Source organism: Bos indicus, chromosome 3 (assembly GCF_029378745.1).
Source record: "Bos indicus isolate NIAB-ARS_2022 breed Sahiwal x Tharparkar chromosome 3, NIAB-ARS_B.indTharparkar_mat_pri_1.0, whole genome shotgun sequence".
Taxonomy (NCBI): domain Eukaryota; kingdom Metazoa; phylum Chordata; class Mammalia; order Artiodactyla; family Bovidae; genus Bos; species Bos indicus.
Window position 1 is genome coordinate 14,648,422 of NC_091762.1, and position 132,022 is coordinate 14,780,443.

General features: G+C 47.9%; 9 protein-coding genes across 22 annotated transcripts; 4 read left to right on the plus strand and 5 right to left on the minus strand.

Moving 5' to 3' along the window:
* Positions 1–5,169: 5,169 nt before the first annotated feature.
* TSACC (TSSK6 activating cochaperone) lies at positions 5,170–11,948 on the minus strand. 2 transcript variants are annotated; one of them, XM_019953222.2, is made up of 4 exons: positions 11,822–11,948; positions 10,930–10,989; positions 6,772–6,894; positions 5,170–5,400 (listed from the first exon to the last, which is right to left on the minus strand). In XM_019953222.2, exons 2-4 carry the CDS (start codon positions 10,964–10,966, stop codon positions 5,183–5,185), a joined length of 378 nt encoding a protein of 125 aa, XP_019808781.2. In that variant the 5' UTR covers positions 10,967–10,989; positions 11,822–11,948; the 3' UTR covers positions 5,170–5,182. The 2 variants fall into 2 exon arrangements, with proteins under 2 accessions (XP_019808781.2, XP_019808775.2); XM_019953216.2 differs by lacking the exon at positions 11,822–11,948 and adding an exon at positions 11,541–11,803.
* A 165-nt stretch (positions 11,949–12,113) lies between these two features.
* CCT3 (chaperonin containing TCP1 subunit 3) lies at positions 12,114–26,767 on the plus strand. Its single transcript, XM_019953201.2, has 14 exons — positions 12,114–12,272; positions 14,270–14,331; positions 15,016–15,066; positions 15,156–15,218; positions 16,261–16,357; positions 19,365–19,482; positions 20,940–21,126; positions 21,756–21,905; positions 22,810–22,942; positions 23,123–23,204; positions 24,276–24,456; positions 25,183–25,428; positions 25,684–25,815; positions 26,434–26,767. Exons 1-14 carry the CDS (start codon positions 12,242–12,244, stop codon positions 26,536–26,538), a joined length of 1,638 nt encoding a protein of 545 aa, XP_019808760.2. The 5' UTR covers positions 12,114–12,241; the 3' UTR covers positions 26,539–26,767.
* A 5,190-nt stretch (positions 26,768–31,957) lies between these two features.
* Positions 31,958–36,591, plus strand: GLMP (glycosylated lysosomal membrane protein). Of its 2 annotated transcripts, XM_019953230.2 has the most exons (6): positions 31,959–32,115; positions 32,568–32,825; positions 33,031–33,231; positions 33,356–33,574; positions 33,978–34,234; positions 34,349–36,591. In XM_019953230.2, exons 1-6 carry the CDS (start codon positions 32,002–32,004, stop codon positions 34,512–34,514), a joined length of 1,215 nt encoding a protein of 404 aa, XP_019808789.2. In that variant the 5' UTR covers positions 31,959–32,001; the 3' UTR covers positions 34,515–36,591. The 2 variants fall into 2 exon arrangements, with proteins under 2 accessions (XP_019808792.2, XP_019808789.2); XM_019953233.2 differs by lacking the exon at positions 32,568–32,825 and having other exon boundaries at positions 31,958–32,115.
* Positions 35,124–41,199, minus strand: TMEM79 (transmembrane protein 79). Its single transcript, XM_019953240.2, has 4 exons — positions 41,077–41,199; positions 39,479–40,281; positions 39,009–39,222; positions 35,124–36,106 (listed from the first exon to the last, which is right to left on the minus strand). Exons 2-4 carry the CDS (start codon positions 40,236–40,238, stop codon positions 35,893–35,895), a joined length of 1,188 nt encoding a protein of 395 aa, XP_019808799.2. The 5' UTR covers positions 40,239–40,281; positions 41,077–41,199; the 3' UTR covers positions 35,124–35,892.
* Positions 41,200–42,852: 1,653 nt separating this feature from the next.
* On the plus strand, positions 42,853–70,564 carry SMG5 (SMG5 nonsense mediated mRNA decay factor). Its single transcript, XM_019953248.2, has 22 exons — positions 42,853–43,092; positions 46,648–46,746; positions 47,265–47,388; positions 47,991–48,147; positions 50,021–50,110; positions 51,280–51,369; positions 52,063–52,141; positions 55,926–56,051; positions 56,150–56,218; positions 56,679–56,887; positions 57,532–57,669; positions 57,807–58,406; positions 59,898–60,073; positions 61,228–61,303; positions 61,743–61,918; positions 62,950–63,108; positions 65,926–65,985; positions 66,311–66,470; positions 66,868–66,958; positions 67,780–67,854; positions 68,822–68,960; positions 69,140–70,564. The coding sequence occupies exons 1-22, from the start codon at positions 43,019–43,021 to the stop codon at positions 69,221–69,223; spliced, it is 3,051 nt and encodes a 1,016-aa protein (XP_019808807.1). The 5' UTR covers positions 42,853–43,018; the 3' UTR covers positions 69,224–70,564.
* Positions 70,565–70,739: 175 nt separating this feature from the next.
* On the plus strand, positions 70,740–76,679 carry PAQR6 (progestin and adipoQ receptor family member 6). Of its 5 annotated transcripts, none has more exons than XM_070784994.1 (8): positions 71,775–71,913; positions 73,337–73,460; positions 73,858–73,985; positions 74,118–74,323; positions 74,438–74,564; positions 74,944–75,040; positions 75,241–75,391; positions 75,708–76,679. In XM_070784994.1, the coding sequence occupies exons 2-8, from the start codon at positions 73,362–73,364 to the stop codon at positions 75,980–75,982; spliced, it is 1,083 nt and encodes a 360-aa protein (XP_070641095.1). In that variant the 5' UTR covers positions 71,775–71,913; positions 73,337–73,361; the 3' UTR covers positions 75,983–76,679. The 5 variants fall into 5 exon arrangements, with proteins under 5 accessions (XP_070641092.1, XP_070641095.1, XP_070641107.1 ...); XM_070785006.1 differs by having other exon boundaries at positions 73,337–73,412; XM_070784999.1 differs by lacking the exon at positions 71,775–71,913 and adding an exon at positions 72,644–72,729.
* Positions 76,680–76,793: 114 nt separating this feature from the next.
* BGLAP (bone gamma-carboxyglutamate protein) lies at positions 76,794–79,242 on the minus strand. Its single transcript, XM_019953302.2, has 4 exons — positions 77,748–79,242; positions 77,456–77,494; positions 77,187–77,256; positions 76,794–77,032 (listed from the first exon to the last, which is right to left on the minus strand). The coding sequence occupies exons 1-4, from the start codon at positions 77,809–77,811 to the stop codon at positions 76,903–76,905; spliced, it is 303 nt and encodes a 100-aa protein (XP_019808861.1). The 5' UTR covers positions 77,812–79,242; the 3' UTR covers positions 76,794–76,902.
* A 174-nt stretch (positions 79,243–79,416) lies between these two features.
* PMF1 (polyamine modulated factor 1) lies at positions 79,417–101,334 on the minus strand. Of its 2 annotated transcripts, none has more exons than XM_070785020.1 (5): positions 101,043–101,334; positions 84,468–84,573; positions 83,283–83,383; positions 81,625–81,759; positions 79,417–79,923 (listed from the first exon to the last, which is right to left on the minus strand). In XM_070785020.1, the coding sequence occupies exons 1-5, from the start codon at positions 101,201–101,203 to the stop codon at positions 79,884–79,886; spliced, it is 543 nt and encodes a 180-aa protein (XP_070641121.1). In that variant the 5' UTR covers positions 101,204–101,334; the 3' UTR covers positions 79,417–79,883. The 2 variants fall into 2 exon arrangements, with proteins under 2 accessions (XP_070641121.1, XP_019808852.2); XM_019953293.2 differs by having other exon boundaries at positions 81,625–81,820; positions 101,043–101,260.
* A 79-nt stretch (positions 101,335–101,413) lies between these two features.
* SLC25A44 (solute carrier family 25 member 44) lies at positions 101,414–118,285 on the minus strand. 7 transcript variants are annotated; one of them, XR_011565406.1, is made up of 7 exons: positions 118,122–118,284; positions 117,830–117,954; positions 117,082–117,261; positions 112,522–113,166; positions 107,530–107,657; positions 104,951–105,110; positions 103,951–104,085 (listed from the first exon to the last, which is right to left on the minus strand). XR_011565406.1 is itself a non-coding variant. In XM_070784964.1 (6 exons), exons 2-6 carry the CDS (start codon positions 117,948–117,950, stop codon positions 104,081–104,083), a joined length of 1,074 nt encoding a protein of 357 aa, XP_070641065.1. In that variant the 5' UTR covers positions 117,951–117,954; positions 118,122–118,284; the 3' UTR covers positions 101,414–104,080. The 7 variants fall into 7 exon arrangements, 6 of the variants coding, with proteins under 6 accessions (XP_070641065.1, XP_070641050.1, XP_070641058.1 ...); XM_070784964.1 differs by lacking the exon at positions 104,951–105,110 and having other exon boundaries at positions 101,414–104,085; positions 107,530–107,652; XM_070784949.1 differs by lacking the exon at positions 104,951–105,110 and having other exon boundaries at positions 101,414–104,085; positions 118,122–118,281.
* Positions 118,286–132,022: the final 13,737 nt, after the last annotated feature.

Here is a 132,022-nt window from a genome sequence, read left to right on the forward strand (position 1 = left end):
ATGCAGAACTTAGTTTCCTGAACAGGGATTGAACCCGTGGTTCCCTGCACTGGAAGCTCAGAGTCTTAACCACTGGACCATCAGGGAAGTCCCTACAGTTTTATCTTTTTAAATTAAAATTTACATCCAATGAAATGCACAAATCTTAAGTGTATCATTTGATAAATTTTGACAAATGCATACACCTGTGTAACCCAACCCTATATCAAAATATAGAGTCATCAAACAGAAAGTTCTCTTTACCCCTTCCCAGTCAATTCTTATTCCCACTCCATCCCCAGAGGCAATTGTTGTTCTTAGGTTTTCTTCCATCATATATTAATATTGCATGTTTTAGAGACTCAAATAAATAAAATGATACAATGTATGCTCTTTTCTGCAAGATGTCTTTCCCTCAGTATAATGTAATGTTTTTGAGATTCGTTCACCTTGTTACATGTATCAGTAGTTTGTTCCTTTTTATTGCTAAGTAGCAATGGCACCCCACTCCAGTATTCTTGCCTGGAAAATCCCATAGATGGAGGAGCCTGGTAGGCGGCAGTCCATGGAGTCGAGATGAGTCGTACATGACTGAGTGACTTCACTTTCACTTTTCACTTGCATGCATTGGAGAAGGAAATGGCAACCCACTCCGGTGTTCTTGCCTGGAGAATCCCAGGGACAGGGAAGCCTGGTGGGCTGCCATCTACGGGGTCACACAGAGTCAGACACGACTGAAGCGACAGCAGCAGCAGCAGCACTCTATTGCTTGAATATAACAGTTTATCCTGACTTGTCATTATGAAATGTCACTCTTTATCTCTGGCAGTATAAATTTGTCTTGAAGTCCACACCATCTGATACTAATACAGCCCCTCTAGCTTTCCTCTGCTGTTAGCACTGTAGTTTTTTTTCCTACCCATTTACTTTCACCAAAATATATTTTTACAAGTAAAGTCTGCCTTATTCAGATTGACTCCTGAGTTCTTCCAACACAATTCTTAAACAGTTTCTTCCTACCTGATACGATAAGATATTCCAGGTCTATCTTGTATTTTTCCTGCCAGAGAACTGGAAATAGTCATTTCTTTAAGGAATTCTGCTGCCTTTAGTTGAAAAAAGTGGCACTTAAAGGCTATATTCTGGGTGCTAGGGGTATTCATTGCTTCAGAGTTGATCAGTTCTGGGGCCTTTTCAGTGAATATGACTTTCTGAGAAAGGTGTAAGCTCAGTGTAGACTCACTTTATTGCATGTGGATGTCCAGTTAACAGTTTAGAAAACACTATCCTTTCTCCATTGGATTGCCTTTACTCCTTTGTCAAGGATCAATTGACTATGTGGGTCCATTTTTGTGTTTTCTCTTCTGTTCCACTGATTTGTCTTTCATCAATACCATACTTGATTAGTGTAGCTTTATATGAAGTCTTGAAGACTTAGTAAGTCTTCCTCATTCTCTCCCCTCCTCCTCCTCCTCCTCCTTCAATAGTGTACTGGCTATGCTTAGTCTTTTGCCTCTTCATATAAACTTTAGAGTCAGTTTGTCAGTATTAACAAAGTAATCTGCTGGGATTTTGATTGGGATTGCATTGAATCTATAGATCAAGATGGGAAGAACTGACATCTTAACAAGACTGAGTCTTCTTGAGACTTCTCTGGCAGTCCAGTGGTTAAGAATCTGCACTTCCAATGCAGGGGATGGGGGTTCCATCCCTGGTCAGGGAACTAAGATCCCACATGCCAAAAAAAAAAAAAACAACAACTCCCAAAACCCAAGATTGAGTCTTCCTATCCACGAACATGGAATACCTTTTCATTAAGCATGATTATAAATTTTTATTGAATATATTTGACAAATAACATTGTGTACGTTTGAGGTGTGTGCGGTATGTTTTGTTACTTTTGATATCTTATGTTACTTTTGATATCTTTATATTTTATACTATGATTGCTATTGTAGTTATACTTACCATATTACATAATTATGGTACAATACTGTTGTCTGTGTTCATTATAGGGTACATCAAGATCAGTAAGGCTTCAGTTTAGTTCAGTTCAGTTGCTCAGTCGTGCGTGACTCTTTGTGACCCCATGAATCGCAGCATGCCAGGCCTCCCTGTCCATCACCAACTCCCGGAGTTCACTCAGACTCACGTCCATCGAGTCAGTGATGCCATCCAGCCATCTCATCCTCTGTCGTCCCCTTCTCCTCCTGCCCCCAATCCCTCCCAGCATCAGAGTCTTTTCCAATGAGTCATCTCTTCGCATGAGATGGCCAAAGTACTGGAGTTTCAGCTTTAGCATCATTCCTTCCAAAGAAATCCCAGGGCTGATCTCCTTCAGAATGGACTGGTTGGATCTCCTTGCAGTCCAAGGGACTCTCAAGAGTCTTCTCCAACACCAGTTTAAAAGCATCAATTCTTCGGTGCTCAGCTTTCTTCACAGTCCAACTCTCACATCCATACATGACCACAGGAAAAACCATAGCCTTGACTAGACGGACCTTTGTTGGCAAAGTAATGTCTCTGCTTTTGAATATGCTATCTAGGTTGGTCATAACTTTTCTTCCAAGGAGTAAGCGTCTTTTAATTTCATGGCTGCAGTCACCATCTGCAGTGATTTTGGAGCCCCCCCAAAAAAGTCTGACACTGTTTCCACCGTTTCCTCATCTATTTCCCATGAAGTGATGGGACCAGATGCCATGATATTCGTTTTCTGAATGCTGAGCTTTAAGCCAACTTTTTCACTCTCTCTTTCACTTTCATGAAGAGGCTTTTTACTTCCTCTTCACTTTCTGCCATAAGGGTGGTGTCATCTGCATATCTGAGGTTATTGATATTTCTCCCGGCAGTCTTGATTCCAGCTTGTGTTTCTTCCAGTCCATTTACTACTTATTGAAAGTTTGTACCCTTAAACAACATCACTTTTTTATTCCTCCACCCCCATCCCCTGATAACTACCATTTTACTTTGTGTTTTTTTAGATCCCATAAATAAATGATATCATACAGTACCTGTCTTTCTCTGACTTCTCTCACTTAGCATAATGTGCTTGAGGTCTATTTATGTTGTCACAAATGGCAAGATATCCTCCTTTCTTATGGCTGAATAATATTCCATTCCATACCACATTCATTTTCTGAAGGGCATTTAGGTTGCTTCCAAATCTTAGTTATTGGGAACACTGCAATAAACATGGGAGTGCACTGCTCTCTTCAAAATACTGTTTTCACTTCCTTTGGGTATATACCCAGTAGTGGAACTGCTGGGTCACATGGCGTATCTATTTTTAATTTTTTCAGGAATCTCTCTATTGCTTTCCATAGTCACTGGACCAATTTACATTTCCACCAACAGTGTTTAAAGGTTCCTTTTTCACCCACATCCTCACCAACAACTGTTATCTTTTGTCTTCTTGATGCCATTCTAATGGGAGCATAACTCTTAAAATTTTTAGTGTGAATGGAGAGATCACTGGCTAAGGGAAGAGGGGACCCCATTCAGATCTTACTCAAAAATTGCATTTTAATGAAGATGATGAGATGATGAAATAGACATACTTCCAGACATAACATATCCTTCCTCTTTCCAAGCAGTTGGGTCAAAACTTATGCACAAATGTCAGAGCCTCTTTCTAAAATTACTTTATTTCTCTTTTCTCCACAAATAATAGCTTAATCAAAAATTTTCAATCCCCAACCCCAATTCCTCAAGCTTCACTTCAGCCTTATTCCTGCTGTCTTCCTTTTTTCAACTTTATTTTTAATTGGAGGATAACTACAGTATTGTGATGGTTGATGACATACATCTCTGCTCAGTCTTCCTTATTCATACACAATAAAGAACTCTCTCTGGAAGCAGATTCAAGATGGCACTCACCTTCTCCTGTCAGACCAAGTCATGCACTCATCTCCTCCTGCGAGACCATCAAAATCACAACTAGCTGTTGAACAACCACCGAGAGGAGGACACTGGAACCCAACAATGGCAAAGGACTAGGAGTCCCCAGAGAATTTTACTTTGAAGGCCAGCAGGATTTGACTGCAGGACTTTCACAACTGTTAATTGGTTATACCCCAATACAAAATATTAATAAAAAGTTTTTTTTAAAAAAGAAGTCTCTGAAAAACCATTCAAAGAGTTGAAGCCAATGTGAAATTCTCTTCTCAACCACTGCTTTCTCACTTTCTCATCTCTGAATTCAGGCTTAACTCTCCTTTTATCTTCTCCACATTCCATAGGAAAATAAGCTTCTGGAAAAAGGACCTAGTCTCAGTCTCAAGAATAACTTGCCAACACAAATGTATAAGAAAGCAGTGATCTAATGTGGTCCAAATGACTAAGCCAACCTCTGGTGTCCGCTTCTCAAACACTGAAAACATGTGGCTGGATTTGAACCCCCATGAAAGCTGAACTGATTTCCCAACTTAGAAATTTCAGGATGCTGTTGCTTGGTTCTTCAAGCTCGAGACTAGTCCCTTTCTACAATATAGCTAAGATTTACCCATTGCCTGTCTTTCTATCTAAACCCTTTATCCAGACCCTGGTAGTTTCACAGGGGCCTCTCCACTCGCATCCTCCTTCCGCCCAAAATGTTTGCCCATTTTGTATCCTTTGCTACCTGAAAGCCTTCAATGGCTTTCCGGTGCTTCAAATAAAACCAGAGCTTCTAACAGTTGTTAGCAGAACAATCCTCCAGGGAAAGCTGCTCCAATTCTGCTTCACATCACATTCTACATTCTGGGGGTAAAATAATCCTCTTTTCCTAATTTTTGATGACTTATTCCCCTACCTCTCGGTTTTTGCCCAAGCTTTCCAACTGACATAGAACTACCTTACTTCATCTGCCCAGGCCATCCAATGTAGCTCCTTCATCAAGTGGCACCACTTCCTCTGGCAAGATTCCACAACTGATCCAGTATCCTACTAACCTTTATCTCTGAACTTCCATTCCCTCTTAGAGTACTGCTAAATTTTACAATGAACTGTCTTTTCTGCTTTGCTAGATAGTAAACTCCCTCCCCACAATTTCTCTCTCTTGTAATATGCATTCCCAAGTGCCTTGTACAGCGCTTTGCACTCAGTGAGCACTTAATACAATCTTGTAAACCAACCAACCACATATAGAATATATAAGCCCAGATTCCATCAACGGTTTACTGAGAAGAGAGCAGGGAAAACATACACAATAACTTTGTTCCACAATTCATTTACTGAATTGGGGCAGGTGACTTAACAATAGATTGCGAGATAAGGCTGGGAGAGAAGAGTTCTTGTTTTCTTTCCCAGGAGCCAGTTGTGTCATGGATGCTTGTAAATTTTCCAAAATAGCCATCTGTTGTTGGGCGAGCTGGGTCTGAAGCTGGAGATTGGCATACATACATTCTAGGAGTCCTAGGCATTCCTTGGGCTTGTGGTTAATACCTGAAGGAAGAGCAATGGAGGTGCAAAGGGGACAAAAGAGATTTTATAATTGCACTGAGATGGGAAAGGTTCTACTAAGAAGACCCCTCTAAGCTTTCTGGGCACAACTCAACCCAGATGTAACTATGCTCAACTGTCACCTTCTCTATGAAGCCTACCTGGCCAGCCTATTTGAAACCAATACACTGGAATTTATTATTCACTCCCTTGCTTCATTTTTCCCCTTAGTACTTATGATTATTTGGTTAATTGTTGGCTAATTCCCCCTTCTAGAATGTAAACTCCAGGAAGGCATGGATTTTTGTCTGATTTGTTCACTTGTGTGTCCCCAGCATCTAGAAGGATACCTGTCATGTAAGTGTTCAACAGATATTTGATGAGTGAATGAAATGGTTTGAGATTGAGGCCTAACCTCCCTTTCAAGAGCTCAGGAGATGCCTCAGCCTTCTTCTCTCTGACCTGACACAGTAAGGTCATTAGCAGTGACTCGAAGTTCTTCCTGCTTTCTAACTTCAACGAGTCTTGCTGCACCCATTTTTAATGTTTTTACTACATTATACACATCCAGCTCTGCCAGTTAACCCCGGCAGTTATTTATACCTTGTATATTCATTGGTCTTGACTTCTTTATTAAACCCTGAGGTCCTCAAACTCAGGAGTTATGACTCTCTAGGAGATCAGTCCTGGGTGTTCATTGGAAGGACTGATGCTGAAGCTGAAACTCCAATACTTTGGCCACCTCATGCAAAGAGTTGACTCATTGGAAAAGACCCTGATGCTGAGACGGATTGGGGGCAGGAGGAGGAGGGGACGACAGAGGATGAGATGGCTGGATGGCATCACCGACTCGATGGACATGAGTTTGAGTGAACTCTGGGAGTTGGTGATGGACAGGGAGGCCTGACGTGCTGCGATTCATGGGGTCACAAAGAGTCGGACACGACTGAGCAACTGAACTGAACTGAACTGAGTGCTCTGTTTGGCTTCCCACGGGTATGCTAAACTTGCAGATTTTTCTGTGGGAGGATGAATAACTGAAATGCAAAGAAACTGAGCTAATAGTTACTATTTCTTTCCCTAGTCACTTTTTAACTAACATTACTAAACAAGCAATGAAAGTCTTATTTCAGTCCTTCCAGTCTAATAAAGGCATTAATAAGCAAAACAAACAAACAAATGAACTGGTAAAATCAGGAAGAAAATGAAATCAACAGAACTGAATAATCAACAAACTACCAGCGAAAAATCTAAAGGTGCCTGGACCCAGAAGTCAGCACCAAAATCAATAAAAGAAAGCTCCAGTCACCTTGTCCAGAAAACCCTCCCTGCTGCTGAGTCTATTTGGGAAATCCACCCTGCCTCCTTCCTTACCTGACGGCAACTTTGTTGGCAGGATTTTCAGTAAAGTGACTGGTGGGGAACTTGCTTGAAGATTAATAAAGCTGGGGGAGGGTTTGGCTCGACAAAGAGGCACAGTATTACCCTCCTCTTTGGCTGGAACAAAATCAGAGGCAACTAAGTCAGAGTTCATTCTGACTAGGGACAGCCTAATTAGAATCCTGCATCTGGTCTATGAATTCAAAGTGCTGAGGCCCTGGCCTGAATGTCTCCAAAGAAAGTTATATAAGACAAAAAAAGAAACCACAGTGAGACTAAGGGAAACCAAGCAGAGATGGGATAAGCTAAAATCTAATTTGCTTACATTTTACAAGTTCTTATTGATCTGTGCTACATGCTGACTACTGCACTGAATGCTAGAGCATAAACATGACCCAAGACATAGTTTCATAGGTGTTTAATCAGATACTGGTGAAATGGTGATATAGCAACACAGAACATAAACAGTGAGTCTGATAGTCTTGCATGAAAATAAGTCCTTTTATCTTTTAGTTATACTGAAATGTGATCAAATGTAAAAATGAATGTTTTTGAAAGGGCAGGGGAGAGGTATCAACATGAGCACAATAGACAAAGACAACTCCAGGCAGGTGGAGGATATTTCCTAGACCTTGAAAACAGGAAGCTTCGGATAAGTGGAAAAGATAATTCAAGTGGGAGGGGAAAAGATGGTATGAGCAAAGACAAGGATGCAAGAATGTGGCTAGAATGATAAGGAGCCCTAGGAAAGTGGCCAGAATTAGGGTGGGGAGAGTGGGAAAAGCAGGATGGGTCATGGAAGACCCTTTCCAATATAAATCTGAGACTCTCTCAGAAAATCACTGAGCCTTTTTAGGGTTAGAAAATATGATACAATTTTTAATCAATACATTAGGATTAAAATGGGTTGAACATGGAAGTTCTTAATGGGGAAAAATAGATTACCTTTGGCAAAAATAGTTAAGTTAGAAGGAAGTTTTGATTTGTAGGAAGAAAATGACGAGTGTTATAAGAGACATATGTTATTTCTGTCTACTGAGCCACCCTTCCTCTGAGAAGCTACTCGTTCTCCAGATTCTAGGTCATACATACATCAGGCCCCTCTCCCTATTCCAACAGGAATGGACATGTGACCTAATATAGGCCAATCATGGTAGCCTATCCCACTTGGCAACTGGGACTGATCCAAGGGGTAAGCACATGAGGCAAACTGGGCTTGTCATGCCTTGGGACTGATAGGTAGATTCTGTGTCCAGGCTTGCTTTCCTCAATTTGCTCTGCTGGGAAGATGTAAAGCTGGGGTCAATGAAAGCTAGTGAATTTGGCTAGCATGCTTTAAGAAGCAGGTATAAGCAAGAGATTAGAGAGAAGAGACAGTATAAGAGAAAGAGAGATAGATGGGCAGATAGCTACAGGCACTGAATCCTCAGTTCCAGTCCCTGTGGTCCTCATCACTCTTATTCATTCTTATTCTCCAGCTATCTCATCAACCCTCCCAACTGCACAAGCATCTGAATTTCCTTTTTCACTCAAGGAAATCTGAGTTTCAGTAATATCGTATTAACATAAATCACATTTTGGACATATTGGATCTGAGATGAGACAAGGCAGCCCAAACGCCTAAAAAACAGCCAAAGAGATGGTACTGAACTCAGGTGAAAGGTCAAACTTCCAGGCCAGACACAAAGAGGTGATGAAGGAGCTGCAAGAATAAATTAGCTCTCCAAGGTCAAAATCTGGGAGAGAAACCTGGACCTTTGGGGAACTCCTTCCCAAAGTTTGCAAGATGAAAAGGAAGTGGCAAAGTAGACTGAGGAGGGCTTCTCTGGTGGTCCAGTGGTTAAGAATCCACCTGCCGAAGAAAGGGACCTGGATTGGATTCCTGGTCCGTGAGTAAGCCCGAGTGCCACAACTACTGAGCCCACGCTCTGGAGCCCAGGAGCTGCAACTACTGAAGCCTGGGCACCCTAGAGTCTGTGCTCTGCAACAGGGGAAGCCACTGCAACGAGAAGCCACTGCAACTAGGGAGTAGCCCCCACTCACCACAGTTAAAGAAAGCCCATGTGCAGCAAGGAAGACCCAGCATGGCCAACAGTAAGTAAATAAATAAAAATCAAAAATAAAAAATCCAAAGAAGAGCAATGGATGGAAAGGCAGACTATCTGGCTCCACGAAAGAATTAAAGGGATCAAGACAGTGGAAATCCACAATTCACTGTCATAATAAGATCAAAGAAGATAGAAAACTCAAATTTACTCATTCATACATAGAAGACATAGCTTAGTGCTTCTATGTATCAACCACTGAAGATGCTACAGTGCATTAAACAGACATGGCTGCTATTTTCAGGAAATGACAGTATTACACTGTAGACAGTGCATTTTCTACTGAACTGTAAGGTTTGAAGAGTACATTACACACAATCCATATTAAAAGAACTATACTGATGACTACACAATGTATAATAGAGGATGAGACTGGGGAGCAGCAAAAGGAAGAACAGACAAAATAAATATAAAAAGTGATTTACATACATTATACATTTCTCATACTGACCCTATGAAGTAGGTAGCCTGTGGAAAATTCTTCAAGAGATGGGAATACCAGACCACCTGATCTGCCTCTTGAGAAATTTGTGTGCAGGTCAGGAAGCAACAGTTAGAACTGGACATGGAACAACAGACTGGTTCCAAATAGGAAAAGGAGTTCGTCAAGGCTGTATATTGTCACCCTGTTTATTTAACTTATATGCAGAGTACATCATGAGAAACGCTGGACTGGAAGAAACACAAGCTGGAATCAAGATTGCCGGGAGAAATATCAATAACCTCAGATATGCAGATGACACCACCCTTATGGCAGAAAGTGAAGAGGAACTCAAAAGCCTCTTGATGAAGGTGAAAGTGGAGAGTGAAAAAGTTGGCTTAAAGCTCAACATTCAGAAAACGAAGATCATGGCATCTGGTCCTACCACTTCATGGGAAATAGATGGGGAAACAGTGGAAACAGTGTCAGACTTTATTTTTCTGGGCTCCAAAATCACTGCAGATGGTGACTGCAGCCATGAAATTAAAAGACACTTACTCCTTGGAAGGAAAGTTATGACCAACCTAGATAGCATATTCAAAAGCAGAGACATTACTTTGCCAACAAAGGTCCGTCTAGTCAAGGCTATGGTTTTTCCTGTGGTCATGTATGGATGTGAGAGTTGGACTGTGAAGAAGGCTGAGGGCCGAAGAATTGATGCTTTTGAACTGTGGTGTTGGAGAAGACTCTTGAGAGTCCCTTGGACTGCAAGGAGATCCAACCAGTCCATTCTGAAGATCAGCCCTGGGATTTCTTTGGAAGGAATGATGCTAAAGCTGAAACTCCAGTACTTTGGCCATCTCATGCGAAGAGATGACTCATTGGAAAAGACTCTGATGCTGGGAGGGATTGGGGGCAGGAGGAGAAGGGGACGACAGAGGATGAGATGGCTGGATGGCATCACTGACTCGATGGACGTGAGTCTGAGTGAACTCCGGGAGTTGGTGATGGACAGGGAGGCCTGGCATGCTGCGATTCATGGGGTCGCAAAGTCGGACACGAGGGAGCGACTGATCTGATCTGATCTGAAGTTAGGAAATTTGCTTAAGATTTTTCACTGAGGCAGTGCTCGAATTAAATCCAGGCCTATAGACGCCAAAGTCATGTTCTTTACCACTGCACAATATAATCTGTGAAAAGAGCTAGTTCACTTATGTTCACGTTAAGACAGTACAGACCTCTCAGATAATCTATCCCACCTACAATTAAGTGAATAGGCTCTGGAGTCAAATGGTTTCAGGCACTTCCCTGGCCACTAGTGGGACTGTCCCACTCAGTTTGATTATCTGTTCACTCGAGTCAATAGTATGTCTTCTGTCCTAAATATTAAGAGGAGATGCAAAGGAATAATAATACACTTCAACTTATAATTACTGAGTATCTACTATTTAATAGATCCAGTTCTAGGCACTAGAAATACATTTAGTGGGAAATGCATAACAAATACAAATACTTTCCGACTAAGTAACAGGAAAAAACCATACATACAACTAGTTTCATTTCCCCAAAAGCTGGGCAATTAAGGTCTGGTTTTAAGGGAGAGGAAGCAGGGCATCTGACACACACCTCTTCTGTTAGTAGGATGACTAGGAAGCTGCTCCATCTGAACACCCACAGGTGTGGTGCCTGGGGAAAAAAATCATAGTATCTCATGACTGACAACCAATCTTACTGTTTTATTATTAACAATTTAAGTTCTCCCCAGCAGACCTCAGGCTGTTCCAATTTGGAGAGGGAAAAGTGTGAAAGGATGTACTGTCTTAGTTTATGGCGAAATAGAAGTAACTGTTCTTGAATTGTTTTTGGTCTCAGGGCCCTTCCTTTAGTTTGGAAAACAGCTATTTCCTTTTTTTCTGGACAAAACAGTACTTTAACCACGCCTAAACCTTACAAGTCTCCTATGAACAGGCAAATATTCCGTGTTCTCTCGTTTTAATTTCTGTAATATCAGTCCTTTTCTCATTCTGTAGGGTTATTTTAAAACTCGTGCTCTCCAGCAACTCTAATGAACCTGCAGTTGAGGCGATGAGGAGGGCAAGGGAGGGAATGGGCGTGGAGAAAGAAAATCTTGAGAGCACTACAGGGAACACTTGAAAAAGTCTTTTGGATAGGACAACTCGGGGAAAAACTTAAGCCACCTCCTGGTACCGCTGACAGCCTCAGAATAAAGCATTTACCTAAGAAAGGGAAAGTCCACGCACAGCAACGAGTCAGAGACAATAAACCACAATTCCCAGCGTGCCAGGAAGGATAGTCACCGCTCAGCCCAGCCGGATTGGACTACAACTCCCATTTCCCAGCATCAAACCGGCCAGGTCTTCTCTCAACAGCCGGCTTAAGTCCCGCCCCTCTATCGCTCGCCGTTGCTAAGGCTGGAACGAAAGCGTGGAAACTGCCACGCCTTTCTTGACCTTCGCGGCCCGAGAGAAGCCTAGACGCCAGAGTTTAATGACCTCACCTGCAGTGTTAATCGAAAGCCTCAACCCCAGCACCCACCCTTGTTGTTGATACACATGCGCAGTGGCGTGCCGGCCAACTGCCGGAGCCTCGGCGCTTGCGCTGAGGTTCGCGCCGCACGCGGCCGGGAGCGGCCACCCTATTGCGCAAGCGCCTGTGCCCTCGCATTTCTATCATCGTGCTTTCTCTATCTAACTTGCCCTGCGTTCTTACGCAGGGGGTGGGGCTAAGAATGTCAATTGGTGTGTTTTCGTGCCGGTCAGTGACATGCATGCAGTGATTGGTGGTGACTCAGAGAGTAGCGGGTTTAGGTGTGAGCCCCGAGGAGGCAGCGTTTTCTGGGCTTCTCTCTGGTTCTCTCTCTCCAGAAGGTTCTGCCGGTTCCCCCAGCTCTGGGTACCCGGCTCTGCATCGCGCCGCCATGATGGGTCATCGTCCGGTGCTCGTGCTTAGTGAGTTGTGGGGAAGGTTGGGAAGGGACTCCCTTCGCCGCCCTCCCCTTTCGCACTTAACAGCCTTGCCCCAGCCCAATCGCGCCCTGGTTCGGCCGCGGAGCCTTCCAGTCGTTCATTTTGGAAGCCCCTTCTCCCGTTTCCCTCTTTCCTTAACCCATTCCCCTGTCTTCGCAAACGCCAATTGACCTTACCCTCGCGGAACGCGAGGCTCTGTCTTTCCGGGCAGTGACCTCGGAAAGATGCTTCCCACTCGGCGTTCCGTTCTTCACTCCCAACCCTTGCCCCTGCACGCTTCCTTGAGCGATTTTCAGTGTGTAGCTGAATGAATAAATATTTTTTAATTTGGCCTAGCTTTATAATCTTGGTCCATCCTTTAATAGTGGTGTGGTTTCGGCCAAATAAAGATCGAAATAGTTCCATCTTAAATTATTAGGGTTAACAGTATTTCCTCGTAGAATTGTGAGGCTTAAATGAGATAAGTAGATACAATTGTTTAAAAGAGGGTCTGGCAAACAGCGAGTTTCCTTGGCCACTTTTTTTTATGATAACTGTTGTCTTGAATTTTCATTTGTTAACCCCTGTTCCTGATGTAACCCTGCTTCTCTCACTGATCATATTATATTAGATGTAATTATCCCTGCAAATGTCTCATCCGTTGTAATCTTTCCCACTTACGAACTGAGTTTTCCCAAATTTCTTAATTAGTTCTTTTTACCTTCGGGAACATCCCAGATTTCTTGTTTACTTATGAGTCCCATTTCACTTGTCTTCCCCTGGTATGTTTCTATCCTGTGTAACTTCTGTACCTCATCCTGCATGATCACTTGACATGCTTGACTAGCCATTTTGCCTTTCTCACCATCTTCTGTGTAAAGAATGTTGTTCCGAGATTTTATCTATTTTCTCTACACCTGGAAAATAACTATTTTAAGACAAGCATTCGCTTAACTCAGAAATAAAAAATATTTTTTCCTGATGAATCCATCAGAAAGATCCATGCAGGATTTTAGTTAACAATGCCTGAAATAGGGATCTAAATCCAGAGAGTTGTGTTTAGATTTGATGGGACGGGATCGAAAATTTTACAACAAATTGTAAGGAAAATATAATTTGGAGAGAGGAGTGAGAAAAACAATACATTGGTTCAGTTATGGCCATTGGCTTGTCTCTCATTGAAAGGGCCCTAGGGTGAGTTAGTGGTGCATTGTGCAACCTTTCTGAGGTCCGTGTTAATCCTTGGCAGTAGCAGCTGTAACTGATTGTGCTCCCTATTAAAGTATATAGTACACTGTTACTGATGGTAAGTGGGTAACTGAGGCATTCTGAGTATATCCAAGCATGAAGTGACCATATCTTGCAAACCCCAATACTTGTGAGTGTGTGTGCTCATTCCACAGCACACTGGGGGTCACTGTCAATAATTTATGCTGGGACTGGGTATGGTTCACCATATCCTAGTGTGAGAATGTAAATCCCCAGACTCTTTCCCTTGTTATATAAAGGAGAGATTCATGCTTTTTTAGGGACACCAGCCCTTTGAGAATCCGATACAGTTCAGATTATGAATCCTTGCTGTAAGTACATGAATGTTTGGTTAAAGGGAAAGTGATGACCAAGATTCTGAAGTGAAGCTTTGTGGATTGTTCTTATTATACCAGGAATTGAAGTAAATAAGTAAGTAGCCATAAGTACATGTGTTTATTTTTTAACAGTTTGTTGAGGTATAATTGATATTTAAAGAGTACAAGTCGATAAGCTTTAATCAGTGTATACATTCATGAAACCTGGGTGTGTGTTTATTTTCAAAGATTAGGGAGTAGCTTATATACAGTGGAGCAATACTGGTGTGTCGCCTTTTTTTTTTTTTGAAGGATAATTGCTTTACAGAATTTCGTTGTTTTCTGTTGAAACTCAACATGAATCAACCGTAGGTATACGTATATCCCCTCCCTTTTGAATCTCCCTCCCATGCCTTTTGTTTTTATCTGTTTTAGGCCAGAACACAAAGCGTGAATCTGGAAGAAAAGTTCAATCTGGAAACATCAATGCTGCCAAGGTAGCATATTTTTTTAAGTTGTTTATAATAGTTTGCCTGTATTTGTATTTCTGTATTTGTGATTTGGTGGAAGAAAATTTGATTTCCTTTCCTTCAGGACATTTCCCTTTTGGTGGTAAGGAGAAAGAAGCCTTCCCTCTCTGAGATGTATCTAGTGGTCTTCTCATATTGTGCATATTATATTGCATGTTTGTGTTTGCCTCCCATACTAGACTGAATTACTTGGGTAAAAGAACTATATTAATTCCCTTTTGTATTCCTAGTACTTACTGTAGATCCTGGATATGTATATTCAGTAAACATCTGTTGAATGAAAGAATAAAATAGCCCTGGATATAATTTAGCATGGGGTGGAAGCCACTATCATGGAAGGAAGTACAAATATGTGGACTTTCAGTTATCTGTGGACTGCTGGGAAACTGAAGCTGTGAGAGCTATGTCCCTTTTTTTTCCTTGTGAAAAGTTATTTCTTTGCATATCCAGAAAACATTCCCAAAGGGGGAAAGACAAAGAACAGAATCTAGCCATATGACACTCTATACTGAAAGTCAGTTGCAAACCCTACTTTAGAAGTGTCCTTGTTCAAACACTGGCTCTGTGAGTTGCCCATGCCCCTTCCCCTAAAACACACAATCACCATCCTCTGGTTTGTGCTTAACGTGTTTTGTATTTTCTTTCCAATAGACTATCGCAGATATCATCCGAACATGTTTGGGACCGAAGTCTATGATGAAGGTAGGCTTATTTCATACTGAAACTTCAGCTACACGTTTTCCCTTTGTGTTTTCTGGGACACTTAAATATAATCTTTGCTTTGGTCCTAGATGCTTTTGGACCCCATGGGAGGCATCGTGATGACCAATGATGGCAATGCCATTCTTCGAGAGGTAGGACTTTTCATTTTGTTTTCTAACGTTTTACAAAAGACACATAAAGAGATAATGTAAATAATGGTTAGTTTCTTTGGGCTACTTAGAAGTTACCACAGACTGTGTGACTTGAAACAACAGAAATTTATTCTCATGAACTGGAGGCTGGGGGTCCAGACTCAGTGTGTCAGAAGTGACACACTCCCTCTGAAGGCTCTACGGAAGTACCCTTCCTCTTCTAGCCTCAGAATCTTGACCACATTCTTTGGCTTATAACCTGTCTTTCTGTCATATGGCATTCTCTTGTGTGTCTCCACCATCCCAGTGGTTGGATTTAGAGCCTACCCTGATTTGTCCTATAACCTCGTCTTAACTTGATTTCATCTTCAAAGACCGTATTTCCAAATATGGTTGAATTAACAGTTTCCAGGGAGTGAGGCATCAGCATGTTCTTTCAAAGGCCACAATTCAACCACCACAACGGTGCTCCCAATAAATTAGCTAAAAGATACTGTTCTGTTCTCGAGAAACTTTAATAGTTAAGTTGTCTAATGCATTCCTCCTCCTTCCCTCTGCCCCACTGCAAAAACTACTTGAAAAAGTGGTTTACTTAGATATCTTGGAGGCCAGTTTTAATCTTTAAATCTGTGATCAAACAATAAAAGGGAGTAAGTGGAAGCAAGAATCTTTAAGAGTTAGGACCAAGCAGAATGGGTTAAGAGGTCTTTGAGTAGTGTTGATTCAATGAATTCTACATTTTTCTTTTTCTAATTATTTGTGGCTGGGCTGGGTCTTCATTGCTACACCTGGGCTTTCTCTAGTTGCGGTGAGCAGGAGCTACTCTTCATTGCAGCGTGAGGGCTTCTCATTGCCGTGGCTTCTCTTGTTCCCAACTACAAGCTCTAGGGAAGGCGGGCTCAGTGGTTGTGGCACACGGGCTTAGTTGCCCTGCAGCGTGTGGGATCTTCACGGACCAGGGATCAAACCCATGTCCCCTGCATGGGCGGGCAGATTCTTTAACCACTGGACCACCAGGGTAGCCCTGTACTTTTCTTTTCAGATTCAAGTGCAGCATCCAGCAGCCAAGTCGATGATTGAAATTAGCCGGACACAGGATGAAGAGGTTGGAGATGGGACCACATCAGTAATTATTCTTGGTAAGAAGAGAATGGAAGGTTGATAAGGAAAATTAGATTGAAACATTAGATTTTTGCCAGAGATAATGTCAGTCTTTTTTATATTTTTGCCACACTGCTCAGTATGTGGGCTCTTAGTTCCCTGACCAGGGATCAAACCAGCACTCCCTGCAGTGGAAGTGCAGTCTTAACCAATGTACTACCAGGGAAGTCCCCTGAGTCATATTTTAAGAACATTTTTACTAATCCATTAATTATAACTATTTAAAGAACTTGTTGCTAATTTTCTATGTATTCTCTCCCAACTGAGCATAAAATGTTCATCATGGTAAAGAGTAAGTTTTTCAAATGTGTTAGAGTAAATTACAGTCTATTCTCATTACAGTAAATTATTTTCTATAAAGTCACCGCAAACACTGAATTAGTACTAAACCATCGCTCCCGGAGAAGGCAATGGCACCCCACTCCAGTACTCTTGCCTGGAAAATCCCATGGACGGAGGAGCCTGGTAGGCTGCAGTCCATGGGGTCGCTAGGAGTCGGATACGACTGAGCGACTTCACTTTCATGCATTGGAGAAGGAAATGGCAATCCACTCAAGTGTTCTTGCCTGGAGAATCTCAGGGACGGGGGAGCCTGGTGGGCTGCCGTCTATGGGTCGCATAGAGTCGGACACGACTGAAGCAACTTAGCCGTAAACCATCACTCCAGGAGGTAATATGGGGTTAGATGCCTTTGAGCCTCTGGTCACATACTTTATCAAGCATAAATATGTGTTTTATGTTTTGTTTTAAAGTGAAGTTGCTCAGTCGTGTCCAACTGTTCATGACTCCGTAGACTGTAGCCCACCAGGCTTCTCCGTCCATGGGGTTTTCCAGGCAAGAATACTGGAGTGGGTTGCCATTTCCTTCTCCAGGGGCTCTTCCCCACCCAGGGATTGAACCCAGGTCTCCCGCATTGCAGGGAGATGCTTTACCCGCTGAGCCATTAGGAAAGCTCTGGATGTTGTTTTTAAGTAAACATGGTTTGTTTTAAAGATACTGTATTTAATGTACATTGTTGACTCATTAACATTGAACTCATGCCCAATATCACTGTAACTCACACCTGAACTAAGCTTATCTAGTAAGTTCATTGTCTTTACAAGGCACATCAGAGCCTTCTTGCACGTGGGAAAACTAGATAGTACTTAAGGGCTTTCAACAGTGAAATCACCAAGAAAATGCACAAATTTGAGGAAAACTTGCCACTAAATATACCACATAAAGGACACTTTTTTACAAGATGAGAGCTGAAACAAGGCAGAGCATTCAGTCTTGCCTGGGAATTGTATGCATTGGGTGCTTTAAATTTTTCATCTCTGCGTGTCTGTGAATGACCATTTAAGTGCAGTAAATACTGATTTTGAGATTACAGATTTTAGTGAGTAGTAAAATAGAGAAATATAGAATCTTAAGACTGAGTTTTAGCTATACATGTTTTAATGGCCTAATCTTTCTGCATTCTGTGGGATCATAAAACATCCATTTGAAAACTTAGCGTGTTGCCTTAGTTTCATAAATTTTAAGTTGATTGTGAAATTTTTATAATAGCATTCATTTTGAAAATATCTGTAGCAACATGAGAATTTTCTGATGGTAATCTTACTGGCTCAGTAATAGAGAATCCTTGGCCACCTCATGCGAAGAGTTGACTCATTGGAAAAGACTCTAATGCTGGGAGGGATTGGGGGCAAGAGGAGAAGGGGATGACAGAGGATGAGATGGCTGGATAGCATCACTGACTTGATGGATGTGAGTCTCAGTAAACTCCGGGAGTTGGTGATGGACAGGGAGGCCTGGCGTGCTACGATTCATGGGGTCGCAAAGACTCGGACACGACTGAGCGACTGATCTGATCTGATCTGAATAGAGAATCCACCTGCCAGCGCAGGAGGCTGGGATCCCTGGGTTAGGAAGATCCCCTGGAGAAGGATGTGGCAACCCACTCTAGTATTCTTGCGTGGGAAATCCCATTGACAGTGAAACCTGATGGACCATAGTCCATGGTGTTGAAAAAGTTGAATACCAACAACAGCAATCTTAGTTGAATCTTCTGAAGATACTAAATAGGTTAACTACCCATAGGTCTAGGTATTTTAGACATAGCTATTTAAAAAACACCAAAATATTGCCATTTCTGAAGATAACTTCTATGATACTATTCTGGCTGCTGTTTAACAGGGCATAGTCTTTTCTAAGTTATTAGAGCATCTTTTAAAATATTTGATTATCTTTTAATATACTTAATAGTCACTTATGAATTCTAAAGTATCAAAATCAAACATTTGAGCTCATGTCAGAGAGTAGATAGGTGAACTTTGACACATTTGTGTACATTTTAAGAATTACTGTCAAAAAAAAAAGAATTAGTGTCAGTGGACCTGATAATATAAGCATTTTGTAAAAGGTCCTTTTTTGACCAAAATTAATGGTGTTTTAGAAGCAAACTTTTGTATGTCAGTGTGTATTTGTATTTCTCTGTGTTTGTGTGTGTTTTAATTAGAATTAAAAAGTAAGGACAGTTTTTAAAAGAAAGAGGCATTTTACCAATAATTCCTCTTCCAAAGGGTAAGATTTTAATGGGTATTCTCTGGGTGTAGAGTTTTGGTGGGGGGGTTCAGTACCTGCAGTTTGACTACATCTTAGGTATTGAAATAATAATAAGCAAATAGATTTTCCTTTATGTATTTTTCTTTCTTTTTAGAGTCTTTGGAAAAATATTTACTGTTTAAGAAACTGATAACATAAGTAGTTAGATCACAGAATTAAGTAAACCCTAGGATCAATCTTTAGTCATTTAAAATGTATCTGATTAGTACTTTATTTCAGAGTTGGCTTGTACAGAGTACAAAATTTGAAATAGTGTTGGCATACCTTTGGGGCAGACCTGCTTTAGAAAAAAAGAGCAGGTATTTTAGAAGCTTTAATGAAGTTGTTTTGAAATCCAGATACTTTTTAAGATGTTATGGTATATATATCTTTTTTCAGCTGGGGAGATGCTGTCTGTGGCTGAGCACTTCCTAGAGCAGCAGATGCACCCAACAGTGGTGATCAGTGCTTACCGCAAGGCATTGGACGATATGATCAGCACCCTTAAGAAAATAAGGTATTGGAGGTGGGGACCAGAAGCGGGTGGTGTCGACCAAGGAAGGCCTGAAGACCGATCTGTTCTTAGGTGGTAAAGGAAGGCCGGGCACATCACCAGTAGTTCGTATTATTTTACAAGGAGAAAGGGGAGCAAAATGAAGGGAACGATAAGGGGAATAAAAGTTTTTAGAAAACGGCCAAGGATCCAGAACAGACAAATAAAAGGAGCTAGGTTCAGTTCTTCAAAACATGCTTTGGTTACATGCAGCCTGCTAGTTTCCATGTTATGCCTTGGGGAATGTATAGTAAGTGAACTAGAGTTTCACTCCAAAGTTATAGATTGTAGTAGGAGAAACAAGGAGTTAGATAACTGTGATTATTGAGGACTTAATATTAAAATATCCTACCATCATGTATGATTATAACTAATCCAGTCAGTACTCTCTGTAATACACAGCATTGTATAGGATAATAGTCAGTTATATTCATTAAAACGAAAAGGATGGTACTGAAAATGCTGTTTGAATCCAGTCTAGTTATCACAGAACTTGCCGTTGGTCTGTGTTTGCTGAGTGCTATAAGGTATAATAAAAAGAATATAAAAATGTGTGACTTCTACTTAAGGGAATGTCAGTTAAATGAGAAGATGATACAAAATGCAGAACTTTTTTATTAAAACAGTTGTTTAAAAAATAAAACCTATAATCTACTCATATTCTTGGGTTGTTGGATGCACAAGTACCCCGCAGTGTGGAAGCTTTGTATTGTACCGCCTGCTATTAAGAAACAAAGTGCTTGATAACTAGCACTCCTAGAGAATGAGGTGTTTGATTGCAGGTAATTTTATGAAGTAAGCTTTGTAAGAACGTAGAGATACAAAGAATTTATTGAATATTGGGAGCTGAGTCATTAACATTCTTCTTTTTATCAAGCAATAACTTTTGAAGCTATTGCTTTTTTCTCTCAAATACATGATTCAACAACTATTTAATGATTGCTTATTGTGTGTCTTACACTGTTAATAACAGGGATTTCAGCAGTATGTGAAAATTCAGACAAGATAGTATCCAAGGTCTTCTACAACTTTCAGGATTTTTTAGTTAAGGGATGAAGTTTCAAAGATGAAATGTGTCTTGACTCAAGTTGTTAAAGTTATATAGAGTGTATATGGTTGGAGTAGACAGGAAAGAGAATATTGTACTGTAAACTCTTAAGTAAATGTGGAGGGTTGTCAGAGGAGGGAGCAGATTATTCAGGGATTTGAGACACCTTCCAGGGATGGGTTAATTGTAAGCTTTCTGAAAAGCAGAAGATGGACAAGGTTACTTCTTGATAACACTTTAGTTTCCTATGAAGAAACAAATTTCCCCTTCTTCTGCCTGTTGGCCCACTGTTATAGCCATCAAGATGTAGATGAGGGATTTCTTAAATATCCAAGATCCACCTGACCATATTACCCGTTTTTCTTTTCTCCAGTATCCCTGTCGACACCAATAACCGAGATACGATGCTGAACATCATCAACAGCTCCATTACTACCAAAGTAATCAGTCGGTGGTCTTCTTTGGCTTGCAACATTGCCCTGGATGCTGTCAAAACTGTACAGTTTGAGGAGAACGGCCGGAAAGAGATTGACATCAAGAAATATGCAAGGGTAGAAAAGGTAAACTCTTCAAGTGTGTACTTTGCTTGCGGAGGAAGTAAGTTTAAATCAGAGGAAGATACCTTTGTTATTAGAACCAGGAAGAAGAGTATTTACTACCTGGAAAACAAAAATCTTGAAAAGGAAGGTACTAAAGAGGTATCTGAAATAATTCTGTTAGCTTCACTGCTCTCTCTACCCACGGTTTACAGGGGCAAGGGAAAGCCTTTTTTTTTTTTGTCTGTATTTGTGTGCATATCAGACACTAGGTCAGGAAATAAGGGCTCTACACCATAGCACTAATAAAGCTTTCTCCATCTAAGATTTAAAAGAAGCATTAATAACTTGTGACCAGTAGAGGGAGCCCTATACCTAAAATTCGTGGAACTCTCAGGAGGTAGAGATATATGCCCCTTTAAATCTTTGTGAATCACTGAACTTCTGTTTCAGCCAACCTTCAAATTGTGTGTCATGGTCTAAGATTGATGTGCTTCCTAGAGAGAAAGAAAGGTGATTGAAGCTGTAGTTGTTTTTGAGGTTTGTGGAAAATTTAGAAATCTGAAATGGTGGTTATTTGGGAAAGATGAATGTCTGAAAAGGAAGTTGAGAAGTGTCTCCTGGTTGTGGATTAAAGTAATTCTTTTGCTCAGATACCTGGGGGCATCATTGAAGACTCGTGTGTTTTACGTGGAGTCATGATTAACAAGGATGTGACCCATCCACGAATGCGACGCTACATCAAGAACCCTCGCATTGTGTTGCTGGATTCTTCTCTGGAGTACAAGAAAGGAGAGAGCCAGGTAAGGGCGTCGGCCCTGTCCAGTCAAGTTGATGTAAGACTCTGTTTCTATACCAAGGAGGTAAGAAGTGCTTGGTACATGCCTACTGTGTGACCTTTACAACAACCCTTAAGAGCAAATGATACTGACTTTCATTTTACAGATGAGGGATCTGTAGCTCAGAAAAGTTAGGTTAATTGCTTCAGGAACATACCTTGTATTGGCCAAATCAGAATTTGAACCCAGCTCTGTTTGGCTTCAGAGTATCATGCAACCTTTTCTAATGCATTAGTAGAACATGGAGTAGGAGTTAATTGAGCTTTGAAGTGCTAAAAAATTTCCAAAGGACAGGAAACTCAAGGCTCCATCACACTTGAATAAAAGTAATTGAAGCTTATCAAACGGTGATTGGGAACAAGAATCATTATAAGTTGGGAGAATTAAGACCCTGAGTTACCCTGCATGCTGACAAGTCAGAGGAAACATTGAACTAAGTGGCTATAGACCTTAGCCAAACTCTCCACTAATTGCATGTGACTTTCCTTCCAGTAAATAACTAAATGGGGTTAAGCTAGATGTAGATGATTTTTGGAGCTAAACTGGTGTACAAAGGTGTTGGATCATGGTTTATTCCAGCTCTTGCTTTCTGGGATACATGAGAGGGCTAAACAGAGGGGTCGGGTGGGATTGTGTGTGTTCGTGTGTGTGTGTGTTCGTGTGTGTGTGTGTGTGACTTGCTCGGTCTTGTCCAACTCTTTGCAATCCCGTGGACTGTAGCCCGTTAGGCTCTTCTGTTCGTGGGATTCTCCAGGCAAGACTGGAGTATGTTGCCATTTCCTTCTATACCAGAGGGAGTGTAGTAGTAGCTAAAGAGCTTCACCAGTTCAGAATTTTTAATTCATGGTGACTTTTCTTCACCACATAGACTGACATTGAAATCACACGAGAGGAAGACTTCACTCGAATCCTCCAAATGGAAGAAGAGTACATTCAGCAGCTCTGTGAGGACATTATCCAGCTGAAGCCAGATGTGGTCATCACAGAGAAGGGCATCTCCGGTAGGACTCCATTCATTTTTCCAGACTGCTGTTGTGGTAGAAGAGGATGGGTAATTTTTTTCATCCCATGTTGTCATATACTGAACATAATTGATGGGTGATGGTTAGGGTACATGGAAGATCAAAGCAGTTCAGAACCCGGAATTTCTGGCTTCCAACTTGACATCTCTATTTCCACAGATTTAGCTCAGCACTACCTCATGCGAGCAAATATCACAGCCATCCGCAGAGTCCGGAAGACAGATAATAATCGCATTGCTAGGTGAGTAGGTCAGGTAGAAATAAAATTGTGCTCCTTCCCATGTGTTTTTATTTTGTAGCTTCATAATGTAGTCATCATTATCTGATAAAGCTTAACAGGATACAATCAGCCAAATCATTTACAGGTGGAAATAACCTGGGATTAGCCATCTGCCCTCTTCAGAGGTCCCCCAGAGTAACAATTATCTGCTGCATGAGATTCTGTTGCTCCTAACCAGAAGTGAACAGCTTATGCTTAGACATCTGTGATCACCACCTTGGTATAGGGGTCCATTTCAGAGTCGTCTGTTTTAACTAGCTCAGAATATGATAGAACCAATAATTAACTTGATTGGATCCTCAGTTACTGTAATGCAACCTTAGATTGCATTCACTACTTCAGCATGGATATCTAGGCTTAGGTCCATCTTTTTTTTCTTTTTTTTTTTAATGTTAAGTCTATCCTAACATCACATAATATGCCATAGATCCAAATGTGATTTTATACTTAAAATGCGATTTTATTCTTAAAACGCTTGCTCTGAAATGGCGCGGGGCATGCATGTGTATGTATAGTTGACTCTGCATGCCCATGAGGCGGGGGGGAAGAATGATATAAAAAATTAGCCCTACATTCATTAAAATGGGGTCAGACATATATTTACCTTCCTTCTTGCTTGACCTTTGCTTTGTTTTTAGTGTAGTCCTGTTATTGGCCTTGAGATCTAACTAGGCAATATAGGACAAGTTCAACATAGAAATGACCACTATGTAACGTGCATAAGAACTCATTTGTCCAAATTTTAGGGTCTACTGAATATACTTTGAATTAAACAGTATCTCATTATAGTAATTATCTTAGGTATGTACACTTATAAAACTATATTAGTTTAAGGAAACTTTACCTCTGTATTTGGAAATCTGTTTCACCAGGCAGCCAAGACCTCTCAAGTTCGGTAGAAATGTTACTAGCAATCCACTTTTGCCCTTCCTTTATCCCCCACCACAGACTCTAGGGACCAGGAAGGTGAGTCAAAGTATCTGACATCATCTGGTCTTCTCCCTGTCCCCCTCCTCCCCATCTAATCATTAGAGCCTGTGGGGCCCGGATAGTCAGCAGGCCAGAGGAACTGAGAGAAGAAGATGTTGGAACAGGGGCAGGCCTGTTGGAAATCAAGAAAATTGGAGATGAGTACTTTACATTCATCACTGAATGCAAAGACCCCAAGGCCTGCACAATTCTTCTCCGAGGGGCCAGCAAAGAGATTCTCTCGGTGAGTCAGCCTTAGAAGTGTGACTGAATTGAAGTAGGTCATTCCATTTCTTGAGAGTTTCCCAAAGGGCCTAAAATTTTCCTGTTTGCCATTTATAGTTATTCAGTTGTCATCTGAAGCTGCAAATGTTTTTATTTTAAATTGTGGTTAAAATTTTTTTAAATGTAACATTTATTGTCTTAACCATTTTTAAGTGTATTAGTTCAGCAGTGTTAAGTATATTCATATTCTTATGCAACAGATCTTTAGAACTTTTATTTTGAAAAAGTGAGGTGCTATACCCATTAAACTCGTTTCCCCATCCCCTAGCAACCATTGTTTTCTTATTTAAGTTGAAATGAATAAATATTACCTTTTTTTTTTTAATGAGGTTAAATAACTTACGGAATGCACATAGCTAATAAGTACAGAGTTTCCACTATGCTGTGCAGCCTCCTAGAGTATACAAGTAGACAGGGCAGAGTAGGGTATAGGTCTTTCAAGCACAGGGGACAAAAGCCTAATATCCCAGAGTGACACCTCCTCCCCGTGGCCTTCTAGGAATTGTAGTTAATGTGTTTTTCCACAGTTATAGCATCTACCCTTCCCAAAAGGTTTGAAGGACCTTTCTTAGTCTGCCCTCTTTGGTGGTTTACCAAACTTGGCAATCAGGAAGTCCTTTGATGCTTCCGGTTTGTTCCTGAGTCATCGAACTTTGGCTTTATACTGTCTGTTTGCTTTCCCAAGGAAGTAGAACGCAACCTCCAGGATGCCATGCAAGTGTGCCGCAATGTTCTTCTGGACCCGCAGCTGGTGCCAGGGGGTGGGGCTTCTGAGATGGCTGTGGCTCATGCCTTGACAGAAAAATCCAAAGCCATGACTGGTGTGGAACAGTGGCCATATCGGGCTGTTGCTCAAGCCCTGGAGGTCATCCCTCGCACCCTTATCCAGAACTGTGGAGCCAGCACCATCCGTCTGCTTACCTCCCTTCGGGTGAGTTCCTTTCCACGCTGTTCTCTTAGGTAGGAAAAGCTGTGTTGGGACTAAGGGTGGTTCATGTCTGTCCCCCCAGGTTCTCCTGGTAGCTTCTTCCCTTAAAAACTCTATCTTAATTTTTACCTTATTTGCTGTCATTGGCATTTTCTCTTATTCCTACCTTATCAATCAGTGTATTTGGTTCTTGTCTAATGGTCTCTGTCAGTTCCTAATATTTTCCCCTTTAACTGTTTATGCTTGTTCCAACTACAGGCCAAGCATACCCAGGAGAATTGTGAGACTTGGGGTGTAAATGGTGAGACAGGCACTTTGGTGGACATGAAAGAACTGGGCATCTGGGAACCATTGGCTGTAAAGCTGCAAACGTATAAGACAGCAGTAGAGGTGAGGCAGTCAAAATCATATGCTGTGCTGTTTGAGTATTCTTCAAAAGATCTCCCCGGGAATTCCATCCCCCTGCTTATTTTTAGCTCACTTGAAAAGCAAGGTAGTGGGAACTTTCCTGGTGGTCCAGTGGTTAAGACTTTACTCTCCACTTCAGGGTGCAGGTTTAGTGTCTAGTTTGGGAGCGAAGATCCCACATGCCTTGGGGCCAGAAAACCGAAATACAGAACAGAAATAATATTGTAACATTCAGTAAAGACTTTTTAAAAAATGATCCACATGAAAAAAAAGTCTTAAAAATAAAGAGCAAGGTAAGGAATTTCCTGGCAGACCAGTGGTTAGAACTCTGCTCTTTGACTGCCCAGAGCCCAAGTCCAGCCACTGCTCAGGGAACTAAGATCCAACAAGCTGTGTGGCACAGCCAAAAGGGAAAAAAAAGTTAACTAGCACAAGTAGCATCTCTTGCTTAGGGAGAACTCCATTTACATTCAAGACTATTGAAGGGTAGATTTCAGATAAAATGATAATTATGTAGGAGGAGCTGGGTGATAATGTCTAAAAGAAAACAAGTGTCCTTCCTGTCTGCTGACCTCTTTGGGGCTGTGGTTTTTCTTCTAGACGGCAGTTCTGCTGCTGCGGATTGATGACATCGTCTCAGGCCACAAAAAGAAGGGTGACGACCAGAGCCGGCAGGGCGGAGCTCCTGATGCTGGCCAGGAGTGAGCAGTGGACAAGGCAACCTCAACGCACAGAGCCAACAGAGTCTCCCCCTTCCCTGGGCCAGACTGCCAGGGACACTGTGGATATCTTTGTTTGGAAGGGATCAGGTTGAGGGGCAGCCCCAGTCTCTTTCTGTCCCAGCTCAGTTTGCAAAAGGCACTGACATGTAATTCTTCTCTATTGTAAGCTTTCCATTTAGTTTGCTTCCGATGATTAAATCTAAGTCATTTGAGATGGTTGTTATGTGTTTTTCAACCTTGGGTCATATCTCTGCCTCCTGGCAAGGAGGGAAAAGGCAAAAAACCTTACTGGGGAGAAAGAAGGATGGGGATTGAGGTCATTAGGTAACTTTGTCTTCTTGAGAGGGTATTCTTCACTCTTCTCAGTAGATGCTAGTTGGGATTGCTCTTGAAATTCAAAGCTTGATACTGTAAAGCTTAAAGAAGCACAACTTTGCATTCACCACCCAAAGAACAGGAAGAACCTGTCCCAACTATGATATTCCTTGTGTGTGGTTGTATGTAGAGCGACACCCAATATGTGCCAGGGCTCTGGCGTTCATCCTCAAGAACATAGAGCATGTGTTTTTTGTACTGTATCCTGTAGCTTTGCAGAATCTTTCCTGTCATACCTAGAATTCTTTCTTAGCTGTCTCCCAGGGTTCTTCCTGATTCCAGTCTATTCTGGCTTGCTGGCTTATTTTCCTGGTGTGTTTGTGTCACAGGAGGATCTCTACTTTCCCTGCTAACATTAACAAAAGATGTCCCATTTTGTGCTTCATTTTTATCGAGACAAAAAAAACGTCTTGTGACCCTAGACTCTGGAGGCTAGGTGGGGCTAGCCTTTGATTTCTTCAGAGACCTTCCTCTGCGCCGTTCCCTGTTCCCTTTGTCCTCATGACTCATGCAACCAGATTGTATCTCCTCCGTGACCACAAGAGTTAGTATTACTAAGTTTAATATCAGGTGGCATGATAATGGCTAGCACATAGTGCTTATTGTATAATGGCTGTGTTTTGGTCACTTTGCATATATTGGCCAGTCCTTAAAAGGACCCTGAAAGATGGGTAATAACCCTGTTTTATTAGGAATCCAAACCATAAAGTAGTTTGTCCAAGGGTCACAAAAATGATAAGTAGCAGGCCTAGAATTCCTGTGTAGATGGTCTGGCTCTAAAGTTGCATTTACAACTAGCAATGATGACTGAACAGAGGTGTGCCTGAAAAGGGTCTTTGGAGATCTGCTCTCATCACACCTGGTATTTAACTTGCTGTTTAACCCGGTCTAAAGTTTTCAGCTTTTCCTTTTCTATGAGAGGCTCTGAAACAAGCCTACCTACCTTTTGCTGAAATCCCTGCCTCTACATGAAGTATTAATTCCCTCAAGAGTTTTCAGACAAAGATAATGAGTTAATTCTCAAAGATCTTGAAGAGATGGTGGGAGGAATTGCCTCCCATTTGTTCTTTACAGTTTTCTAGGTCCATTCTGGTTTTACCTCTAGTGGTTAAATACATGGATAATTGTACATAGTAGTCTAACCTATGGAAATTCCTCCTGGAATGTTAGATCAATCTCTATCCTTCATCAGAGCTTTCAGAGCCACTTTGTGATTTTCCAAGCCTTTAAGTCATTACCCAAACAGTTGTTGCCTGCATAGGCTCTAAAGTGATTCCATGAACACAGTTTTTGCTGCCACCTTGACTCTGTCATGATTCTCTGGCAAATTCCTGGATTCAACTAAATTCTATTCTGCACCTGCCCCCTCATAAAGCAGTGTTTTGGGGGTGGGGAGAGCCTTGAATCCTGTTAAACACTATGTACTCAGCCAAGACACTTGCGTGTATCCTCACATGCCAAGCCTAGAGGTGACCCTTGAGAGGTGCAACTATTTTTTTCTCAAGGAAAGGTTTTTAAATCTTACTGAAGTATAGGTGATGTACAGTGTTAATTTCTATTGTACAGCAGAGTGACTTATATTGACATATATTCTTTTTCATGTTCTTTTCTGTTCTGGTTTATCACAGGATAGAGAATGTAGCTCCCTGTGCTGTACAGCAGGACTTTGTCCATGCATTCTACGTGTAATAGTGTGCATATTACTAGTCCCAAACAGCCGATCCTGCTGTCCATCCCTAACAACCCTAAGTCTGTTCTGTATGTCTGTGAGTCTGTTTCTGTTTCACGAGTATGTTCATTTGTGTCATTTTGGGATTTTTTCTTTTTCTTTTTTGGATGTGCAACACAGCATGCAGGTCCTAGCCTCTCTGGCCAGGGATCATGTCCACACCCTCTGCAGTGGAAGCACAGATTCTTAACCACTGGACCACACCAGGGAAGTCCCTTTGTAGACATTTTTGGTGTGACATGGCCATGGTGACTGGTGTGTGTGTGTATATATATAAGCTCATAGTCTATAATTTTTATTGGAGTATAGTTGATTTAATCTAGTTTTGATTTGCATTTCTTTAACAGTGTGATGAGCATCTTTTCATCTGCCTATTGGCCATTTGTATGTTTTCTTTGGAGACACGTCTGTTTAGGTATTCTGCCCATGTTTCAGTTGGGTTGTGTTTTTCTTGCAGTGGAATTGTATTACCTGTTTGTATATTTCGGAAATTAATCCCTTGTCAGTCACATCATTTGCAAATATCTTCCAGTACATAGGTTGTCTTTTAGTTTTGTTTCTGGTTTTCTTTGCTGTATAGAAGCTTGTAAGTTTGATTAGGTCCCATTTGTTTATTTTTGCTTTTATTTCTGTTGTCTTGGGAGACTACCCTAAGAAACCATCCGTATGATTTGTGTCAGAATGTTTTGCATGTGTTCTCTTTTAGGAGATTTATGATGTCTTAAAATTGTCACCTCCCTAGTGACTCAGATGGTAAAGAGTCTGCCTGCAATGCAGGAGACCTGGGTTCAATCGCTGGGTTGGGGAGATCCCCTGGAGAAGGAAATGGCAACCCACTGCAGTATTTTTGCCTGGAAAATTCCATGGACGGAGAAGCCCTAGTACAGTCCTTGGGGTCACAGAAAGTCAGACAGGACTAAGTGATTTTCACATACATATGTTTGTAAGCCATTTGAGTTCTTTTTGTGGCTCAGCTGGTAAAGAATCTGCCTGCCATGCGGGAGACCTGGGTTCAGTCCCTGGGTTGGAAGATCCCCTAGAGAAGGGAAAGGCTACTCCAGTATTCTGGCCTGGAGAATTCCGTGGATTGTATTGTCCATGGGCTCTCAAAGAGTCAGACACGACTGAGTGACTTTCACTTTGTGTATGGTGTGAGGTGTGTTCTTCCTTCTTTGATTTACGTGAGACTGTCCAGCTTTTCCAACACAGCTTGCTGAAGATACTTTCCTTCATTCTATATTCTTGTTTCTTTGTCAAAGATGAGTTGTCCATAGGTGTTATGTGTTTACTTCTGGACTCTGTTTTGTTCCATTGATTCATATGTCTGTCTTTGTGCCGGCATCAAGCTGTTTTGATTACTGTAGCTTCGTAGTGTTGTCTGATGTCTGGGAGGGTTATGCCTCCTGCTTTGTTCTTTTCCCTAAGGATTGCTTTGGCAGGTCTGGGTCTTTTATGGTTCCATATAAATTTTAGAGTTTGTTCTAGTTCCTGTGAGAAATGTCATGGGTAATTTGATAAGGATCACATTAAATCTAAATAGATTGCTTTGGGTAGCATGGTCAGAAAAAAAATGAAAATTTTCAGGAAACTTGAGTTTATCCTAGACTAGCCATCAGAGGGGAAAAAATGAAATTGGATCCTTTCTTTGTTTCTTACAGCAAAATTAGTTTCTGGCAACTGAAAGATTTAAATATAAGAGCACTAGAAAAAAAACATGAGATTTAAAAATACGTTCATCAGGATTTCCCTGATGGTCCAGTGGTTAATAATTTGCCTGCCAGTGCAGGAGACATGAGTTCCCTGGTCTGGGAACATTCCACATGTCTTGGGGCAACCAAGCCTGAGCACCACAACTCTTGAAGCCCACACACAGCAACAAAGGCCCAGCACAGCCACAAGTACATTTTAAACTATATGCTTACATATCAGGGGAATTCCCTGGCACTCCTTGGGACTCCATGCTTTCACTGCCAAAGGTACAGGTTCCATCATGGGTCAGGGAACTTAAGATCTTGTGCTGTGTGGCAATAAATGAATGAGTGATAGGGACTCAGAAAAATAGGCAAAAGGTATAAATAGCTCCAGGGAAGCAAAAATAAATGACTAATAAAACGTGGAGAAGTGTTTGATTTTATTCATCGGGAAATACAAATTGTTTGGTAAGCACTCGTCAGAGTGTGGGGGAAATGGGCCCTCAAACATGGTGTTATCAATTGAACTTCATAGAAGGCAACTTGAGGCAATTCTGCTGAGTATTAATCTTAAAGATTTGGTTACAAATATATGAAATGCTGATCATACAGGGATATTCTTTTCAGTGTTTTTTGCCTGTAGCAAAATGTTGGATACTATCAAGGTTCTAAGTATATCCGTGGAATATCCCCCCTGCAATGAAAGACTGGAGAGATACAGAATAGTCCTCAATATATGTGAAAAAAATTTCTAGACAGTGGATTCCATGGTATCCTATTACACACATATATGTATATAGTATTATTAAGTATGTATGTATATATGCAGTCCAGTGGTTAAGACTGCTTCCACTGCAGGGCATGGATTCAATCCCTAGTTGGGGAACTGAGATCCCACATGCCATGTGGTGTGGCCAAAAAAAGAATACATAAACATGAGCACGCATAGAATATTTTAGGAAGGACACATAAGAAACTGGTAATAATGGTTGTCTCAAGGAAGGACCCAGGTTGCTGATATCTTCTGGTACTTTATAAATACTGTACCATATGCATTTTTTTTAGCTAAAATGACTAGGATTAAGGAACAAAAACCAGAAGTGCATTCATTCAGCCAGGCATGCACTGAGTTATATATTCAGTTCTATGACAATTATGTATCACTTTCATGTCTTGTTTTCTGAGGTTTCTTTTCTCCACAGTAAAATTGTGAGCTCTCTTCCAAGACAAGAACCTGCATAGCCAGGGGCTCAATAATTACTAATAATTGACAGAAAGAACCCTCTGAGGTGTGCTATTCCCTCACCGAATTCTTTCAAATTCTCTGCGCCTTCCCTGCCACAGTCGTTCTGTAGATTCCATTTGGATGTTTGAATCCAGATATCATGCCCCCTTGTAGGTAACTTTAGTGGAACCAGTTGGGTAGGAGAGGTTAGGAGTGTGTCTGCAAATCGAGTCTGAGATAGCTCGCTTGCTAGCTCAGTTGGGGATGACAAACTCCTAACCTTTCTGATTCCATTCTTAATTCAAATACGGAAGGGAGGCGGACTCTTTAAGAACTGTTGTGACGGCCCCGCCCTTTTAAGAGATCAGCTGAATCTGTGAGTCACATGACTCCAGCGTCTCTTCCGCCCTCTGAAGTTGGGACCACATGAGCGGCTATGAAAAGCCTAGCCGGGGTTGGGGGTTCTGTGCCCTCAGCCCCGTGCTCCTGAGTCTACTGATGGCAGCTCCACTTGGCCTGCTAGGGGAGGAGACCCGCCAGGTGAGGGGCTACAGCAATAGGTGTTTCAGCATATGCTGCCTTGAAGGGTGGTTGGAATCTAGGACAACGGAAGGGTGGGGATGAAAGGTGCTTGCATTGACGAGTCGGGGCAGCCGTGGGTCACGGTACAGGATTATGGAGTAGGACGGATGTGGTAGAATCTGGACCCTGACTTAGCCCTGAGTCAGCCAGGTCCAAGCAAGTATTGGATTTTTTCCTTCCTCTCAGCTGTGTGCCCTGATCTCTCCACCAGGGTTAGGGCAGTTTGGGCTCTCCCTGCCTCTCCTCCAACCCATGTCTGCCCTTGACAGTGAGGTTCTCTTAGCTCCCACAAACATTCCTCTTGCACTCTTTCCCCATCATTTTGCAAGCCCCCTCTCATCCCCAGACATCTTTGTCCTGTGTCTCTCCCTGACCCTGTTCCCCTGACCAGCTTCTACTCCTTGTTCCAGGTGTCTCTGAAGGTCATCTCTAACAGGCTGGACTTTTCCCAGAACCTGCTTCACATTCGGGCAGTGGGCACCAATTCCACGCTGCACTATGTGTGGAGCAGCCTGGGTCCCCCAGCAGTGCTGTTGGTGGCCACCAACACCCCCAACAGCACCCTGAGTGTCAACTGGAGCCTCCTGCTCTCCTCTGATCCTGACGGGGGCCTGATGGTGCTCCCTGAGGAGAGCATCCAATTTTCTTCTGCCCTTGTCTTTACCAGGGTGAGGAGGTTGGGGGAGATCCGAGGGGAAGAGTGCAGAGGAGAGGGTTCATTCTAGAGGGAGAAATTGAAGACTGGGAGTAGGTGAAGTAGAGTCGTGTGTGAGAGCCTGGGGTGGGGCCAGTGAGTGCGGGGTCGTGATTCAGGAGAAAGGTGGACTCGGGCAAACCTTGTCCCTCCCCACCCCTTCCCCTCTCCCCCCACAGCTGTTTGAGTTTGACAGCACCAACATGTCTGATGCGGCCTCAAGGCCTCTGGGAAAATCATATCCCCCGTACACCTTGGCCAATTTCTCCTGGAACAACATCACTGACTCACTGGATCCTGCCACCCTCAGCGCCACATTTCGAGGCCATCCCATTCGCGACCCCACTGGGGCTTTTACCAATGGCAGCCTGGCCTTCAGGGTAAGGATATAGGGAATTTGAACTCGAAAGGCTGGTTTATGAGGGTGGGAGTTAATGATAGGGGTCACCTTCAAACATATGCATACACCTGCTTCCCACCTCTCCCATGCCTCTTCCATCTTAGGTCCAGGCCTTCTCCACATCTGGCCGACCAGCCCAACCCCCTCGCCTCCTGCACTCGGCGGACACCTGCCAGCTAGAGGTGGCCCTGGTTGGGGCCTGTCCCCGGGGAAACCGCTCCCTGTTTGGGCTGGAGGTAGCCACCTTGGGCCAGGGTCCTGGCTGCCCCTCAATGCAGGAGCAGCACTCCATCGATGACGAGTATGCCCCTGCTGTGTTCCAGGTGAGGCTTCCAGCAGAAAAGCAGACAGGTGGGCGTGTGAAGGGGGACTCTATCAGGACCTCAGAATCATTCAACAATTTACTATTTAGCAATACTTCATTCAGTTCCTTTAAGTGCTGAATGCTATGCTAATGCATTTAGCCCAGAGGAAAGGCGGTACAGTGTGACTCTTGCTCTGACTGGTGGGATGTGCAAGGGCCTGGGGTCCCAGAGTGGGGAGCTGGTGCAGGCTTGCTGAGTGTTGAGACTGGGAAAGGACTCCGTGCCACCCAGCTGCGAGTTCTAGAACCAGGCCTAGGATTCAGGACCGCTCATGACAGAGGGAGGCTGTGAAAGGGCAGGGGAACAGAAGGGCCAAGCATCTTTTGTCTTCCTCAACCTGTGTGTTTGCGTTTCTCCTCAGCTGGACCAGCTGCTATGGGGCTCCCTCCCATCAGGCTTCATGCAGTGGCGACCAGTGGCTTTCTCCCAGAAGCGGGGCAGCCGGGACTCAGCCATGCCCTGCCAATCTTCCCCGCTTCAGCCCACCTTGGCATACCTTCTCCCCCAGTCACCCATTGTCCGAGCCTTCTTTAAGACCCAGGACCACTCCTGTGCCTTCAATCTGACATTTGGGGCTTCCACAGGCCCTGGCTACTGGGACCAACACTACCTCAGCTGGTGAGAGTCAAGGCCTGGGCCGTGGGTTTGGGAGGTTGCAGTGGAGGAAGGCTAGGCCTCTCGGCCTTCCCTCCTAAGCCTGACTCCCTCTCTTTCTCACTCTGCTTGCTCTAGGTCCGTGCTCCTGGGTGTGGGCACCCCTCCAGTGGATGCCTTGTCCCCACTAGTCCTAGGCATCATGGCAGTGGCCCTAGGTGCTCCAGCACTCATGCTGCTGGCAGGAGGCCTGTTTCTGCTGCTGGGCCGCAAGCGGGACTCTGAATACCAGTCCATAAATTGAGGCCTGCTCTCTACAGGAAAGGACATTACTGGACCTGCCTTGCTGGTCTGCAGGTTTGAGGGTCAGTATTCCCAGCCAGCTCCTCCTCTTCCGTATCTTCCTTTTTGGTAGAACCTCAGATCAGCCTCAACTTCCTGGGGGACCCAGGTGGGGCTTCCTTCCAACTCTGAGGAGGGACCAGACACAGAATGATTGCTAGAGGGAGGGTCCCCTCCGTGTGGCCTCCCCGTTGCTCCACCATCCCATTTCCCTTGAATGGGACTCACAGGCCTAAATGAGAGAGGCCTTCTGACTGTTTGGTGCCCTGGAAGGCATGAAATAGACTAGTTTTTTTCCCACAGGGCTTGTCTCTCAATGTGATGCGTTGTTGGGCAGGTTTGGACCTGGTTCCAGGGAATGAGAGGGCTGGAGGAGGGGCGTAGAAGGCAAGTTCTTTTTGAAGCCTCATTTCCTCATCAGGCCTAGTTCTCTCCCTTGCCATGGGACCAGGCTCCTGCCAGCCACTCTTCAATATGTAGAGCTGGGAGATTTCTGGTGCAGTTTGAATCAAACAAGGAAGGGACACTTGAGGTTGAGGGGCAAACCCGACAGAAGAGCCAAGAAAGTCTGTGGTATTAATCGTTTATTATTATATACACATTCAGACGGGGTTAACATCAACCACCATGCCTTCCAACCACTCCCAGCCACCACACGTGTGGGCATGCACGCACATACACACACACACACACACCTCTTAGGAAGCAGGTTTCCCTGTCTGCTCCTCTTCCCACAGGAGAGAGATGACTGGGCACTTTGGAGGTGCAAAGTTACAGGGACCTAAAGGGTTGGAAGAGAGGAGTCAGCCACTCTGGGCTGGAGCAGCTGCAACTGACTTGGCTGAGGCTAAAGGGCCTATGAAGGCCAGTCATGGACGGTCCTGAACCCAGGTCCCCAGAAGGGTTTTCACCAAACAGGAAAGTCCTATTGGATCTGATGCCCAGCCTTCACCTAAGGCATAGGCAATGTTTCCAGTCTCTTGGAAGCCCTCTGCTTAGACACCCAGCACAGAAACGGTCAGAGTTTTGGCTATGCCCTGCCGGCTGCCTCAGGCAGGAGGCTGCAGAGTGGGGAGCAGAGTCCAGTCTCTGGGCCCTGGTGGCAGCAGTCAGAGGCTGCTAAGAAAGGAACCACGCCTCTGCCCCTGCTCCCGTGTCCTCAGCATGGGACAGGAACATGGCTGTCCACCTCTTTCCCTGAAAGACTGTTTAAGTCCCTCCCACATACTTGTCCCAGGCTCCTAAGATGAAGGGGAGCACCCCACACTCTGATTGGATGGCACCCCTGTCGGGGCAGTAGGTAGGTTCATCCCACCCAGGGACAAAGCGGGTGGGGCAGCTCAGCCCCGGGAGCGGGGCCTGTAGTCTGAGGCAGAGCGGGCGTGGTCAGGGTAGTCCAGGCGGCTCTCGGAGGCAGTGAGCATGCGTTCGGGCTCCACCACGAACATGTAGTAGAAGTTCCACAGCAGCATGGACAGCAGAGGCAGGAACGTCAGGCCGTAGCCAAAGCCTCGGAAGGAGCGGCCCACAGCGAAGGTCAGCCAGTATATGAGCCTGGGAGGCGAGAAAAGGTCAGGCTTTCCTTGAGGGAAGTGCATCAGCGAACAGGTTGATGATACGGAGAGTGGAAAGAGAGGGAGGCAGATGGGGGTTGGTTGGCACAACTGATACCTCTAAAAACAACCAGTGTTCATGCACTGACATATGTGCCAGGCATGGTACTAATGACTTTAGGGGCACTATTTAATTTAGACCTCACATCTCTATGAAGTGTGTATATTATTCACCTCCCTCTTTGTATACTTCTCAAATTTGAATTAAAAAGTTTTGAGTAGGCAATATACATTTACACGGTTCAAAATTCAAAGGCACCAGTGAATATAGTAAAACGTTTTCCTTTACTGATTCCCAGATACTCTGTTCTCTTCCTTCACCTCCTCACCTCTATTCTACTCCCACCCCAGACATCATCTGTTATTATGGTTTCTTGTACTTCGTGAAGTTTTCTGTGTATATAAGCAAGAAAATTTATGTTTTCCTCCCCTGCCTCTTTTTTTTTTTTTTTTTTTTTTTTGAGGTTTGGGAGCATACTATTCCACTGGGGTCACAGAGTCGGACATGACTGAGTGACTGAACTGAACTGAACTGAGCATACTATAGAGACTATTCTGCACATTGACTTTTTCCCCCCATTTAATGCATCTTGGAGATTATGTCATTGTGTGTGTGTGTGATCCATTGCTCAGTTGTGTCCGACTCCTTGAGACTCCATGGGCTGTAGCCCACCAGGCTCCTCCTCTGTACATGGAACTTTCCAGGTAAGAATATTGGAGTGGGTTGCCATTTCCTACTCCAGGGGATCTTTCCAACCCAGGGACTGAACCCACATCTCCTGCATTGGCAGGTGGATTCTTTACCACTGACCCACCTGAGAAGCAATTGTGTCGTATCAGTATATAAAGAGCTTCATTATTTCGCAGCTACAGTACATTCCATTGTGTTTATTTCCCCTTTTATAGATGGAGAAACTAAGATTCCAAAAGGTTAAGACGGGTCCAATGTCACATATTGGGGAAACAGTAAAACCATGATTTGAACCCATGCCTGTTCATCAGCCTCTCTCCTGCCATTTTAGAGGGGCTGAGGGAAAGAAGAGACTAAGGAAGCCAGCTTCAAGAGAGCTTGAAGCCCAGAGGGATGAATCAGGCACAACTAAATTTCCCCTTTTGGAAGATCCATTCAAAAATACACACCCCTCAGTGGGAGGAGGGCAGCGGTTTCCTCTTAACTTACGAAGGACCATCTATTACAAAATTGAGATGCCCCTATATTTTTACCTGTAATAGAGGGAAGAGTACATGCTGCCAGTAACTTGCCCATAAAGAAGGACCCTGGATGAGAGAGGGAAGGGACTGGGGTTCTAGTCCTGCCTCTGCTGCTGACAGACCTATGCAACTCTTCTCCCCCAATCTGTAGTTACTTCCTCTCATAGTCATTTTCTCTCTGTAAAATGGGTAAGATGGACCAGACAACCGCTGGTCCTTTAGCTCCCTGATGATTCTTGCTGCTTAAACCAAATTAAACCAACTTCTTATCTGAGATCAGTGTTCCCTGAGAAGGAGATGGGAGGTTGAGTTACATGAGCAGGAACATATTTATCTTGGAAAACATCTTCTGGAAGAGCACGCACGGCTGCATGACGGTCAGGAGACTGGCAGGACAGATGACCATTAGACTACACTTAGAAGGGACAGGAAGACAGATGTTAGCTTAATAGGAAGAATGCTTTAGCAGTTAAAGCCACCTGGAATCCTGTATGGAAAATAACAGGACTTCCCTAGTGGTCTGGTGGTTTAAGGACCCACCTGCCAATGCAGGGGACACAGGTTCGATCCCTGCTCCAGGATGCTGAAGCATGGTCCTACATGCTGTGGGACCCCTAAGCCCCTGTGCCACAACTACTGAGCCCCGGCCCTGGAGCCTGCGAGCCCCAGTCGCTGAGCCCGAATGCTGCAACCACTGAAGCTCGCGTGCTTTGAGCCTGTGCTCCGAAACAAGCCCACACGCTGCAGCTAGAGAAAGCCCTTGCTCAGAAACAAAGACCCAGCACAGCCATAAGTAAATAAATATGATAAAATATTTTTAAAAAGAAAATAACAAAAGGAAATGTATTAGGGGGAAGAAATGGAAAGATCTGCCTTTCTGAAAGACTTCAGAAATTCAAGGGTACCTTTCTGGGTTAACATAGTTTACATGAAAATACCCCTAAGGATCTTCAAATTCTAAATGAAAGAGTAATGAGGCTGCTATGAGACCTATGTGCCCTCAGGTTGGATGAACAGGACAATCCCATGACCAGCCCCCACCCCCTCCCATTTGACAAGCAGAATTTCCTGCCTAGATGGAAAGAGACAGGCTAGAGAAGGGACCAGGACCATTTAGCAAAGTAAGCACTGGGAGAGTAGACTGTTGGGAGTCAGAATTGAGAGCTATTGTCAAAGATCTGAATTGACTAGAAAATTCCAGAGGTTAGAATCAGGGCAGAAGTTTTCAGAACAATATAAAAGAGAACTTTATAAAAACTAGGACTTTTGATAAATAAGACTGCCTTACAAAGAACAAAGCATTTGGTCACAGGGGATGTTCAACCAATGTTCAGCCAATGGCCACCCGACCAGAGTGTCATAGAGGAGTGGTTGCAATGGGTGGGAAGTTGGTCTAGGTGACACCCGAAAGCCCTTCCCTTCCCGTTCTAGGTTGATATATGTGTCTTACGAAAGACATAGGAGCTGCCAGGTGAGGTAAAGTGCAAGGCAAAAAGTGGACTCAACTTTCCAGGGTGCACATTTGGGCTGATTCAGAATCCAGAATCTCCCCGGCTCTCCAGACATTCGGATGCCCAGGTCCCTTAAGCACCACTACTTCCCCTTGTGCCCCACCCCCAGCCCCAGCTCACCGGGAGATGGCAAAGAGACCAGTGAGTAGAGGGAGCAGTTTGAGGGCATCTTGAGGCAGGTAGGTGGAAAGCACGGCCAGGTTGAAGAAGTAGAGGATGAAGAGCTGGACCGACTGGGCCACATATCGCCGGTGGATCTCCACCTCCCGCCGTGGCTCCCCAAAGGGCCGAAGGGCAGAAAAGCACAGCAGGCTCAGCCCGTACACCAGGATCCCTGGGTGGGGTTGGAGAACACACAGGATCAGGTGAGGAAGCAGGCGGCAGAGTTTGTAGCATGGGCATGGGCTCTGCACCCTGGGTGGGGCTGAGGTGGTCCTGAGTGGAGGTGGGCACACAGGGTGACAGGGTGTGGGAGGCTCTGAGGGTCCAGGTCTAGTGATGGAAACTTTCCTGCTCTCCAAGTCAGGCAGGCCCTACCCTCCAGCCCAACTCCCAGATGCCCCCTCCCTACCCACAGGGCCCAGGCTCACCCAGTACAATGGGGAAGGTGGCAAAGACCCCACAGCGCAAGGTGTAGATGAGGCGGGAACTCATGGTTGGCAGGCGTGGGGCATCGAAGGGCAGGAAGGCGTACGCCCCGTAGAGCAGGCAGGGGAAGAGGATGAGGGCGGCTCCCACTGAGGCCACGGCCCTCAGCGCCTCTCGGCCTCCACAGCCCCCACAGCCCCCACAGGAGTGGCCAGGCGGCTTCACCACTGCTTCGGCCCACTTGCACTCCGGGGGCTCAGGGTGGGTGGCCCGGGGAGGCAGGAAGGTCCGGCGGTGCTCGCCCTCACTGGCCTCACAGCACACAACGAGGTCCTCCTGGGGCCGCCGCTCAATGCACTGTAGGTCGATGGGCACGAAGGCCCGGGCTGCCTTCTCGGGCAGCAAGCTGGCTTCATCTTCAGGCAACTCCTCTAGTTTGGTGGGTGGCTCTGACTCGGGGGGCTCAGGCTCAATGTTCCTCCAGCCCGGGGGATCTGGGAACGGGGCACTGGGCTGGGGGCCAGTTCCCCAAGGCAAAGTGGCAGCCTCACTTACTGTGCTGTCTAGACCATCCTCGGTCCCCTCTCTGGCTGTGGGAGACTCAGCTGAAGACCCCACTCTAGAGGACTCAGCTCCAAGGGACTCAACCTCATCTTCCCCTTCCAGCTTCCGGCCATTGGGGACCAAGGCCTGGGGTGGGCTCTTCTCCAGGGTCTCAGGCCCCTTCACTTCCAGCAGGGCCAGGGTCTCGGGTTCTGTCATCCTGGGACCTGACTTCTGAAGTCTATCACAAAGTCATGTCACCCTGGAGGGAGCAGAATGAAGTTCTGTCAGAAGCTGCCATCCTCTGGCCCTTAGGAGGGGTTGATAGAACTGCAACTCTCCAGGGCAGCTGGCCTCACAGGCTTTAGCCCCTTCTGGGATCTTAGAGAGAACCTGATCTGGAGGAAGGTGTTCAAACAGTGGGAGGCAGGAGAGAAGTGAGCAGCTGAAATGGAGGCACCCTTTCGACATCAAATGCTATTCAGCAGGAGAGGGTGAGTCAGGGGGCACAGGCCCCGGCAGCTATGGCCTCAGCCAGCCTCTACCCACGCCTTCTACCCACTCCACCAAAACCCCTGGGGTCATGGCCACCCTAACACAGGAATAGGAGGAAAGGGAGATATTTAGAATTTTGCCAAGGGCTTTCTTCCCATGAAGGAGCTTGTGAACAGAGAAGCTGCCCCTTCTCCTCCACACCTCCCCTTCCCATGCAGATCCCCAGCTGGAACTTTCCTGGCAGCTGACACCCATGATTTACCAAGAGATCTGTCCCAAGGAGCTGGCAGTGGCAGTGCACCCTGGTCTTTTGTCTCCAATCTGGATACTTGGTCTGTTTCCAAACTTCTCAGTAACCCACCCCCTACGTCTCTGGAGGGCCCGGGTGGATCCATTCTGACCTCTAAGTCTAATGAAGGTTGTTTCCCATGCCTCCTCTCTGATCTTTGTCCCCTCCCTGCTGTCCTCCATCTCACTGCTTCTGGATGGGGCTGATTTCCCTCTCTTTACCTCCCCAAGGACCTCCTACCCCCTACTGTGTGGACCCATGACACCCTCTTACTTTCCATCTGGAGAGAGGTAGAGGGTCCCCAGCGTCCAGGAAGGAGCTGCCCAGCTCTTCTGCTGGCTCTGCAAGTATTCCTTTCGGTCTCCCTCCCTTTACCTGTGTCTCCAAACCTGTCTGACCAGAGCAGGTGGGGCCCAGTTTAAAGGGGAAGGCCCCGCCCTGCTGAATCTGCCGACAAAAAAGGCATTAAAGGAGGATGTCATGCTTTCTGAGCCTAGAGGTGTGTGTTCTGGGAACATGGGATGTGTAGGAACTCCCAGCACAGGAAAGCAAAGGGGGCAGAGTGGGTTTCTGCATCAAAGGACTCTTGAAATAGATTGGGATACCCCAAAAGAAGTAGAATTACTACCCTTATTCATTCAGTATTTACTGGGCACCTATTATTAGTTAGGCACTATTCTAGGGACAGACACAGGAAAGAACAAGATGACAGGCAAAGTCTCTGTGCTTAAAACCTGGCTCTATTGGGGTAACAGATAATCAAGAAGCCCAGCAACTAAACCAACATGACAATATCAATAGGGAGACACCTCTTTGCCAAAGTGATCGTTGAGCTGTGACCTGATGGGAAATCTGGAGAATAAGTGTTCCAGACAGAGGAACAGCAAGTGAAGGGCCAATGAGTGGGAAAGACAGGTTGTTTCAGGACAGAAAGGTCAGCTGATGTCCAAAAAGGGAATTTATGTTCCCACTACAGCGTGTACATGGGTCCACTGAACACTTTGCTTTTTAGGTTAGGTTTAAGGTTAAGAACAGAGAAGGCAATGGCAACCCACTCCAGTACTCTTGCCTGGAAAATCCCGTGGACGGAGGAGCCTGGTAGGCTACAGTCCATGGGGTCTTGAAGAGTCAGATAGGACTGAGCGACTTCACTTTCACTTTTCACTTTAATGCATTCGAGAAGGAAATGGCAACCCACTCCAGTGTTCTTGCCTGGAGAATCCCAGGGACTGCGGAGCCTGGTGGGCTGCCATCTATGGGGTCGCACAGAGTTGGACACGACTGAAGCGACTTAGCAGCAGCAGCAGCAAGATTAAGAAAGCAATAGGAATCCAAGGTGATCTTTCCCATGGAAAGACCAGGCGGGCAGAAATATAAGGCACATGCAAACATAAGCAACAATGTTGCTTCTCATTCCTGTGGATCTTTTCCCCTAAAGTCATTTGAGCTTTATGGGGGGAGGGGCAGTGTCTGAGTTGCTCATGCCTGCGTCTCCAGAACCCAGAACTGTGGCTGGAAGACGGCAGGGGTTCAATAAATGTTTGCTGGGCTGGTTGGAGATTAACAGCAAATGGAAATCTTTGAGTTGGGGTAGGGGAACTGAAGGGCCCAGGTACAGAAGTTCTGTATTGGATGGCCTTTCTCTTATGTCATGCTTGACTGTCCAAGAAATTTTTCACATACACGTTTTTTGTTTAATAGGGAAAAAGGGAGAATTTGAATCAATCTATCCAGTAATCTGAAAGAGGCTCGGCTCAAACGGATGGGCCAAATGACCACTGTCGGTCAAAGCAAAGTCATGCTCCTAGCTGTGAGCCCATCTGCCCAGATCCAGCTTAGCCTCAGCACCCTCACCGCAGAGGCCACTGCTTGTTGTCTGGTTGTCGGGAGGCTGTGTCAATAAAGTTTTTCGCAAGGGCTCACCGAAGCCGAAAAGAGGCGAAGCTGCCCAGAGTTAGTTCTGGCAACTTCCTGGGAGGGAAAAAGAGTTTCGCGAGATTTGGTAGCAGCAGGCCACTGGCCCGCCACCTGCAGCCGCTATCGCGAGATTTGGCAGGCGGAGGAGGAGCTGTCGCGGTCAGCCGCCTCACAGCGATGGCGGCCGAGCAGGGCCGGCGGCGGCGGCGGCTGCGGCTACGGCCGGAGACAGCAGTGGTGGCAGTAGCGGTGGGTGGCGGGGGCCTGTGACCGGGAGCCACCCTTGGGCCCGGGCATCATGAGCCAAGGCCCCCCCACAGGGGAGAGCAGCGAGCCAGAAGCAAAGGTCCTCCACACTAAGCGGCTTTACCGGTGAGAGGGGCCACGGCGTGAGTGCAGCCGCCAAGGGAAGTGGGGGACAGCGAGAGGCGGGGCCTCCCGGACAGGCGGGCTCCGGTGCCGGGCTGGGGTATGGGTGAGGGAAGAGGGTGCAATTTTGGAGGGAGCAAAGGGGGCGGGGCCGCGTAACCCGGGATTGAGCTGAAAGAAGGAATTGGGTGGGTGGGAGGTTGGGAGGGAAGCACGTGGAGGGAATCTCTTCCGCAGTGAGCTTGGGACGGGCACCGAGCTTTGCGGATTTGGGGTAAGAAGGTGGAAATTGGGACTGCGGGGGCTGAGAAGGTGAAGGTGGGGTCACAGATGGGAGAAAAACCCGGAAGGGAATAGTGCGTAGAACCCTGTAAGGATTTACAGGGAAGAGCCCTGGACTGAAATCAAGAGAGGTCTTTGCTTTGCCGTTCACTGTGTGACCTTGGGCCTTAGTCTTCTCATCCTTAAAAGGAGAGATCTGGATTTGATAGGCTTTTAGGTCTCTTAGGGCTCCAAGTTTTGGGAATCTGAATGAAAATAAAGAGGCTGTAAGATTATTTGTGTTAGACTGGAAGGGAGGTGAAGGACTTTGAGTCCAGAGTTTTCGTAGGTCATCGGAGCCCGTTTCCGGGCACCTGGGGACTCCTGAGCCCTGCTTTCCTTCCAGCCTCATGACTGCGGTCTCTTGCCAGGCAACTCCATTCCTGGTTTCTCATTTCCACAGTGCCACTCACGCTCCTTAACATCTTCATTCAGCCTTTCAGCCCTCTGTTGGAAACAGGCCGGGGTGAACATTTCCCGCCCCGAGTGGAGGATATTTTTGTGTGGGGCAGCTAGAACACGGGTTCTGGATGTGGATCAAAAATAGAATGACACATAGAGACCAAACTGAGTTTTCCACTTTCTACTAGGAAGTTAGGAGTTTGGGGTTTTAATTTGGCTAAGGCTCTGGAACCAGAGGTGTTTGCATGAGAAGACTACCGTCAGAGCCATGAGCCCCATCTTGGCAGTGAAAGAGTCAAGAGCATGTTGTCTTTTCCTCCCTTGTGTAGGCATCCTGCCTGGTCTGGCTTCCTAAGCCAGAAGGCAGAGGGGAGTATCGGCTGCTCCAAAAATAGAAACGTGATCCAAGCCCTCAGCCTCTGGGCTCCCACTGTGGGCTGCCCCAAGCGGTCTCCGGGCGGGTGAAGAGACTGGAGTGGCACATGTGCCTCCTCATGCTGCCGAGTGTCAGTGCTGCCTGTCAGACGGAGCGTGGGCAGTGTCTGTGAGATTCCTCTCTTGTCTCCAGCTTTTGGAAATGGCTTTGGTCATCCTTCTTATCATTCTCAAATCTTGTTTTTTCTCAAGCCACTGCCCTCACAGAACTGACTGATTTAAGCTGATATGTTTGCATGTGTGGCTTACATGTATGCACAGGGGTCTCTCTGCTGGTAATTGTGCGTTGTTGGCTTTGGGTAGGGTGGAAATGTGAGGCAGCACATCTTTTTCTGTCGTTTATTATAGCAGTGGTGATTGGTGGGAAGAAATGGGGGAAGAAAGTTTGGTTTCTCGGCCCAAGGTACATATGTTGTTGGGCTATGAAACTGGCATTGGAGCTTCTGTAAATTTGGGAAATTCCCACAGTCTGTTTACAGAAATGAAATTCTGAAATGTTTGAAGCTCCTCAGAAAAGGCAGCTGGAAAAGGAATGCTGAAAGGGATGCAAGCACCAATTATTAATAATTAGGCAAATTTTAACTACTTTAAAAATGTTTGTAACATGTTTTTCTTCTTTAACTCTGTGCTTGACCTAAGATTACAGTAGTGAATGAGACACAAGACTGGTTTTTGCAGTTTTTGTTCTAAATGAGATTACAATTTAATGGAGGAGCTTATGGTCTGATGGGAAATGTAAAAGAAAGTGTGGAGTCCTCTAAGGTGTAAGAGCTTGCAATTAGAACTCCCTGGAGTAGTGGTTTTGAATTGAGAATCTTAAGGAAGGCTGTGGGGCCTATCCATGAAAACAGCGCCCCCCTCCCCCCCGCACCCCCGCCCCAGATCTGTGCATGGCCCTTTCCTGGGGACGAAACTGGCATATCACTGATGGCCGCTTGGTGCTGCCTTTGGCATTGAGAGCCTGGCTGGCTAAAAGAGCTTGGCTTCCATCTCTAGGCAGCCCAGGAGGTGTTTGGAGAAATGCTGGGCTCTTAAGATTGTCTTTGAGAAGGCCTTGATTACCATCCTACCCACTCAGCTGGGTGTTGGTGATCACTTCCCAAGTACAGGACAGCTTTTAGGGGTGCTGACTGAGCCACCACAAGATGCTAGCCTGCTGTGGCCCACTTTTCCTGGCCCAGGAGCACGTTTCAGTATTCTGAATCCATTTTGGACTATTTTAGGAATTGTAACTCACTATTTTTCGGTTGTTTTGTGTCCAAGAGCAGTGCCTGATTCATCTGTTCTCACAGCTGCTGTCTGTCATCCTCTGGGTTTTTCCCTTCCAGAGATGATACTTACTTAGGTACCTCTTGGCCATCCATTGCAGAGTTGCCCTGAATTTTTCTCTTAAGGCCTGGAGTATCCTCAGGATGAAAACCAACACTTACTAAACACTTACTGTGTACAAGGCATTGTTATGAATGCTTTATGTATTAATTAATTTAATTTGCATAAAATAAGTGATGTTACTAATCCCATTTTATAGATGAGAGAACTGAGATAAAGAAGTTAAATATTTGACCCAGGACTGTATAACTGGTAGGAAGTAGAGCTAGGATTTGAACCCAGGCTGTCTGATTCTAGAGACTGTACTCTATATTAAAACAACTGTTTGCTTCAGCAGAATCCAGGAGACTTTAGGAACTTCAGGGACACTCTCATTCCCCTTTCTTTTACCCCATTATTGCAGAACGGAATTTTATGTTAGGAATGCTTTTCCTTTATATCTGATAATAAGCCAGCCTTTTAATAATAATAATTCATTTCACCAATATATATCAAATGCTCACTATATACCAATGCTGTATTTAAATTATTTCATTTACTCTTCACAACAGCCCTTTGTGGTAACTACTCTTATCTCCATTTTTATAAATTGGTAACTAAGCCTTAAAGAGGTTAGGTAATTTCACCCAAAACTATAGAGTTAGTAAGACACAGCCAGATTCAAACCCTAGATTTTCTGCCTGGCATCAGAGCCTATGCCCTTTCCATTGAGAGAGCCTGCCTTCCCATATCACAGAGTTTCTCTACCTTGACAGTGTTGGCAGCATGATAGTTACGATGGTGGACTGTCCCATGTATTGTGGGGTGTCTAGCAGCGCACACTAAATGCCAATAGCAGCGCCTCTCCTTCCCCTCCCCAGGGTTGTGACAATCAAAAATGTCTTCAGCATTGCCAGACATCTTCTGAGGGGGCGGGTGTATCAAGATGGAGGCTCTGTTCATCTTGTTTTGAATGGAGCTCAACCTGCAGCCATTTGGTTTCCCTACCCCTAATTCTGTAGCTTTTCCTGTAAGATTAGTATATGGACCATATACATGGCTCAAGGGTTGTTTGCCTGTGATTCCCTGCAGGGCTGTGGTGGAGGCTGTGCATCGACTTGACCTCATCCTTTGCAACAAAACCGCTTATCAAGAAGTGTTCAAACCGGAGAACATTAGCCTGAGGAACAAGTAAGCTGAGACTCTATACACATCCTTAGAGTTTCTCTTTTCCTCTACACCTGAAACCCTGTCATATACAGACATATTCTCTCTTATCTCCTGACTTCATGGTACATAAATGGTCTGTGACATATCTGACCTTCCTAAGAGGGAGAGGGGATCCCTCACTTTCTGCAGCTTCTATATCTAACAGACCGGTGCCATTAGAGTGGTGTTTGAGTTGGGGGAGTTGACTCTACTGCATAAGGAAAGAAAGAAAGAGATACAGAGGCTGAGTAGAAAGGAGAGAATGGTGCAAGGGAAGAAGATGAAGATTGTTAAGATTCTTACTGCTCCTGCCTGTGTCTTGGGGCTCCACTGCCTTCTAGGACTGCTTGTCTTGTGTCCTACTGAGTGGGCCTGGATGTCTAATGGGAGACACAGATGTCTGTCAGTTGGGGTGTTGGCAGGTGCCTTCTTGCCCTCAGTTCTTGTGTCCCACACGAAGGGATGGCCAGTCCCTCTCAGGCTTCTCTACATCCTCATAGGCTGCGTGAGCTCTGCGTCAAGCTTATGTTCCTGCACCCGGTGGACTATGGGAGGAAGGCTGAGGAGCTACTGTGGAGAAAGGTATACTACGAAGTTATCCAGCTTATCAAGACTAACAAAAAGGTAAGTGGAGGGCTTCTCTGGTGGCTCAGACAGTAAATAATCTCCCTGCAGTGCAGGAGACCTGGGTTGGATCCCTGAGTTGGGAAGAGTCCCCTGGAGAAAGGAATGGTTACCCACTCTAGTATTCTGGCCTGGAGAATTTCATGGACAGAGGAGCCTGGCAGACTACAGTCCATGGGGTCACAAAGAGTCAGACACAATTGAGCAACTTTGGCTTTTCAAGGGGAGGTCGTAGAGCTTGGAAAGAAGTTTGTCTAAAGAGGGGAAGCTAAGGAATGAAAAGAAAGCTAGGCAACTGGCCCAGAGCATGGCTGTAGGTAGCGATATCAAGGAAGCGATAGAAAGGAGGGAGGAAGTCATATAGAATTAGGATTAGGAGAGGAGGGGAGCCTGACCCCAGGTAGGAGACCAGAGAAGGAGATCTAAGGGTATAGGGTTGACTCGTGAGTAAGAGGAGAGGTGGATAAAGTTCCAGACTTTATCCAGTTTCCAGAGCCAAAAAGATATGTTTATTTCTTCAGTGAGATAAATAAGATTAGGGACAGGGGAGCAGAACTCGGATCTTGCTGCTTAACTGGCCCCTTCTTTTTCCCTATCTCCAGCATATCCACAGCCGGAGTACCTTGGAATGTGCCTACAGGACACACCTGGTTGCTGGTATTGGCTTCTACCAGCATCTCCTTCTCTATATCCAGTCTCACTACCAGCTGGAACTGCAATGCTGCATCGACTGGACCCATGTCACCGACCCCCTCATAGGTCAGTGAAATCTGAAAGGTGGGCTGGAGGAGCAAGTTGGTTTGTTTCTACTTTGGCATTCTTATCCCTCAGTATCTATGTACCTTGTGACCCAGCCAGGCTGTGAAGATTCTAGAAGACATACAAATGCTTCATGAAATTTGGATTTAACCAAATAAGCATGTGAGTTGGGGTAAAGATCTTAAGGAAAGAGAGAGGCCTCTTTAGTTTGGGGTTATAGACTGATGTAGAGCCAGTGGGAGGGATGGAACGATCTAGAGGAAGTCTGGCACTGGAAGATGATATTGATAGCATTTTTTTTTCTCCCAGTTGGATTTGACTGGCACTTTCTTTTAATTTTAGAAATTGTTTCCTAGTATTTGATGAAATTACTACAGTATTTAGAAATATTGGGAAAATCATGGACAGTCTTTCAAGATAGTGCAAATCTCTTCTTTATTTTCTGAGGTACTGGAGCTATGGTTTACCTCCTTCTCTAGTTGATGGTTTTCTCTTCAGTTTGACTATCCTTTGGAGCTTCTTCCCTCTTCCCGCTTCCTCCAGCTCCCCTTGCTCTTCATACCTCCTGCCCTCCCCCAGCCCCCCTGCCCCTCCCCTCGCCAGCAGAAAGACATTCTGGGTCAGAGATGGAGGTTATGTCTGTGCCACTGTGTGGCAGCATTCTCTGATCAGAAGGCACTCTGTTTTATCCATTTGAAACACTTAAGAACAAAACAATGGAGGGTTTCCTGGTGGCCTAGAGGTAAGGACTCAGCACTTTCACTGCCGGGACCCTGAGTTCGATCTCTGGTCAGGGAACTAAGATCCTGCAAGCTGCATGGCCAAAAATAAAGCAATGTTAATCCAAGGCAGAATTCATAGGTGTCATATGAGATTGCCAGGAGGGTCCATAGCCTGAACGAAGATGACGAACCCTTATTTCAAAGAATTACTTCCCCAAACAACTTTATCTCCTTACAGATATTTCTCATTCAGCCAACTCAGCAACGTCTCTATAGTAAATATCGGGGAGGGCTTCTCAGAATGGGAGCTGCATACCTAGGAGAGTGTCTGCAAAGTGCAAGGGATACATGGATGGCCTCGAGCCAGATTGTCATTTGGATCCCAACTCTGTCACTTACCTGTTATGTGACTTTGATTTAACTGTAAAATGGAAATAATAAGAGTAACTTACCTCTTGGGGTTGCCTTGAGGATCACTTCAGTTGGCCTTGTGATATACTTAGATCAGTACCTAGCACATAGGAGAACTGCCTCCCAAATAGCTGAAGCGCTTTGAAGTCCCAGGGCTGCCTGGGTAAAGGGAGCAGTGAGAGCCCAGGCGTCTGTGGCTCTGGCCACCACCTGTCCTCAGGTCAGACAAGTCTCCTCCACGGATGGGCTCTTCAACAGGCTGCCTTCTCCGTGACCTCCTCCGCCAGGCAGAAGGCAGCATTTCCTTTGGCCTCATCTATATGCCATTCTTCCTAGGCAAGTTTCCCATCTTTACCCAAACTTTTTACCCTTAGGTGGGGAGTAGCTCCCCAAGGCACCCACATACTTACACTTGACTTCACTTCTTCTTCCTTTCTAGTAACCTTCCTGTGATGAGCTTTCACATGACCTTTCCTCAGGCAGCTGTCCTAGGTTGAGGACCCTAGACCTTCTCTTCCAGTTCCTTCCTGTCCTGTGAATGACTTCTACCCAGGAGCCTCTGTCCCTACCTCTGTCCACCTGTGAGCCTGTGTCTTGGATGGGCGTCATCTCTGCCCCATAAGGCTGGGCTCCAGAACTAGACCTGGGTTCTTGACCTCCATTCTCCACCTAGGAAAGGTGTTTTCCAGAGGTAAGGTCAGAAGAATGCGCTTATAAACCTCTCTCTCTCTCTTTCTCAGGATGCAAGAAGCCAGTGTCTGCCTCAGGGAAGGAGATGGATTGGGCACAGATGGCATGCCACCGATGTCTGGTGTACCTGGGGGATTTGTGTAAGAATCAGAACCTTTCATTTGTCTCTGTTTGGGGCTCCAGGACAGGCTCCAGCTGTTCAAATTGTTGGTACCACCCTTTAAGCGACTGGAGGGCAGGAAGAGTAGTTTGGGCTCTGATAACTTTTTCCCTCCAGTCTGTTTAGTGTTTCTTTCTCTTCACTGTTGTTCCGTGAGTCAGAAAGGATGAGTGAATGCAAGAAGAAGGGGAAAATGTCTTTGTGCTTTAAGAAAGTCAGGGTGATAACCTGGTTTTAGTAGTAAGTTCGGAAGGTATTTTAATTTGATGTCCTTCTCTCTTGGAGTTTTCTTTTTCTTCATAGATTCCTAGGGGAATTACAGTTAGACCTCAGGGAGGACTTACCTACCTGAAGTACGTTTCTCAGAATGGAAAAGGACTCTTGCTTTATGCCCCCTGAGTCGCTAATCCTGATAGACAAAGACCTGTAGTCCTGTTAGGCTCCTGCTGTGTGGCTTTTGGATGCATTATCTGTAATTGACCTGAGGTGCCTCTCCCTGCCCTTATCCCACTCCTGAACCCTTTACAGGTGGGGGCACAGGGAGAATCAGGCTTCCCAGGTGGTAAAGAGTCCGTCTGACTGTGCAGGTCCCTGTGTCGAGAAGGGAGGAGGAAATGGCAACCCACTCGAGTATTCTTTTCTGGAAAATTCCATGGACAGAGGAGCCTGGTGGGCTGTAGTCCATAGGGTTGAAAAAAGTAGAACATGAGTGAGCAGATGCAGGCACATGTGTGCACACACACACAGAATCAGCTGCTTCACAGTAGATTGACCTAGTGTCATTAGTAATGTCTTCTCTCTAGAACTGAGCAGTTGAATTCCAGAACCAAATATCAGAAGTCATTTCAAGCATTAATATATGCTGTAGCTCCCCTTCCTTGGGAAGAGATAATCAAGAAGAGCCTCTTTACAAACACTAAATATTCTTTACGTTTTGAACCTACCAGCAAGGAAGTGAGAGTTGAACAATTTGCCCATAGTCATGTAGACTTCCAACTGTGCCAGAGACCCAAACAGCCTGCCTTCCAGCTCAGGTATCTTCCTCCCAGGCTCCTATTACAGCTCTCTAGAGTGGACTTCCAAACTAGGGGAGGTGTTTTCTGAAGCATGGAATTATCGTATTTCTTTTCTTCCTCCCCCTCCTTACAGCACGGTATCAGAATGAACTAGCTGGCGTAGACACTGAGCTGCTAGCTGAGAGATTTTACTACCAAGCCCTGTCAGTAGCTCCTCAGATTGGTAAGTGGACTCCCCACTGGGGCCTCCCAACCCAGCAGCATTGTCTAAGAGGACAACAGTGTTGAGATGGCAGGCAGGTATACTCACTTCCCCCTAGGTCCTCCTCACTCAGTTCTTTCATACTTCACCTTGGTTCTGAATTCTTTCCCAAGTAACACACACTCAGAAGATGGTGGAAGAGGAAGAGAAATGGGAGAGTCTTGAACTAAGAGGGAAGGAGGCAGAAAAGAAGGGAAAGAAGATGGCTTCCTCATCTCTGGTGTCTCTGTAGAAAGAGGAGACTGTGCTTCAGCTGCCACTATGGAGGCACAGTGAGGGAAGAGATGAGGCTAAATTACAGGACAAGATGGGGACTAGCATGTCAGAAGGAGAACTCAAAGGCAAGAGACTGAGCCAAGATGAGAGGGTTCCAGGAGTTGAGTCAGTGTTGGAAGAGCCACAGCTGCTGTTGAAGGAGTCGCACCCGTCAGTGCTGAGTCCCTGAGGACCAAGTGGGATTAGACTGGTAGGACGTGAGTGTGGAATCAATAACCCTCTGGGGGAACAGGATTAGCTGCTGACCACCTGAGAGACCAGTGTCTCCCGCAGAGCCACTGTTCTCCACATGAGTTCTCTGATGCTCAGCATGGGTTGGGCCGGCAGCTTTCAGTGAGTGTTGTGGCCACAGACTGTGTGACTCCTCTTTCTCTCCAGGAATGCCCTTCAACCAGCTGGGCACCCTTGCAGGCAGCAAGTACTATAATGTGGAAGCCATGTACTGCTACCTGCGCTGGTGAGTGTTTGGCAGCTCTTTCCCAGCTTTCACGTCTGCACAGTTCCTGCTTTGTCCTCTCTTTCCGTTCTCCCTTCTCTAGCTCCTGAGGAAGACAGATGGGAGAATGGTGAGGCCAGGGGAGCCTCCTCAGGGACCCTGCTTCCTGGCAGCCCCACTGCTTTTCGCACAGCCGCCTGGATTTGTAGGCACTTGGGCAGCTCATGTAGCTGTCTGCTATCATGAAAGCTAACAGGGTAGCTACCTTCCCGAAGAAGGAGATAAATTGGATGCAGTTGGTAAAATCGTACCAAAGTAACCTCTGATAAGAACTTCAAATTGTAGAGCTTTAGTGTCATGAAGTGACAGGCATGACAGACAGCATGGGGGGATCAGTTTAGCAGGGTGGATTACTGCTTCCCTGGATCTCATTCTTATTTCTTAGAATTAAAAAACAACAACAAAACACAGTTTTTTCAGGGCACCCACAGTTGGTTAGACTTAGTTTACTGAGTCACCGTAACCAAATGCACGTGAGACTGACAGGTAAGTGAAAAGGCTTTGATTAAAGTTTAGTGAGACGTGGACTGCCGGGAAGCGCACTGTTGCCACCTCATGAGGGCCAGCGTCTACCTGAGAAGCCAAAGCAGTCTTGGTAGTTACATAGTGAATTGGCTTTCAAGGCCCAGAGGGATTAAGGTGGTCTTATAGCTTAAATGATCGACTGCTGAAGTGTAAATTACGATACCTAATTCTGCCGTAGAATTCCAGGCTGTGGTCCTTGATTCACCTGGTCAAGGAAACCTATTTTCAGTATCAATAAATATTTGCCCTTATCTAGATCAGGCACTGTATTTTTATTTATTTTTTAATTGAAGTATAGTTGATTTACAATGTTGGGTTAATTTCTCCTGTACAACAAAGTGATTCGGTTATATATACCTTTTTAAAAGTTTTACTTTTGGTTGCTCTGGGTCTGTCGCCACGAGCAGGCTTCCCTAGTTGCAGTGCCTGGACAGTTCGTTGCGGTGGCTTCTCCGGTTGTGGGATACAGGCTCTCGGCGTGTGGGCTTCAGGAGTTGCAGATGTGGGCTCAGTAGGTGTGCCTCTTGGACCCTGGAGCGTGTGAGCTTCAGTCGTGTGGCTCACAGGCTCTAAGGCGTGTGGGCTCAGTAGTTGGGGCACAAGGGCACAGTTGCCCTGTAGCATGTGGAAGCTACAAATGCCTGGACCAGGGATCAAACCCCATATGCTCTGCCTGGGCAGGCAGGTTGCTATCCGCTGTACCACCAGGGAAGTCCTGTACATTCTTATAGTCTTTTCCCTTATGGTTTATCACAGGATGGATGCTGAGCATAGTTGCCTGTGCTGTACAGGAGAACCTTGTTTATTCATTCTGTATACAATACTTTGCATCTGCTAACCCCAAACTCCCAGTCCATCCCTCCCCCACCTTCCCCTTGGCGACCACAACTCCCTTCTCTAGGTCTGTGAGTCTGTTTCTGTTTCACAGATACGTTCATCTGTGGCATATTTTAGGTTCCACATACAGGTGGTATCCTATGGCATTTGTCTTTTTCTGACTTACTTCATTGAGCAGGATAATCTCTAGTTCCATCCATGTTGCTACAAATAGCATTATTTCATTCTTTTTTTATGACTGAGTAGTAGGCCGTTACATAGTATAATATATGTGTGCCCTGTCTTTATTCATTCAGCTGTAGATGGATATTTATGTTGTTTCCATGACTTGGCTGTTGTAAATAGTGCTGCTGTGGCACCAGTGGTAAAGAACCCACCTGCCAATGAAGGAGAAGTAAGAGGTGTGGGTTTGATCCCTGGATCAAGAAGATCCCCTGAAGAAAGGCATGACAACCCACTCCAATGTTCTTGCATTTTTTTGGTGAATCCCACGGACAGAGGAACCTGGCAGACTACAGTGCCTGGGGTTCCGCAGAGTTAAGCACAGCCAGGACAGCCTAGTGTGCGCGCACGTGAGCACCGGGGTGCATGTGTCTGCTTGACTTACTGTTTTGTCTGGGTATACTCCCAGGAGTGGGATTGCAGGATCATGAGGCAATTCTGTTTTTAGTTTCTTGAGGAATCCCATACTGTTTTCCATAACGGCTGCACCACTTTACATTTCCACCAACGGTGTAACAGGGTTAGCTTTTTCCACCTTCTCCTGCATTTATTATTTGTGTATTTATTCTTACATATGATTACCAGGTTTCTACCCTCCCATGGAATCTTTCCCATTCCTTGTATGCCTTCCAGGGAATGCCCCCCTTTCTTGTCCTGGATCCCGTATCACATTCATAATTATGATTTAGGGTGAGTCACTTGCAGAGAGCCAAGTACATCCAGGTTTGGGAGGTGCCCACTAAGGTCCTCTTCTACGATGCCTAAACAGTTATATCTCGTGTTTTGTGGGTTAGGCATTTGCCTAGGGTCAGTCTGGCAGTCTTCCTCCTGGTGGCACTGTCTAGGGTCAGGCAGTGGTATTCGGCTGGTCTGGTGTCTGATGTGCCTGGAGAATTGGCTTATCTGGACCCCTTTCCCTCTCCTTTTAGTCTTGGGGCCTCTCCATGTGGTATCTTCCTCAAGGTAGATGGACTTCTTACATAGTGGCTCAGGACTCCCAACAGCAAATAATGACCCAAGAAACTTGAAACTAGGGTCTGCCCGTCTCTTAAGGCCTGGGCCTGGAAACTGGTGGCGTCACTCCTACAATGCGTTCTCGGCCAAAGCTTTTCAATGGTCGTTGCTTCCCACCCCCACCCCCTGCCAAGGTTGAAAGGAAGGTGACATAGAACCCACTTCTCAGTGGAAGGGATATCAAAAAATGAATAGCTGTATTTCATTCACCTCTAACATGTATTTCTTCTTTTCTATACCTTGCTTTTTATAGTTAAAAGATGTTTCAGGGACTTCCCTGGTGGTCCAGTGACACAGAATCAATCTCTATTTGGGGAACTAAGATCCCACATGCCATGGGGCATGACCAGAGGAAAAAAAATAATAATAAAAAATTTTAAAAGACATTTCAAACAACAAGACATTTTTAAAAAGTATAGCATGCTGTTAGTCTTTGTGGTAGGGAGGTCGGGGTTGGAGACTGAGCGGTACTGTGTTTAGCTGTGTGGCCTTTGCATTATACTCGATCTCTCAGGCTTCATTCCCTTGTCTGTACATGTGGGCAGTAGGAGGGTGCAGTGCCTGACAGAGTGGGGTGCTCAGTATATATTTGCATTTGAATGAATATTGTGAAGATTAACTAAAATAGAATATGTAAATACCCTTAATGCTTGTTAAATGCCACCTATTAAGTGCTCTGCTTTTAAAAAGATGAAAAATAGTGTATTTCAGCGATGGTGACTAAGTTATGTTTGTAACATTGAATGCGATTAATTGTCCCATATCTGGATGCAGAGGAGATACAGATGTCATCATTACTCTGATTAATCTGAAAATTGTATGTGTGTGGTTTTATTAGGAAAGATAGTTTTCACCCTCAGTCTGTATGTGAAAGAGGCGGCTGGGGGCAGCCTGTATTTACTAGAAACAGTGCTCCTGGGACATCCCTGATGGTCCAGTGGCTGAGACTCCACACTCCCAATGCAGGGGGCCCAGGTTCGATCCCTGGTTGGGGAACTAGATCTCACACGCCACAACTAAGACCTGGCGCAGCTAAGTACAGAAATAAATATTTAAAAGAAAACAGTGCTTCCTAAATCCCTGGAAAACTGACATTTCCCCTCTCCTCCTCTGCCAAGACTCAGTAGCTCACCTCTGTCTCCTTCAGCATTCAGTCGGAAGTGTCCTTTGAGGGGGCCTATGGAAACCTCAAGCGGCTGTATGACAAGGCAGCAAAAATGTACCACCAGCTGAAGAAGTGTGAGACTCGGAAACTCTCTCCCAGCAAGAAGCGGTGAGCGGGGCCTGTGGGAAGAGGGGGTCTTCCTGCAGTTTGTGCAGTAGGACCACAGGGAGCTGTTCGCCATCTACCTTGGGCTCCTCTTATTTCAGATGTAAAGACATTAAGAGGTTGCTGGTGAACTTTATGTATCTGCAAAGCCTCCTGCAGCCCAAAAGCAGGTGAGTAGAAGAGAGTGTGAGCAAGAACTGTGTCCTGGGAGCCCCGTCCACAGTGGCTCCTTTATGGCAGGGGACTTGGAGAGGAGGGCGGGGGCTGGTGAATTCTGTCTCTCAATTGGAAATTCTTGAGCTGGTTAGTCCTTTCTCGGCATCCCTCACTGTCTCACCCTAGGTTCCATGCCCATTCTCTGGGTGGCTCACCCTCTGGCAGATTAGGCGCTTACTGGAAGTTGAAGGAATGGCCGAATGGGAAGCCCACCCACATCCCTTCCACTGTATGTCTGCCCTTCCCGTGTTATTCTGTCTGCTTTAGAGATCAGCCAGCACTGAGTCCCCCTCCTCCTCTCTGAAGTCTCCCTTGTAGGATCCCATAGTCTTTTCTCTGAATCCTGTATTCCCAGCTCTTTGTGCCTGCCTCAGCCCCCATCACTGACCTCCCATTACTCCTGCGCTTCCACAGCTCCGTGGACTCAGAGCTGACATCACTTTGCCAGTCAGTCCTGGAGGACTTCAACCTCTGTCTCTTCTACCTGCCCTCCTCACCCAACCTCAGCCTGGCCAGTGAGGATGAGGAGGAGTATGAGAGTGGATATGCTTTCCTCCCAGATCTTCTCATCTTTCAAATGGTCATCATCTGCCTTATGGGGGTGCACAGCTTGAAGAGAGCAGGTAACTCTCCCTATGTCCCTCTTTTCTCTCCCACTGGCTTCTGGGATCCTCACTACCCTTTTCTGCAGCTCCTTATCCATAAAGTAGCTTCCACAAGTAGTCCCTTCACTACCTGTGTCTCTGCCTGTAGGAGAGAGCCCTGAAGGAGCTCCTAGTGAACAAACAAAGGCAACAGCATATTCCCACCCCCTCCACCCTCCCACACGCACAGATACATGCACCCTTGTCTGGGACCAAGGCAGACAGTGGTTGAGATGCTTAACTGTTGATCCAGATGGAATTCAGACTTGGTGGCAGTGGGGCCGGGGGCAGTTAGTTTCTGCCAGAGGTATATGTAGAGCAAGGTTGGATGGAAGGGAGGGAGAGACGGGACTGGGTGTGAACATGCTTGGGGAGGGGCCTGTGTGAACACATCAGAGCTGGGCAGGATGAGGTGGGACAAGAGGAAGCAGGATGAGCTGACACATTGCACATTACATGGTGGGAGTGCAGAGACCTGAGAAATCTTTTTTTACCTTAGAGAAAGTTTTTAGAGGTAATTAAATCCTTGGGAGAGTTGAGAACAGGTGAGATGAGGTTGGAATTAATGGTGCTTCCTACTCTTCAGGGCCATTAGCCCCTAACACTGGCTTTCCTGGGTTTAGGATCCAAGCAGTACAGTGCAGCCATTGCCTTCACCCTGGCCCTCTTCTCCCACCTCGTCAATCACGTCAACATCCGGCTGCAAGCTGAGCTGGAAGAGGGCGAGAATCCCGTCCCGGCGTTCCAGAGTGATGGCACAGGTACCGGCATGGGGGGGTTGTGGCTGTGGAAAGGTTAGCATGGGGTGTGGGGATCCTGGGAGGGGAACACAGGTGTGGCGGGGTGGGGGCTGTCAACGCCTGCCAGTGTCCCAGCGTTGACCCTCCTCTTTCCACAGATGAACCGGAGTCCAGGGAACCCTTGGAGAAGGAGGAGGAGCCGGGGCCTGAGCCTCCTCCTGTAGTACCTCCAGAGGGTGAGGTCAGAAAGAGTCGGAAGTTCTCCCGCCTCTCCTGCCTCCGCCGCCGCCGCCACCCACCCAAAGCAGGTGATGACAGTGACCTGAGTGAAGGCTTTGACTCGGACTCAAGCCATGACTCGGCCCGGGCCAGTGAGGGCTCGGACAGTGGCTCCGACAAGAGTCTTGAAGGTGGGGGAACAGCTTTTGACGCTGAGACAGATTCAGAAATGAACAGTCAAGAGTCCCGATCAGACCTGGAAGATATGGAGGATGAGGACGGGACACGGTCCCCAGCCCTGGAGCCATCTCGGGCCAGGTCAGAGGCTCCTGAATCCCTCAATGGGCCTCTGGGCCCCAGCGAGGCCAGCATTGCCAGCAATCTACAAGCCATGTCCACCCAGATGTTCCAGACCAAACGCTGCTTCCGACTGGCCCCCACCTTCAGCAACCTGCTCCTCCAGCCCACCACTGAAGCACCCGTCTCGGCCACCCTCAGGCGCTGTGTCAATGGAGATGTGGACAAGCCTTCAGAGCCAGGTATGTGGGCCTCTCTCCATTGTTCTGCGGGTCCACACCTATGTACTGTCAGCACTCACTTGAGAGAGGCTGCTCTTTTCTCCGAGTACTTCTCATCCCTACCCTTGCTGCCTTGCTTCCGGCCTCTGCCTGTAGTGTGGCCCAGGAGCTTTTCCCTGGAGATCCCCTCTCCTGCTCACTTGGTCATTCTCAACTCCCAGCTGATTTTGTGGTCCTATTCTCCTCCCATTCCCACCTTGCCCTGTGGGTTTGGGGTTTTCCTCCCCACACAACACTGTAGCAACAACTTCTCCTGTGCTATCCCAGGTGCTGCCAGGGCTCCTGGAAACTAGAAAATCCAGCACCCACTAGGAGGGCAGGTAGATTGGAACAAGACATTTCTTCTGAGGGCCTTCCCCTGAGGTACAGAGGGAGCACCTGGTCAGCGGCCACGAGCGTTTGTGGCGTCTACACTGTGCAAGCATCAGGCTGCACTTTTTAGGGTCTTGGCTTATTTAACTTTCACAGCAGTCTTTTTTTCTTACGAGTTTTTTGTTGTTGTTGTTTTGTGTTTTTAGTTTTTTTGGCCACACCTTGTGACATGTGGGATCTTAGTTCCCTGACCAAGGATTGAACCTGTGCCTCCTACATTGGAAGCACTGAGTCTTTACCACTGGACCCCCAGGGAAGTTCCCACGGCAGTCTTGTGGTGGGAGAGTCATCATCCCTGTTCTGAATGCTGTCCCACTAAGCTTTTGTGCAATGCTCCTTTATCCTGGAACATGCTTTCCCTCCCTTGCTCTGAGTGTGTTGCTTGGCTAATTGTCACTTGCCTTCTAGATTTTGCCTTATGAATCACTTGGTGTGGGAGTCCTCCGAGGGTCAGCTTCCTGTGGTCTCCTGTAGCTTCTATACCTCCACAGCTTCCAGCACTTTCCCATTCAAGTGATGATGTCCGTTGGCTTGTATGTGTGCCCACCAGTACCATGAGCCTTTTGAGGGCAGGGCAGTCCATGTTTTGTCTGTTGCTGTATCCCCATTACCAAACACAGGGCTTGGCACAGTGCTGGGGCTTAGGAACTACTGAATGAGTAAAAGAAATGAGGAGGCTGATGCTCAGAGGTGGAGTGTGACCTATGTCGTGTTCTAACCTGCAGGCTTACAGAGCTGGGAGCTGGAAGTAGTTTTAAATTCTGTACCCTTTTTCACCCTACCTGTAGCTCCTTTCTGTCTGCCCTGCCTTTTGCACAGAATGAGCACATCATAGATGTCAGTTGAGTGAGTAGCTGTAGATCTCACAAATTAGCTCGTATTTTAAAAGGCACGAGGCTCTTGGCTTAAAAGCAATCAGTTAGTGGACCTAGAGAAATCAGGCCGGAATCTCATTCCTCTCTTCTCACGTCAGAATTCTTCAGAAGAGTCCAGGCAGGTGGGCGCACGCGCCTCTCAGAGCCGAAGTCTTGCCGTATGTCTGCTAGTTGCTCATCCCAGTTCTCTGTCTCCCACTCCCAGCCTCTGAAGAGGGCTCGGAGTCGGAGGGAAGCGAGTCCAGTGGGCGCTCCTTTCGGAACGAGCGGAGCATCCAGGAGAAGCTGCAGGTCTTGATGGCCGAAGGCCTGCTCCCTGCTGTGAAAGTCTTCCTGGACTGGCTGCGGACCAACCCCGACCTCATCGTTGTGTGTGCGCAGGTGCGTCACCCCACGCCACTGCCCTCTTTAGGTCCCAGGGTGTGAGGGGAGGGCTGGGCCAGCCTCAGCGGGGCGTGGGAATCCCCTCAGCTGGGCTGGGCAGGCAAAAGGTGTTGTCAAGTACCTGTTGTGTGCTGAATCCTAATGCTTTTTACAGGCTAGGCTTAGGCATGACCTTTACCCTCAAAGAGCCTGTGGCCTGGGCTGGGATACAAGTCTTGTGGACTGGGAAAGTGAGAAAGCTGCTTATTCGGCTTTGTGTCCCCAGCACTAGGCATAATGCCGGCTGTAGTGAGTAATGCTGGTGAAAATACATGTTCAAGGGCTAACCTTGGTAGGTAAACATCAGCACCCAGAGAAAAGAGAGGGCACAGCGTGGCGATGAGAGATGGGCCTAGGCAGGGACAGGGTGCACAGACGAGGCGCAGCTGCTCTGGGCAAGGAAGTGGCTTAGAGAGTTCTGCAGCTGGAGCGAGCAGTGTCAGAGCGGGCGCCCATGGAGGCTGGCTGGATTATGGCGGCCTCCTTACCTTCTCAGGTTCAGAGTCTTCATCTCAAGCCTCTGGTGTTCTGAGGCTTTTCCTCAATGTGGTTTTATTCCAGAAGCAGACCTGCCTGCTGTGGAAGACCCTTTTCCCTGTCAGTTGCCCTCTTCCCTCAAAGAGAGAGTTAGGTCAGGGCCAGGCACACCCTGGGGCGTGTGCTTGTGCCTGAAAACAGCTAGTTAGTCACTGTTAGTCATCGAGGGTGGTGAAGTGAAGGTGGCGGCGGTACAGGCCGCTTCCCCAGAGAGCTGGCCCCATGTGTGCACCTGGAGGGCTGAAAGGAGAAGTTTGTGCTAGAGAGACGCTTCTTCCAGCGCTCTAGCTTTTTCCATTACCATGAACCAGAGAGTTCTTCCTGTGGTTTCACACCTTCCCTTTTCATGAAGCCTTCAACTGCTGATGAAGCTCACTGAAGCTTCAGGGTTCCCCTTCTTCATTCCTTCCTGTTTTCCAAGTCCTCTGTAAGCCCCACTTTTGTTAATTTTTTTGTTAACGCTTTTAGGCATGTGACCATAGCCCTATACCTCCCAAATCTAGTGCTTCTCTTGTTCACTGCCAGCCTCCAGTACTGCCCCAGCTAAAGACTTTCTCTTCTGTCTCTCTCTCAAGAGCTCTCAAAGTCTGTGGAACCGCCTGTCTGTGTTGTTGAACCTGTTGCCAGCTGCTGGTGAACTCCAAGAATCTGGTGAGTGAGTCCCTGGCACTGCCTTCCCTTCCCCTCTCCCTCACTGGCCACGGACCCCCCCACCCCCCTACCCCCCTGGTAACCTGGCGCTTAGGGTAAGGAGGTTAATGTGATTCACTGTGTCACCTCCCTAACACACAGCAGTCATTGTGGTCTGGGCTTCTCTCGTTCCCTGCCCGGACACTGCCCCACTGTGGGCAGGTGGCCTGGGCCACCAGGGAGTGTGCTTGCCGAGCGGTCCTCTAGCCCTTCCAGTTTTGGTCTCCTAAAGCTCTGCCTGATGGCCCTGTGGACCATCTCTCCTTTCCTCCCTGCATCTCTCCCCACCTTCTGTCCAAGGAGTATGTCCTGCCTGGGAGTTCCCAAAGGGAAGCACTGTGTGCCTCTGACCGGGGGCTCCCACAGCGCAGGGGCCTCATGTGTCCTCTTTTCTCCCCAGGCCTGGCCCTGTGTGCTGAGGTCCAGGAGCTGCTTGAAGGCTGTGAACTGCCTGACCTCCCATCTAGCCTGCTGCTCCCAGAGGACACGGCCCTTCGCAACCTGCCTCCCCTCCGGGCGGCCCACAGACGCTTTAGCTTTGATACAGCTCGGCTCTTGCTCAGCACCTTAGAGGAGGTGAGGCCAGCACTCCTCGTGCCACAGGCTTTGTCTTTGAAGATTCAGTAGCAAAGCAGGAGCTCGGGCTGGGGGGCAGGCTGGCACCCCTTCTATCCAGACATGGAGCATGTCCCTGGCTGCAGCTCTGAGTCCTTTTTCACTCAGTGAACCATCTGGGCTTCCTGTCATTCTTGGCAGGATGTCCATCCACAGTGTCTCCCTTTGTAGAACAAGCCATCTTCCCCTTTCCCCACCTTTTGGAGAGGACAGAACAAGTAAATTATTAGGGCCTTAAAATCTCTGTTGATCTCTTTTCTCTTCTGAGCCCAGCCTCCTCTAAGCTGAACAGCACACAGAGAAGGTTGGAGCTGGATGGGAATGTGCTGCCCATTTAGTCCAGAGACTTTCACCCTTGAGTCTGTGTCACCACATGGGCTGTCCGGGGGCAGCAGAGGGAAGCCAAGTGGACTGGCGTACCAGCACCATGCACACAGGCGCGCGCGCGCGCGTGCACACACACACACACACACACACAGTACACACACGCCCTTTGGTTTCTCCTTCTCCAGCCAGAGCAGGTTGGCTTTATGCTCTGTTTTATATTTTAGCACTCTAGGTTAAGACTTTTGTTTGATTGGGAAAGAAGGGTTTTGCTGACCAAGAACTTAAGTTGGAAATGGTGACGTAGTCTGTCCTCTCATTGTACACGTTAGGATCGAGCCCTAGAGGAGAGAGATGCATGAGAACCCAGGTCTCGTGTCTCCCAGCATGTGGCCTTGTCGCTGTCTCTCTTCTCAGCCCTGAGTCCTGCTTCTCCAGTCCTTCTCAGAGTCTCCTCCCCCTGTGTGGTCCCTCTCTTTCTGGTAGCTACAGGCTCTGGGCCTCGGTGCTCCTCTTCTCCCTACACACCTCAGGCCTTTGCAGGGAGCCCGTGTTGCTGAGGGGGCTGGACTGGCGGAGGGCGGGGAGGGGAGGAGGAAGGAGCCCTGGCGGGGGCAGGTGAGCTTGGCAGACTCTGCTTAGCCAGGCTGGCTCCTGTGTCTCCACAGACAGTCGTGCGGATCTGCTGCATACGCAGCTTTGGCCACTTCGTTGCCCGCCTGCAAGGCAGCATCCTGCAGTTCAACGCAGAGGTCGGCATCTTTGTCAGCATCGCCCAGTCTGAGCAGGAGAGCCTGCTGCAGCAGGCCCAGGCCCAGTTCCGCATGGTGAGTCAGGCTGCCCCTCCCTGTCCGCTCTGCTCCCACAGGCTCACTGAGAAACCACGGCCAGAGGCTCAGAAATGCTGTGGCCCTCGACTGAAGAACCTGGTCACTGGGGCCAGGGCAACAGAGACCGAGCCTGGGGAGACCAGAGGGCCGGGAGAGAAGTAAGGGCAGATGGGGAGTGAGAGGTGCTTTGAGCAGGGGCAGCCTGGCACCGCCGCTGGATCTAGACTGACTGGGGATTGAGGGCCATTTCTGTCACCTCCCAGTCTGAATTGAGCAAGTCACTTAACCTTGCTAAACCTGTTTCCTCATCAGTTACGTAGGAATAGTACAATCAGCTTTATGGGGTTGTTGTGACTAAGGCATGGTAGTGAACGTCAGGCACTTGGCGTGTTGTATTAGGCAGTGTGTGTGCTCAGCAAATGCTCCCTGACTGAGGTTCCTGCATCAAACACCATGCAGGAACCTCCCATCCCACAGGAGCCCCGAAGGGTAGGAGGCGGCCTCTGTGATTTCTTTCCCATTCAGTCGTTCGTTCTACAGATATTTACTGAGAATCTGCTGTGTATCAGTAGCCTAGGCCTGGGGGTTACAGCCGCAGACAAGACAGGCCTGTGTCCTGTGGTGCTGGTGCTTTGTGGCAGCAGCTGGGCTCTGGGGCCTGCGCAGCCCTGGCGTGTTGTCCTGCCCCAGCTCAGTGGCACCGGCACATTTGGGTGGTGGTGTCTGGCACAGCAAACACAGCCCGTGTGTCCTGGTGAGCCCAGGGCTTCCTCATCTCAAGCCAGTCTCCTCCCCCGTGTTCTTCCTTTCCCCATCCACAGGCTCCCCCACCTCTGAGCACCCCCTTCCTGCAGATGGGAAGCAGCACTGGCTCCCCAGAAACTCCCTTCCTTGCTGTGTTAAAAGCAAGCACATTTTGTTAAAAACTAACTTTTTATGTTAAGACTTTTATTCCTATTCCATAGGGGAAAACAAGGGGGCTTACAAAAATAATTATGGGGAAGTTACACAGCTTCAGAAAATGTGGAGTGTTTGCAGGCATTTCCTTTGGCCTAGAACTCCTGAAGACTCCTCCTGGGGGCGGGGAGTACTTGAGAGCCCCTCTGGTGTGCTGCTGGACCCACAGGCTGCTCTGGAGCCAGGCCACACTGCCTGCTGGGACTGCATCCTGCGCCACCCGAGGCAGGGTTTCCACCCCAAGGGGTTCAGCTCCCAGTGGTGACAGCAGCGGCTCCTTGTCATACTGCCACCTCCCATCGTGTATTGAGTTCTCCGTGTGCAGAGCTGCTTTGCATGCGACATCTCAGGTGCCTGCATCCTCACTTCATAGGCGAGGATGCACAGAATGTCAGAGGGAGGTGTGGGCGGCTGAGCCAGGGCCCTGGAATTGGAAAGATCTGGCTCCTGTCCTTGTTCTAAGCTGCTCTGGGGGCTCAGCTTCTCCACAGGCCAGGGGGGGGGCCGCTGCTCTGCTCTCCAGGCTCTCATGTCTGCTTGGGTTAGGGAACCCCTCGTTCCCCATCGCCCGGTCTTCTGCATCCCTTCTTTCCTTTCTCTACCAGTGTTTCTCAAAGGGGATACTCTGGACGGGGGTAAGAGGTGGACACTTCCTACCGATAGTATAATTACCAAAACTAAGAAAATAGGACTGGTGCAGTACTGTCAACTACAAGCTTTATTCAGATTTCACTAGTTTTCCTGCAAATCTCTTTTTTTATTTTTCCCGAGGATCCCACATTACATTTGATTATTAATGTCTCCTCAGTCTTTGCTTGTCTTTTATGATCTCGACACTTCTAAAGAGTACTGGTCAGCTGCTCTGTGGAGTGACCCTCACATGGCTTTGTCTGGCATCTTCTCATGATCAGGAGGAGGCTTACATCCCAGGTTACTGTTTTAAATCCTCACTCTGATGATGCCAGTTTGTTCATCAGAGAGTCTAATGGTTCCCCGTGTCTTCTAGAATAAGTCCCCATTCTTAATTTCATCTTTAGACCATATTCATCTAGAAGACAAAGGAAAACCATCACGGGGCTTTTAGTCAGGGCCATGGTGGACCACAGATGGTTTTTGAAAGATTTCTTTGGTTGTCAGCAGAGAAAATGGGTTGGAGGCAGAGAGCAGAAAGAAGGTGGTTTTAATAGTCTAGGTTGGGGGTACTGGCTTAGGCTAGGGTTGTGCTTTGAAAATAGAAGGATGCAAAGGGGTGTGCGTGAATTTTTTTTTTTTTTTAAAGGAGGTACAGTTGACAGGACTGGGAGGCTGATAACTTCTGGGGCTGAGAGGAAAAAGTCGAAGCTGGTTAGCTTTCTGACTTGACAGATGGTGGTTTATTTAGCAAGCTGGGGAACATGGGAGGATTAGAAGCAGCTTTGGAGAAGCAGATCGGGCTGTTGAGTTGGGTATATACTTCTCGAACTCAGGAGTGGTCAGGTCTGGGCTGCAGCTGTAGATTTTGGAAGAAGTTTGCAGGTGGATGGTGACAGAAAGTGAGGGGTTGCGTGAATGGTGTTCCCTGGGAGGAAGGGAGGATGAGGGGGCCAGAGGTGAGATCAGACAGGTGCTGGCCCTGCCTTTCCTTCCTGGGGGCGTGGGCTGCTAATGGGAGGTGTTCAGATTGCACCAGAGTGGTATTTTGGCTCCCACGCCTACCTTCCCCTCACTTAGCAGAAGCAATAGAGAGTTGACTTATATAAGGCTGTACCTATTCCAGACCCGAGGAATCCCTTTTGGAATTCTTGATCACTGGAGAAAGGAATATTCCCGCAGCTCCTTGTCCCAAGCTTAACACCTGTTTCTTTCCCCCCTTTGTAGGCACAGGAGGAAGCTCGGCGGAACAGGCTGATGAGAGACATGGCCCAGCTACGACTTCAGGTAGGAAGCCAGGGCCCAGCACTGCTTCTGCTCCTGACCTGTTGCTGCCTGAAGCCCCCGCTGTGGCCCTCCACCTCGCCCTGACTACCCTCAGCCTCGTAGACTGCCCCCCACTGCGACTGGTCACTGAGCCTTTGTGCTCCCGTCCTGCCTTTACTTCTCTTTTCCTTCTCTTCCTCTTAACCATTGTTCCTGTCTACTTTTCCTCTGAAGCCATTCGTAGGAAATGGCAGCAGGAGGAGTCCCATAAGAGCCACCTTGAGAAGCATTCTCCCCCAACCCAGCCCGCACACAGCTCCCCCCCGACCCTGCCTTCTCTCAACAGCTTGAGGTCTCTCAGCTGGAAGGGAGCCTGCAGCAGCCCAAGGCACAGTCAGCAATGTCTCCCTACCTCGTCCCCGACACCCAGGCCCTCTGCCACCACCTCCCTGTCATCCGCCAGCTGGCCACCAGTGGCCGCTTCATCGTCATCATCCCAAGGACAGGTGAGTGCATTGGAGAGGTCGGGGCACAGAGTAAGGCTGAAAGAGAATCTGGCTGGGGATTGAGAGGCCCTTATGCAGGCCCAGCTCACACACAGTGCCCTTGGTCAAGTCCAGCCACCTCTCTCAACTTCGGTCATGTCATCTGTGAAGGGGGCATGACCATCTCTGTCAAACCCTGACTCACAAGGAGGTTGGGAGAAGCAGGTGAGAAAATCTGAGGGAAAGCAGTTGGTAAGTTCCCAAGTGCACTGTTGGCAGGAGGTCAGTCAGACCTTCGGGGCTCCTGTGGGGGCTGCAGTGTGTCCTGGAGCGAGTGCAGGTGCTTCTGCAGAGCTCTCATCACAGCAGCCAGAGCTCATCTGTTTTGTCCTTCCCCCACCCTCACCATGTCCGCCAGTGATCGATGGCCTGGATTTGCTGAAGAAGGAACACCCAGGGGCCCGGGATGGGATCCGATACCTGGAGGCAGAGTTTAAAAAAGGGAACAGGTGAGTGCAGGCCTGGCTGGACCTGTCCTGAGCCCAGGTCAGCACAGATGCCTGTGTGTTCCTGGTGTAGACACATGCTCGTGGTCCCTGCTCACACTTGGCTCACGGCCTGGGGAAGGAGGCCAAGGATATAATTATTAGTCAGGCGGTTAGGTGCTGAAATAAACAATGATTGGAGGAGCCAGGAGCCCTGTTGGGGAGCATTGGCCTGCTGTCCATCTGCCTCTGGGGCAAACATGGGATCAGTGTCAGTGGGGAGAGGGGAGCAAGCCCCCAACTCAAGCCATGGGCGCTTTTGCAGGAGTTTCTCCTGCTTTAGGTGATCAGGTTGACCAGGGGGTTCCCACGGTTCAGGGGTGTGGGGTGGCAGCGTGTAGGTGCTCAGCCCAGCACAGGCCCTTCCTTCTGGCCTTTGGGGCCAGAAGAGGACTAGGCACTGGGTGTTGGGAGGAGGGAGGGAGCTCCCCGCTCTCTGCTGGCTGGCCCACCCTCCTCTGCATCTGCCCTTGCCTGGCCAGGAAGCCACACAAAGCTTTCTTGTTTGGACCTTGTCTCCAGAAGCACTAACTTGAAAAGCATCCGCTGCTTCTCCCCACCCAGCTCCTCTCCAGGGAGGAACCAAAGAAGTGATGTTATCAGGAGGAGGAACAAGCGGGGCTCAGCAGCTGGGGAGCCACTTAGAATGGCTCCAGACGGACCTGTGACGTGGGAGAAACCCCTTCCCCTCCCGTGACACGGGGTCTCTGTGCCACAAGGGCCCACTTTGTGTGAGCTGGGCACCCCCACACCCCTGCCCCTGCCACTCTCCCATCTCCCTGCAGGTACATTCGCTGCCAGAGAGAGGCGGGGAAGAGCTTTGAGCGGCATAAGCTGAAGAGGCAGGATGCCGATGCCTGGTAACATTTCTGCCTGTGCCCCTGGAACCCCATATACGCTGCCTGCCTTGCTCCTCTGTGGGCACGCCCCAGGAGAGAGGGATAGGGCCAGAGAATCCAGTCACAGGCAGCAGGACCAGCCTGGGGCCAGGTGCCTCTGTGGATCTCACCCTAGAGGCAATGAGAAGTCACCCCAGCTCTGGAGCCCCTGCGGTCCTGAGATCCTTGGGCGCAGGGCCCTCCCTCATCGTATCTTTGCCTGGTTCCTGGAGCTCATCCTCCAGGCCAGCTCCCAGAACCCACTGCTTCGAGCTGCCTGGTAGCTCTTTCTGTCTCCTGGGCCCCTCCCCATCCCAGCTTCCCTTCTGCCCTGGGGATGTGGTATTCAGATCAGATCAGATCAGATCAGTCGCTCAGTCGTGTCCAACTCTTTGTGACCCCATGAATCGCAGCACGCCAGGCCTCCCTGTCCATCACCAACTCCCGGAGTTCACTCAGACTCACGTCCATCGAGTCAGTAATGCCATCCAGCCATCTCATCCTCTGTCGTCCCCTTCTCCTCCTGCCCCCAGTCCCTCCCAGCATCAGAGTCTTTTCCAATGAGTCAACTCTTCGCATGAGATGGCCGAAGTACTGGAGTTTCAGCTTTAGCATTATTCCTTCCAAAGAAATCCCAGGGCTGATCTCCTTCAGAATGGACTGGTTGGATCTCCTTGCAGTCCAAGGGACTCTCAAGAGTCTTCTCCAACACCACAGTTCAAAAGCATCAATTCTTCGGTGCTCAGCCTTCTTCCCAGTCCAACTCTCACATCCATACATGACCACAGGAAAAACCATAGCCTTGATTAGACGAACCTTTGTTGGCAAAGTAATGTCTCTGCTTTTGAATATGCTATCTAGGTTGGTCATAACTTTCCTTCCAAGGGGTATTCAGTGTTGTGCTAATGCTGGAACTTGGCCCTCCTTCCCCCTCCCCTCCCCGCTCCAGGACGCTCTATAAGATCCTGGACAGCTGCAAACAGCTGACTCTGGCCCAGGGAGCAGGTGAGGAGGACCCGAGCGGCATGGTGACCATCATCACAGGCCTTCCACTGGACAATCCTAGCACGCTCTCAGGCCCTATGCAGGTGGGTTACGGGGTGGTTCGGGAAAGAGTGGAGTGGGGAAGAGGTACCGGAGTCGACTCCCTCAGACCAGACAGCTGCCCTTTTCCTCTTCCGCTACCCCTTCCCCAGCCCCTCAACGACTTGTCCTGTAATTTAGGAGGTCAGGCCCTCCTCAGTCTGTCCTTCCCACAATTCCACAGGCAGCCTTGCAGGCCGCTGCACATGCCAGTGTGGACATCAAGAATGTTCTGGACTTCTACAAGCAGTGGAAGGAGATTGGCTGAGACTGAGCCCCAGGCCCTGCAGCGGGGCTGACTCCAGATCTCTCCTGCCCTCCCTGGCAGCCAGGACCACCACCTGTAGTCACCCCACCACACGCAGACTCACGCACGCACACAGGAAGGAAGCCCAGCTGCACACGGGCTGCAGGGAGGGCCCAGGAGCCAGCTGGGAGGGCGGGGTCCCCCTGTTGCCAACACGACGTCAGGAAAGCAAGGAAAGTGCTTGGAGCAGGAGAGGCCTGTGGGCCCCTAGCCAGCCTTCCTGCCTCAGCCCCCTGCTTTCCCCAGGGGCAGGTGGCAGGTGCGGTGTCTGTTTGATTGGAGTGGTTCCTGGACCTCTGAGGGGAAGGGACAGCAGAAGGGGCCCTTCCTCACCCAAGACGCAGGGTGGGTGGTGCCAGGAGTTGGGGCCCTCGGGGCCTGGGGCAGAGTTGGGTAACACCGGGTGTCTGGGTGGTTCTCTGCAGACCCTTCCTCTCCTCAAGGACCACCCGCCCCTCTCATCCCCCTTTGCAGGGACAGGCAGCTCTGGAGCCTTGGGGACTCATAAGGAAGAGGGGCCTGGGGCTGCTGGCACCGACAGCAGGGCAGGGCTTGGATCCCCTCCTCCTGCTGCGGGGGCCGCACACCGTTGCCCCACTCGTTTCCTGTCTCCCCTCTTCTGGCTTCCAGTGCAGGGAGCAGGCCCGCAGCAGCTACAGGCAGTCTGGCCTGTGTGCCAGGGAGGGCTCCTGTGCCCACCAGCCCCCGGTCACTGTGTGTTGTGCTCTGGGCTGGGACAGAGTGGGGTGCCAGTAAGAGAGGGGGCAAAGTTTGAGGCCACCACCCCCCTTACTATTGAGGGAGGGGCCTGAACTCAGATGGGCAGCAGAAAGGAGAGGCCCCTTGAAGTTGCCTGGCTGGGTGTCCTCTGCCCTAACGGGCTTCCCTACTTCTGTCCTTCACCAGGACTGAAGGCCTGGGGGAGCCGAGCGTGGGGCTAGCTTTTGGAGTGCCAAGGTGAATGTGAGCGCAGAGATCATGGATAGCTCAGGGCAGTGAGTGGAGCCACAAGAGCGGGGCTGCATGAAGGAGGCTTTGGCCAGGATTTCCTCGGCCCCTCCCACCTTGGGCTGCACACGTAGCGTGGGCTGGGGGTTGAGGGAGGGGGGTCTCAGCTCTGCTGTTCCCCACCCCAGTGCTAGCCCAGCTTCCCAGGCTGTTCTCGGGACAGCAGGCTTCCTGCATCCTTCCTCTAAGAAGGCAAGTCTGGGACAGCCTAGGGGGAGTGGGGTCACTCCCACTTCCAGTCCCTGGCAGAGACTTGAGACTAAAGCATCACTTAATAAAGACCCCCTGAAGCCCTCCCTGCCTCCCGGTGCCTTTCTGTACAGTTTTACTGGAACATGGGAAAGATCACAGGCTGAAATGGCAGTTTGGAAAGGTTTCTATGATGTGGCCCAGTTGAAGCAGGAAACCAGCAGTTGAAACACAAACTCCAGAAGCAGTTTTGACAGCTGTGAAGTTCATTGACTGCACTGAGCTGGTGCCTTCACAAGGGTGACGTGTTAGTCTCTCAGTCGTGTCCAATTCTTGTGACTTCGTGGACTATAGCCTGTCCATGGAGTTCTCGAGGCAAGAATACTGGAGTGGATTGCCATTTCCTACTCCAGGGGACCTTCCTGACCTAGGGATCAAACCCGGGCCTCCTGCATTGCAGGCAGATTCTTTACTGCCGAGCCACCAGGGAAGACCAAGGCTGACGGGTGAAGGCTATACAGATGACCATGAACAACATGTGGTTTTAGGGCACTGACCCCCATATAGTCAAGCATCTGCACATGGCTATCCAGTTGGCTTTCTGTATTTAGTTTCACATCCATGATTCAAACATGGACCATGTTGCACTGAGCACATATTTAGTGAAAAATTGTTTATAAATGCAGTTCACACCCATGTTCAAGGGTTAACTGTTTTGAAGGTGACAGCCTGGGGGTGGTTGGCTGTCTTCAGCTGGGTCCTCTGAATCAAGGAGAAGCCTCCTCACAGGAGAGATGAGGGTGAATCTTGAAACCAGCCTCTTGAGTCTTCCATCACCTGTCCTTTCGCTAGGATTGACACACCTCTCGTGTGTCTGGGGAGTGGAGAAGCTTGGTGAACCCCTCGTGGTTTAAACCAACATTTACCAAATGCATTTGCTCTGAATTCTGTCCAGCACCAGGCACTAAGGCAGCAAAGCACAGTGAGAAGTGATTTTGGAAAATCCAAAGTTGGGGTTGGAATTCCTCTGCCCAGCCTACGGCAGAGTCCCCCATCCTCAGGTGCTGGGAGAGCCTTGAACCCTGGAGCCGTGGGGCAGCCTAGGCTGAGGGGTCCCTCCATACCACCCTGGCTGCCTCCTGGATAGGGCCTGGGCCTCTTCCGGCCAGTCTGCTCTCAGTGGGGTGGGGTCAAGCTGGAGGGGCTGGCTGTGTGCTGGAGGCCGAGTGAGCTGCCTGCTAATGGGGCTGGGCCACCCTGCGCTGCTCCCTGAAGGCTGGACAAGGCTAGGATTGTTTCCCTGCTCCCTTTGTCTCCCACACCCCGCCCAGGCCTGGCCCGCCTGCCTGCCGCTCCTCTCCCTCCCTTTGGCCCGGCTGGCAAGAGCCAGGGATCCGCCCGTGGAGCCCGGGGCCTGCCGACCCTCTGGCTTAGGAGCGCCCATCAAGCTCTGGGTAAGGAAGCTCACCTGGGGGACTAGAGGCAACGTACCTGCTCCAGCTGCACACCGCACTCCCCCCCACCCCCATTTCCTTGGCTACAGCTGACCACTCCAGAGACCTGACCCTAGTGCTGAGGGGAGGACCCTGAGGGGACTAGACCCCAGCATCGTCCTGGTCCACCCCTCCCCAAAGTAGCTGGGCTGCACCCAGGGTAGGTCAGGACACCCCCATCCCCGTCTTGGGAGGGGTCGGTCATCTATCTCGGGTAGTTTTTTGGATGCGGTCCGAGGTTTGTGGGGTCTTAGTTCCCGGACCAAGGATGGAACCCAGACCCTCGGCGGTGAAAACACGGAGTCCTGATCACTGGCATGCTAGGTCGTTTCAGTTGTGTCTGACTCTGTGGCCCCAGGGACTGTAGCCCACCAGGGAAGTCTAATCACTGGATGGCCCCGGAATTCCCGGGGGTAGATACCTTAAAGCTCAGCCGGGGTGCAGACTAGGGACCAGATCTGCCTTGTGTCCAGCAGGGTCCCCAGCATCCAGCTCAAGGGCAGAGGCTCGGGGTTCGGGCTGGCTGTGTAAGGCCTGGAGTGTGTGAGGCGCAAACAGAGCAGGCAAAGGAACAGCGGCAGGAAGAGGGGTGGGTCTGGGCTGGAAAGTTTTCGCCTGGAGAGGTGGGCGGGGTGTCCTGTTCTCCCTCCTCCCAGGACAGTTCCACCCACCCTGGTGGCCCAGCCCCTCCACTTGTGCCAAGGAATGTGCCTGGGAGAGGCAGCCTGGGAGGCAGGCGGGGCAGTAGAGCCGCGGCCACCCGGAGGCAGCACACAGGTCTGAGGCTGAAGGGCACGGGGCTCAGGAGGGACAGGGACCAGAACACCCCCGGGGGTGCAAGTGTAGTCGTGGAAGAGCTAGGCTTCCCCCAGTTCCTTGCCCCACCAGTGGGCATCTGGCCTTTCCCAGAATTCTTCCTAAGCTCCCTGAGTTTTCTGTGTTCAGCCCAGGCACTGGGGGCCAAGGGGCTTTTTGGCGGTGGCGGCAGCGGTGGTGGTGGTGTGCCTGGGCTCTCTCTGTGCTGTCCTTTGTAAGTCAGGGTTCTTCTGAGACAGAAATTTGGGGTTAGGGACTTGGATCCAGGGTTCCTGAGGCAGCCTTCTGGCTGAGGAGGCCACTCCACTCCTGATGGATCAGTCCCTCTCCATGGGGGAACTGAGTAGCCCCAGGTTAGGCTGAGGAGGGGCTGGGGTTATGACCACCGGGGAAGCTGGGAGAGCCTCCCCAGGCCTGAAGGAAGCAGCTTGGTGGCCAGCTACCACTGCATGCATGCCTGTACACAGCCCACCCTGGGACTCAGGGATGGGGTCCAGCCTGGGCCTCGGTGAAAAGGGACCCATGGATGGGGTCAGATACCTAATTCCCCTCTGCCCTTTGTCTCCAGGTCAACGTGGAGGTGCCGGGCCACCATGCTCAGTCTCAAGCTGCCCCAACTCCTTCGAGTCCACCAGGTCCCCAGGGTGAGGGATTCACCAGCTCCTACTTCCCAGGGTGCTGGCTGGCCGGAGGTGCTTCTCTTTGTGCAAGTGCAGAAATCTTTGCTACAGGCTACCTCATCCCTGTCAGTTTGGTGTGGGGCTCCTGTTCTCTAAGGAGCAGGGTTTGTGACCTGCTTCCTGGAGCCCAGAACGCTGCTTTATCTGGAGTCCCCAGCCTCAGAGGCCGTGTGTCCACCGACTCCCAACCCCATCTGGTCCCCTCCCTCTGCCTCTTCTGTTTCTCGCCTGCTCTCTGGGTTCTGGAACCTGTGGTGAGATGGGGTTGGATTTAGTTTGGCTTTGGCACCATGGTGATCTCCAGACCATTCCCTTCAACCCTGCTTCCAGAGATCTCTCTTGGAGAGAAAGGGTGGAGCACAGTGACTCCCCTCTTCTCCCCCCACCCCGCCCCCACCCACTACCCTAGGTGTTCTGGGAAGATGGTATCATGTCTGGCTACCGCCGCCCCACCAGCTCGGCCTTGGACTGTGTCCTCAGCTCTTTCCAGATGACCAACGAGACCGTCAACATCTGGACTCACTTCCTGCCCACCTGGTGAGGGAGGCTCTGTCCCAGGCTTGGGCCTCGAGCTCAAGTGGGTACTCAGGCGGGCCAGGACTGCCTGGGCCCACGGGCTGCAGTGGGAGTCGCCGGGGCTCCGGTGGCCTGAGCACGTGCCCGCCGCAGGTACTTCCTGTGGCGCCTCCTGGCGCTGGCAGCAGGCCTGGGCTTCCGGTCGGAGCCCTACCACTGGCCGCTGCTCGTCTTCCTGCTGCCCGCCTGCCTCTACCCGTTTGCATCGTGCTGCGCGCACACCTTCAGCTCCATGTCGCCCCGCGTGCGTCACATCTGCTACTTCCTGGACTACGGTGCGCTCAGCCTCTACAGCCTGGGTGAGCCCCACGGCGTGGCGGGCAGGGGGAGGGGCGTTTCGGGCAGGGCGGGGGTGTGGCACGGGGGTCCTGGGGCGGGGCCTCAGTTCCTGCCCCGCCCCGCCCCGCCCCCAGGCTGCGCCTTCCCCTATGCCGCCTACTCGATGCCGGCCTCCTGGCTGCACAGCCGCCTGCACCAGCTCTTCGTGCCCGCCGCCGCACTCAATTCTTTCCTGTGCACCGGCCTTTCCTGCTACTCCCGGTGGGTTCTCGGCCAGTGGTGAAGGGGAAGGCGGAGGGGCAGACCAGGGCGCCCACAAACACTTGGACACCCAGGACCGCTGGGTGTGCCTGCGCCCCACTGCTCCTGAACAAAACTAGTGGCTGTGGGGCCGTTTATTGAGGCCTTAGTCTGCCCAGAGCCTGTGCACCAGCACCACCCCGGCTCTGTCTCTCCCACAGCGACCTAAGCGGCCCGTGTCTATCCCCATTTTATAGCTGTTGTCACTTACAGAGGAGTTACGTGGCCTAAGGGCTTTCGAAGCCACTAAACATTCCATGGTGGCCAAAGGTCCCCTGCCCTCCTCTCACCCCCATCCGAACATAGTGATGGTGACCAGCCTTTCCCTCTTGCCTCCCAGGTTCCCAGAGCTAGAAAGCCCTGGGCTCAGTAAGATCCTCCGCTCGGCCGCCTTCATCTATCCCTTTCTGTTCGACAACCTCCCGCTTTTCTATCGGGTAAGGCTCCTGCTTTCCTATCCTGACCCTCACAGTGCCCAGTCCCACCCCCTCGAGCCCTGACCCCAGCCCTGCCACCCACCCTCCTAGCCCAGCATCCAGTCCAGCTGTGCACCCCACCCCCCGTCCTCACCAGATCCCAGACACATGATGTCCAGCCCCAAAGCCCTTCCCTGCCAACCCTGCTTTTCCTTTGCCAGCTGGGACTGTGCTGGGGCAGGGGCCGCAGCTGTGGGCAGGAGGCGCTGAGCACCAGCCACGGCTACCACCTCTTCTGTGCGCTGCTCACTGGCTTCCTCTTTGCCTCTCATCTGCCTGAGCGGCTGGCACCAGGACGCTTTGACTACATCGGTGAGCGCAGACCTGGCCTGGCCGGGGGGCGGTCAGGGAGACAGCTCCCCAGAGCCCTGAGCGAACTAAGAGTGTTCCTGGCAGGGCCCTCAGGTTAACAGCAAAACCAGCAGCACGTATGCCAGGGGCTCTGTGAACAGCAGCTCACTCATAGTTGCTGATAACTCTGGGAACCTTAGGAAACCCTGGGTTTCTTATTCCCAGTTTTAGGGGAGTAGCAGGCCCAGATGATGGGATGCTCGCCATGGATCACAGTACGAATTGGGGCAGCTCTGGGGGTTGGATATGTGTCCTCACCTGCCCACCCTCCCCACAGGCCACAGCCACCAGCTATTCCACATCTGTGCAGTGCTGGGCACGCACTTCCAGCTGGAGGCGGTGCTGACTGATATGGGATCTCGCCGAGCCTGGCTGGCCACGCAGGAACCGCCCCTAGGCCTGGCAGGCACGGTGGCCACTCTGGGCTTGGCAGTGGCTGGGAACTTGCTCATCATTGCCGCTTTCACAGCTTCCCTATTTCGGGCCCCCAGTACATGCCCCCTGCTGCAAGGCGGCTCACTGGAGCGGGGTACAAAGGCCAAACTGCAGTGAGGTCTCAGCTCTGAGTCTGCCCTGGAAAGAGGCAGAGGCCAGGCAGGCCCTCATGTAGGGGAGGAGCCCAGACCCAGGCCTGATAAGATGGGGGCACATCTGAGCCTGGAAGCAAGGGTGGCTGAGGACAGAGCGTGGAGCTGAGAAGGGAACTGGGAAGACAGAGGCGAGGAGAGGGCCTGGGAGGCTGGGAAAGAGCAGGAGGCTCAAGGAGGGGGCTCTTGATGGGGTTGGGAAGTACTGAGGGTCTGAGAGGGGAGGTGCGTGTGTCCAGGCTGGAGCTGCCCCACCTGCCATCGAAGGCTGGGGTGGGAGGCGCTGGGTCCTTTTATCTGGTCCCATTTCTGGTGCTCCTGGAATTTCTGCACAGCCCAGGGAAGAACTAACATGGCTAACCCAGCCCCCCCTGAATGCTTGTTAACCCAGCTCGGAGGCCCGCTTGTGCCCTGCCCCCAGACCAGGCAGCGCTGGCCGCCGGCAGTTCTTGGCCTGTGGCCATGAGGGCATCTGTCCTGGTCCCAACCGTGGACTCCGCATCCAGGCCTCTGGGATCTGGTCTGTTTGGGTGTGTCATGGATGGGGCAGTGGGTTGAAGTGGGGGGAGGGTGCTGGGCTAGAGAGAACCCTAGCTAGACTTTAGGGAGCTACCTTCAATGCTTCTGGAATCAGGCAGGGATAAATAAATAAATCAACAACAGATTTTGGGACACACTTTCTGGGACTGAAAAAGGGAAAACCTCTGGCTCCACTCGCCATCGTCCCAACGCCTCCTCCTCACACTCCACAGATGGACAAAGAATCACAGCCCCAGTTCCTCTTCTGGAGTTTATTCTAGAGCAGCGGGGATGACGGGGAGGGGTGGGGTCCTGGAGAGAAGCCAGAGCTGGGGGCTGCCAGCCAGGTGGGCAGGGCTGCAAGCTCTAGACTGGGCCGTAGAAGCGCCGATAGGCTTCCTGGAAGCCGATGTGGTCAGCTAGCTCGTCACAGTCAGGGTTGAGCTCACACACCTCCCTCTTGGGCTCCAGCGGATCTGGGTAGGGGGCTGGGGCTCTGAGAACCCACCACACCGGGCATCAGCCTCCATGCAAAGTGCCCGCCCCTCCTCCCACGGGACCTGGGGCTCCAGGGTGCCCCCACAGCAGCCGCTCCTCCCAGCCCATCCTGCAGATGCAGGGCCTTGGCCCAGCACCGCCCCTCCTCTCACCCCAGCCAGTGGTCCAGGTAGCGCCTGAGTCTCTTCACCACCTCGCTGCCCTCCTGCTTGGACACGAAGGCTGTGGAGCACAGGGGCAGGGGTCAGGTGGCTCCCAGTTTGGGTGGATAAGATGAGGAGCAGGCTGGCCTTCCTGAGAGCCAGATGGGAGGGAGCAGGAGGGGAGAACGGGACTGAGAGGACTGGGGTAAGAGCGGGTGCTGGGAGTGGGCAGCACCCTCGGAGATATGGGGCATACCCCCGTCCAGCCCACTTCATACCTGCGCCTTTGCCCGACTCTGCATCACCAGGCTTTGCATCTGCAAGGAAAAGGAGCCCAGTTCACCCCTGCTCATCCCTAGAGCCCTCCCCACCCTCCCCTGCCTCTGGCAGCTTGCTCTTCCCTCCTCTTCCTCCACAAGGAGAGAAGGGGGCAAATGGATTAAGACTACAGAAAGCTAGTTAGACTGTCACAGGGACTGCCCGTGGAAGGGGTGAGGAGAGCGTGAGTCCCGGGCACTTACTCTCCCAGCTCCCATGGGCTGGATCTGGGGCAGGGGTTGGGGCACTCACCTGCCCGGCCAGCGAGGCAGAGTGTGGCCAGGGCCAGCAGGGCGAGCAGCATGGGGGTTCTCATGGTGTGTCTGTCAGCGGCTGCGTGGACTTGGCCAGTCTGCTTCTCCCGGCCTCCAGCGCCATTTTATACTCTCTGGGCTGTGCCCCAGAGGCAGGGGTGCGGGCGGGTCATGGGGGAGTCTGCCAGGGCTGTTTGGGGCTCATCCGCCTCAGCTCTGTCGGCCAAACCCCAAAGGAGGTTGTGGTTGGAGCTGTGGCTCCCTGGGCAGGCTCCCAGAGTGATGGAGGAGGGTTCGCCTCAACCCAAGACTGCCAGCTTCCAGAGAGGGTCCCCAGCTCCTCCCCGCAGGGTCGCCCCAGGTCCCCCAGCCCCTACTCTCCCTCTGAGCCCCAGCCTCAGTTTGAGCCATCAGTGGGGCAGGCTGGGAGGGGAGGACGGGGATCCTAGAGAGGAAGGGGGGCCGGGGGTCTAAAATAGAACCGCGCGGAGTTGGGCTGCAGCCTCTCAGACTGTGATTTCCACCACTGGCCCCGTGGGCAGGAGCCAAACCCCAGGGAGGGCGGGCCTGCTGGCAGATGCCCTCATTCGCCCCGAGGAACCCTGTCCTAGAGAGGCCTCGACAGCAGGGGCGGCTCGGCTCTGTGCAGGCCCTGGGCATCAGGACACGGGAAGGGGTTGGGGCAGCACGGGGCCAAGAGCCAAAAGCCAACACGGGTGGGGCCGGGCCTGAGGTTAAGGACAGCCCTTTGGTCTGCCGCCGGCCAGGTGGGCCCTAAGCTGAAGACCTCCTGCCCCGTGCCCCTCACAGGCAGGGACGCAGGGTCTGCATGGGGCAGGAAGATGGAGAGCACCCCTGGGCTCCTGACCACCCCATCCTCTTCCTGCCCTCACAGCCTCCTCAGTGCCAACCCTGGGGACCTGTCCTCCAAGGGACAGAATATCCAGCTAGAAAACCCGAGAGCTGCTTCTGCCTCAGCTCAGGCTGGAGAAGAGGGGTATGCTCACCCACCCCCGCTCACCGGGTGGAGGCCTGGCAGACACAGCACTGCCCGCCCACCCCCACCTGCGGCTGGGTGTTTGGATACCTCCAGGAGAGAGGAGCCACTGGGCTCAACGTAGGGGGTGGCGTCTGAAGAGGGGCCACCCTGACATCTCCCCAGTGTCCCTGGTGCTCCCAGACAGACCAGCCAGGCCTCTGTCCACAGTGAGGATGACGCTCTCACCCATACCCCTCTCACCCTCCAGTCTGGAGGAGACACCCACCCCACCTTTGGCCAAGTCTCTCCTGATGCCCTGTGGCCCTGGCTGGGGAAGAGGGGGCATGACGAGCCAGAGGACAAAGTCCCAGCCTTCTGGAGGGCCCACCACAGAGCCTCTCTCAGAAGCAACCCAAGAGAAAGAGAACGGTGGGCTGGCTTGGACAGAGTGACACTCCGCGGAGGCTTGTCCTGGCCTCAGGGAACCCAAGGGTCCTGGTTTTGGTGACAAGGGGCTTACCAGCCCTTCTGCACATGATGGTCAAATACAGCCCCCACCCGCCCTCCCCAAGACCTCTTGCAGCCCTGCAACCAAGACCTCGATGGGAGCCAGGGCTCTGGTCCAGGGCGGAATCTTGGCCTTGGAGAGTCTGGGGAGAGGCCCAGGCGGAAGCAGCACCCTCACAGATTACAGTGTAGTGGAGGAGGTTTATTTGCGGATGTGGGGAGAGCATGGCAAGGGTCCCTGGGGCTGGCCAGCAAGGGGGCAATCAGGAGACTGGAGACAGATTCCCCGAGCCAGGTCTGAGGGCGGGCTCAGGAACTGGCGGTGTGTGTCAGGGGGGTAGAGTGGCGGGTTGGCCCAAACCTATACGAGAGGAAGCATGGGGCCTGCCTCCCACGGCAGGAGCTGGCCAAGAGTCCTCAAGTTAGGAGAAAACAGGGAGGAATCTGAACGTCGTGTGTGTTTCTGACCCCAAGGAGCCCCAAAGTACAACAGCAATGGAGAGACCTCCTTCTCCAGCAGATTCCATCACTGCTGAGGGACTGTTCTCACATGCAGTTCACTCAGGCCCAGCATCCTGGACCACAGGCCCTTGACCTTGACTGCCCTCTGCTCCTGGGTCTGGCCCTCTCCTCCTCACTCAGGCTCCTTTAGTACGGCCAACAGCTCCTTCTGTTCTCTGTGTAGAGCCTGACATCAATGAGAAAGAACAGACAGATTGGGAGATGAGAAAACCCAAACCCCTTTCCTCCACTGTCCTTGACTCCAGGCCTGAGTTTCTACCAGAATGATATGGAAGGTGTCTGTAACTCATGTCATGGGCCCAGCAGAGCATGTTAGGAAATCCACTCCACTCAGGTGTTTATGGCAGGTTGGGTGGCAGGCTTGGGGCTCCACCTAGGCTGGGCCTCCACAGAGAAGAGCTGACCTTCAGAAAGGTCCCTCAAGTGTCCCCCTGACCCTCTGACCTAGTGGAGATTGCTAGCAGAGACGCTTTCTTAAATGGACTTTCAGCTGGGCTAATGGTTTAGTTGCTAAGCTGTATCCAACTCTTTTCGACCCCATGGATGGTAGCCTGCCAGGCTTTTCTGTCCATAGGGATCTCCAGGCAAGACTACAGGAGTGGGTTGCTATTTCCTTCTCCAGGGGATCTGCCCAACCCAGGGATCAAACCCATATCTCCTGCTCTGCAGGCGAAGCTTTACCACTGAGCCACTGGGGAAGCCCTTCAGCTGGACTAGACATGGAAATTGTGGTAGAAGGGGCTCTTTGGGCTCACACAGGACGCAGCGCTGAGCACACCTGACCCACTTCAGACAATGGCTAGGATCTGCACCTGTCGGGGAGAGGTATGGCTCTAAGAGCAGGGTGCGTCCTTCCTCTTAGAACAGAAGCACCAAATGTCACAGCTGGCAGGGCTCTGGGGATCACTGTTTGGCCACTTTGGAAGCCAGAGCCCAGTCAGGGAAGTGACGTTTGGCCTCACAGTGATGGAGTGGCAATGTCAGAGCAGCCTGAGGACCCAGCAAGGCAGCCCTAAGAGCACCCGAGACACAACTCTGAGCCATGGAACCCGCCCCAGGAGACAGGACCAGGCTGAGGGCCTCGGCTACCCGTCCTGGGCCCTGCCATGCAGACCTGGGCCACTACACAACACGATGCTGCACGACAGTACACCCCCAGGGCCGGAGGCTGAGGAGTGAAGACAAGAGGAAGCAGAGCAGGACACAGCCTTTCTCTCGCCGCCGCCTCTCTGAGGCCTCGGTGCCTTGCTGAGGCTGGGGCACAGCCTTCAGGTTCCCCTGACTGGTCTTGGGAGGAGACCAGGGAACCCAAGAGTCATGGATCTGGGGACCTATCCTGCTCAGGATCAGGAGGGTTTGCCCCAGGAAGGGAGCTGTCAAGTGGCCACAATAGACACCAGCTGGACATCTGAATGGTGGACAGAACCCACCGGCGGTTGGGTTCAAGCCCCACTAGAAGCCCTCTTTGGGAATCGTGCTTTGAGCAGCAAGGAAACCCCCTCATCACTCTGTAGCCACACTTGCCGTCTGTGTCACCCAGCCTGTCACCCCTTCCCTTTGTTTACCAACCTGGCCCCAAGTGACTTTGGGCCACTTTCAGAATAGGGTTTACCCTCAAGGACATGCTTTTTTTACAGGGAGGCTATGTTGTAGGTATGCTGACACTCTAGAAGTTGTTCTGAAGTACACATTTTAAAGGTACCGGGCAGTGGTCACGTGGAGTTGAGCCGCCATGGCTATGGAGTGTTGACCCTGACTGCGACAGGCAGAAGCCGCCCCTGGGCACGCCACTTGCTCTCTCTGGGCCCATTTTCTCCTCAGCTGCCACAGGGGACGGCGGGCCTGAGGGCCGGGCTGGGGCGCTCACCTGCCAGGCCTGCTGCCGGGCCTGGGCCTGCAGCTGCAGCTCCTCCAGCTGCCTGCGCCCAGCCAGGACGGCGTCCGCCAGCTGCCTGTTCTCGGCCTCCTGCCTCTGCACACGACGCTGCAGGGCATCCCGCTGCTGCAGCAAGTAGGGCGCCATGGCGCTGCGCAGGTCCTTCTCCGGGATCCCACTGGGGCGCCTGCAGGGGGCGCAGGGGTGGGGACAGGGAAGAGGAGGTGGTGGGGTGAGGCCTCTCCTCCAAGCCCAGGTGGCACGCCCACCTTCCGCTGAGCTGAGCTGGCTCTCGAGGCCTCTCCTGTGGTCCCTCACTCCCAAACCCAATCGCATGGCTCCTGCTCCTGAAGGGAACGCAGACCCCTGTCCCTCAGCTTCCGCTCCCAGGAACCCACCTCTCCCCTTTTCACCAGTCTGCACCCTAGCCTTCCTCCTTTCATCCACATACGCTCTCCCCAGCTCTACCCCTCCAGGGCTGGAGGCAGCTTTCCTCTGTGCTTGTGACCATGTGACCATGCGCCTTGCTGGGGCGTCCCTGCTGTCAGACTGTAAGCTGGAGAGATGGGCACAGGGTGGTGGCCCAAGAGCAGGCCCAGACCCCCAGAGGCCATGGCTGGCTAACGTGGGAAGATAAGGAAAGACAGATCTGAGAACGCAAGATTATAGGGGGTTCTGAGTGCCCAGAGTGAGGAGATGGGTCAGTTCTGATGGGCAGGGGCATAGAAGCCACTGTAGGTTCTTTAAAAATCCTTTGTCAGTTATAAAAGGTAATTCTCTTCAGTTATAAAGAACATAAAGCATTAAACTGGAAAGCACAAAAAAGGTTTTCCCTCCTCCTGACCTAGGCGTCTGCTCAGGCAGGGAGTGGAGGCAGGAGCTCCGGCCACTGTGATTTCGGTGGCCTCAGCTCTGCACTCCCGTCCCCAGGGCCCCCGCTCTGTCCTGCCCAGGACAGCCAGGCAGCGGGTCTGCCCCCGGAATGACAGCTCCCGGACAGCAGGTCTTTCCTGTCTTAGTCACTGGCGAACTCCTGGCATGAAGAACAGTTCTGGGCGTAGAGTAAGAGCTCCTAAAATATTTGTTGAATGAACAAATGAATAAAAACCAGATGCTTGGGCCAGACTAAACGACCTAAGAGTCCAAACGTCTCTATTCCACCTCATCCCACTCCCTCTGTCTACCCTCTCTCCCACAGGCCACGTGGGTCCTGAAACGAGCTGCCTGGGAAGATTTCTCTCATCCCAGGCACCTCAGCCCCCAGGATGACACACGTTTGCCCCCAGCTCTCCCTCCCCAGAGGGGCTACGCATTTGTCTCTCTGTGCCGGGGCACTGTTCGGTGTTGGCCCTCTCCACCTGTCCCTGTCACAGGGTCCTCTCAAGGGCCATGAGCCCACAGTCTCATGAACGTGGTTCCACCAGAAAAGCTCCCTCAAAATGCTGAAATGCTGGGACTTCCTGGGTGGGCCAGTGGAGGCCCGGGTTCCATCCCGGGTCACAAAAGTAGATCGATCCCACATGCCGCGCAACTAAGACCCAGCACAGCCAAATAAAAGAAAAAAAAATTTTTTTTCTAAGATGCTGAAATGCTGCCTCTTTCCCTATGAGCCTGCCTGTGGCCAGGGGAGCAGGCAACGCCCTTCTCACCAGGCTTGCTCCTTGCGGTCTTTGCTTTCTTCCACAATCGCGTCCAATGCAATCAGGACAGCTTCCAGGTTTCCCTCAGCTTTGATTTCAGAGATTTCCTCCTGGAGGGAAAACAGGAAGGAGCTATAATGATACTAGACAATTCCATATGCTGAACTACTAACGGCACTTAGTAAAATTCTGGCTGATTTAAATTCTGTCTTCATACAAGCAGTCCAACTTTCCTACATGTGACTTTTATAAGTAAGGAAGTACAACACAGAAAACACTTTAAAAGAGTCTGCATGGGCTTCCCTGGTGGTCCAGTGGTTAAGAATCGCCTGACAATGCAGGGGACGCCGGTTCAGTCCGTGGTCCAGGAAGATCCCACGTGCCACAGGGCAACTAAGCCTGTGTGCTACAAGTATCGAGCCTGTACTTTGGAGCCCATGAGCTGCAACCTCGAAGCCTGTGTGCCACAGAGCCCGCGCTCTGCCACAAGAGAAGCTACTGCAGCGAGAAGCCCGAGCATCGCAGCTAGAGAGTAGCTCCCACTCCCCACAACTGGAGAAAGCCCACAATCAGCAACAAAGATCCAGCACAGTTAAAAAAAAATTTTTTTTTTAAAGAGCCTGCAGCAATACGCCCCTCCTGCCCATCATCTCTGAAGGCTGCAGCCCCTGCAGTTCCCCCCACGCCCGAGCGCCCCCAGCTGACAGCACACACACATTCTGATGCTTAACGAGGCCCATCCTGGAGCGTGCCAGCATGGAACTGCGACTCCCCAGGGAGAGTTCATGGCACCCTGTCCTTTCCTGTGCCCCCTCCAGCATGCAGTTCCCGTGAATTCAACCATTTGCTAAACGCATCCTCTGCCAGGCTTTGCAGCAGGTGCTGGAGAAACACAGGGAAAAAAAAAAAAAAAAAAACACAGGGAAGCAGAACCAGGCCTGCCCTCGCTGAGCTCCCAAGGTCAGGTGGGACAGCAACTATAACCACCATTACAGCACAGGACAGGAGGCACTGGAGACACCCACATCATTTGGAGGGAAGGGAAGGCGGCCACTGCAGCCCCTGGGCACAGGGGATAGTCCTGGGGACTGAGGGTAGACGGAGGCCAAGGGCAGGGTCCCTGCCTTCAGGGGGCTGACGACCTGGAAGACAGGACCCGAACCGAGAGTGCCTGCGGGCATTCTTGCCACTCACCTGGATAGAAGTCTGCAACTGAGTTACAAACTTGTCATAGATGCGCTGGGTCATCTCAGGCTGCAACTGGTAGAAGCGCTTGTAACAGTCAGTGAACCTCTGGAAGCTGGTGGGAGGGGAGAAGGCGCAGGTTGGGGATTCAGAGTCATCAGCTGGCGCCTGGGCAGCCCTGCCCCTCATCACAGGGCTCGAGGCCTCGTCTCCATGACTCTGGCTAATGGCAGTGGGGGCAGAGTCTCATCTGCAGCTCTGGTCACTGAGGATGGCTCAGCCCCTCCAGTCTTCCCACTCCCTCTCAGCAGAGCCCCGGCTGAATTCAGGTGTCTCCCTCTGAAGGGTGGGTCACAATCGGGCCAGCCACAGTACTTAAACTCGACCTTACAAAGCACCAAATCACCAGGAGGGCTGATGAAGACTCAGACCACTGCCCCCGCCCCCATTCTGAACAAGCTCCCAGGCGATGCTGATGCTGCTGGCCTGTGCCCCTCACTTTGAGAATCTCTGGTCCTTCCAGTGCCCTTGCAGGGCTGCATTAGGACAGGGTATGTGGCCGCTGGGAGAGGTTTCCTTACTCCTAAAAAGAGCCACACAGGAAGAACTGATGCCCATTCTGTGGGACTTAACTATACCTAGGTGATGCTCCAGCCCCCAGCAACCACAGAGGCAGAGCAGGAAGAGGGAAAGAACCGGGTCTCAGATCATCAAGCCGCTGGAAACATCAAGCTGGAGCCATCCTACCTCGGGGCTTCTTGTTAGTGAGGTAATGGATTTCTCTTATTGTTTGTGGCATTTAAAATCAGGGCTCTGTCACTGGCAGCTGACACACTCCTTGTAGCTGCAAAGGTCAAAGGGTGCCCAGTATACTCCCGATGGCTGGCTCCTCTTGGGCAAAGGAACTGAAATAACAAACGAACTCTCATGGCTGTTTCCTCTCCCCCCTCCACCAGCCTCTCTGCCTCTCTCAGGCCCTTCCCATCCACAAGTGTTCACTTAGCATCTGCTATGTGCTGGGTGCTCTGGGTCAGTGAGGCTGGCATGGCCCTCCTGGTGCTTCCAGTGGAGGAAGAGATGGCAGGAAGTACAGGAACTCACAGGCGAACGTGGGGATGATTACTAGTGAAGAGTGCTTGGAGGGAAAAGGGCTGGGAGTTAGGCGCCCAGAAAGTGCACCGTGGGGATCACCTTTAAGTGTGGGGGTGGTCAGTGAAGGCCTCTCTGATGAAGGAATGTCAAGGGACCTGCAAAGAGTGGCTGAGGAGGTGTCCGGAAACACACCCTGAGGCTTCACTGTGGGCTCAGATATTCCTCAGCCGTCTGGGCCAGTAGGGGCTCTGGACAAACAGGACGTTGGGTACCTGGAGCCCAATGCACAGGCCCCACTGCAGCCAGGGCGTCACTGCTGGGTCCTCCCTTTCTCATGGCTCTCTGGGCCTCCTGGCCCCGTTCCTGCCACCAAAACAGAGTCCTCTGAAACGGACGCAGAGAGTGGCGCAGTGGTGTGCTGCGGCCAGCTCACAGTGGTTGCAAGAGATAACCGTTAAATTTCCAGGAAATCCGTGAGGCAGTTGTTAAGCACAGTAATTACTGAAAATTAAATTAGGTAAGACTACAACGAATTACACTAAAAACAAAGGTACTGGGGCTTTCCTGGCGGTCCAGTGGCTAAAACTCCGAACTCCCAATGCAAGGGGGCCAGGTTTGGTCCCTGGTCAGGGAACCAGACCCTGCATGCTGCAACTAGGATCCGGCACAGCCAAATACATGCGTAAGTATTTTCTAAGAAAACCCACAAGGTACTACCTGCTCAAAACACATGATGTCCAAGTCATTCTACACACTTTACTCTGCTCCGGAGGCCGACCCCATCCATGGTCTCCATCTGTAGAAACACTGCTGCCCGCCCCTCCTCTACTGTATGCAGAGATGCTACGCTGCTAGGCTTATTTACACCCGGGAAGCTGGCAGACACCGTGAGCCAGGGCTTCATTTCTGGAGGGCTGGCTGTACACACCTACCAGCGTACCTCTGGCTACGGGCGACCGTCTCCCATCCTCTTGAGGGTACACATTTGCTATCCGTGCACTTTGGGGGAAAAACTAAGGTACCAAATACAAAGACGACAGACGTCCTTTCACCCTCGAGAGCCCCAGACATCCTGTTGTTTTGCCGCTGGCCCCACGAGCCACGCAGTCTGCGGCTACACAGAGGAATATGGAGGGACACACGATGCCTGAAAAAGCGCGGCTGGAATGGAAACCGGGTAATTGTGGCCTGAAATGGGTCTGGCTCAGAAATGGGAGATCCTGTTCCTCCTCCCAGCCCTCTCAGCCCAGGCTGGCAGCAGACAGGGCCCAGGGCAGGATAATTCTGCTCACCAGTGCCGCTGGTCAACTCTTCTGGTATCCCCTTCCTGGTCTGCGAGATCAGTGAAAGTGACGGACCCAGAAACACACACACTGATACAAACACACAACACGGGAAACGTGCTCCAAGGACGTGGAGGGAGAGCAGTCAGGCTGGAAGCGGGGAGGAAAGTGGTTTCTTTTCTTTTAGTTTCACTGAGATGCAATTGACATATGGCACCCTGTAAGTTTAAAGGGTACAGTATAATGACTTATATATACTGGTAAATGATTACCACGGTAAGTAAACATACACCATCTGAGAAACAAAAAGGACTTCCCTGGTGATCAGATGATAAAGAATCCACCTGCAGTGCGGGAGACCTGGCTTCAGTCCCTGGGGTGGGAAGATCCCATGGAGGACGGTATGGCAAGCCACTCCAGTATTCTTGCCTGGAGCATCCCCATAGACAGAGGAGCCTGATGGGCTACATACAGTCCATGGGGTCATAAAGAGTCGGACATGACGGAGCGACTAAGCATACACAGAGAAACAAAAAAGAACAAACAATTGGATTTTCCTTGTTATGAGAACTTGCAGAGTCTGCTTTTTAAACAGCTTCCACACACACCACACAGCAGTGATAACTGCAGTCACCAAGTTCTGTGGCATTCCTAGTGCTGATTTGTCTTATGATTGGTAGCTTGTATCTTCAGACCACCTTCATGCAATTCCTTCTCCCCTCAGCCCCCAGGGATTCCTTTCTTGAGAGCCAGTGTAGACTTGGGAATACTGTGAATGCTCCTGTAAATTTCCTGAAAAAACGCACTCACAGAGAAATGATGCATTTTAGAAAACATTCATGGCCACTACCGCCAAGTGTCACCTTTTATCTTCTCACGTAAATTCTAATATCTCTGTGGACAGGGATGCCATCCACAATGGCGCTGGGATGTCCAGGGTACCCAGACAGTGTTAGAATCACAGCAGCACGCAAGACAAGCTGCAGACCAGGTGAGTGCGACTGCGCTGAGGCCCGGGCTACCCGGCCTCAGGCGTGCTCCATTCCCAGCCACCTCCCCTACCCCGGACCCTAGGGTACCAAGGCTTGGACTGCTTGATCAGAGGTGCCCTCTCCACAGAGCGTCTCCATCGGCCTCTCTGCCAAGTCCTCCTGTGCCCTGTGCTGGAATGGTCTTCTGGCCTTGGCCTCCTGAGGGTACACAGGGGCCCTCCAGCTATCTCTGCCGGGCGAGTGCACCAGCTCTAAGGCCTGCCTGTCCTTTTGCCTGGGTTCACATCCTGCCTCTGCCACTCATCAGCTGAGTGACCCTGGACAACTTCTCTACCTTTATAAGCATCGCTCTCTATCTCCATCAAACAGAGATAGTAACTACCCATAAGTCACAAAATTACTGTGAGGATTAAATGAGGTTACATATGTAAGCACTTAGTACAGTGTACAGGGAAATGCTCCACGTTAGCTACAATTGTTATTACAATTTTCAAAGCAACAGTCCTCACCACCCCTGAAAAGTGTAGAACACAGCCAGTAACTGCATTTCCCAGGGCTGGGAAGTCTGAAGAAGGCAGGTTAGTAAAGCATCTTGATTGCAACTGCATGTGCAGGAAGAACCCCCTGACCCCACTGCAAAGAAAAGGCTACACTGTGGTCCCCAAAAAACGGCCACATTTTTCACCAATGAAAGTATTTTCTTATTGGAGTATAACTGCTTTACAATGTTGTAACTTCCTGCTGTATAAGAAGTGAATCAGCTGTATGTACGCATATATCTGCTCCCTCAGACGTTCCAGCCCGGCCCCACCCCGCCACTCTAGGGCCTCACAGACCACCACGCTGAGCTCCCTGTATCACACTGCCAGTTCCCACTAACTCCCTGTTTTACACATGGCAGTGTATTTATATCAAACCCCACCTCCCAATTCATGCCGCCCTCTCCTTCCCCCGCTGCGCCCACAGTCCGCTCTCTATGTCTGTCTCTGCTCCTGCCTTGGAACTCGGTTTATCTGCACCATTTTTCTGGATTCCTCATACACACTGGCTATATATATAAAACACATATATCGTTAATGTACGATATTTGTTTTTCTCTTTCTGACTTACTTCGTTCTGTGTAACAGATTCTAGGTCCATCGATACCTCTCCAAATGACCCAATTTCGTTTCTTTCTGTGACTGAGCCGTATTCCATCGTATTCATGTACCACGTCTTCTTTATTCATTTCTCTGTCAATAGACCTTAGGTTGCTTCCATGTCCTGGCTGTTGTAAATAGTGCTGCAAGTAACTTTAAAAACTGCATTTACTGAATTTCAAAACAGAGATGACTATACATTCACTGATTTTAACCTGTTTCTTCCTCTTATTATGCAATATCTGAGTCACCATCACTGTTTTTGAACTCACCAAAAAAGCATGTCATTCACAGCACTAAAAATTAATCGCAGGGACTTCCCTGGTGGTCCAGTGGTTAAGATTCCACATCTCTCTGATGGGGGCCTGGGTTCTATCCCTGGTCAGGGAACTAGATCCTGCATGCTGCAATTAAAAAGATCCTGCATGCAGCAACTAAGACTCAGTGCTTCCATATATAAAACAAAACAAAACCAAACAACCTCACTGTAAACTGAGTTTTCACATATGTTTAACTTAAAATATTTAAGGTCAAAATCAAGCTCTAGTGGCTAGTCAATCTGTCAGTTTACATACGCAGATAAATTGTGCAGGAATGGAAAGACAGAGGCATAGACAAGTAAACATGTGTACTGCTGCTGCTGCTGCTAAGTCACTTCAGTCGTGTCCGACTCTGTGCGACCCCAGAGACGGCAGCCCACCAGGCTCCCCCGTTCCTGGGATTCTCCAGGCAAGAACACTGGAGTGGGTTGCCATTTCCTTCTCCAATGCATGCAAGTGAAAAGTGAAAGTGAAGTCGCTCAGTCGTGTCCGACTCTTAGCGGCCCCATGGACTGCAGCCTTCCAGGCTCCTCCGTCCATGGGCTTTTCCAGGCAAGAGTACTGGAGTGGGGCGCCACTGCCTTCTCATGTGTACTAGTGCTAAAGAAACCCGGTGCGCCCTCCTCCACGGTAACCAGCTTGTTGCCTGCCTGCCCGCCTGTTCCACAGACTGTCCACCAGAGGGCGGGTGAGAACTGGCGTTTTCGTTCAATAAAGGCATGGAGGGTGAAGACAGCAATACAAATATACAGAAGCTGGGGAGCACTGTGACAGAAACCCATGCTCTCCACCTGCCACCCGCCACCTGTACAGCCGCCCTGTTTTATTAAGAAATGTTTCTCTAAAATGAAAAAAAAAAGAAAGAAAGAAAAGAGAAGAAAGAAATATTTCGCTGCTTGGTCTTTCCCCCTTCCCCCTTTTCAGCCTCAGGACTGAGAAAGAAAGGGGGGCAATAAAAACCAGAAGTGTTCCCTGATGAAAATAAGAGGTCAGTCAGCCGCATGTAAATCCAGCTAGAACATTTGCTCACACCATACATAAAAATACACTCAAAATGGCTTAAAGACTTAGATATAAGACCTAACACCAAAAAATTCCTAATAAAGAACATAGGCGAAACATTCTCTGACACAAATCATACCAATGTTTTCTTAGGTCAGTCTCCAAAGGCAACAGAAATAAAAGCAAAAATAAACAAATGGAACCTAATCCAACTTACAAGATTTCACACGGCAAAGGAAATCAGAAACGAAATGAAAAGACAACCTACGAAGTGGGAGAAAATATTTGCAATGATGTGACCAACCACAGGGTTCCCTAGAGGAAGAAACATCCAAGAGCAGCAGGAGTCTTTGAGGGAAGGACAGAAGGCCCGGCAGCAGCGTGAAGATTAGAGTGCACGCGCGCCTGGGGTGCAGATGCCGTGACGAGAAACACGCACGGGGTGCCGCCTGAGCCAGGCACTCTACGTGAAGCAACTCACTTAGTCCTCATGGTAACTGAGGAAGGGTCTACTCTCGCCGTGCCCATTTTTCAGATGCAGACGCTGAGGCAGAGAGGAGCCTGCCCAAGGTCACAGAGCTGGGACATGGTGGAGCCGTCAGCTCTGGGTCAGGCGTCCTTGGCCGCCACACAGTCTGCAGGCTGGTGGGTCAGACACACACAGTCTACAGCGTATCATGATAGGAAGAGCTGGAGGAGGGGGCTTTGGGCAGGGCTGGGGCAAGATCAGATCTGTATGTTAGAAACCCCTCTGGCTGCTGGGAGGGGGACTAAGGAGGCACAGCTGAGGTGGCGGCCGACACAGTGGGGACAGGGTGAGGTGGGTGATCTGGAAACACACGAAGAGCAGACAATCAGCACAACGGGCTGAAGCCACACACCGCAGTCTGTGAGTCACACCCACACTTCAGAAACTAGCTGCTGCCAACAGCACGCGTCATCTGCACATTCAAAGAGTGCGAGATATTTCTGAAGCACTTACTTAATCAGAATATTTTAAATATCAAACCACTCTTTTTCCTGTGAAGAACTGTTTCCTATGAACACCAACAGTCTCTGCCATTCGTTTAAAACTCAACCAGTTCACGTACACATGCGATTAGCTCTCCTTCCTTGGTCCCTGTCAGACACAGGCTTCAAGTCAGTTTCTACACATCACCCTCTGTAGCACGTGTTGGGCAGGAACGGCACCCGGACAGGCACTGGGCCAGTCTGGCACCTCAGACTCAAGAACTGTCAGTCACCGCTCACTCCCTCAGTGCCCCCGGGACGAACACCGCACGTGGCACCACTGCCGGGGGCCGTGGGGACCTGTGGCAGACTGGGCGTGCCCTCAATGGTGCCAACTTCTACCGGGGCCCCACCAACACCAACTCTAATCAACTGTCTCTCTTGGCGGGTCCTGATTTATAACAAAACACAGCAAACCTCATCTACTTGCTTTAGCTAAACAGGAAAACAGCTGTTTCTCAAGGTCCAGGAGGCTGTATGGACAAAATGAACCCTTCATTTTCAGAAGATAAGGGAGAGGTCACATATGGTAAGCTCCAACGGGGCCACATTTCTATGTCCTGAAGCCTACGAGAGGACAGATTTGGACGTCTCTGCCTCAGCTGATCCAGTGAAAGGAAGACACCCTAACTGAAGACAGGGGTATGGGTCTGTGAGGTCTGACAGCCCAGTGAGGCCAATAATCTCCCAGTCACTCTGGAGTGTATCATATAATTTGCCCCTCTGGTCAAGCTAACATGGATGGAAAAACATGAGTTGTAGGGGAATTCAATCTGCAGTTTGAAATATCCCTTTGGATAACTGACATGTGAATAGACCAGCTTTTACTCTGTAGAGATTCCTGTCCTCTGTATAAATTCTTGGTCTTTGGGATTGAGGACTTTTAATGACTTGGGAGAGGGTCAAGCATTTGGATACATCTTAAAAGGCTGTATTCATACATGACATTTGTTGAGCCCTTTCTAGGTGGAAGCCAGCCGTAAGTTCCTACTTAACTGAGAGAGGGGAAGGGCGTTCTAGCAATGAGAAAAAGCAAGTGGAAAGAGCGGGTGGCAAGGGTGGGGGACAGTAGCAGCTCTCAACGCCTAAGAATTCATGTGCGTGTGTTTGCACACCAAGTGTGCCTTGCTGCACACCCACGGCCCTGATCACAGCTGGAGAGATGGGAAGGGCCAAGGGGTGAATGGCCTTTACACTAAGCTAAGGAGCTGAGCAGTCCTGAGCCAACTGAACATTATAAGCAGAAGGACATGCTCAAATCTGAGCCATAGACTGGAGGGAGGGAGCAAGATTGAGGATGGAGGGCCATTTTGGAAGCTGGTGCAATAATTCTATGAGAGACAGTGAGGGCCTGGACTGAAGCATTTGCATGACGATGGAGAGGAGATTGAGGAGACAGGCTGAAACCAACAGGGCATGGTGGCTGACTGGAAGCAAGGGGTCAATGAGGAATCCCAAATCTCTGGCCTAGAGAATGAGTAGATGGTGGTATTTTCAACCAATGTGGGGACCACAGAGGGAAGAGAAATCCTGTTTTGCTGAACGTGATGGTTCTGTGGGATACCAAGTAGAGATTTCTAGTAGTAGACTGTTAAAGATAGAGGCCTGAAGCTCGGGAGAAAGATGTGGCTTGAGAATCCTCACTTATTCCAAAGCTATTTACTGAATGTTTACTATGTGCCAGGCACCATAATAAGCAATGAGCAGAGAGTGATGAATAAGACAGATAAGATCCTGTCCTCAAGGATCTTACGTTTCATGTGGGGAAGACAGACCACAAACAAACAACAGAACAACATACTATGGTAAGTCTTTACAAAGGAATGAAATAAGGTGTTGTGATAAAGAATAACCAGGGGAGAAAGGTGGCTTTAGAGAAGATCAAGAAAACCATTTCTGGCAGAGCAAACATCAAGTGCAAACAGCCTGAGGCAGGAAAGCTCTTGACACTCTAGGGAATGAGAAGGTTAGGATGACCAAGTATAGCTGCAGAGGGGAACAAGAGGCAGGCAGGGGCTAGAACATGCGGGGCCTTGAAAGCCACAGTAAGGAGCGATGAACAGCCACTGAAGGGCTTTCAGCACAGCAAGATACCAAATGGGCTGTGATCTGCACACGTGCCGGTGAAGCAGGAGAAGGGCAATGCTCGCACATTTAAGGGACAAGTGGACGAAGAAGAGCCCGAGAAGGAGCAGCCAGTGCGGTAAAGGACAGAGGATGGTGTTGGAAGCCAAGGGAGAAATTTCAAGGACAGACAAGTGGTTAATAGTGTCAAATGCTACAAGGAGAGCACGTACATTAAAGATGAAAAAAAATCCAAAGTATTTAACAACAAAGAGTTATTATTGACCTTGAAACGAAGGTTTTAGGAGAATGGTGTCAAAATCCCCTAAGCAGAGGGAAAAAACTGGAGATGGAGAACTAGAAGCTGGGAATGCAGAGACCCAAGGTCACAGCCTGGGATGTGAAGGGAAGGACACTGACAGGGAGGGAGCTAGGAGGATGCAAGACCAGGCATCCCAGCCAAGTTTACAGGCGTCTGAACCCCTGCCTGGTGTCTCTATTCTCTCTGTGGACCAGGTGTTGAGGCCGTTTTCAGTGAGCGTGTAGAGGTAGCAGGGGAAGGGCCTGGGGGACAGGGTAAACATTTTAAATATTAATACTTCTGTGGAGAAGGGGAAGAGAGCTGACAGGAGACATGAGGATAATGGGCTCGCTGAGCGCCCAGATGAATCCCAAGAACATGGCTGTGTGGAAGCACCATTTTCCACCATGGGTGAGACTCTACAGCTGCTCAGAGGTTGAGTGCAGGGGCAGAGGAGTGCAGTCAGGACCCTGAAGGTGGGTTTCACAGCTGGTGGGGTAGGAGGATGAGGGGGCAAAGGAGCTGAGATACACAAGTGTGGCTGCCCTGCATCTCCAACTGAAACTATCCAAACAGAGGTCTTGATCTCCAACCCCGGACTCATTTCTCTCCCCCAACTCACGGGGGAGTGTTTCTTCCTCATCTCAGTAGATGGTAAAACTGCACTCAACCACCATCAGGAAGAGGCAGCATCCTCCTGGAGGTCCCCTCCCCCTCACCTTCCCTTCCAATCCAATCCGATTCTCTCTCTGATCAGCTCATATCCACCCACCCCTCTCATCTACACCATCTCTTATCTGGACTGTTTCAGCTCCTACCATGCAGTTAGCATCCCAGGCACAGGACCGTGACCTGACAAGTAGGGCAGACAAGATGATTTAGACTTAAAAATAATGGGAACGGCTTCAAAAATAAAAGCTCAACACTGACCTAATAAGTGTCATCTTAGAGTAATAAAAAATATAACACATCACCTAGTCAACTACAATTTTAATATGACTAGATAAAAATTATATTTAATATGGGATACAGATACTTCTCCCCATGACATAACCTGATTTTTAAACTTACCGTTATAACATGATCATTTTTTCCATAAGTCAGTATTATTCAAAATGGAATTTTAAATAACTCCATAGTCATGTGGCATAGGAGATCTTAGTTCCCCGACCAGAGATCAAACCTGCACACCCCGGGCAGTGGAAGCATGGTGTCTTAACCACTGGACTGCCCTCAACAGGATTTTACTAGATAGTTATTATACCTACGTAACCACCATCCTTCAAATGTTGAACATTTTTGGTGGTTTTCAACTGTTTTCTACTGAACATGCTGCATAGATATTTTTTGTACTTTTTATGATGTAAATTTTTTGACAATTTTATTTTGAAATAGTAATAGATTAGAGGAAGCTGCAAAGAAATGTGCTCTCCCCAATGTTAACATCTTACACACCATAGTACAATATCAAAACCAAGAAGCTGACACTGGTACAATCCACAGAACTCATTCAGATTTCAACAGTTATACATACATTTGTTTCTATTTGTGTATCTTTACCACATGTGTAACCTTGCATAACCACCACCTCAGTCAAGACACTCAATGCTTTTTAAATATATCTGTCATGATATGGGTTGAGGTCGCAAAAAGAAAAAAAAAAAAAAAAATCAGAGTCTAGAAGCCTAGAAAGACCTTAAGGTAATCCTACCAACAATCCATTAATATCCTGCACAGCAGTCAGAGTACCTTTAAAAGATCAATCACTGTATCAGAGCATTACAAATAAATAGATTTTTAAGCCCGTGGAGAGCCATCTCCTAAGTACACACACACACACACACACACACACACACACACACACAAAAGGATCACTCATGCCTTAAAAACATCAATGACTTTCCATTTCTCTTAGAATAAACTCCCTTGCATCTAACAAAAAATAATAACCCCTATATATAATGTAACAAAGACAGACAATGGGAAAAAAGAGATATAAACAGTTGTGATGAGATTTTTTCTTTTTTTAACTTTTTAATGTATTTTAAAAATTTATTTATTTTTTAACTGAAGGATAATTGCTTTATAGAATTTTGTTGTTTTGTGATGAGAGATTTTTAAAATGAAATGAATGGCTCAATCAAGACCATTTTTAAAATGAGTATATTCTCTCTCTACACACACGCGTGCGCGCATGCCTTTGGCCACATCTTGGGGCCTGTGGGATCTTAGTTCCTAGACCAGGAATCAAAGAACCTATGCCCTGGGCAGTGGAAGTGGAGTCCTAACCACGAGACCACCAGGGAATAACTAAAATACTTTAATAGGAAAATTTAGAAGCTCAAACTAATAAATAAAATTCTATACCCAGGAAACACAAACTGTATACTCTTTTCAAGTATACATGGAATATTCACAAAAATTACCTGTAGACTTAGCCATAAAGAGTCAGAATGTCAAAAATTCCCACAAAATCAGCATCACACAAACTGTTATTTCACCACAAGATGATAAAATTGGAAATTACAACAAAAGGATAACTCTTTAAGAATTACATGTCTGGGAGCCAAATAACATACTACTAAATAATCACTGGGTTACAGAGGAAATGATAAGGAAAATTACAAAGTACATAAAATTAAATGACAATGTCTATATGTAAAAAAATGAAATTGGATCTCTTTCTCATACCATACAAAAACTACCTCAAAATGGGTCAAAGACCAAAATGTCAGAGCTAAAACTATAAAAGTCATAGAAGAAAATATACATATAAATCTTTATGACCTTGAATTACACAATGGTTTCTTCAGTTCAGTTCAGTTCAGTTGCTCAGTCGTGTCCAACTCTTTGTGACCCCATGAACCGCAGCATGCCAGGCCTCCCTGTCCATCACAACTCCTGGAGTCTACCCAAACCCATGTCCATGAGTTGGTGATGCCATCCAGCCATCTCATCCTCTGTCGTCCCCTTCTCCTCCTGCCCTCAATCCCTCCCAGCACCAGAGTCTTTTCCAATGAGTCAACTCTTCACATGAGGTGGCCAAAGTATTGGAGTTTCAGCTTCAGCATCAGTCCTTCCAATGAACACCCAGGACTGATCTCCTTTAGGATAGACTGGTTGGACCTCCTTGCAGTCCAAGGGACTCTCAAGAATCCTCTCCAACACCACAGTTCAAAAGCATCAATTCTTTGGTGCTCAGCTTTCTTTATAGTCCAACTCTCACATTCATACATGACCATTGGAAAAACCAGAGCCTTGACTAGACAGACCTTTGTTGACAAAGTAATGTCTCTGCTTTTTAATATGCCGTCTAGATTGGTCGTAACTTTCCTTCCAAGGAGTAAGTGTCTTTTAATTTCATGGCTGCAATCACCATCTGCAGTGATTTTGGACCCCAAAAAAATAAAGTCAGCCACTGTTTCCACATCTATTTCCCATGAAGTGATGGGACTGGATGCCATAATCTTAGTTTTCTGAATGTTGAGCTTTAAGCCAACTTTTTCACTCTCCTCTCTCACTTTCATCAAGAGGCTCTTTAGTTCTTCACTTTCTGCCATAAGGGTGGTGTCATCTGCATATCTGAGGTTATTGATATTTCTCCCGGCAATCTTGATTCCAGCTTGTGCTTCCTCTAGCCCAGCGTTTCTCATGGTGTACTCTGGATATAAGTTAAATAAACAGGGCGACAGTATACAGCCTTGACGTACTCCTTTCCCGATTTGGAACCAGTGTATTGTTCCATGTCCAGTTCTAACTGTTGCTTCCAAGAGCTTATAAACATTGATCTAACTAAATCCAACTATATATTTTAAATACATCATATTCAAGATTTATTCCAAGAATGCAAAGACAGTTTAACTTTCCTAAAATCTACCAATGTAGATCATAACATTAACAAACTGAAGAAAAATGACAAGATCTTCCTAACTGAGGAAGAAAACATCTGATAAAGTTCAACACCTAATCATGATCTTCTTAATAATTCTCAGAAAACTAGAATGAGACAGGGACTTCCTTAATTTGCCAAAAATATGTACCAAAAACTGCAGAACCCATATGCACTGGCACAAAGACAGGCAAATAGATCAGTGAAACAGGAGAGAGACCCAGGGGCACTAAATGCAGAGGGACTTGCCATATGATAAAAGATGAATGAACTGCTTAGTTGGCAATGACTGGGAACACTAAAAAAAAAAGTAAGAGTAACTGAAACTACCATTTTACACCTGTGATCAGACAGATCACAGACTGAAAGAGTAAAATGATAAAACAGCCAATAGAAGAAAACACTGCATATCATCTTTGTGATCTAGGTGTGGGTACAGCCTCTATAAGCAAGATATCATAAGCACAGGCCATAAGATTAAACACAGGAAAATTGAGGGTTTTAAAATACAAATTGATTAGGTGATACCTAACAATTTATTAGGACTGTTCGAGGGATGTGGACTTAGTGCAAAGGCTGAGTAGAGTCATGAGTATCCACATAGCTTGGGAGAAGGCCCCCCTGGGATGACTACATTTCTCTTTCTGCCTCATCTTCCTGGGGTAAAGTGTAAATGATTAAAATCTGCAATTTTAATTTAACTAAGGATTTCTGTTACTCAAAGAACATGATAGACAAAGCTAACATCTCACAGAGATAGCTATTTCCTCTTCAGTCTAAAACTGACAAAATGATTGATATCTAGACCATACTGGGAACTCCAGCAAATCAACAAGATAAAAAACCCAATTCTAAAAAAGTACAAAAAAAAATTACAGGAAATAAGTAGGCAGTTCACAGAAAAGGAAGTCAAATGACTAATGAGGTATACAAGGAATTGCCCACAGCTTATGAGGAATTAGAAATGTGCAAATTAAAATAATAATGAAATACCCTTTTCACACCTTCAGAATGGCAAACAGAATGGTGGGTTTGGACCAGGTTTTCCGGAAAGCACTCTGACAAAACATAGGTAGGTGTAAACCCTTGGATCCAGGGATTTCAGTCCACTGTACACCTCAAAGAAATTCTAGCACTAGTCTGTGAGGGGAGGCACCCTGGCATAATCTGTGGAGGAGGGAGTTGGAAGCAATCAAGAGTTCATGATTGGGAATGGGCAAGTGCTGGACGTGTATCATGAAATGATAAACAGCACTGAGAAGCTATGAACCACATGCATTTACAGTATATGGTTATATCTTAAAATCAAAAATCTGTTGATTGAAAAAGACATGAGCACGATTATGATTCATGTAAATGTAAAACCTATATAAATTTACCGACAAAACAACACACTTTACAAAGGCACAAACTTACTCAAATGTCAGGTCCTTGCACTTACACTAACCCAGACCTATCCCTATTGCTCTCTATTCCTTTTTGCTGATTTATTTTTCTTTATGGCACAAGAAAGTCTATTCCAGGAGAGCAGGGACCTTCCTATCTTCATCACTGCGGTATTTCCAGTTCCTAACACAGAGCCTGAGACACTAGAGATATCCAGTAAATATCTGCACATGAATACATGAAAAAAATGGAGGACACACAGCAAGCGGAGAACAGGGCCTATGGGGAGGGGAGAGGAGGGCAAGAATGAGCAAGAGAAAGCCAATTAATCGATCAGTAATAGAGCCTGCCTGGACATACAATGATGGCGTGTCATGAATGGTCCATAAACATGATTATAAATTATTTACCAAATGTATTACTCTGGAAACTGTGCCCTGCTGGATAAGCCGATCACCTGCCTGTCCAGCCTCCTCTTATTGTTCTCTCATTTTGCTACTTCCTAGAATCCCCTGACCATTTCAAGGCCTTTGCACAAGCTGTTCCTCCTTCCCACAAGCTTTTCCTCTAGTTCTTCAGAAGACTGGTTCCCTCTCATTCTTCAAGTTTCAGATCAACGTCACTTTCTCAGACTGGAATCCCTATCTTATCTAGTGTCTTCCTTCCCCTAATTTGCCTCTTCATTAGCTTACCAAGCTCTGTGATAATTTTGCTTACTTCATGTCTCTACATATTGAAGGCAAGCTCCAAGACAGGGGCCTTGTCTACTTTATTGTATCCCCAGCACTTGACACAGTGTTTGGCACAGGCACTCAAATATTTGCTAAGTGAATCAATGAGTGATGAAATGGATCCTAAGGTCTTGGTGGGAAACAAAGTCCTAAAACTAGGAAGGAAATCAGAAGATGAGAGTCTTGACGAGGTCAAAGAACAGAGGTAGTGGGGACATAGAGGGTGGATGGAGAATAGGCTGTGGTCAAACCCCTGAAGGTCCTGATAACAGTGTTTCAGTACTAATGTTCTGGGTATGCGACCATGGACAAAACTCGTCCTTTAAAGTGTCCAATACTGTCGTGACCGGCTGGGACCTGGGTCCCTTTGCTGCAATGCTTGCAACCTGGGCAAAAGTCTCCTCAAACAGCAGAATACAAAGAAACTATAAGGAACTAAAACTAACCACATACAGGCACAGTTAATGGCAAGTTATGAATAAGATACAAAAAGACCAAAAATTCCAACCGTTACTTCTGAGCTGTTGGAAGTAAAAGCTGGGTACTGCACATGATCCCGGCACACAGCACCACTGAAGGGGTAGGTAGAACACTTAAGCCTCCTCTCCAAGCTGGACCAATGGATCCACCCCTGTCCTCTCCGCATTTAAGGGACCAGCTGCCTCTCCCGCAGGAAAACCAGCAAGGACTCCTACAACCTTTTTTCAAGCCCTCCTGCTGCACCACAGGTCTCAATAAAGGCTTGCCTGAATTTCTCCTCTTACCAATCTCTATTGTTTGAAGTGTTCAATAACCCACGTCAGTAACATTGTTACAATACTGTTCATAGACAGTAGACCGGAAGCGTTTCTTTCTATTGTAAGACATTCAGTCCTCACACCCACCCAGTGAAGAACGTATTACTATTTTCATAATAAATTCTATGATTCTAATGCTTTCTACGTGGCCGGCACTGTTCTAAAACCCTTACGACTATTTACTCATTTAAATCTCGGAAAGAACCTATGAGAAAGGTACTATTGTTGCTATTTTATTCACGCTGAACAGAAGCACAGAGCAGTTAAATCTTTTTCATTTTAAGTTGGGCCATGATTTGAACCCTAAATCTAATTCGAAAGCCTGTAACGTTCCTTCCAACCACCTATAATCAACACCAGGTTTACTGGAGAAAGGAGTAGCTAGAAGTTAGGTCTGCTCCACAGTACCTGTGTTAGCAAAAAACCAGTGACCCGCCCCCAACCCCCAAACATCCACGTGACTCAGCTCTTTGCCCCCAACCCACCCATCACGGGCCGTCCTGATTTCGCGAGGTTTAGATTCCAGTGGGACAATCTACAACGAGATTTACACTCGGCCTCACTTCCTCTACCTTACCTCCCGGCAGCGACCAACTTCTGGAGGAAAGTGTCCACCATGGTGTCGAAAAGCTTCACCCTCGAAATGTTAGTGCCGGGGCGCGCAGGTTCCTGAGACAATTCCTCGGGCCCTTTTTCTGCACAGCCGCTGCCTACGTTGACGCTGCTCGCTTCAGCCATGTTGAAATAGAACCGCCAAAACCGATTGACCCGGCCGCCCCGCCCACCGAAGCCTCCGATTGGCCGCTCCCGACCGTTGGGCGCCTCCGATTGGAAGCAGCAAATGTCTATCACCCAGCCGTGGGGAGGGGACACTGCCGGACGCGGAGGATTATACAAACACAACAACCGTAGTCCTTTCTTGGCGAGAAGGCAAAATAAGCTCGAAACTCGGGGACTCGATAAAAACGTTTAATTACACTTTTTAGAGAATTCGTACAGTGCAACAGTGAATGTTCGCCGTTAATATTATTCACAGGAGTCCATTTTATCAAATGTTAACTATCTGCATTTTTATTCCCCTGTCCTTCAATACTCCCATCAAGTTTCCCGTCTTGCCCAGTCTCCCGGAAGTTCTTCCAATTTTGGCTACAGACCAATAAATCACTCCAATTGGTCCGATCCATGGTCCTGGGAAAATGGAAGGCCACGGTCCCATCCCCACCAAGCCATATTTTAACCAAACCCAATACCAGTCCCTAAAATATTAGATGGAAAAGTAAGGGGCCATGGGTCCCTTTTAGTAATATGCACATCACCTTTTAAAACACCCGTGCGCGTGTGTATGTGTGTGTGTGTGTGTGTGTGTGACAGAGAACAGGAAACAAGATTGAAATACTTTACAAGAAAACAAAACATAAGAAAAAGAGTTGAGGAGTCTGGGTCGAGAAATAATCTAAGACGAGAGAGGAAGGAGGCTACCTGTTGTCCATTATACCTCCTTACTCACTTTGCAATGGTGGGGAAGGACTGAATATAAGTCTCTAGGAAGGGGAAGGTGTGGCGCTGAGAAAAATCAACCTCCAAAGGTCTCAAAAGAATGAGTTTAAAGAGAAAGAAGGGACCCCTGGCTTCTCTTATCTTCATGGTTCTTAGGGTAAAGGAATGACTGAGACACATAAGATTCAGAATGATGTGCAGACCCAACCCTTTAGATGACCATTTGCGAACAGAAACTGGAGGACTCTGGACAAAATCTAAGAAGGGACAATGAAATGAATGAAAGAGAAAATAACCTTCAAAGAGCACAAGCTGGGACGTGGTGGTAAAGATAGAGAATTCAGATTCTGATCTAGCCCGGGGGGGATAGACTGTGGGGCAGCCATAAGAAATATCAAGGCTTCAGGTAGCTAGCACCTTTCAAATTGGCACCGTGGCCTCTCCCAGGGGGTGGGACCAAATAAAGTTTGAAGGGTCATCCAAGTCAGATGTTTCAAGCAGAAGTGTGGGTTTGATATGCCTTCTCATTCCATTTGCTGCACCTCTCCTCACCTACCACACTGACTTGGTAGAGGAGGTGTATGTTGTGGGGGGGAAGGATGAGGCAGGAAAGAAGCACTCATCACCTAGCTCCTGAGAGCTTCAGTAGATAATCTCGGCAGTATCAGGCTGGTAAATGCAGTGGTCCTGGTATTGAGTGACTTCCCAACCCACCCTTTACCCTCCTCCAAGCATCGCTCCAGAGGGTACCATGACCGGGATGTCTCCTTACACTGGGGAGAAGAAAAACAGTTCCACATCTCAGAGATTCCCATTGTGAGACAACATCTGTTTCTGTGAGTCCAAGTGATTGGGGGTCTGTGTGTGTGTGTGTGTGTGTGTGTGTCCGCGCATGTGGGATGACTGCCTGGGGTTAAGAAGCTCCACTACCCTCTGCTAGGAGCTGGTCAAGGGAGATGCACTGGAGCATACATATCCTTCTGTCACTTTCCAAACCAACTACTCTCTCAACCAGACTTTTCCGAGTAGTGTTCCAAGTCCAGTGTGTCCCAGACAGTCTGATTTACTTAGAGCTGTGCCCACCACTGTAGTCATCTGGGCCAGGGGAAAACAGCAGCTTGTTTGTCCTAGGGCTGCTGGGACTGGAGGGACTGGGAGGGATAGGGAACTGGGATTGAGGGAAAAGCTACATTACATTTTTCACCTGTCTGAGGAAGGGGTAGGCTCTGACTGCAGGATTGGTGCTTTAGCAGGACTTAGACAGTAGCCTGGTTCACAGAAAAATATACACACAAAATAAAGTATCAACATTTCTCCCCAACCTAATAACTCTCCAAAGAGAGGACAAGTGCTCTGGAGAACCAGAGGTTGTTGCTGCTCCTACTCCCTGTGTAAAAGTGCCTGGCACCTTGTCCCCAGTGGCAGAGAAAAGCAGAGGAGTCTGGTGGGCAGCTCAGTCCCGAAAGAAAAATTAGCAAACCTAAGAGATGAAGGGCTGATGGCAGCTGCTTGGAATTCGGACTGAAAGCCCAAAAGGAAGAACTAGTGCTAGTAACCAAGTTCTGTGTACAGCTCTCCTCAGGACCTCAGGGACACAGATGGAGGGAGAAGGCAGAGAAGGGCTAGCACGGGATCCGATGGAGTGGGATTGGCGGGCAGAGTGGATTTCCTTAGGGCAGGACTGAGTTACCTGGACTGAGTGAGGAAGCCCAGCTTGGCAAGAAAATTAAAAACAATGAGGATGGGGGATCCAGGCGTGGAGCCTCTTCAGCAAGAGCAGTTCAAAGTCTCTGTCCCCGTCCCAGACAGGCCACCTGGCCCACAGCAGGACTAGGTCTGCGGTGGGGGCACTTGGAGAGGGTGCTAGCCTCTCCTCTCGCCCCTGACCCAGAGTAGTGTAGGAAGCAGCAGGCTTCTCTCCCCATCACTGGTTACCAGTGTCTCGAGTCAACCAGCTCAGGTCGGAGGCTGAGTTTCTTGAGGCTCTCATAGCCCACCACAATGACAATGGTGGAGGGCGTGGCTGAGATGATTCTGGCGGACAGGCCTTTCATGAGCCCCCAAGGCCCCTCTTCTGCCATCAGCTGTCGGAAGGTCAGGATGATGGAGTTCTTGCCCTCAACCTGGAGAAGTCAACACAGTGGAGGATCACAGTCTGCAGTCAAAGTCCCTACACCCAGTCTCTCCTATCTGAGCCTAAAAGTGGAAAGAATTAAGACTTGGGAGTCAGAGGGCTGGACTCTGCTTCAGCAGGACAGCTCAGCACAGTGAATGAGTGTGGCCTCTGGTGCCAGAATGCCTGGTATGAATCCTGCCCCCTAATTTACTAACAGCATAATCTCAGGTAGTTTACTTAGCACTTTGCATCCCAGTTTCCTCAAATATATAATAATAATGATAGTACCTACACCGTACAGTTGTTTTATGCAATAAGCAAAAGAATTCTTATAAATGCTGAGAACAGTGCTGGGCAGACAGTAAGTATTCAATAAATGTTAGCTTCATTAATATTACTACATAAACTACATAGTGATGAGTCTGGACCAGGTTCCCCTCTCTGGTCTCAGGGAGGCTGGATTAAATCACCTCCAAGGCTTCTGCAGACAAATTTTGATTCTGATCATCTCGATTCCTCCGAACCCACATGGCTAGAGTCCTCCCCTCCGTCCCTGCCACCTCCCACCCTGTGACCTGCCTTCCCTATCGCACCAGAAGAGTGGCTAAGGCAAGGATCTTTTCTCTCTTCTTTCCTAATACTCTTGCCCTCTTCTCCATACCTACAACCAAACACATTTAGAGACCACCCCACTCAGACCCACAGCCAATGCAGGACAGAGACCCTGTTATACCTCTCCCTATTCCCAAGGTGGGCCGATCTTTGACTAAGAACATCTCCCCATTCCTCTCTGCCTCCTTTAGCACCCGCCTCCACATTCCCTCATTCCCTTCTTCCTCTGACCACTTGTGCGCCTCTCATCTTCCACTTACCTAGACACGTGAAGGACTTTTTTAGCTATGGCCCTGGTCCTCATACGCACTTTTTCTCTTCTAGCTTGGGAACGCCTCAAAGTAGTTGTTTAGTTGCCAAGTCATATAGTAGGGAAATGTTCTTTCCCTTGATTCTCCTCATGGAACCCCCATAACAAGGCTAGGAGAGAATAAGGATGGAACTTGTGCACTTTACGATTTGTAAACCAATCAGACACCATTCATTTTAAAATGTATGGGTCATAGCAGGGACAATCTTTCCTAGAGATAAATATACAACTGACCCTTGAACAACATGGGTTTGAATGATGTGAGTCCACTTATATGCAGTATTTTTTTTTTCAGCAGTAACACTATTAACAGTACTAATAAAAATTAAAAATAAAAAAAATAAAATAACCAGAAAGATTTTACCATTGATTTTTAACCTCTATGTATTGTATATTTTGAAACATATCAAGATATATTCTTGTTTCTCTAAAGTATATACTTGGTTAATTTAAGAATTTCATGCTTATACTAACATTAAATTTAAAGAGATTATTTAACTTCTCTGGAAATAAATCAAAATTTTACATAGGTAGCAGAGTTATTACATAAAAAATTGAATTTAGGGAATTCCCTGGCTGTCCATGAGATCATGGCATCCAGTCCCATCACTTCATGGGAAATAGATGGGGAAACAGTGTCAGACTTTATTTTTGGGGGCTCCAAAATCACTGCAGATGGTGACTGCAGCCATGAAATTAAAAGATGCTTACTCCTTGGAAGGAAAGTTATGACCAACCTAGACAGCATATTAAAAAGCAGAGACATTACTTTGTCAACAAAGGTCCGTCTAGTCAAGGCTATGGTTTTTCCCGTGGTCATGTATGGATGTGAGAGTTGGACTGTAAAGAAAGCTGAGCGCCGAAGAATTGATGCTTTTGAACTGTGGTGTTAGAGAAGACTCTTGAGAGTCCCTTGGACTGCAAGGAGATCCAACCAGTCCATCCTAAAGGAAATCAGTCCTGAACATTCATTGGAAGGACTGATGTTGAAGCTGAAACTCCAATCCTTTGGCCACGTGAGGTGAAGAACTGACTCACTGGAAAAGACCCTGATGCTGGGAAAGATTGAAGGCGGGAGGAGAAGGGGACGACAGAGGATGAGATGGTTGATGGTATCATAGACTCAATGGACATGAGTTTGAGTAAGCTCCGGGAGCTGGTGATAGACAGGGAAGCCTGGAGTGCTGCAGTCCATGGGGCAGCAAAGAGTCAGACACAACTAAGCGACTGAACTGAACTGACTGAACTGGCTGTCAAATGGTTAAAACTCCACACTTCCACTGCAGTGGGCATGGGTTTGATCCCCAGATGGGGAACTAACATCCCACATGCCACGGTGGGGTGGCTAAAAAAACCTGAATTTCAAACTGAACTGCCTGCTTATATTACCTGCAATGTAATTAAATGTCTTTATGACTGTAACCGATACCAAAATTGTTTAAGTAAAAATTCATCTTTATTTATACTTAAAAGAAACACCTCCCCCCAAAAAAAATCCTGCAGTACTATACAATCTGTGGATGAGGAGCCATGGATTTAGAGGGCCAAGTTACACTCTGATTTTCAACTATGCAGAGTGTCGGCTTTCCTAAACTACATGTTGTTCGAGGTTCAATTGTACCTAGATTTACCAATCACCCCCGTCCTAACATCCATATCAGAAAAGCTGACTTCACCTCTAACCTGTTTTAAGGTTATCATCCTTCCTTCTCCTCCCTCATTCTCCGGCTTCCCTAGTGGCTCAGAGGTAAAGAACCTGCCTGCCAATGCAGATTTTGGAGCCGCTGGCTGGATCCCTGGGTCAGGAAGATCCCCTGGAGGAGGAAATGGCAACCCAATCCAGTATTCTTGCCTGGAGAATCCCATGGACAGAAGATTCGGATGGGTTACAGTCCATGGGGTTACAAAGAATTGGACATGACTGAGTGCGAGTGTGTGTACGCGTGCACACACACACTCCACCTAAAGCTTTATAGAGCGAAATGTATCATTTGTATATTATATATTATTATCTAGATTCAATTTCTTTGGCCTTCAGGTTGTGAAACTGTCACTGAGCTGACTAAAGACAGGGTCTATAATTTCTGGACAGCACCACCAAGGCCTTTGTCTGTATTTGTGCTGAGTCCATACAGAACCATCTGTGAAAACTGTTCAAGAACAGTCACTCTCACTGTAGAGAGCTCATAGCCAAGTGGCAAAGCCAGAGAGACTTATGAAATAAACTAAAATCGTGTTTCTAGTATCGACAAACCTGCAAGGTAAGGAAAAGGTGGTTGATACGCTATGCTAGGGCTTCCCTGGTGGCTCAGATGGTGATCTAATAGGACAAAAGCCTCGAGGACAGCAGTAAGAATTCCTGGGGGCATGGGCAAGGAAAAGAGGCAGCACGGTGGTAGACAGGGTGACAGGAACATCTGAGGTGGTTCAAAGTGCTCAGCTGGTTTCTGTAGATGGTGAGTCATAACCACGGGGAAAGGCTTCTCGTGGCTTATCTGGCAGCTGGGGAGAGAAGAAGACTGGTCTTACCTGTACTCGGGTTCGGATGACGTCCATGGGATTGGTGAGGATGGAAGCAGTGGCTGCAGCCAGAGGCCCCGAGACGGCTTGAAAGACAATGTGAGGGCACTCCTTTGGGCAGAGGGATGAGAGCTGCTCTGGAACCGAGGGAAAGACAGCGCCTCAGGACACGAGCCGCCAGCCCACGTGCCCCTCACTGCTTCTACCAGTTGGCCCAACGATGACAAAATTTCCATCCTTGGCCACCTTAGACCCTGTAACTTCCGTCCTGTCTTTTCTTCACGTCCATCAGAACCAACAAAAATTTATAAATCTCAGGCCCCTTCCAGAAGTCAATTTGAATAGGACAAAAATTCCTCTGGAGAAGGGGATTTCAAAATCCCTTTGCTTGCTGACTCCTTTCATTTGCTGGACAGAAATCCTTCCTGATGTGAAACTCTTATGCCGATACTCCACTTCCTCCAACTCACAGGATAAAAAAGCACACGCTACATATTTTCTTGTATGTGCACTGGATAACTGGTAGAATACATGAGAAACTGGTCACACTGACTGTCTCCACGGAAGGGAGCGGGGTGACTACGGTAGACGAGTGTTTCCACCGCACACCTTTCTCCTACCTTTTAAATTTCAAACCATGTGAATATTTTTAAAAATAAAAAACAATTACAATTAAAAGAGAAAATCATATCCTACAGTGAAAACTTTTCTTCAGCCTGTATCAAGGAAGGAAAATTCATTTTTCAAAATGGTGACGGAGCAGATGCAATAACACCCAGATTCACCCAACCCCAGTGTCACTTGGAAGTTCACCTGCAGTTGAACTCTTTTGCTTTTTCCCTCTCTGGAGGTGAGAGATGAGAGTCTGTTCATTTATTCAACAAAGATTCACTGAGTGACTACCAAGAGCCAGTCAGCTTGGGTTCTGAGGAAACAACACTAATAAAAGAGCCTCAAGTCAGAGTCTGAGGAGAACACACGGAAGCCACAAGGGTCACTGAGCCCTCTCCTGGACCTGGCCATCCTTCTCAACGCTCCACAAACAGTATGATGTGGACTGTCCCCACTTATCTCAGCAACTTCATTTCCCTCTCACTGTACGTTAATGAGAAAAGTAAAGTTGCTGTCAATGCTTGCCACTGGGGAGCCTGCCTCCAGCTGCTCCTGGGACAGACCTGCCCCAGGAAGGGCCACCCAGATGTGTGGGTCCTGAAGGGCGAGATCAGAGGTCCAAATTTTTATCTAGTTAAACTGGGGCTATGTATAGGAATATTAAAATTTATCAGATTAAAAAATCTAAAACAACCTTACAATATTGAGGAAGAAAGTGACAATAGAAGGAAAAAGAACTTTTACTTCACCAAATAGTGTGTATTTCAGGGTGGATTGTTTTTTTTTTTTTTTCCAACTTTTATAAATCCAAATTGTAATGTTTAAAAAAAAAAAAAGCTTCAAATCCCTGCCCTTATGGAATTTACACTCTTCTGCTGCTGCTGCTGCTAAGTCGCTTCAGTCGTGTCCGACTCTGTGTGACCCCATAGACGGCAGCCCACCAGCCTCCCCCATTCCTGGGATTCTCCAGGCAAGAACACTGGAGTGGGTTTTACACTCTAGAGGGGGAAAACAGACAATAAATAAAAAATAAAATATATCAGAAGGTGATGTATGCTAAAATATACATTTATATGTATATCTTATATACATATAAAATCATGGATGTTTTTAGGTATGGATAAAAATAAAGCAGGAAAAGGAGATAAGAATGCCAAGGGTAAAAGGTGAAGTTTAATCAAAGAGTTAAAGCAGAGTGTAAGCCTTATCGATCTGTGGAAAGAACTTTCCCAGCAGAGGCAACATCCTATGCAAAGGCCCTGAGGCACGCGTATGCCTGAGATCTTCAAGGGGCAGTGAAGCCAGTATGTCTGGATGAGTGAGGGGAAGAAAAGCAGATGAGGTCTAAGAGGTAGGTCATTTAGGGCCTCGAAGCCATTGCATGGACTTTAGCTTTTACTCTGAGTGAGACTGAGTGTCAAACAGATTTAAGAAAAGAATTAAGAATTCTTTTCTGGGAGGAGGGGCATTATAGAGGTAGGGGATTAAAAGGTACAAGCTATTGGGTGTAAAATAGCTACAGGGAAATATTATATAACACAGGGAATATAGCAAATATTTTATAATAACTACAAATGGAGTATAACCTTTAAAAATTGTGAATCACTATATTGTACCCCTGTAATTTATACAATATTACATATTAACTATCAGTTTCAGTTCAGTCGTTCTGTCATGTCTGACTCTTTTCGACTCCATGGACTCTTTGTGACCCCATGGACTGCAACACACCAGGCCTCCCTGTCCGTCACCACCTCCTGGAGTCTACTCAAACTCATGTCCATTGAGTATGTCCATTGAGTCAGTGATGCCATCCAACCACCTCATCCTCTGTCGTCCCCTTCTCCTCCCACCCTCAATCTTTCCCAGCATCAGGGTCTTTTCAAATGAGTCAGTTCTTCGCATCAGGTGGCCAAAGTATTGGAGTTTTAGCTTCAGCATCAGTCCTTCCAACGAATATTAACTATACTTCACATTAAAAAAATAATAATAACTTTTTTCTCATGCTCCTACTTTTGGTAATTTATGGCCAGGCAACTAAAGATTGGAAAACAAGTAGGAGGGTAGAGGTTGGCAGGGCAGAAGCGAAGGCTTCCAAGACCCAGCGGCATGACAGAATTCCTTAAGCCCTACCAGAATCACCTCTCCCCTGATTTCTGATCACTTTCTTCCCCAGGGTTAGAATACAAACAGAAACAAAGTGAACTGGCAGCTGTGCCTCAAGGGTGTCTTGCTCTCCAGAAGAGAAAACATTTCACAAGCATTAGAAGGTAGCATCTGGACTGCCACTGCCAGCTTCCTGGGGCCTGTCTGCCTTGGCATCCAAGCCAGCAAGCTGCAGTGGGATTCAGATTCCAATTCTAATCACTCACGTATGCCATTTTCCCGGGGTTTAGGAAGAGGGTGAAACAACAAAGACAAGAGGGTGGGAGAAAGAGTCCCGAGTCTTTCCTTCTCCGTTATTCACTCAACAAATGTTTATTGGGCATCTATTATCTGCAAGGCAGAAGATAAACCTAGGCTGACTTGGTTTAAGTCCTTCCTGGCTAAACGACTTTGGGCAAGTAATATAAATGAGCATTTATTTAATATTTACTATATGCCAGCCACTGTGAAAGCACTAGGCAGAAAACAGAGAAATGGGCAGGGAAGTAACTTCATGGAACTTACAGTCTAGTTAAGGAGCTGCGTGGGAGCTAGGGATAAAACAATTGCAAATTATGATAAGTGGTCTAAAGGAAAAGGTGCTGAAAAAGAAAACAGGAAGCGCGCTCTTTCCAGTTGGGTAAAGGTAGCATGTATGCCGATGCCTGAGGCATGAGAAGGGCCCGGCCACATAAAGAAAATGGGGAAGGGTGCTGCAGGCAAAAAGAACAGTATCTGCAAAGGCTAGGAGGTGAGAACGGAGCTTGCTGTATCTCGGGAATTGAACGAAGGGCAGTGAGGGTGGACCAGAGTGAGTGAAGGGAGAGGAGCGCAGGATGGGGTGGAGAGGGGGACAAGGACCAGGTCACACACACCTGTACTGACTGTGAGAAGCATTCGATTTTATTCTAAATACCCACATGGAAGCATTGGTAGATTTTAGCAAAACGGAGTGACAAGAACCAATCTACTCACTCGACAAGTATCTACTGAGCACTTACAGTTCATCAGCCCCTGAGACACAGTGTCACAGAACCTGGCACACAGTGAGGGCTCAATAAATGTTAGTGGGGACAAGGAAGAGGCAGGAGCCAAGCGCGACGCGCAAAGCCTCCGTCTCGCTGATCTGGAGAATAACCTGGCCACTGACACCTGAAAGTCAGTCAGAAAAAGAAAAAGTTTGGGATGAAAAATGTTATAGTTGAGTAAAATTTCAGAGGTATGTGCCTGCCTTCAAGTTGAAAGGTCCAACAGTCAGAATATCTGTCCAGAGCTCTGGACAGGTTAGTCTGGGAAAAGAAATAGAGATTTGGACATATTAGAAAAGGACAACCCTAATTGTAGATGAAATCAAATGAGGAGACAGGGGTGAAGACAGACTCCAGAGAAAATTTTTCCTAGGATGCTTCTCTAACATTAAGATTACCAGCATCTGTTCCAAAGAATCTGATACAAAGGGTCAAGGTGGAGTCCATGTATTTAAATTTTACCAAATACTCTAGATGAAAAACTGTTAAAAGAAAGAGACAAAGTTACAACGCTGTGGATGTTTCAGGGTAGCAAGCGCCTACAGGTCCTGCTCTTGGCAATATGCTTTGCCCTTTCAGAAGGAAATCTGGCGGTATGTTTATTAAGACCCTCAAAAATGTCATCTCTTGGGACTTCCCTGGAGGTGCAGTGGTTACAATGCCGTGCGTCCAATGCAGGGGGTGCAGGTCTGAACCCGAGTCAGGGAATTAAAACCCCATATGCTGCGCGGCCATTAAAAAAAAATGTTATCTCTGGACCCAGTAATCCCATTTCTAAGAAATACTTGTGAACAAAAAATACAGGATTATTTTTCAAGATTATATTACATCTTGAACTTAAATTTAAAAATACCCAGGAAAGGCATCCAACTCAAAAGCTCACACTATCACCACTGATTCCATCTTTAAATCCCATGGATTTTGTCCCTCTCCACCCATTCTCTGCCAATATTCCACAAATCTTAGTTGATCCTGATGCATGGAGAACATACTCAATGTTCTACAGTCAAAGATTTTACTTGTCTGATTCCCTCCACTATAATATTAGCTCTCTGAAAGCAAGAACCATATCTTATTCATCTCTGAATCCTCTTGAATTCAAATGTTTGCTGTATGAATTCTCCCATTAAATCTCCGATTCGAACATGCCCGGGGCGATAGCGTCTGTCTCATTAGTAACCCATCCTCCAACCTCAGCCTCCTAGTTCCCGCTTACCTGCATAGAAGTGGTAGAAGGGCCACCAGACAGCACTGTTTGGGATGTAAGTAAGCAGTGAAGCCACGTAGCCTCGGTAGAAGCCACGAAGTCCATCAGCCCGCAGGATCTGCCTGATGATGTCCTTGGTTTGGCCAAAGGCAACTACCCCTTGTCCCTCTGGATTCCCTCGCACTTGGAAGCGGCCCATTTTTTCACCCTTGCGCTGCATCATCAGATGCTGGGAGACCACGTCAATGGGCACTGTGATGCTCTGGGCCACGAGAGAGGCCGAACCACCAGCCACCAGTGATTTGACTGTGTTGCTCTGGCTGTAGTCAGCTACGAACTTCCGGGTGAGCTCATAAGTGGTGACATAGCACTGGCCAGATATGAGGGTGAAGGTGTTGACCAGGAACCCCCGGTAGAGGCCAGTCACACCATCCGCCCGTAGGATCTTGATGAAAGCGTCGAAGGTCCCATGGTAGAGGCTCCTGCCTTTCTGAACCTGCAACCGAGTGCGGATGAGGGTGAACGGGTAGACGCTGACGCGGATCATCATCGTCATTGCCACACCGAACACGTAGAACTTCTTCTTGTCCAGGTGCTCCCACTCGATGATCTGGATGTTACGTTTGTCCTCCATTGTGCCTGGAGACCTGGGGGCTGGAGCAGGATGGAGGGAATATGAAGGAGATCAGAGTTCACACTTTCTCCTCTTGGCTAGGCTCTGAAACGCTATTCTCAGGCTTCATCTCCTGGGGTACTCACCTCCCAAAGCTTAGACTTCAACTAATCTGGCTCTGCCAACCCCTGCCTGATTCTTCCTTCACAGATCAAGATGCTCCCCATCCTTTACCAGTCCACGCATATTCAGGACCCCTCCTGTGAAAGCTGTTTCTCACCTCAGGGACTCCCCTGTCCCCAGTCCCACCTCAGCTCCCTGCTCCCAGCTTGCTGGACTCATCTGCTCTCTCTGCCTCTGCCAGGGCCCTGGTGTCAGGCCATACTCTTTTCCCTTCTCTCACTCACCCAGACAGCTCAGGATGCTGTGGACAAACCAACCATGTGACAGGAGGCAAGACCTTTAGGTGGGCTAATGGGATGTCACGAAGCGACATTCCAGGGGTTCGTAAAACCTCAAGGGAAGCGCTCCATTTCTGACGCCCCTAGGCCTACTGAGAAGGCAAGGCTTTCAGCCTTCAGCCACTGAGCCTCAGCAGACTACCTCTTTTAGCACCATTTACCAGCTGACTCACCTGACTTTATTTCTGGTTTCCTGCGTTGGCCCCTCTGAGCTTCCCTGACCCACACTCACTACACTTACATTGTCTCTGGTCTGCATTAGAAGAAAATGTGAGGAAGAAAGCCAACAGGGCTTTCATACCACAGCCACCACCCCCTCCCTCCCTCCCCTTTAATGAAAGAAATTAGGAAGTCAGAAACAAGTCAAAGGTCAGAGTCCTCTTTGGTTATTAGATAACTCACCCGAGAGAAAGAAATGAACCACCTGAGAGCTAAATAGCTTCCCTGAAAAATCTTGACAACTGTAGAGAACATGCGTGGCCCCCTTATCCCCAAGCACAGAAACAGTAACCTCAGCCCTAGACAATGCAGGGAGATTCCAGTGACAGAAGACAGACAGACTCTGCCTTTGATACACTCAGTCTCTTCAAGGAGACTCAGTATCCCTCTGGGGAATGGACATAAGAAACAGAGATAAAGCAACCAGGGCAAATTAAATACATGTGGCCCTCATGTTACGTGTATCCAAAGAGTAAAGTTTCAAACAAAACTCATAAGCTTACAACTGTAATAACTATATAAAATCAGGAGCTTCCAACTTAAGAAATGTCAAATGAGACCACATCATATACTGGACATAGACCCAGTGACAATGTGATGTGCTCCTGTGTAGGATACTGGACATTTGCAGCCAGAAGGAGAAAGTGGAAAGTTAAATTCCAGGAAGTGAGAAGTCAGGGGCTCCCCAAATTTTAAGTAGCTTCTTGGTTTACAAGGTTAGCTTTTTGGAATTCCCTTAGCTGGACTGCAAGGAGATCCAACCAGTCCTTTCCGAAGGAGATCAGCCCTGGGATTTCTTTTGAAGGAATGATGCTAAAGCTGAAACTCCAGTACTTTGGCCACCTCATGCAAAGAGGTGACTCAATGAAAAAGACTCTGATGCTGGGAGGGATTGGGGGCAGGAGGAAAAAGGGACGACAGAGGATGAGATGGCTGGATGGCATCACCAACTCGATGGACGTGAGTTTCAGTGAACTCCGGGATATGGTGATGGACAGGGAAGCCTGGCATGCTGCGATTCATGGGGTTGCAAAGAGTCGGACATGACTGAGCGACTGAACTGAACTGAACTGAGTTGGACTGTATCACCTTCATTAAAATACAAAATACCTGCAGTATAAACTCAGTACATGTGAGCTGAAGGGAAAACCTCAGCTTCAAGGTGAGACATGCATGAGGCACATGTAACCAAGATAGGCTTCCTGGAGGAGGACAAAGCAGGTGAATGGAGAAATACATGTGGACAGTGGAAGGGAGAGAAAAATGGCTGAAACCACGGAGTTAACCAGAACAGAGAACTGAGGTCATGGGGAATGAACTAGAGATTGAGTTCTAGGAAGAGAACCTTTGGAAACTGATGTCCCACTTGCTGTGGGCCCTTCCTCCAGCCTCAGCCTACGACACCCACCAAGTCCAGTGGAGAAATCTTCTCCTTTGAGGCCCTTCAAAAGAATGGGATCACTGTACCATTGAAAAGCTAAGTGGGTGTTTGTCATCCAGGGTCCCAAGGTCATGTGTCCATTTCTACTGAGAGAGGAGGAAAGAGAGGGAGATACTAGGATTCACTGAATGCATGTTACCTCATATAATCCATACAACTTAACTTGTGTACAGTTAGACACTTCTGCTAAATGAGAAAGCAGAGATACAAACAGGTTAAAAGAAACAGGCCTAAGGTCACACAGTTGTTCAGCGGTGGAGGCAGGACATGAGCCAAGCTTGCTCCTCTGCTCCATCATGCCCTCTGCCCTCTGGGAGTTGAGGAGTTCCAGCACAAATCACCTCTGTTCTGTCTGAAGCTAAGTCATTCCAACCCTGGGAGGCAAAATTAATGCCCTCACAACTGCCAGTCACGCAAGGGTTAAGCATAAGCTCCTGGCCGTGCAGATGCCCAGGGATTTCTCTCAGCTTTGTTCCAGAGAAACCAAGAGCTGCCTCTGCTTTCCCAGCGTGTTTGTGGAGGGACTGAGCAGAGCGGCTGGGCAGGCCTGTTGTCGTCACAGGACAAATACAGCAGGACTCAAGCAGGAGAGCCTCTGCCCGGCTCATGAGTAGTGCGTGACAGGCAGGGCAACAAAGGACTCTGTCCCAGAACCTGGTTTTGAGGGCACCATCTCAACTTAGGAAACTGAATGACAGAGAACCAACATCTTCTGATTACAACAGCACCCGGTGCCTCACTTCCCCACTTTCCTCCATCTCCATCTCTCACATGTGCCAGTCTAGTTTAAATTCCCAGAAAGAAAGAAGGATGCTCCATGGCCAAAGCAGGAAGCTTCCACCATTGCCATGATGACAGAGGAAGCCGCTATGGGTCATGCCACAAAGGGCTGAGCCTCTACAGTTGAAGGTGAAGGCACTGCATCTACTCTCCCTACCCCTTTGAAAGGTAGGGCTGGTCCCAAAAGTTGGGATCTCAACCTGCTCTTTGTTCTATAACCTCCCAATGTCATGCAGAAATGTCAAAACCAGTTCCTTCTGTCTGTCCCTCAGGAAAATCCTTCTTGCAGATACCTGTACGCTCACTTCCTGCAGCCTTCCAACTCAATCAGTCCAGCTTCTTTATGACTCTTTCCCAGACCCTCATTTGTGTGGGTGTGGACATGCTCAGTTGCATCCGACTCTTTGTGACCCTATGCACTGTAGCCTGCCAGCCTCCTCTGTCATGGGATTTTCCAGGCAAGAACACTGGAGTGGTTGCCATGCCCTCCTCCAGGGGATCTTCCCAACCCAGGGATCGAACCTGCGTCTCTTATGTCTCCAGCATTGGGAGGCGGGTTCTTTTACCACTGCACCACATGGCTCGCACCACACGGCTCCAGTTGTGAACTGTCTCCAATCTTTTAACATAGCTTAGACACAAAGGTTAAAGTGCTTCATGTGGAGACCCACCAGATGACCCAGGACGTCCTGAAGTCATCAAATGAGATGTCAGAGGCAGAGGCCTCATTGATGAGCCTATCAGAAGAGAGGGACAAACTGGCCCAGGCAGGTATACTCCCCCTCCACTTCACTCTCCCTGTACCAGAAAAACTACACCAGACTTCACTAGGATCTCAGATAAGGTTCTGGTTCAGGACAACACAGAATCACCTGGAACGTAAGGTCATTCTATGGAAAGAACACTAGTAGTCAGGAGATCCAAGTGTGAGTTCCACTACCATTACTTTCTAGTAGGATTGGAACCAAATCACTTCTTTGAAATTCAGTTTCCTCATCTCTGAAATGGGGCTAATAAAGCCTGCCATAGCTATACAACAGTTTGGGGCAACTCACCTGAGGTAATATGTGTGAAAGCATTTTGTAAACAACAAAATACTTCTATTATTGCAGAAAGCTCTGCTGAACAGTGCTGCTCTAAATCTCTGCTACTCAGAGTGCGGCACAGACCAGTAGCATGGGCGTCACCTGGGAGTTTGTAAGAAATACAGAATTTCAGGATGCTCCACAGACCTGCTGAATAAGAGCCAACAGGATCTTGGGTGATTAATACATATATCAGAGTTGGGAAAGTACTGCCTTAAATATTAAGGACTGTCAGTATTATGACAATGGTAACAACTACTCTAGGATCCAGGGTCATCTGACTCCATCCTGACTGGTCACCAGGACTGGGCTCAATGATGTCTACTAGGCTCATTCAGATCTTATCAGTCAACAACCCCCACCAAATCAAATCGACACCTAAAACTTCTGACAAGTCATCTGTGGGGTTTGGGCCCCACTTCTGTGCTGGAAACAAGATCTTTGCTTCCTCCTCTAAATCTTACTGAATCTGCCTGAAGGCTCTGCATCCTGGGAGCTATCTACCACATGAATGTGAATGTATTTCCACGCTTGCCCACCAGTCTTAATGAATATGCATTTCCTTAGGGAAGTTCCCTGGCATGCCTCCAACCTCTCCCTCCAAGAGAATCTCCGCTCTGGGACATGAAGAGATTCCCACCCAGCCTTCCTTTGGTCTTTCATAGGCTCCCATGTGATGCTTCACGACAGACACCACATGACAATCCTCTTCACCTACTCCATATGACACACGCTTTAAGCTGCTTCTGTCCTGGCCCCCGAACTGCCGCCTCTGGATCCTCGGACTTGTCCCTCGCCATGCCTCTCGCCATGCTTCTTTCGTTGTCAGCGAACCTCATGCTCCTCCGACAGAAAGAGATGACTAGTTGGAATCGTCCCTCATTCCCCAAACTGCGTGGCGGGCTCCCACTGAAGTGCAGCCGGGCACTGCAGGCACCCGCTGCCTCCTTGACAGGTCCAGCCCCTCGGAGACCTTAGTCCTCAAGCACCCCAAGCAGGTGGTTTCTTACCTCCTCAGATCAGGGTGGTTCCGCCGCGTCTGAGGTGAACTCCAGGTGCGGACCTCTAGGCTGCAGGTCCCATTTTATCCTCTGTTTCTGGCGACTGATGGCCTCCGGTCGCATCTTCCTCCATCTCGACCGGGCTCCCGGTACTGACGGAACCGGAAATTGGGACCTTGTCACTCCCTCCCCTTGAAGGGGCGGAGATGAACGGCGCCAATTCCACCAATGGAGTTCTGAATCTTCAGCCTCTCCCCCCGCCCCCGCAGCGAGAGTGGAAGTTCCTGGAAGCCATCTTGGATTTGGGCAGAGGCCACGCCTTCATTACCTCGGACATGCCCTCGGCTGTACAGCGCATGCGTTTTCTTTCGCCGGCTCTTCTTGAGTATCTTGTTCTAATTGGGTCACCTTGTGTTTCGATGCTATTGGAATCCTTAAATTCAAAGCTAATCTGTTATTTTTCTCATCTGTTGAGCCAAAACAGAGGCTAATGTGCTGAGCAGGAAGGACTAAATTTCGACAACCAATTTTAACGTTTGAGAGCTCAAAGAATTGCAGGAATAGAGGACATCCTGGAGGTGGAGTAGTCTCTCCCAGCTCTAAAACAATTTGCCTATACATGGATTTAAAAGAAGAGGCAGAACCCTTTAAATAAGGGACTGGGAGGTGGGGTATGGGGTGGAGAATAGATTCATTTCAAAATAGATACTTCTACACCGCCACAAAAAGACAACCCAATTCTTTAAATGGGTAAAGGACTTGAATAGACATTTCTCTAAAGAAGGTGGCCAAAAAGCACAGGAAGAGATGTTCAGTATCATTAGGGAAAAACAAATCAAAATCATAAGATCTCACTTCACACCCACTCAGGTGGCTAAAATTAAAACAAGCAAGCAAACAAGAACCTGGAAAGTAAGGAGTGTTAGCAAGGATGTGGAGGAACTGGAACCTTCAGACATTGCTGGTGGAAATGTAAAGTGGTTTAGCTGGTGTGAAAAAGTTTGATTGTTCCTCAGTAGGTTAAGCTACATTAATATATGACCAAACAATTTCACTCTGAATAAGCATCGAAAGAGTTGAAAACAGATGTTCAAACAAAAACTTGTAACACAAATGTTCACAGCAGCACTATTGCAATAGCCCAAAAGTAGAAACAAGGGTTCCTTGTTTATCTATACAATGGGGCATAAGCTATTTAAAATAAAATATGGATACATAGTACAATGTCGATGAGAATTTTGAAACCATTATGCTAAGTGAAATAAGCCAGACACAACAGTCACATATTGTGCAATTGTATTTAGATGAAATATGCAGAATACACAAATCTACATAGACAGAAAACAGGTAAGTGGATTAGCGATTCCCAGGAACTGGAGGGAGGAGGAGTGGGAGTGACTGTTTAATTAATACAGAGTTTCTGTTTGGAGTGATGAAAGTGTTCTGGACCTAGATAGTGGTGATGATTATACAACATTGTGAATGGCTAAATGTCAGCAATAGTAAATTTTATGTTATACGTATTTTATTAGGTGGCACTTCTTGCCTGGAGAATCCCGGGGACGGGGGAGCCTGGTGGGCTGCTGTCTCTGGGGTCGCACAGAGTCGGACACGACTGAAGTGACTTAGCAGCAGTGGTAAAGAACCCACCTGCCAATGGGCTTCCCTGGTGGCTCAGAGGGTAAAGAATCTGCCTGCAATGCGGGAGACCTGGGTTCAGTCCCTGGGTTGGGAAGATCCCCTGGAGGAGGGCATGGCAATACACCTCAGTACTCTTGCCTGGAGAATCCCCATGGACAGAGGAGCCTAGCAGGCTACAGTCCATGGGGTTGCAGAGTCAGACACCACTGAGAAACTAAGCACAGCCAGTGCAGGAGATTTGGGAGACATGGGTTTGATCCCTGGGTCGGGAAGATTCCCTGGAGGAGGGCATCAGTATTCTTCAGTATTCTTGCTGGAGAATTCCATGGACAGAGGAGCCTACCAGGCTACAGTCCTTAGGATTGCAGAGTCAAGCATGACTAAAATGACTTAGCACGCAGGTACAAAGAATTTGATATAGAAACTGTTCTAGGAAAGATCCGTCCTGAACACCAGATTTGTATTGATGACTGCCACAAAATATCTAATGGGCATTTCAAACTTAATGTGAAAGTTAGTCTTATGTCAGTCTGGCTAGCACTAGGAAGGTGAAAGTGAAAGTTCCTCAGTCATGTCCGGCTCTTTGCCACCCCATGGACCAATCCATGGAATTCTCCAGGTAAGAATACTGGAGTAAGTAGTCTTTCCCTTCTCCAGGGGATCTTCCCAAACCGGGGATTGAACCCAGGTCTCCCGTATTGTGGGTGGATTCTTCATCAGCTGAGCTATCAGGGAAGCCCAGGACTATAATACTTATTCACTAATAGATGTTGCTGTGAAGGTGTTTTGTAGGTGTGATTAACGTCTACAATCAGTTGACTCTTAAGTAATGATTACCTTGATAATGTGGATGGGCCTCACCCAGTCAGGCGAAAGTGTTGCCTTTGGAGCAACACTGAGGTTTCTCTGGGAAACCTCAAGGATGTAAGGATGTACAACCAGCAAGGATGTACTGTATAGCACAAGGAACTATATTCAATACCCTATAATGAAATATAAAGTAATACCCTATAATAAAAAAGAATCTGAAAAAGAATATTTATACATATAGCTGAATCACTTTGCTGTATACCTGAAACAACACACCATTGTCAATTAACTACATTTCATTTTTTTTTAAGGGTAAAAATAATAAAGACTGCAGCATCAGCACCAGTGTTCATAGCAGCACTATTTATAGTAACCAAGACATGGATACAATCTAAATGTCCATCAACAGATAATGGATAAAGAAGATGGGGTATACAAACAATAAATCCTGGAGAGGAGGTAGAGAAAAGGGAACCCTATTGCACTGTTGGTGGGAACGTAAACTGATACAGCCACTATGATGAGCAGTATGGGGATTCCTTCAAAAACGAGGAATAAAACTACCACATGACCCAGTAATCCCACTACTAGGCATAAACTAAGAAAACTACAATCCAAAAAGACACGTGTACTCCAATGTTCATTGAAGCATCACTTACAGTATCCAGGACATAGAAGCAGCCTAGATGTTCATCAAGAGATGAATGGATAAAGAAAATGTGGTGTGTGTGTGTGTATATATATATATAGAGAGAGAGAGAGAATAGAATATTACTCAGCCATTAAAAGGAACAAATTTGAGTCAGTTATAGTGAGGTGGATGAACCTAGAGCCTGTTGGGCAGAGTGAAGTAAGTCAGAAAGGGAAAAACAAATATTGTATATTAACACATATGTATGGAATCTAGAAAAATAGGACTGATGAATGTATGTTCAGGGAAGGAATGGAGATGCAGATGTAGAGAACGGACCTGTGGCCACAGTAGGGGAAGGAGAGGGAAGGGAAAATTGAGAAAGTAGCATTGACATATATATATATACACTGTCGGGGGAAAAATAGATAACCAGTAGGAAGCAGTTATATAACACAGGAAGCCCGGCCTGGCACTCTGTGATGATCTAGAGGGGTGGAATGGAATGGGGAGAGAGGGAGGCTCATGAGGGAGGGGATACATACATACTTATGACTGATACGCATTGTTGTATGGCAGGAATGAACACAACATTGTAAAACAATTATTCTCCAATTATTAATTTTAAAAAAGTAATAAGAAATATGCCAGCAAATTTGGAAAAGTCAACAGTGACCACAGGACTGAAAAAGATCAGTTTTCATTCCAATCCCAAAGAAAGGCAATGCCAAAGAATGTTGAAACTACTGCACAATTGCACTCATCTCACACACTAGCAAAGGAATGCTCAAAATTCTCCAAGCCAGGCTTCAATAGTACGTGAACTGTGACTTCTAGATGGTCAAGCTGGATTTAGAAAAGGCAGAGGAACCAGAGATCAAATTGACAACATCCGTTGGATCATCAAAAAAGCAAGAGAATTCCAGAAAAACATCTACTTCTGCTTTACTGACTATGCCAAAACCTTTGTGTGAGCACAACAAAGGGTGGAAAATTCTTCAAGATATGGGAATACCAGACCACCAGACCTGCCTCCTGAGAAATCTGTAAGCAGGTCAAGAAGCAACAGTTACAACTGGACATGGAACAACAGATTGGTTCCAAATCAGGAAAGGAGTACATCAAGGCTGTATACTGTCACCCTGTTTATTTAACTTATATGCAGAGTACACCATGCGAAATGCTGGGTTGGATGAAGCACAAGCTGGAATCAAGATTGCCAGAAGAAATATCAATAACTTCAGATATGCAGATGACACCACCCTTATGGCAGAAAACGAAGAAGAACTAAAGAGCCTCTTGATGAAAGTGAAACAGAAGAGTGAAAAAGCTGGCTTGAAACTCAACATTCAAAAAACGAAGATCATGGCATCCGGTCCCATCACTTCATGGCAAATAGATGGGGAAACAGTGGAAATAGTGACAGGCTTTATTTTCTTGAGCTCCAAAATCACTGCAGATGGTGACATGAAATTAAAAGACGTTTGCCCCTTGGAAGAAAAGCTATGACCAACCTAGACAGCATATTAAAAAGCAAAGATATTACTTTGCCAACAAAGGTCTATCTAGTCAAAGCTATGGTTTTTCCAGTAGTCGTGTATGGATGTAAGAGTTGGACTATAAAGAAAGCTGAGCGCCAAAGAATTGATGCTTTTGAACTGTGGTGTTGAAGACTCTTGAGAGTCCCTTGGACTGCAAGGAGATCCGACCAATCAATCATAAAGGAAATCATCCCTGAATATTCATTGGAAGGGTTGATGCTGATGCTGAAGCTCAAGCTCCAATACTTTGGCCACCTGATGTGAAGAACTAACTCATTGGAAAATTCCCTGATGCTGGAAAGATTGAAAGCAGCAGGAGAAGACGATGGTTGGATGGCATCACCAACTCAATGGACATGAGTTTGAGCAAGCTCCAGGAGTTGGTGATGGACAGGGAAGCCTGGAATGCTACAGTCCATGGGGTCGCAAAGAGTCGGACACGACTCAATAACTGAATTGAACTGAATAAAAAAAGCAACATAATGGAACAATCTAGTCATGAGATTAAGGGTGTAGAAGGATGATGTAAATTCTAAAAGCCTATATAAAGGTGGACAGTATTCCAATCCTAATTTTTAAAAAAAGAGATGTGGTACATATATACAATGGAATATTACTCAGCCATGATAAAGTATACATATATAAATTATAGAATTGTTTTATATTATTTTAAAATATAGATTCGGTGCAGTTCAGTTCAGTCACTCAGTTGTGTCCGACTCTTTGCGACCCCATGAATCACAGCATGCCAGGCCTCCGTGTCCATCACCAACTCCCGGAGTTCACTCAAACTCACGTCCATTGAGTCAGTGATGCCATCCAACCATCTCATCCGCTGTCATCCCCTTCTCCTCCTGCTCCCAATCCCTCCCAGCATCAGAGTCTTTTCCAGTGAGTCAACTCTTCGCATGAGGTGGCCAAAGTACTGGAGTTTCAGCTTCAGCATCATTCCCTCCAAAGAAGTCCCACGGCTGATCTCCTTCAGAATGGACTGGTTGGATCTCCTTGTAGTCCAAGGGACTCTCAAGAGTCTTCTCCAACACTACAGTTCAAAACCATCAATTCTTCGGCACTCAGCTTTCTTCACAGTCCAACTCTCACATCCATACATGACCACTGGAAAAACCATAACCCTGACTAGATGGACCTTTGTTGGAAAAGTAATGTCTCTGCTTTTAAATATGCTATCTAGGTTGGTCATAACTTTTCTTCCAAGGAGTAAGTGTCTTTTAATTTCATGGCTGCAGTCACCATCTGCAGTGATTTTGGAGCCCAAAAAAATAAAGTCTGACACTATTTCTACTATTTCCCCATCTATTTCCCATGAAGTGATGGGACCAGATGCCATGATCTTCGTTTTCTGAATGTTGAGCTTTAAGCCAACTTTTTCCCTCTCCTCTTTCACTTTCATCAAGAAGCTTTTTAGTTCCTCTTCACTTTCTGCCATAAGGGTGGTGTCATCTGCATATCTGAGGTTATTGATATTTCTCCCAGCAATCTTGATTCCAGCTTGTGCTTCTTCCAGCCCAGCGTTTCTCATGATGTACTCCACATATGTTAAACAAGCAGGGTGACAATATACAGCCTTGACGTACTCCTTTTCCTATTTGGAACCAGTCTGTTGTTCCATGTCCAGTTCTAACTGTTGCTTCCTGACCTGCATACAGATTTTTCAAGAGGCAGGTCAGGTGCTCTGGTATTCCCGTCTCTTTCAGAATTTTCCACAGTTTATTGTGATCCACACAGTCAAAGGCTTTGGCATAGTCAATAAAGAAGAAGTAGATGGTTTTCTGGAACTCTCTTGCTTTTTCCATGATCCAGCGGATGTTGGCAATTTGATCTCTGGTTCCTCTGCCTTTTCTAAAACAAGCTTGAACATCTGGAAGTTCACGGTTCACGTACTGCTGAAGCCTGGCTTGGAGAATTTTGAGCATTACTTTACTAGTGTGTGAGATGAGTGCAATTGTGCGGTAGTTTGAGCATTCTGTATTCAATATCCTATGATAAACCATAATGGAAAAGGATGTGAAAAAGAATGTATATGTATATGTGTGTGCTCAGTCAAGTCCAACTCTGTGACCCCATGGACTGTAGCCCACCAAGCTCCTCTGTCCATAGGATTTTCAAGGCAAGAATACTGAAGTGTGTTGCCATTTCCTCTTCCAGGGGATCTTCCCAACCTAGAGTTCAAACTCCTGCATTGGCAGACAGATTCCTCGGTAGCCCATGTATATGTATATGTATGTATCTGAATCACTTTGCTGTACAGTAGAAATTAACACAACCCGTAAATCAACTATACTTCAGTAACATAAAATTTTAAAATGTCCAGAGCTTGAGTACTTCCCACTACCTCCATACTACCATCCTAATCTCAGCCACTATCATCTCTTACCTGGATCATTCCAGGAGCTTCCCCACTGGTTTCTTTGCTCCCACCCTTGCTTCTGCTATGTACTAACCAGAATAAAGCAGCCAGAGTGATACGTTTAAACTTTAGGTCAGATCAAGTCCCTCGTCTGTTCATAATCCTTCAATGACTCCCCAGTTTATTCCAAGTAAAGGTCAAAGTCTTTACGGTGACCAACAGGGTCCCATAACCTTCCCCCACGCACATACAGCATCTTTCTCATCTCACCTACTATTCTCATTCCTGCCTCAGGGCCTTCGCATTGGCTCTTGCTTCTGTCTGGAAGTTCTTTCTTCAGGCGTGCACATAGCTCCTACTTTCACCTACTTCATTGTTTTATCGTTCAAACACTGTCTTATAAATGAGACCTACTCTGAATTTCCTATTTAAACTTGTAGACACTCCTCTCACTCTCAACCTTCTTTCTCCAATTCAAGTTTTGTTTTTTTTTTCCCTCCATAGCACATCACCATTTAAAGTACCCCATCCGAAGTTCCTGGGCGGCCTAGTGGTTAGGATTCTGGGCTTTCACTGCAGTGGCCCAATTGGGGAAGATCCTGCAAGCTGCATAGTCAAAAAGTTGCTTATATAGTACTCTATTTTATTTCTCTCTCTTCTGCACCAGAATGTAGACTCTGTGATGGCAAAAATTGTGTCCGTTTTGTTCATTGACATGCCCACAGTATGTAATAGTGCCTGTCACACAGTAGGTGCTCAGTAAATATTTTTTAAATTATTTATTTTAATTGGAGGCTAGTTACTTTACAATACTGTAGTGGTTCCTGCCAAACATCAACATGAATCAGCCTTGGGCGCACATGTGTCCCCCATCCAGAACCCCGCTCTCACCTCCCTCCCCATCCCATCGCCCAGGGTCATCCCAGTGCACCAGCCCTGAGCACCCTGTCTCATGCATCGAACCTGGACCGGCGATCCGCTTCACACATGATAATATACACGTTTCAATGCTACCCTCTCAAATCATCCCACCCTCACCTTTTCCCACAGAGTCCAAAAGACTGTTCTATACATCTGTATCTCTTTTGCTGTCTCGCATATAGGGTCATCGTTACCATCTTTCTAAATTCCATATAAATGTGTTAGTATACTGTATTGGTGTTTTTCTTTCTGGCTTACTTCACTCTGTATAATAGGCTCCAGTTTCATCCACCTCATTAGAACTGATTCAAATGCATTCTTTTTAATGGCTGAGGAATATTCCATTGTGTATATGTACCATAGCTTTCCTATCCATTCATCTGCTGACGGACATCTAGGTTGCTTCCATGTACTGACTATTATAAACAGTGCTGCGATGAACATTGGGGTACACGTGTCTCTTTCAATTCTGGTTTCCTCAGTGTGTATGCCCAGCAGTGGGATTGCTGGATCATAAGGCAGTTCTATTTCCAGTTTTTAAGGAATCTCCACACTGTTCTCCATAGTGGCTGTACTAGTTTGCATTCCCACCAACACTGTAAGAGGGTTCCCTTTTCTCCACACCCTCTCCAGCATTTATTGCTTGTAGACTTTTGGATCGCAGCCATTCTGATTGGCGTGAGATGGTACCTCATTACGGTTTTGATTTGCATTTCTCTGATAATGAGTGATGTTGAGCATCTTTTTATGTGTTTATTAGCCATCTGTATGTCTTCTTTGGAGAAACGTCTGTTTAGTTCTTTGGCCCATTTTTTGACTGGGTCGTTTATTTTTATGGAATTGGTTGCTCAGTAAATATTTGTTAAACAAAGGAATGGATTTCAGCACTGAGAGAGTGCTTACCATACACCAGGTACACAGAAACACAATGAAGATACAGCACTGTATGAAAATGGTTATACTGGGGTAAGCATTGGTCACTAACTCTGCATGGGAACTTAGAGGCCAACCCACAAAGAGGATGCTGTTCTGGGGGGAGTCAAAGCATGTCCAAAGGAACCTGACTGCTGGTCCCTCTAGGCAGAATGTCTTTTCATCTCTGTGTCATCAAGGCCTGGAGTAGTGCTAGGCACTCAATAAAGCTTTCTGCAAAGCTGTGTAGAGAAGCTCACGATCTACAAATAGTGTCTAGGTGTGGATGGGGGAGCTGGAGACCAGCCATACCATACCAAGGGGTTTTCATCTTTATCAATCTGGATTTAATGAAAAGCCATTTAGAGTTTTAGGCAGGTTTTACTTTTTCCTTCCTTCCTTTTCTGTCTTTCTTCCTCCCTCTCTTCCTTCCTTCCTCTCTTTCTTTCCTTCTCTCTTAAGCTCCCTTTGACTGGAGAGTGGAATGCAGGATGGGAGTAGGAGAAGGTGGCAGAGACTGGTCAGGGATCAGCTCTGGCTGTCATAGTAAGGGGTCTGGGCCAGTGGGGATGAAGAGGTACTGAGGAAATCCAGGGAGAGGGAGGAGGAAGAGGGGATGAGATTGGTGGTATACTAAATGCGGAGGACATAAGAGAAAAGAGGTCCCAGGCTTCTGCATTGCAGTGTGGTTAACCAGCATGGGGAACAAAGGAGGGGAAGCAGGTTTGAAAGGGTTGATAAATTCAGTGTGGACACATTGCATTAGAGATGTCTGTGGTGTATGCGGGTGGTGGTTGGGGTGGGGGGTACAGAAGCCTGAGCTCGCAATACTCTGTCCCGCACCCCACTTCTCCCCCACCCCACCCTGGGCTCTGATTGTTTCCATCTATCCCTTTTGCTGGATTGTAAGCCCTTCGAGGGTAAGAAGCAGGTCTGACTAGTGTTTCTCCCCAGGTCAGATTCTCTCTCTCTCTCTTTTTTTTTTTAAGTAAAAAGAAACAAATTTTGACTGTAACACCTGGCACGTGGGATCTCAGTTTCCCTGACCAAGAATCGAACCCACACCCCCTATAATGGAAGCCCAGAGTCCTAAGCACTGGACCATCAGGGAAGTCCCTAGGCCTGATTCGGAACCACAGAAAGTACTGAGTGCTCGTTTGCTGAATGAATGAATGTGCATCCTTGATTGAGAAGTGAAAGTGGAAGCAATAGGCATGGAAGATATTATCCAAGGGGACTTTTCAAGGGAAACAGAAAAAGAGAAGCACTTGGAGGGTGCTGAAAAGCACGGCCAGAGAAGTAGGAAGGTACGCAAAAGCAGTGCAGCCAGGGACCAAAGAGTAGGTATTACAAGAAGCAACTGTCACTGATGTCAAAGACTGCAGAGAGGTCAGGTAGGCTGGGACTGAGCAGGGTTTTGCTGTCATAAACGGTAAGCGTTTTCCAAGTGCCTGCCCTCACGAGAGCATCGTGCTTCACACTGTAGGCTGTGGAGATGGGAAGCAGATTCCCCTGTCCCCAGGGTGCTGAGCGTCCAGCAGGAGCAACTACATGTGCCAGCCCGTGCTGTGTTTTACATTCTTCACAGAAACTCTCATATTTAGAAGTACCGGCTGGACTCGGTTTAGATGATCCCCGTTCTATTGGCAACCTCCAAAGAAAGCATCGTTGTCGGGAGCCAGTTGATCATAGGCCTTCTTTGCTTCATCAGGCCTGATCAGAGTGTTGACCTTGGCCAGAGAGCCTTTTCACAGCCTGTTTAGTCTGGTGCTTCTTGGTCTTGACATCCACAGTGAACCCCAGTGTGTTGCTGTTTTCTGTCTTCTTCCTGGCTGACGCAGTGGTGAGGGGGACCTTGTTGATAACATAGTGGTCAAGCGTGTTTCTCCCAGGGGTGCTCTTCCAAGGATTTTTGGGCTGCCTCCTGAGCCACAGTATTCTGGGTGGCGGAAAGGTAGGTAACGTCAGACTGTCTTTTTTTGGTAGCTCTGGACGCCTTTCAACACTGCTTTCTTGGCCTTCGAAGACTTTGCTCTGGCTTTGACTTTCAGAGGGGCAGGGGCCTCCTTCTTCGCCGTCAGCACCATCTTTGTGAAAAATGGTATTTTACATTCTTGTGGTTGGGTCTAAGTACCTCTGAACAATACCGACTATGAGTGCTGGGGAAATCTTAGGGAAAAACTCATCAGCCAGAACTGGAACAGACTGGGAAGAGAAGGAAGGGACAGCCTCTAAATTGTGCCTGAGAGGGAGATGCGGAAAGAGTATCCAGAGTGATGTTGGCAGGAGGTAGAGGAGGGAAGGAGAAAACATGGGGTTCCGGGAGCCCCTAGGTCATCTGGATGAAGATGTCCAACAGTCTTATCCTTGTCCTGGCCAGAGCACAGGAGAAGGCTAGGCTCTGGAGCTGTATATCTGACAGAGAGGAATCCATAACACTTAACGCAGGAAGTTTCCTGTGCATCCCTTCGCCCTGAGACGTGAAGACATTGAGGTGTAGATGGGAAGGTGCCCAAGTCTATTGTCAGCAGATTAGAGGCCCTGTGCCCCTTCCACTGGCCCACAGCCCTTGACCTAGAGGCCATGCAGGAGCCATACGGAGACAGTCTGGAAAGGATGCTCAGAAGAGTGAAGGCTGGGTCTCAGGACAAAAGTGATGAGAGGAAGGAAAGGAGCCAACAAGGGAGAAAGAAACAAAATGGAAGCCAAACACCTCCACTAAAGGATCCGTGGCAGACAGGATCTTGTGATATCTGCACACCCATGCTGATTGTGGCATTATTCTCAACGGTGAAGAAGTAAAAACTACCCAAATGTCCATCAACAGATAAGCAAACAAATTGCGGTCTGTACATACAATGGAATATTCAGTTCAGTTCAGTTCAGTCCCTCAGTCATGTCTGACTCTTTGCGACCCCATGAACTACAGCACGCCAGGCCTCCCTGTCCATCACCAACTCCCAGAGTTCACCCAGACTCATGTCCATCGAGTCAGTGATGCCATCCAGCCATCTCATCCTCTGTCATCCCCTTCTCCTCCTGCCCCCAATCCCTCCCAGCATGAGTCTTTCCATTGAGTTAACTCTTCGCATGAAGTGGCCAAAGTACTGGAGTTTCAGCTTCAGCATCATTCCTTCCAATGAACACCCGGGACTGGTCTCCTTTAGGAGGACTGGTTGGATCTCCTTGCAGTCCAAGGGACTCTCAAGAGTCTTCTCCAACACCACGGTTCAAAACCATCAATTCTTCAGCACTCAGCTTTCTTCACAGTCCAACTCTCACATCCATACATGACCACTGGAAAAACCATAGCCTTGACTAGACAGACCTTTGTTGGCAAAGTAATGTCTCTGCTTTTGAATATGCTATCTAGGTTGGTCATAACTTTCCTTCCAAGGAGCAAGTGTCTTTTAATTTCATGGCTGCAGTCACCATCTGCAGTGATTTTGGAGCCCAAAAAAATAAAGTCTGACACTGTTTCCCCATCTATTTCCATGGGACCAGATGCCATAATCTTCGTTTTCTGAATGTTGAGCTTTAAGCCAACTTTTTCCCTCTCCTCTTTCACTTTCATCAAGAGGCTTTTGAGTTCCTCTTCACTTTCTGCCATAAGGGTGGTGTCATCTGCATATCTGAGGTTATTGATATTTCTCCTGGAAATCTTGATTTCAGCTTGTGCTTCTTCCAGCCCAGTGTTTCTCATGATGTACTCTGCATAGAAGTTAAATAAGCAGGGTGACAATATACAGCCTTGACATACTCCTTTTCCTATTTGGAACCAGTCTGTTGTTCTATGTCCAGTTCTAACTGTTGCTTCGTGACCTGCATATAGGTTTCTCAAGAGGCAGGTCAGGTGGTCTGGTATTCCCATCTCTTTCAGAATTTTCCACAGTTTATTGTGATCCCCACAGTCAAAGGCTTTGGCATAGTCAATAAAGCAGAAATAGATGTTTTTCTGGAACTCTCTTGCTTTTTCCATGATCCAGCGGATGTTGGCAATTTGATCTCTGGTTCTTCTGCCTTTTCTAAAACCAGCTTGAACATCTGGAAGTTCACAGTTCACGTATTGCTGAAGCCTGGCTTGGAGAATCTTGAGCATTACTTTACTAGTGTGTGAGATGAGTGCAATTGTGTGGTAGTTTGAGCATTCTTTGGCATTGCCTTTCTTTGGGATTGGAATATTAATCAGCCTCAAAAAAGGAGGAAAATCCTGTCATATGCAAGAAAATGGATGAACCCGGAGGCCAGTATGGTGAGTGAGATAAGCCAGTCACACAAGATCAAATATGAGACACCTAAAGTAGTTAGACTCATAGAAAACAGAATGGTGGTTGCTAGGGGTTGAGAGGAGGAGGAAATGTTCAATGAGCATCAGCTTTTAGGTTCACGAGATGAAAAAGTTCTAGAGATCTGTTACACAACGATGGGAACGTAGTTCACACACTGAACTGTATGCTTAAACTGTATGGTTTGTTGCTGTTTAGTTGCTAAGTCATGTCTGATTCTGTGACCTCATGGATTGTAGCCCGCCAGGCTCCTCTGTCCATGGGATTCTCCAGGCAAGAATACTGGAGTGGGTTGCCATTTCCTCCTTCAGGGGATGGAACCCGCATCCCCGCATTGTAGGCAAATTCTTTACCACTGAGCCACCAGGGAAGCCAAAACTGAATGGTTAAGGGGGTAAATTTTATATTACCATGTTCTTTTTTTTAACCACAACTGAAAATTTTTAAAACATCTTCTAAAGAAAAAGCCGTAGAAGAGAGTTACGAGGAATCTAAAAAAGAGCGGATATATGTTTAGGTATAACTGATTCACTTTGCTGTACAGCATAAACTAACACAACATTGCAAATCAACTATACACCAATAAAAATTTAAAAAGAGTGAGTTGTGAGAAGAATAGCATGGCCAAAGTGTGAAGACTACACAGAGATCAAGGCCAGCAAGAGGCTTATGGAAAATCATGAAGAGTCATCTAAGCAGAGAGGTGGGGGAAAAAGCCAGCCTACAGGGATTAAAGAGGGTGAGGGTGACGCTGGGGGTGCTGGAGGGACAGAATGAACCCGACCTGCTGTTCAGTAGTT

What these genes read in the sequence shown, in the direction of transcription:
- TSACC (XM_019953222.2), bottom strand. Translation starts at nt 10,966, where the DNA reads ATGGAGCAGCTTCCTAGTCATCCTACTAACAGAAGAG. An exon ending in TCATCCTACTAACAGAAGAG is followed by an intron (nt 6,895 to 10,929) that starts GTGTGTGTCAGA and finishes ATTTTGTTCCAG; the next exon opens with CCAAAGAGGAGGGTAATACT. An exon ending in GCCAACAAAGTTGCCGTCAG is followed by an intron (nt 5,401 to 6,771) that starts GTAAGGAAGGAG and finishes CTCTTCCTTCAG; the next exon opens with GTATTAACCACAAGCCCAAG.
- CCT3 (XM_019953201.2), top strand. Translation starts at nt 12,242, where the DNA reads ATGATGGGTCATCGTCCGGTGCTCGTGCTTA. An exon ending in GACCGAAGTCTATGATGAAG is followed by an intron (nt 15,067 to 15,155) that starts GTAGGCTTATTT and finishes CTTTGGTCCTAG; the next exon opens with ATGCTTTTGGACCCCATGGG. An exon ending in CACATCAGTAATTATTCTTG is followed by an intron (nt 16,358 to 19,364) that starts GTAAGAAGAGAA and finishes ATCTTTTTTCAG; the next exon opens with CTGGGGAGATGCTGTCTGTG.
- GLMP (XM_019953230.2), top strand. Translation starts at nt 32,002, where the DNA reads ATGAGCGGCTATGAAAAGCCTAGCCGGGGTTGGGGGTTCTGTGCCCTC. An exon ending in ATGGCAGCCTGGCCTTCAGG is followed by an intron (nt 33,232 to 33,355) that starts GTAAGGATATAG and finishes CTTCCATCTTAG; the next exon opens with GTCCAGGCCTTCTCCACATC. An exon ending in ATGCCCCTGCTGTGTTCCAG is followed by an intron (nt 33,575 to 33,977) that starts GTGAGGCTTCCA and finishes GTTTCTCCTCAG; the next exon opens with CTGGACCAGCTGCTATGGGG.
- TMEM79 (XM_019953240.2), bottom strand. Translation starts at nt 40,238, where the DNA reads ATGACAGAACCCGAGACCCTGGCCCTGCTGGAAGTGAAGGGGCCTGAG. An exon ending in CACCTTCCCCATTGTACTGG is followed by an intron (nt 39,223 to 39,478) that starts GTGAGCCTGGGC and finishes AACCCCACCCAG; the next exon opens with GGATCCTGGTGTACGGGCTG. An exon ending in GGTCTCTTTGCCATCTCCCG is followed by an intron (nt 36,107 to 39,008) that starts GTGAGCTGGGGC and finishes CTCGCCTCCCAG; the next exon opens with GCTCATATACTGGCTGACCT.
- SMG5 (XM_019953248.2), top strand. Translation starts at nt 43,019, where the DNA reads ATGAGCCAAGGCCCCCCCACAGGGGAGAGCAGCGAGCCAGAAGCAAAG. An exon ending in GCACAGCTTGAAGAGAGCAG is followed by an intron (nt 56,888 to 57,531) that starts GTAACTCTCCCT and finishes TCCTGGGTTTAG; the next exon opens with GATCCAAGCAGTACAGTGCA. An exon ending in CCCAGGCCCAGTTCCGCATG is followed by an intron (nt 63,109 to 65,925) that starts GTGAGTCAGGCT and finishes CCCCCTTTGTAG; the next exon opens with GCACAGGAGGAAGCTCGGCG.
- PAQR6 (XM_070784991.1), top strand. Translation starts at nt 71,701, where the DNA reads ATGGGGCTGGGCCACCCTGCGCTGCTCCCTGAAGGCTGGACAAGGCTA. An exon ending in ACCTCCCGCTTTTCTATCGG is followed by an intron (nt 75,041 to 75,240) that starts GTAAGGCTCCTG and finishes TTCCTTTGCCAG; the next exon opens with CTGGGACTGTGCTGGGGCAG. An exon ending in AGGACGCTTTGACTACATCG is followed by an intron (nt 75,392 to 75,707) that starts GTGAGCGCAGAC and finishes CCCTCCCCACAG; the next exon opens with GCCACAGCCACCAGCTATTC.
- BGLAP (XM_019953302.2), bottom strand. Translation starts at nt 77,811, where the DNA reads ATGAGAACCCCCATGCTGCTCGCCCTGCTGGCCCTGGCCACACTCTGC. An exon ending in CTGCCTCGCTGGCCGGGCAG is followed by an intron (nt 77,495 to 77,747) that starts GTGAGTGCCCCA and finishes TTTTCCTTGCAG; the next exon opens with ATGCAAAGCCTGGTGATGCA. An exon ending in AGAGTCGGGCAAAGGCGCAG is followed by an intron (nt 77,257 to 77,455) that starts GTATGAAGTGGG and finishes TGTGCTCCACAG; the next exon opens with CCTTCGTGTCCAAGCAGGAG.
- PMF1 (XM_019953293.2), bottom strand. Translation starts at nt 101,203, where the DNA reads ATGGCTGAAGCGAGCAGCGTCAACGTAGGCAGCGGCTGTGCAGAAAAA. An exon ending in AGTTGCAGACTTCTATCCAG is followed by an intron (nt 83,384 to 84,467) that starts GTGAGTGGCAAG and finishes TTTTCCCTCCAG; the next exon opens with GAGGAAATCTCTGAAATCAA. An exon ending in CCCGGCAGCAGGCCTGGCAG is followed by an intron (nt 79,924 to 81,624) that starts GTGAGCGCCCCA and finishes CATTGATGTCAG; the next exon opens with GCTCTACACAGAGAACAGAA.
- SLC25A44 (XM_070784949.1), bottom strand. Translation starts at nt 117,950, where the DNA reads ATGAGGTTCGCTGACAACGAAAGAAGCATGGCGAGAGGCATGGCGAGG. An exon ending in TTTCACACATATTACCTCAG is followed by an intron (nt 113,167 to 117,081) that starts GTGAGTTGCCCC and finishes ATCCTGCTCCAG; the next exon opens with CCCCCAGGTCTCCAGGCACA. An exon ending in CTTCTACCACTTCTATGCAG is followed by an intron (nt 107,658 to 112,521) that starts GTAAGCGGGAAC and finishes CCTCGGTTCCAG; the next exon opens with AGCAGCTCTCATCCCTCTGC.